Here is a 144,179-nt window from a genome sequence, read left to right on the forward strand (position 1 = left end):
AGTGGGATGCTGGGAGCCAACAGAGCCCAGGCGATGCTCTCTGTGGAGGTCAGCCCTCTGCACTCAGGGTAGAACAGGGCGAGGGTGGAGCTGGAGGGGCCCAGAACAGCCAGCACTGCAGGAAGATGAACATGAAGATGGAAATGTGTTGTTATTTCTCACCTTGGAAGGTGTAAAGGCTGCCATGGCAGAAGCAGGTGCTGGAGAAACAGGTGCTCTTCTATATCTCTGACCCAAGAATGAATTGGTCCAGGTTTACTGGGAGGTGATTTGGCAAAATGCGGGAGATATCTTACACTTTTGAATTCCCTTAGGCCTAAATTTATTTGAAAGAAATTTATTCTAAAGAAATTATTAGAATACAGCCTAAGGAAATAATTGGACAAGTTCACAAAAATGACTGCAGGGAAAGTCATCACATCAACTTTAAAATAGCAAAATTTGGAAGATATTTCAATATATAGTAATGGAGATTGATTGCTAAATTACTATACATATGTTATAATTATGAGGATTGACTACTAAATTACTAAACATATGTATGTATGTGTGCATATATATATGTGGATATATATATGTATAGATAAAGCATTAAGAAAGATATCATAAATCAACATTTATTGTCATAGAAAAAGATCCAAACAAACTTCCTAGCAGGAGATTTAAGCCTAAACCTTTTGCCTTTAAATCTAGTGCTCTAATATATCATTCAGTATCAGAAAAAGCAGATTGACACAGTATTCTAGTTTATAGACAAGAAAAGTTGGAGTTGGAGGTAAAGGGATTTTCTCAAGGTTAGGCAGTCAAGAAAGAGAAAAAAAAACCAAGATTTTAAACCTGAGCACAGCGAGGGGACATGACCTTTCCACTTTCCCCTGTAGATCACTGCCTCTCGGTGAGTTCTTTGTGATCCTTCTTTAGGAATCAGGTTATGCCAAAGACTTCCTGGAAATTAGACCAGGGTCTCTTGTGTGTCTGTGGGTTCTCCTTGGAGCCTGAGTCCACCTTTTGGTCTCCGTTGTATCTTTACCTGTCTCAGACTATAACCAGTCCCTGGAAACTTACACATCCTTTCTTCCAGAAAGCATTTCAAAAGCAAAAGGCAGGGGAGAGAGAGTGAGGGGAGAGGAGGCAGAGGGGAAAGAAGGGAGGAGAGGGGCAGGGAGAGAAGAGAGGAGAAACAGTCAACAGCAAGAGCTCCCTGAGTAATACCATGTACCAAAACAGGCATGTCCCAGCCCCATGGAGCTGGTGGTCTAGAGGGTTAAGTAGACCCATAAATAAAGTTGTAATCACAACTCGAGATAATTGGAGGGAACTACTGAAAGGGTGATTCAGAAAATCCCTGAGGAGATGACATTTGAAGCAAGCCCTGAAGGAGGAAATAAAGTTTTAGAAATAAACAGAAGAGCATTTTAGGCAGAAGGAAGAGAATATTGGAAGGAGACATGAGTCAGGAAAGACCTTGGCTTGTTCAGGCAAGTAGACTGGACCACAGAGAGGTCCAGGACAATGTGGCAAAGATGGGTTTCCAGCGGTAGACGGGCCAGACCATGTGAGCTTTGGAGGTGATGGTAAGCAGTTTACTTTTATCCAAAATACAGTGTGACTTTTGAGTGTCAAGGCTTGAGAACTCTCACCTGGCTCAAGTTTGATCATCTCTTGGATCTCACCGTGGTGCCCCGATGCTGCCTTAGTTCCTTGTGATCCGGCAGGGCAGCCTCCACCAAACTTCATTACTATCACCTGCTCATGCCCCTTTATGTCCTGAGTTGATTTACATCTCTCCTAGGACAAGGCTGGGACTTTATCTGTCTTGTTCTCAACTGTATCTTTAGTACCTTGCCCATTTGCTGGCCTGTAGTAAACATTTAGTGGGTTTGTGCTGATTGAACTAAAAGACACTGCCCAGCCCTGGCTCTGGCACTGTCAATCATTTTCCTTTCTAGGCCCTCATTTTCTAAGCTATGAAATAAAAGTATATCATAGTGGCAGTTCTAGCTTGCTAATGCTGCTGGAATGCAAAACACCAGAGATGGATTGGCTTTTCTAAAAAGGGGTTTATTTGGTTACAAAGTTATAGTCTTAAGGCCATAGAGTGTCCATCAACAAAGGGTACCTTCACTGGAAGATGGCCAATGGTGTCCGGACAATCTCTGTTAGCTGGAAAGGCACGTGGCTGGCATCTGCTCCAAAGTTCTGGTTTCAAAATGGCTTTCTCCCAGGACATTCCTCTCTAGGCTGCAATTCCTCAAAAATGTCACTCTTAGTTTCTGTGGCCCCAATTAGGTTTGTATTTGCATTGTATTAAACATGATCTCAAGGGTCCACAATGGAAGAAAAAAGCCAGGGACCACCCATTTGTGAATCTAGGGAGAGGCTGACAAAGAAAGACCAAGATGGCATGTGTCAAAGTGTTCTCTGAAGCTTGCTCCATCAGGATGAGTCCAGCGCTTTAAAAGAGGCACAGATGCTGTGTTAACTCGGCCACCCTTGCTCTTTATCATATTCCTAAGGCAATTCACCCATTTCTTAGTGGTAATGACTCATTTTGATTCCAGTTCCTTCAATTTATTTTTACTTCAGATAATTCGGCAATAAATTTTTTGTATAGATATTCTTAAGGATTGATATTTTTTTTCTTTATTTCCATGGGACTTAAACCAAAGAGTGTTGAAGAGTTAGATATATTTTTAATTTCCAATAATATTGATATAAAAAGATTCAGAGCATATTTTTATCACTGATTTCCTCAAGAGGAGGGGTAAAGGGTAGGGCAAAAATGTGGCTAAATGAATAAAAGAAAACACATTTAACAGATTTCTCGTCTACAGGAGACTTGTTTTCCAAACAGCCTGTGACGATTCACATTTCCACCAGGAATGATGGAAGGTGTCCTTTCCCCTCATTCTCCTAGCAGAGGAGGACCCCATATTTAATGTTTGCCAATCTAATGAGCAGGGCGGGTACTCTTTGGAATGACCCTATACATCATAGGTGTGCTGGGAGTTCCCAAGGCCACGCTCAAGTTGGATGACTTGCTGGAAGCATTCACAGGACTCAGAAAAGCTTTTTTTCCTCACAGTGGTGGTTTGTTACACTAATGGATACAGTTTAAAATCAGCAAAGGGAAAAGGCACATGGGGCAAAGTCCGGGAGAACCCAGGGTCAAGTTTCCACATGTCCTTTCCCAGAGGAGTCACAGAGATGCACTTAGCTCTCTCTGACAGCCCTTGTGAAGTATCGACAATCAGGGAAGCTCACCCAAGACTTGGGGGGGCGGGGCGGGGTTCCAGGGTTTTTAAGGAGATTTGTCATGTAGCCATGCCGAGCCTGTGTGACTGACCCCAGCTACTCAGACTCCAGTCCCCACCCCTCAAAATGCAAACACAGACATTTACCGTAAACCACACGGTTGGTATAAACTCTCTGATCAAACAGGTGCAGCATTGACTCAGGGCCTCAGGCACACCAAAACACCTGCATCGGGCAATGTACTCCAAGTTCTTAGAGCTCATCACCAAGGAGCCAGCCAAGAGTCACTCCAGAAGACTGGCTTTTCTTGGGAATGTGCAGAGTTTGAGCGACCAAGACCTGCTGGATTAACACTTTCCTACACGTAGGGGTTCCTGAAAAACTGAAATACATTTGTGCTGTTGGTAAATAGCCACCATCCCAAGCTCTCTAAATACTTACTCCTCACTTAAGTCACCCTAAGGCCCACCCCAAGTCCCCCTGGCACAACAAGAGTGCCCAGAAACTTTTTCTGTTCCATGCCAATCAGATAATGTTTTCACTATCACTTTTGCTGATAGATAGGGAATGATTATCTCACTTTAATTTAATTTACTTTTATCAGACTTATAGTTAGTAACGGCGTTTTTTCATTTAATTATTGCCCATTTTGATAAGCTTATTTGTAAATTGCCTGTTTCTATAATTTCTCATATTTTAATTGGGTTCTTTATTTTCATTATTTTAAATTTGCAGTAAACCCTTTTCTTTTCTTAGAAATATGGTTCATTAGGGTGCTTTACACATTGCAGACATGTTTTTCCAGATCTAGCATTTAATTATTGTTTTTATGATATATTTGATCATATTGAAATTATTTAAATTTGGTACCATTTAATTTAATGAAATTAAATTATGTCCATCTTATACTTTATAGTTTCTTGTTTTAGTGGGTAATTATAAAGGTTTCCCTATACCTTAAATAAAAGAAAAATTTCTTCTAATCTTTTTTGTAATTGCATTTTAATCAATCTAAAATTATTTTTTGTGCAAAAGGAGTGGCCGGGGTTCAAGTTAATTTTCTGCCTATATGCCAGCTTCATTCACATAATTATTAAACAAATTTTATTAAATACCCACTATGCCCTGGGCACTGTTCTAAGTTTTGAGGTTAGAGTAGTGAACAAAATAGAGAGAGCCTACTACCTCATGGAGCTTACATTTCCCCCCGAGTTACAATATCACATTCCTCATGTATCAAAATCCCGTACATAGAATCTCTGAGCTCTCCAGTGTGTCCCCTGATCTATTTAAATTTCCTATGTGAGAACAATATTGCTTTAATTGCAGTGAGTTTATAGTTTGTTTCAATATATAGTAAGACAAATTTTCTCTTATGTTCTTCTTCCTAATGTTCTTTGTTAGTTTTAATTTTTTCTTCTTCTTAGGAACTTTAATATCATTTTATCCTATTAAAAAGGAGCAAAAAGAACAAAACATGTGTTCCCAATAAAGAAACATATCATGCAGTTCCTTTTATGGAAAATTATATACAAAATATGAAATATGTAAAAAAAAATGCCCAAAGTAATATATGATAGTATCGTTTTCAACATATTAATGATGATTATATCAGCATGGAGACACTTCAGGTCATTTGTATTTTATTCTTTAATAAGAATAATAAGACACGATTGAATCATGTCTCCCATAAAGACAGTTTCAAGCCTTAACCCCAAATGGTGTGAACACATTCCTAAATAGGACATTTGGCAATGAATTTTTTAATTAGCTGAGGCCACCTTGAATCAGCATGGGCTTTATTTTGTAAGGCTGAAGTCCTTATGAGGAGAGAAAATCTAGACAGACATAGAAGCCAGAAGACAGAAGAAACTAGAGAAAGGCAGATTGTCATTTCACAGAGGCAGAGATGCAAGACAAGGGACCCCAGGGATTTTGGCATGCCACTGGGGGGAAGCACGGCCTGTAGAGACCTTGCTTTTTTTAAAATTAATTTCAGTTTTATTGAGATATATTCACATACCATTCAGTCATCCATGGTGCATAATTAACTGTTCACAGTACGATCATATAGTTGCACATTCATCACCCCAATCTATTTTTGAACATTTTCCTTACACCAGAAAGAATCAGAATAAGAATAAAAAATAAAGTAAAAAAGAGCACCCAAATCATCCCCCTCCATCCCACCCTATTTTTCATTCAGTTTTTGTCCCTATTTTTCTACTCATCCATCCATACACTGAATAAGGGGAGTGCGATCCACAGGGTTTTCACAATCACACTGTCACCCCTTGTAAGCTACATTGTTATATGATCGTCTTCAAGAGTCAAGGCTACTGGGTTGGAGTTTGGTAGTTTCAGGTATTTACTTCTAGCTATTCCAGTACATCAAAACCTAAAGAGGGTTATCTATATAGTGTGCAAGAATGTCCACCAGAGAGACCTCGCGACTCCATCTGAAATCTCTCAGCCACCGAAGCTTCTCTTCGTTTCATTTCGCATCCCCCTTTTGGAGACCTTGATTTTATGCTTCCAGCCTCCAGAACTGTGAAACAATAAATTCCTGTTGCTTAAGCCAACCCAGTGTGTGGTATTTTTTAGAGCAACTCTGACAAACTGAGACAGATACATATTTATAAGCATTTAGGAAAAAACATACAAACAAGTAAGATATTTAAATACAGAAAAAATATATGCTAGCATTTTTGAGATTTATGCAAAGAGGTATCCTGTGCTGGAGATCTTCATACCTGTGTCTATTTATATATATATTTTTAATTTCCACATAATTTAGTTTATATCTCTCCCTCCTCTTTGTACCTTTCTATCATATCACATCATATCTATCTATCTATTTATCCATCTATCATCTTTCATTTTTCTATATTTTTGTTGGTCTCTTGTTTCTGTTTTGTTTTCCCCATGGGAATTATGTCCAGACCTGATGTCACATTTGAAAGTAGCTTTATTCTAGGGAAGATTACTTGGATAGAAAATTGCAAAGGGATTCAACAGATTTTTTTTTTTTTCTGGAGAAGCTGCTTTTTCTCACATACATTTGGTTCAAGGAAATTAAACTTTGCAGAGTTGAAGACGGTCAAATTTGTGGCAAAATTAAAGAGGCTTATGGAGAACTAGCACCCCGATTTCCTCCTATTTGAGGTTCACTGTTGCATACCACCTGATGGTTAAGGTGATGTTGACTGAGCTACACAAAAGAGCCACTAAGCACAACCTTAAAAGGGACATGGGAAACATTTAGATTGGGGATCTAGGCTCAACAACACCAGGACCCAAGTTATCAGAGAAGAAATATCATCTGGGATACACTACCTAGCTAAAGTAAAACATTTCTTTTTTCCAATCTAGCCATTCTTCTAGCATCCTGGCATATTGGGAGAAGCAAAGGAAGTACGTGCATGTATTGAAAGAAGTGTGTGATTAAAAATTGTAACACTGGGAGCTCATGCTGATTATGCAAGCTGATCTCTAGGGCCTGCCATACCAGCCTCCCTGATCTCTTGGCATCTGGTGGAAGTTGACCTGTGGGGTCTACCAGCCGGAGAAGTGGTGTGGGGGATAGAGAGGGCAGAGCATTTATTCTCCCACTCCCTCCCTGCTTCCACATGGATCTGACAGTGACTTTGTTCCTGTGCAGTCACCTCCTATTGGGTAAGAGAGGGTCTTCTTGAAAAGTGAACCCTAACTGAACCCTAACGACCAATAATTTACAGAGGAGACCTCACCTTCCTTTCCCCACACTTCCACTGTAAGTTTCTGCAGGACCCAGTAGTGCTGGCATGTTTAGATCACCACAGCAGAAGGAGAGGATGTACTCTCAAGATGAAGAGAGAACACATGTTTTTTTAACAGTGAGACAATGACATCATCAATGCAGCAGAGAATGGATCCAAAGGACTGAGATTTTCTGGTTTCCACTCTTCATGATAATTAGCAACTAGGCTTGGCTTCTGAGACAGAGTAAGCCCCAGGATCTGGGATTTATCATGGGGCAGGAGACCCCAAAGAGGATAAAAGCATTCTCATGATAGAAGAAATGGAATGTCAAATGGTTCAACTGAAATAGTAAAATAGATTTTTCTTGAAAATACCTTAATCTGAACACCCAAATTGAGGTATACGGGCAGATGTTACGTTACGATGGCATCCTTCTGTCAAAAAACATTCATTTATGCGTCTTGAATCTGCACTTCTTGGATGAGTTTTGAGAAAGTCTGGATTTCATATTTTTTCACTTTCTGCTACCATTAAATGACCCACATCTTTTAATAACTTTGAATCTCATCCTTTTCTCCTTTACTTTCATAAGTATTTATTGATCACATACAATTCATCAGAAACTCTGCTAAGGGCTAAGAGGAATAGATAAAACAATATAACAAGTTTCTTGCTCTCTGTAAGAAATGGAGTTTAATATTTTTTTAGGGTTACCTTTACAGTCAATATTTAATATAAAATATCCCAATTGTTCTTCTCAAGTACATAAAGCAAGTAGCATTATTTCTGGCTTTAAAGATGAGGAAACTGAGAAAATAAGTGTTGTCTTCAATTCTCAGAGCTGGCAAAAGTGGGACCAGGGGCGTGCACACGTACCTTTGCGTTGAAAGTCTGTGTCTTTCCAGGGCCAGTGCTGCCTGAGTCTCACACGAGGGATACTATATGGCAGAAACATTTGCAAAGTACTGTGAGCACTGGGGAGGATAACTGGGAGAAGGTTATTTCACCTGGAGGGTCAAGAAAGACTCACTAGAAAAATATATGAACTGAGTTATATAAGAGTCCCATTGTGGAGGTCTTTTCACCATTTCTGGGAGATTAACCATGCGCACGGTTTTGGATTCTTGGTAGTTACCAGTGTGTTGGATTAATGGATTCACTCAAATAGCAGCATAAAACAGTGTGGGATTAATATGCTGGGTGCTCTACAAAATGTTTGCTGATGAACCTTCCCCATCTTAAGCATGTCATGATTGATATTTGCTAGTAAGATCAGCCACCACATGCTCAAGGACCTAATGATCCTCTGAAGAAAGCCAGAATATGAAATGAAGGTGTGATTATGGCCAATCACTGCCTCATCAGGCAAAATAAATCAGAGACTGTTTCTCACACAGAGCTCATGACAGTTCTTATGGTTGGGGACCTACTAACATTTTATTGCCTATAAATCTTCAATATAATACCAGATGGCAGCATCAAACCACCATACAGAAACTCCAATAAGTCAAAAAACCAATAGTACACAGACCCTGCCAATTCTAATTCCCTTATTGTTTAGGGTCATTAAGTGGCATGAAGATATCATGATGAAGTCATTGCACTTTAAACATTTGAACCAAGATGGCAGATGTTCTTGGTCGTTAGGGATCAACTCTTCAAAAAGACTGAGAGTCAGTTCCATACTTAAACTTAATGCCTGGACATGGTAATAGGGTCCAGAAAGGGCCCTTGGGCACACCACCTCATTATATCTTCCTTCCTCGTCAATTCAGGAATGTTCATTTCTTTAATGAATATTGTTGAGTACCTACATTGGGCCAGACCCTCGTTTAGTCACGGGGTAAGGAAATCAGACATGGAGCTTACTTAACAGTCAGGGAGACAAAGAGTACTTACATAATTTCAGAAATAGATATAGAATTATGAACTGTGCTCAACGTTATAAAAAGAAGTATAAGGTTCTATGAAAATGTATAAGAATGGAACCTAAGTGAGATTTAGAGGCTGTCAATAATTGCCATAGTGTCATGTCTCTCAATTTTCCAAGACAAACCTGAGATACGTATTTTTACATGAAATCACCAAATTAACATTTCAGAAAAGTTTAAGATATTTTGAAGGTCACAAAAACTAGTTATGGTCCAGTTGCACCCTACATTCTGCTGTTTTATTATGTCCTTTGCCTAAAAATCTAGAATAAGTTCTTCTTGGAAAGGTGAAAGTCAGACTCAGAGAAGATATCAAGCATGTGGGTCAAATGATGTGCCAGGAGGAGAATTCAGCAACCCTGGAGAAACCAGATAGAACACAGGAGTTGAGCATCATTTTAGGCTCACAACTTCCTGAGTTATTTTTATGCTGTTGCTTATCTTAAGGAGTGCAACTGTTCTGTTTGGACTTTTGGGTCAGACAGACCTGAGCCTTAGAGAAGTTTCTAAATCTCTCTGCTCTTAAATTCTTTAGTCTTTAAAATGATAATAAATCTATCTCTTTTGATTACTGGGAGGATTAAATGAGATTGTTCATGCCAAACATTTATCACAATGTTTGGCACAGAGTAAGGACTCAACAAGTGGTGATCAATATCACTACTATAGTTGCATCTTATTAATTACCACTGATGCAGAAGAGTTAGGTAACTTACCAGTATCACAATTAATAAGTATTTGAGCTCAGTATTTGAGCTCAGGTCTGTCTGCTTAAGTAAGTTTGTTTCTAGCTGGCTCAGTGTCTGGGATGCCTGAACCTGCCACATCATCTAGGTGGGCATCAGGGAGTGTCAGAGTGGTTGGGTGAGGGGACTCTCCAGGGTATCTGGATCCCTGGTTTCCTAAAAGCCTTACCCTTGCCAATCCAAATCTCTTATGGGTTGAGACAAGTCTTTCATTCTGCGTGAGCTACTCCTGAGGCAGTAGCTATGTTTCCTCATATTCTGTTTCCTGGTGAGATCGTAGAAGCTTTGTAAGAAAGGGTTGGTATTTTACATACCCTCTCCCCTCACAGTACCCAGTAAAGGGAAGATGACTTGTTTTAAGATCCCATATCCACAGTTCTAAAACCCAAAAAGTTCTAATGTGTGTTTTTAAAACCCATTTGACAGCAAAACCAAACCTAACAAATAATTTAGTGGAAAAACTCAACCTGAATGACTGAAAGGTTTTAAAGCCCTTTCTGATTCCAGATTGCGTGAATATTTACATGTTTTGGTGCAGAAATATTAATGTGTTTGATTACAGGGCTCAGCCCAAGTTTGCCAGTAGTATTAGAAAATAAATGATGTGTGCACCATAAGTGGTGGATTTACTGTTAAGGTAATGAAGCTTAAGCTTCATGGTCCCTTACTTTTGTATCTGATTTTGTATTCAAAATTTTGTAAATCTTTTGCTCAAATTGGCTCCCCAAATTGCATAAGCTTCAGGCCATGAAATTTGGATCAGCCCTTATAAGGTAAAAAAAAATTTCTAAAATCTGAAAATTTATGAATCTCACTCCAAGGCTTATTGATTTATGCAATTTAGGAAAGAAGAAGGTAGATGGTAGTAAAAGGAGGAAGACAGGAAGGCAGAAAGAAAGGCAGACAAGAAGGGAGGAAGGAAATAAGATGGATCTATCGATGTCATTTTTAGTAGGAAAATTCTGTAACAAGGCTTTTAAATTCAATGTCTGAAACAAACCTCCCCCACAAAAAAAAAAAAAGGAGTTCATATATGCCCAATTAACTGTCCAGAGTGGAGGTTCCAAGCCAGGAGCAGTGCTGCTCCATTAGGTGGTTAAGGGACCCAGGCTGCAGCCATCCCTAAGTGGCTTCTGGGGTCACTCTTGTCAACACCCTCTCAACCCATGGGAAAGTGGAAAGCTGGGAGAAGTGTGCCTGCACAGGTTTTTCTTTCCTTTGCTTGTTTGTTTTTCCCAAAGGCTGGGCCTAGAAGTGGTATACTATATTCTACTTCTGTTTACACCTCATTCTAACAAAGTCTCAGAGGGGAGATGGGACTCAGGAAGGAGAGAACGGATTTTGATGAAACAGCAAAGAGTCTTTGCAACACCAGCTATTCTCCATCCATAGCCAACGCATGATTTGCTACTCTCCACAATCTAAGAATCTAGGCAAGCACTTAGATATTGCTTGTCCAGAGCCCTGTCCAATAGTCAAAGCACCAGCATGTATAAGAATAGAAATAGACAATCAAAATATCAATTAGAACATTGCTTGGACTGTTCTTTGAATCTGTATTAGTGCAATATATTCCTTACTTTATAGCTTTCTGAATGTTAATTATTAATTAAATAAATACGCTTTGTTTCAGACATTGAATTTAAAAGCCTTGTTACAGAATTTTCCTACTAAAAATGACATCGATAGATCCATCTTATTTCCTTCCTCCCTTCTTGTCTGCCTTTCTTTCTGCCTTCCTGTCTTCCTCCTTTTACTACCATCTACCTTCTTCTTAATTAAATACACGCCTGTCCTACTGGCCCAGGGGCAGAGCATGGGAGAAGGTTAGAGTCCGAGACTAATAACAAAATATTAATAATATATTGCTTGCATCATACATTTGGCAGCCTGTCAGCTTGCAAAGCAATATCATGTGTGACATCATTTTGATCTTCTCTGTGGGCACGTGACCCATTTTGTAGATGAAGAAACTGAGGACCAAAAAGGAGAGATGAGCAGCCTAAGTGCCCAAAGCACAAACTCAGGCCAGGCCTCCTGATTCCACAAACAACACCTTTTCCACACCATCACATGTCCTGGTTTTGGGGTGCAAGCTAGAAAATACATCTGGCCTCTGGAGAAAAAATCCCATGCAATGGGTCTCTCTGCATTCCAGTTTTCTTCCTGGCATGTGTAGGAACAGAACACTGGGTAGAGAGGAGTTTTCAGGGCTAGGCTTGGGGCACAATTTGGGACAAATATATTTCCCAATGTTTATAATTCCAAGTTTTATGCTACATGGGTAGGATAGAGCAGAGATCAGAAACTATGTACGACACATGGGCCAAACCTAGTCTACTGCCATGTTTGGTAAATAAAGTTTTCTTTTTGAATGGTCACACTCATTCATTTACATGTCTATGGCTATTTTCATGCTATAGTAGCACAGTTGTGCAATGGTAACATAGAACTCTGGCCTACGAAACTCATATTATATACTATCAGGCCTTGTACAAGAAAAGTTTACCAGCCCCTGGGATAGAGCTTTGAGTAGGACAGAAGACAGAGAGACAGCAGACAACAATTCAATATAGAGCACCTGACAATAGAAATATGAACAGGATCAGAAATGGAGCAGAGGAGGGAGAACAATTTAGCACCATTTGTGTCCATAGGAGAAAGGGGAGAGCACCTTTCCTAAGGGGAAAAAAAGAAAATTCTGGGTTGCCAATGAAAGATTAATAGTAGCTTATAAAGCAGTGGGAGACCATTCCAGGCACAGGGGCAGCTCGTACGAAAGCACCAAGGAAAGAATCAGATCCCTGAACGTGGAACACCATATTAAATAAGAGTGATGGGAGTCAGAGAAGAACACTGAGCACCTACCAGGGGCCAGACAAGTCATGGAAATCAACGCATTCCAACCTCCAGACAACCTCGGCAGGCAAGTCTTATCTCCATTTTGCGAAAGAGAAGATTAAAACTAAAGGGATTGAGTAACGTACCTCAGTTCTCAGAATCAGTGGTGGGGCAAGGCTTTCATCCCCGCTCTCCGAGTCTGTACCTGGTCCTCCACCTCTCTGCAGGGGCCATACTTAGTCCCGGACCCCGTGACCTTGGCTCGGTCCCAGCCCACCAGCCCGTGGGACCTTGTCACCTGCTTGGCCGGAGGCTCCATGGTGAGTGTAGCAGCGGGCCACGGGGGCTCCCCAGGCCAGGCCAGCCTCTGCACAGCTGTCATGACCAGATTTAAATCCCTAAAGTTGGGCTGGCTCTCTTTGGCGTGGGCGAGCTAGCCTAGACTGACGAGAGCAGGAGCTGGTGACCACTCACCACTGTGAAAAGCAGCCATATTTGCAAATTCAAGGTGAGCTCATTTTCCCAGCAGATAAGTGAGTTCCCTCATCTTATTTCATGAGCATTTAATGTCCCCAATCAGCCCAAGCCTCAAGCAGCTGCAGGAATCAGAGCGGGTTTGATAATATCCACTTCACCATCGCACTTGGGGTCGAGAAAGGAAAATGTATGAAGGAGCAATGCCTCATTTTCATAAAAATGCATATTTAAAGAGCCATAAAGGGAGATGTCATCTAAAGCAATGGACAAAGGTGATAAAACTGTTTGTGAGAATCTTAATTAACTCCTCAAACTATGAAAGGACAACAATTGATTGAAAAACTGCATCACCATATTAAGATAGGATAAAATGTTTTCTTTTTCTGTAAAAGCAAAAAGGGGGTTGTTGTAGCAGTTGTTGTAGCAACTTTATACTTCATGTTTTGCTTTTTCTTCTTTCAACCAAAGCAAATTTACTTAGGTAAACCCCCAAGCCACTTCCACAATTGTCTTTTAATGATATTAAATACAGTTCTTGGCAACCCAAAATGGCCTTTAAAATATCAAATGTGTCTAATTACTCAACTGATTAGGCAAGGTGCCTGTACTATGGTGCCTTATTCAAATCAAAATCAATACAAATACAATTCTTGTACTACCCAGAATATGGTAAAATGGAGTCAATTCATGATATTCTTTATATATTACATCTATTAAAAAAATACAACCCTGACAGTTATAATACTATAAAGGTTCAATTTGAGTAAATGTACAATCTCTTAAACATCAGTAGTTTATCCAAAAGAAAGGTAATTCAAAATGACCTTGGGGGGAATGGGGAGCTATTACCAAATAAGTTTGAGTTTTGGTTTGGGATGATGAAAATAGCCTAGAAATAGTGGTGCAAGTTCCACAGTATCGTCAATGTACTTAATGTCGAAGAATTGTTCATTTTAAATGGTTAAAATGATTTTTATGCTATGTTTATTTTACCATAACTAAAATGAATAAATTATTTTTTAAAGCCGACTTTAATTTTGCTCTCATTAAGACCTTCAGAAGAGGCACCCCTGAGACTTAGGCTGCTGGAGGTCACTTGGCTTGGGTTTGGTGAGGAGTAGGGTGAGTTCTAGGATAAGGATGACAAGGAAACTTGCTTCTGGTCAGAGGTTCCTCAGAGCTTCTGGAAGACAGGGTAGTCCAGGAAAATACCCTGGTGGAAAGTAACCTTGGGAGGTTTCATATGAGCTTCCAGGGGAGAAGAAACGAGAGGACCTTCTCCCACAAACTGTCCCCAGGGATCCATTCCCAATGTGGGACCTTGGACTGGAGCAAGAGTTGGGAGAACCAAGCCTGGGCCAGCTGCATCATTTTCAAGTGGGACAGACAGATATGAAGATTTTAAATGCCAAGGGAACTTTTCATATCCTTCCCATTGGCCTCTTTTGGGGGACTCTTGGACCATCTGCTCCATTGAAAGAAAGTACATTAAAACCCAAGAGTCCTGCTGGTCTGGAGAGATAATCAGAGTCAGGAACAGAAGGCTGAATTCTGCCTTGCCCATGAGGTAGAAGAGCTGAACCAAGAGCTGGTTGGCTTGATGGAGGGGTCATCATTCTGGCATTCGAATACCATGAAAGTTACATCTGGTCCACGTAAACACCTTTGCTCCTGAGATCCCTGAGCCAGATCAGTTGAATGCATCTCTAGCTTCAGTGATCTGATAACACAGATGATTTCCTTATCCTCTTAGGCTTCAACAACATGCTGCCCGTGAATTACCAAGACCTTGAAGATCTTTTTATAAAGGTGAAAATTTAATATCCACTTCAGGTCATTTTGGTCTGCTGTATGCATTTTCTTCCCTAAATTCATTGGGGTTCCTTCTACCAGCCTGACCATCCTGGGCTGTCAACCACTTCCCATGAACTTTGCTATCTGGGATCATCAGCTGGCATTGCAAAGAATCAGTGAGTCTTTGCATTTCTTCTCTTAGAGCTGTAGCTTGTTTTCTATAGTCATTTAGCACCTCAGGGGCAAGCATGGGAATTTTCTCTGCTAGTTCCAAACTGTATCTTCTTCTAGAGTTACTTTCCTGCCAGGTTCCTCTTCATATTCTAGTGAGAGTTATCATTTATTTAAATTTCTGCTGAAACATTTTCACCTTGCTTTTAATCTGTGCATTTTCTGATTCCAAAGATATATTCTTCTTTTAGAAAAATTTGATGTATTCCTTTTTGATAAAATCTTTAAGCATGTCTCTTTTATTTTTCTTCTCTAACTAAAAAAATTTATTTGGTTACTTTCTTCTTCAAGTAAGGAAACATTTATAATAACTTTTATTATAATAACTTCAATTAAATATCAAATTTTAACAAGAAGAAAGCCAACTATATGCCCAGGCTGTCAGATCCCAGTAAAACTGCAGGGACCTGTGCTTGGACTTTGGGCAATGAGGAGCCATATCCCTGCTGGGCATTTCCAAGATGAGCCTGGCAACTAAATTTTTGTGTTCAAGAAAGAAAAACAGGCAGAAGTAACTCTGTGCCTGCCCCTGAATGTTCCTAAACCACCCCCCACCGAAGACTTGTGGGATTCCTCTTTATTTACTCCCCAGATAGTTTGAGCCTCCATTATATATCTTCTGTAAAAGATATGTACCTGAGCTCTTCCTCTCTCCCTACCCCACCTCCTTGCATTGGCCATCTTCATCTGGCACGTGTGTGCCTGCGTGTGCCTGTGTGTGTGCATGTGTGTTTGAGTCTCACCACTGCCAGAGTCAGTCTGTGCTTCAGCCCGAGCTTCTCTGCTCTCATTTGGGCTTCCATCTATTTTGCTCCTGGTTATTGTCTGAAATTCTGGAACTATTTCTCTTCTTTTTTTCTTTCATTTCCTTCAGGGCACCCCACTAGGAGTCATGGAGAATATATTACTTCGGATGGGATTGCATTCAGCTGCAAGTAAAAGAAAACCTATTTTATAGTACCGTAAGAAGACATTTTTGGGGTGTTAGGGCTCCCCGACATTACATCCATGAAGGAAGAAGGAGGAAGAGAGGAAGGAGAGAAAGAAGGAGTAGCTCCCGTAATGGGGAAGCAATGACTGTCTGTCCCCCAGATCCTCAGCGGGCATCCCTTAGGTCTCACCTCCCAGAACTGTGTGACATGCCACCTCTAGTTGCAAGGGGGACTTGTTATGCATGTGAGTTTTTAGCTTTCCAGACTCTTTGATACAGGAAGAGAAAAAAAGGGAATACAAAGTTGGAATGAATGTCAGGTGACACTCCCTACAGTATCTGCCCTAGAGAGAATTCAGCTTGAAGCTCTGACATCCCTTTTCCTAGGAATTTCCAGACACTTGTCCCTATAGGAAAGTCTCAATGGCTATTACCTCCATAGATTCCTACTGCCCACCTTGTTTTGGAGGGCCCTCTTTGTCTCCAGAGATCCCTTCTCTCACTGTCCTTATGTCTCATTCTTCTCTCTATTGGTGCCCAGTGAATTGAAAATTCCTGTTACACATGAGTTGTTTTAAACCTTCCTCTGTCTAGCTCACTTTGATTGGCTAAATAAGTTCAACAGGGCATTTACCTAAACAAAGGAGTAGTTTTCCACCTATCACAAATAACGTTTTACGTATGCATGAGCCAGTTCAAACTATAGTCAACTTATATCTTCCCATTACCCATATTTGCCAGAAAGAGAAGGGGAGGGGTGGAGAGGGAGAGGAGGGGTGGAAGAGGAGAAAGAATTAACCATTAAGGCTGTAGGCCTCTATGTACAGAGTCATCATATCAAAAGAGTAATATGTTACTGTTGTATTTACCCTGGTTTTCAAAGCTAAACAGTTAATGAATTTTATAAATTCAATGCCTTAATACAGTGTGTGTATGTGTGTGCGCCTCTGGGTAGCAGTTTACAGCTTGCATAAAATTGTTCTATCCCTTCTCAAGTTCAGCCAAGGACAAAAACAAATGCCTTTGCAAGTGACTGGAAAAGAAGGGTGGATTTAATGAAAACCAAAAAGTAACTTTCACTAAGTTCAAAAGCAATGGGGTTAATCAAAGTCTCACCGGTTATTCTTTTGATCCCAGGGAGACACGTTTCACCTCCCCTGAACTGGCCAACTTGGCAGGTGCTTCTACTCAAGCTCTTTTCTGTATGTTTTTAACTTACTCTGCTAAGCAAGATAAGATTTGTTCATTACATTTTTCCATATATATATATATATATATATATATATATATATATTTGATGTAATAAGCCTGGGTTTTTGCTAATGACACTACTTTTAAGTAAATGGATCAAACTTCTTTCTGAATTTGGGTAGAGAAAATGGAGAAGTTCACTTACAAATGAGCTGCCTTCGCATACTTTGAGTCAAGCAGGCCACTTGGCAAATGGAGACAGCAGGAAGGGAACTTGGAGTTGAGCTGGACCAGGTTCAAACCCCAGCTCCACACCTCCCTTGAGCTACCCAGATTCCTCTGAGCCTCCCCTTTCTCATTTGAAAAATGGAGAAAATTGGGATTATGGTATGAAGAACTGACAATTAACCATGCCCTTCCTCCACTGTGGCTTTTTAACCAATAGGGAAAAAACATGAGTCTTACGATGATAAAATATGATAGTTATGCTATGACTCGCTGAGCAATATTGTTGACACAGGATTCCCATAGACTGTGTAGAAAATGTGTCTTAGCATTTGGGGGTGGGCCGAGGAAACAGAATTATTTATAAATCAGTAAATAATCATTGACTCTAATTCCAGGTTTAGCCTGATGACTGTGCAATTCTCACCCCAGATGACTTCTGGACTTTTCTTGAAAATGCATATTCACATCAGGAAAAACAAAAAAAATCTGATGAAATGCTTTAGAAAAACTTGATGACAGTTGGAGGATAGACTCTGTGCAACCTGAGTTTGGATCTCTGCCTCCCCTCCAGCTCCCTTTAGGACTGTGAGTAAATTGTAGTATTTTTGACATAAAATCAGTATCTGTCTTGCACTTTTAGGCAAATGATAATTTTCTACTCAAAACTATTTTCTTAGTTGTGGTAAATCTTCAACTGCTGTTGACAGATTCAATTTTTGCAGAGTGCCAAAAAGTCTAGAACATGCAGGGAAGGATAATTATATTTAGCAGACGTTGCTGGGCATTTACCACCTGACATTTGCTTGTTTTCTTGTTTGCTCTCGGATTTCATCCTCCACCTTTTCCTTGCAAACAACATTTAGCAGGCTCCTTTGCCCTCCAGGTTCTAGTCAGGTGCAGCCAACGTGAGGCAGGGGCATGTTAGAAGGCAGGAGGGAAGGACGTTTATGGTAGATGTTGTTGGTGCCCCACTCAGATCCCTGGGATCCCTTTTAAGGCTTGGGGTGCCCAATCTCCAGCTCTCCAGAGTATTGCTGCTGGAAGACTCACACCTTATACCGCTGCGAGATTGCTCTTAGTGCTGGAGTCAGCTTGCCTAGAGGTGCCTGGGAGTTACACCCCCACCCCTGTCCTTATCCATTAATTGACTTGGGGGACCTGTGCAAAAGCCCAGCCTTCTTGCCTCAATACCATGATGCAATTTGTAGCCCAAAGCTCCCTGTAGGATCTGGTGAAGGCTAGCCTTGACCTGGAGCCACCTCCTTGCTTAAATTCCCCCCCCTTTCCCTATCCTGCTTCCCTTGCCATGCAGATTTCTCCCAGGAACCTGTCTCAATGAATGACTGGCACACAGTCCCCAGTTGCCCAGCTTGGCTTCTAGAGAACCCAGGCCAGGTCAAGGGGAGAAGCTGGGGCATTTCTTCCCTTCTGCCTTGTTTCAGGTGGAGTCTGGTGTGGTGGCTCTGGCTCCTTCTTTATTCCAACTCTACCCCAGTAGCTCTCGCTTGTCACAGCTCCCTCCTGGTTACTCCAGATCCTGCTAGGTGACTCTGTTCTCCATGATTCTACTTCCCTCCTGGCAGCTCATCTCCTGCTGGGTGGCTCTGTCTGCTCAGCTCTTTGGCTGGATCTTTGCGAGTCCCCTCCTCCAAAGGCCCAGCTCCCTTGGGCAGTGCTGGCTCCTGGGCTTTGACAACATCATCATTCATTTTGGCCCCTGTTGTAGTCTTCTAGGGTTGCCATACAATCTCTTAGTCTCCTAGGGCTTAGTCTCCTGGGGTTGCCATAACAACGTGCCACAAATTGAGGGGCTTAAAACAACAGAAATTTATCACCTCAGTTCTGGAGGCCAGAAGTCCAAAATCAATGGTCTACAGGGCCATGATCCCTCTAAAGTGCACAGGGTCCTGGCGGTGGTTTCCCAGCATCCCATGGCTTGTGGCACAACTCAGTCTCTACCTCCACCACATGGCCATCCCCTCTGTCTGTCTGCATCCAAATTTCCTCTCCTTATAAGGACCCCAGTCACATTGGATCAAGACCCACCCTAACCTAGTTTGCTCTCATTTTACTTCATCACATCTGTGAAGATCCTATTTACAAATAAGTTAAAAATAAGTCACAGACTGGGGTTTAGGACTTGAACGTGACTTTCTGGGGGACACGATTCAACCTATCGTAGTCCTCCAGTCCTGGGGTAGTAGCAGCTTTCTGTGGTTGTTAGTCTCTGGGCTGCCTTACCCTCTGGTTTCAGCTTGTCCCACACCTCTGTAATGCGTTCCCTGTGTGAAATCCCTCTGTGGAACCACCTGACTTGGATTCTATGTTCCAGTCTGCACACTGATTGAGACTAGAATTCATACACTGTGTTGGATGTGGAAGATAGAACAAAAATAAAACTTTGTATTGACCTCAGATTGTTCACAGGCATTCACCTGGCCCTGACAACACAAGGTGACCTCTGCTCTGGCAGACAGTCACCCATAAGAAGATGGGGGAGCAGCACACAAGCTGCTCCAGGTGGGGCCAGCAGGAAGGTGGAGTTTCATAGGGGAAGATTGCCCTGGGAGATGGCTCTGCAGCTGAGGAAGGGACAGAGATTATGCAGGATTGCCACTGCGGATTTTTTTCCTGCTGCAAGGCAATTTTCCTCTTGAATGATAACAGAACGGTGTGCTGATCCCACTTAAGCCCTTCTCTTTACTCCCTCATCTTGGGTAGTGTGTAGTCAATTAAGCTCTGAGCCACCCGGCACCAGGAGATGAGGGGAACTGAGTCTGTTATACTAAACAGTTGCTGTGGGAGCTGCAGAGTGAGGATTTGGGAGAACGTGAGCAGACCTTGATGCATGCCAGGGGGTGATGGTGAGGTTCACGGTTTGAGGAAACGGTTCTGGACTGGGTGTGAAAGCTTTGGTTCAGCTCTTGTTAGGAAATCTCTGGCCCATCTTTTTCCCTCTCCATGTCTTAGCTTTTGAATCTATTAAAGGAGTGGCTTCATGTAGTCTAGAGTTCCCAAAGTGTTGTCTGTGGCTTGGAAGCATTAGGATCACAAATAGAACTGTGACTACTCAAGCCTGACCCCATAAGTCAGAAATCAGAAAGCCTTGGTTTGGGCTCCGCACCTGTGCCTTAACAGGCCTTCCAGGTGATTCTGAAGCAGGCTGAAGTTTGAGAAGAACTGGTCTAGATAATCTCAGGGTTCTTCCTTGTTTTAAGCTTGGATTGCAGAGTCATTCTTGGGGTTTGGGATGGGAGAGGAAGAGAACCACGTCCACAGCAAGGGAGAAGGGGCCTAGCAGCTGGTAATTACTTGTCGGTGGCCGGCACCATGGATTTCTCTACTTGATTTGGGCACAATGCTTCCTCTCGTTTTAAACTCCTATTTATGACCCTGAACTCTCTTGGTTTTTCCTCCTCATTTGCTGATACTTCCTCCTTGGATCCCATCCAAAGACCACTGGTTTCCGCCACTGCTCATATTGTGGATTTCACGAGTTTTCTGGCCTTTAGACTTCTCCCTAGCTCAACTCCCAGCATTCCAGGTAAGCCCCTCAGCTTCTCCATAACACTGGAGCAGCCACCTTGGACCTCTGCCATGAGGCCCAGCCCCTCCAATCCAGCCTGCCTACTGCCCCCGTTGGGAGCTTTCCAAACTGCAGCCCTGTCCTGCTAAGACACACATGGCTCTCTGGAACGATGGAAGAATGCAATCTGCCAGTCCTTTCTGGAATTACAATGTCCTCCATGGTCTGGCCTTGTTTTAGCTCTGGCTTCATCTTCTGATGTTTCCTGCTCTACACATTGTGTCCACCTCAGATGATCTTTAAGCCCCTCTCACATTTTCTGCCTGTTTGCAACACTGTCACTTTTCTCAAGCTGCACGGGGAATACACCTGTTTCTTAGAATGAGAGAGCGACTGGCTGATTGTTCATCAAACAATTTTTCTTTTCCTTCTGGGAACAGAGCCAGTCCATATTTTCCAGTCTCCCTTGCAATTTGGTCAAAAGACTGGGTTTTGGCCAATGGAACGTGTGTAGAACTCATAAAACCTCCTAGCCACCCTCCATACCCTCCATCTTCACTCATCTTCTGGCAGGTGCATAGAGTCTTGGGGAGGGTCCTGGGGCCCTGGGGTATGGCAGAGCCAAGAGGTGGAGGGAACCCCCTTTCAGACTGCAGAATTCCTACTCACCCTTCCAAACTTGTATCTAGGAAAATTCCATGGTGGAATTATTCTTTGCCATTTGGGTTTCTACAGGACTTTTTAACACAGAACTTTATTATGGAATTTGCCATGTTTGACCACTCTGTCAGAATGCAAGTTTGTCAAGGGAAGGGCCTCTACCTCCATTTGACATTCAGCAAATATTGATTGAGCTTTTTGCGTATGCTGGGCCCTGAGCTAAACCCTGGTGATCAAGCCAAACAGGCACAATTCCTGTTCTCATGGGGCTTACGGTATAGTGGATGAGATGATTAAATTAGCACACTCAATGTAGACTTATAATAGTGACCGGTGATGGGAGTAAGAAGCCCTTGTTTTACGAGAGCTTGTGACGGGATTGAATTTAGTCTGAGATAAAGCACAGGGAAGTTTCCCTTTGAACAGGATGCTTGAGCTGAATCTGAAGGCTCTAATTCATCTCTGGGTCATGCCACGTACCTAGAAAAATGCCTGGCATGTAGTAAGTGCTGAATAAATATTGGCTGAAGGAAACAATAGGTTATTAACTAATGATTTAGATTTTGATTACATTTTTATGGCATTGCATAGTTTAATCTCTGTTATAGTTTAAGCACACACAGTTTATCTCATTTAATCTCACAATAATAAAATATGTTCTATGACTATATCCTTATTTTCTAGATAAAGAAACTGAAACATAGGTTAAGTGATTTTTCTAAGGTTATACATTTGGGAAGAAATGGAGCTGAGATCTGAACCCAAGCCTTCTGGCTCCAGTCTGATCTCTTAGGTACCCCAATATTAGATAAGAACCTCTCTTTACTGAAAACACCAGCTTTGCCCTAGATATTTCACTTGCATCATTTCATGACATACCTAGGAGAGGTAGGTTCTATTTTTTTTCTCTTCTTATAGATGTTGGAATTGAAACTGAGGGATAGAAGTACCCTCCACCCCAAATCATGAAGGTTGTAAATAACAGAGTTGAGGATAGAGCCAAGTTTGGTCTCACAGACCTGTACCTGTGTTTTTTCCAGTGTCAAACTGCCAACTGTTGATTGAGATGGTGCCAATGATGGCCAAGAAATTATGGCGGGTTGGGGGGAAAGAGAAGGAATGCAGGTCTCCCTCCCTGTTCTTGGTCCTGGGGCTGTTGGAGCAATTTCATAGAAATTAAAGGCAATAAGCTCTTCATAACCCCCTGGGGCAATTCTCATTTCTTTATGACTCCCTACCTTCCCCCATGTTGCTTTGCATTTGTAAAAAGCATTGCAATCACTTTGTAATACTCTCTGATTAGAAGCTGGGTCTATTTTCCTATGCAAACATGAAGCTGCCCACAGTATGAAAATGTTACAGAAAATTACTTACACTGAATTGATTTTTTTAAAGAAAAATTGGAAGTTGCATTTGCAGGTTTTAAATCCAGCTCTGTTTTTTTTTTTCAAATGGATGGAAATAATATGGAGCTATTGTTAAATGCTCCAAAAGGTGTGTGAGTAGGGAAATAATCAAAGAGTGGGAGGGGGTCACTGAAATCTCTGCTGACTCAGCTCCCAAGGTGCAAGATGAAAGTAAGGAGACCTGAGCTCTGTCTGTAGATTCCACACCACTCATGTTAATTGGAAACTGGGAAGAAGAAATGGTCACAATCAACAGATTTATCACCCAAAGGGCTGGGCAGCTCATAAACTTAATCCAGCAAAGGAATTGGAAAATAGAATTGATGCTTATAAGAATCGGGGTGGGGGTGGGGGCCTCACCAAACAACCTTTTGCAGCCAGAAGGCTGGGAGTGCTTGAACATATTTTATTTGAAGCTATTAGAAATATGAAAAGGCAGCTTTCTCCCGGCCCTTGGCTGAAGTATTGTAGCTTCTTTTTTATGGTCTTTATAAAAGAAGAGCAATAAAGACACACAAACAGGGTAGTTAAATTTAATAGTGGTAAAAACCAGACACCTGAATGTAGGTAATTTATTTTCCTACGAAACTCACCCAATTGAGGCTGCTATTAATTGGCATGGAAATGTATTTCATAGCCCAGATTGCATGAGGTTTGTTAATGGGGCTACTTTATAAAAAGGAAAAACAAAACAGAACAGCCAGAAAAAAATCTTTGTCACTTCATTATAAAAGAAGGTGGGGGAAGTCATCATAAAAGGAGGTGGGAGTTTGGTCTGGATAAAGAATTGTGTGTCACCCCAGGGCTCCAGGGTTCAAGAGGGAGCAGCATCCTCCACCATCCACCAGAGGGTAGGGTGGTGGGGAACTCACACTAACTGATGACCTACAAGGCCGTGTGCTTTAGTCAAGCCAGGCCCTTGTGGTTATGTTCATTTTACAGACTTACAGGTGAGGAAACCAAGGCTCAGGTCAGTTAAGAGCTTGTCCAGGTGATGGAGCTCATTAACAGAACAGCCAAGCTCCAAAAGCAAGTGAACGAATTCCAAAGCCCGTATTTGATAGCAATTGGTGGTTTCCCAAAGCACAGTCCAGATTCCTCATTCTTTGTGTTTTGTTTACCTCCAAAGCTGCCAAATAGACCATTTACCCAGTTACTGGAACATCAAGAAGGCAGAACCTGGCAATGAGCAAATTACCGGAACATCTTTAAAGCCTTCATTTACCTGTCTGTGGATTGCGCAGAGCTGTACATTTACCGCTTGTTTTATTTGCACTATTCATCACCGCAGAACTGGGTGGAGATAAGTAAGTCAATAAAACTCAATTGAACAGCTACACTTTCTAAGGGCAAGCTGGTGCTCAGTAAATATTTAACAAAGAACACGGGCAGAGCTAAAATGACTCTTAAAGGTGATCCGATCAAAGCCCATTATATTTGTATCTCTTGATAAAGATATCCCTTAATGAGTTGCTTGCTCTGTTTTCTATTTCCCATTTTTTCAGAGGGGGTTTTGGGAGTGTGGCATAATGAAAGAACCAGATTCTGCTGTTGGAAACAGAGGTTCAGCCCATATGCCTGATGCTCATTTGCTGGGTACCATTACGGGTTACTTTCCTCTACATCCTCAGGTTCCTCATACGTAAAATAAGAGTAATAACTAAATTTGACTTTTTATGGAGTCCAAATAACAGAACACATGGGAAAGTGTTTGGAATCCTACCAAGCCATAGCAAATGCTCGATAAACATCAGTTCTTTGCCTTTACGTGCCATCTTGATTCTTAGGATACAATACTAACTACTAAAGTTGTGCATTGTTTTATACATGCAATAAATTGGTTCTACATGTTTTTATTTCCCTTGCTCTTCACCCCACACCTATGAGGTGGGCAACACAGGGACAAATATCCCCACTTATCACATATTGATGGATACGTTGAGATGCAAGGAGATGAAATGCTGTGTCCAAAGCCACATATATAAGAGTTGCCCTGGGCTAGCCTTCAACCCACGTCCTGATGTGCTGAGTCTACTTACTTCCACCCTACCCCCCAATTTCTGTGACAACAATGCCCACCCATCTTCCTCCATGAGCCTCCCCTGTTCACGGTGACAGCTGACTTACCCTTCGTTGTACTGGTTTCCGCGTGTGCAAATGGGGAGCAGCAAGATTGGCCTTGCAGAGTTACAGTTGTTGTTACAGAGTTGATTAGATTGTGTGTGTAATGACCCTGTGTTAGACACAGTGCTTAATAAAAGGCAGCCTTGAATTTATTATAACTTGGCATATTAGTAATTGTCCTGCGGCCAACAAGAATCGATGCTTGCAGTTAGACGCTGGAATGAATATAGAGTTGACAAGTATTTCTGTTGCATACATGAATACATACATGCAGAATTGGAAGCAGAAAGAAAGCAGGCTATTTTCGCATGTAAATAGAAAAGTCATTCTGAAAAACTTCTCTATTTCCTCCAGTTGAGGCAGTGTTAACAAAGAGCTGCGCCATCTTGGAGCTGTTGCAGCAAATAGAGGGACTGATGGAATGCCTGCTGAGGAAGGGGGGCATTAGGTGGGTGACAGGTATTAAACTCTGATTTGAGCAGGGGGTATCTCTTTAGAAAGCAGAATCTCTTGGCAAAACAGGCAATGGAAATGCTCCCATGATTAACAAGGTGCCAACACATTGAACAATAATTCAGAGAGTCAGCAGACACAGCTAACAGCTGGCCCCAGAGCATTGGGAAGACAATTTATGAGCCTCTGCTCGATTCAGAAGGGGAGGGGATGCAAGTCCTAGCATAATAACCGTATTTCTTACTTGCTTTGTCCAGAGAAAATCTTACCCTAGATTAAGAGGCTGTTTCCCTGATGCTCCTACATCCTGATCTGGGAAACATAAACCCCTTTGATTATCTCTGCAATCCACTAGCTGCTGGAGAGGAAACAAGGCAATATTGTCCTGATGCCATAAATATCAGTAATAACATTATGAGCCAACTATTTGTTGACACTCACTAGTTTGAAGGGTCCTGGAGCATCAGTGAACATTTCAGATGAATGGCAATGCAACGTCTGATCAGGGTGATCATTAGATAATCAATAGGGCTGAATTGCAAAGGAAAGACAGAAAAAGGAAGAAAACAGGGAATGATTTATGGACTAGAAAAAAGAAAGGGTATATAAAGAACAGAAAAGGAGAAAGGGAGGGATGGAGAGAGGGTGAAAAGGAAAGAATAGCTTGCAATTATTGAGCAGGCAATTTTTATGTAGCAGGCATGTTATTAAGGGCTTCACAAGTACTTTCTCATTCAGTATTAAAAATAGAATTATAAGTTAGCTAGTGTTATTTTACAGCAGAGGAAATGGATGCAGACTGGTTAAATAACTCAACCAAGACCACCCAACACGTAATTGGAGGAATAATGATTAAAACCCAAGAAGGAAGAAAAAATGAAGAAACAGGAGAGGAAAGCAGGAAAAGCAGTTTTAAAGAGTGATTGGTAGAGATCACCAGCTTCATTGTTGGAAAATTAGTGGCTTTTCCAACATAGGTAAATGAGCATCAACAAAGAGGCATTTTAATTCTGCCAACCTTAACTTTCCGCCCCAGAAAGTAAAAACTCCAATTAGAAGCAAGGCTGGACCAGAGCTGCATGGATGCTAACAGGGATGGACAGCATCAGCCTCATGGGCCAATTTCTTAGTAGGGGCCACTGCCTGCAAATTCAAAAACTGGGTAAGGATTCTACAAGCTGCCACAGCCCTAGGCTTTTATTGTCATGCTGGAAAGGAAAACCCCAGGGAGTGGGGAGCACACCAGCTAGAAATAACATTACTACATACATCTGGTGGAAAAAGCTAGGGATATATGTAAGTTTACGTTATCACTTAAACACTAAATAACACAATCATACTGAGATCATTGTAGATGCATTTTTTCCCAAAAAATAAATAGAAATGCAATAAACAAAGGCAATGGGATTACATAAAAGTGACTCAGACTTACTGTGGCCAAGCAAGAAAACTTCTAGAAGAAGTAAAAAGGGGGCCCGGCACAAACACACTCCCATTATGCATTCTTCAAACATCAAGTGGCTGTCCCTGTGGCAAGCACTGGGGACATGGTCTATGACTGACTTAGTTTACCAGGGCTGCTGCAGCAAAGCACCCTTGACTAGTTGACTTAAACAACAAACATGTATTGACCAGACATTTGCAGAGATAATCAAAGGGGTTCATGTTTCCCAGATCAGGATGTAGAAGCATCAGGGAAACAGTCCAAAATCAGGAGACCGTGAGTTCTGGTTTGCTAAGCACCAGAAATGGATTGGCTTTTATAAAGGGGGTTTATTTGGTTACAAAGTTACAGTCTTAAGGCCATAAAGTCTCCAAGGTAAGGCATCAACAATCGGGTACCTTCACTGGAGGATGGCCAATGGCATCCAGAAAACCTCTGTTAGCTGGGAAGGCACGTGGCTGGTGTCTGCTTGCTCCCAGGTTGCATTTCACAACGGCATTCTCCAAAATGTCAGTGTCAGCTTTCAATGGCCATCTTCAAAATGTCTCTCTAAGTTGCAGCACCTCCTTCTGTCTGTGAACACTTTTATAGAACTCCAGTGATTCAATTAAGACCCACCCTGAATGGGTAGGGTAACACCTCCATGGAAATTATCCAATCAAAGGTCTCACCCACAGTTGATTGAGTCACATCTCCATGGAAACAATCAATAGGTTCCAACCTAATCAACACTAATACATCATCCCCCACAAGACTGCATCAAAGAACATGGAGTTTTGGGGGACACAATACATCCAAACCAGCACACCATGCTTCCTGTTAAAGGGGAGAGTCCATGCCATGGCTGTCCCCTGGCTGCTGGTAGGTGACTGGCCATCCATGGTGCGACTTGGTTTGTGGTGGCAGAACTCAACCTCTGCCGCCATCATCTGGCTGTCTCTCTCTCTTTCTCTGTGTGTCCCCAAATGTCCTCTCCTTATAAGGACACCAATCATACTAGATTAGGACACACCCTCATCCAGTTTGGCCTCATTCTTAACTAACAACATCTTCAAAGATCCTTTACAAATGAGTTTACATTCACAGGACTGGCAGTCAGGACTTGAACATGTCTTTCTCGGGGGACACAACTCTATCCACCACAGTCTCTGTCTCCAAGGGGCTTATATTCCTGGTGTGTGTGGAGCCAAAATTCCAACCTGGGTCCTCTGACCCGGAATCTGGAGCTACTGCTTCCTCACATCCATCCCACTGACCTCAACTCTCAGCTTTGTTTCAACCAAATATGTGATTTATGCCGTTTTGGTAGCACGGACAAAAGTATCTTGTAAAACAGAAGAAACAAATTTAAAAAGGCATCGGGCTGGAATGTGTTCATCTACTCATCAGCATGAGTTTACCGAGCTCTGGACACTGGAGCCCAAGCAACGGATGGACCAGAAAAGGCTCTTTCCTTCACAGAGAAGAACATGCAAAAGCCCATGGGGACAGAGGGAAGGAGCTGCCATCCTGAGAAGTGCTGTGGAGGGCACAAGCTGGGCTCTGAGCTGGAGGCTAAGGTCGGGGGGGGGGGGTCTACATTAAACATGATGGCTCAAAAGGTCTCTCTGAAGAGGTGACATTTAAAGTGCTCCTCTCAGATGAGATGAGAACAAACCAGCTGTGTGCAGGAAAACATCATGTAGCTGCAATACCAGGCCAAGGTCCCAGGATGGAAAGATGAGTGGGTTTGGCCAGAGGTAGGGACCGTGACCTGCCTTTTGGCATGTTTCATCACCCTCACATCAATAAGAAGAGGGGCCTACTCTAGAGAAGACCCAAATCAAGGGGCTGATTAGAGCCCACGAGCTTTCCACGAACCCCTGCAGATCAGAACCAGGAAATACTGACAATAAGGGAGAAATCTGAAATGCTGCTGCTCTATCTGGGCTCCTCTATTGTCTCCAAACACTAGTGTTGGGCTATTTCCCACCAACCTGTTCTGCCTCAAAGTGTCATTGTCACATTAGTGTTCCAGTTCAGAATGCTCCTTAGCCCTGTGCCAGCCTGCCTGCTCCAGACCCCCATCGCAGTTCCGTCCCTTCAAGCTCCACCTTCTTTTGTATTTACTTTCTCCGCTGCTGACCTGAGTGCCTCCTCTGTGTGTTTCTGAGTTCTAAGTCCAGTTCTTGACATGTGGCCACTTTCCAACACGGCTTTGTGCAATGAAGAAATGAAGGCATATGTTATACATACACAACTCAACTCTCCCAGAATCTGCCCCCCTACCTCCCTCCACATTGCACAGCAATCGTTCTTAGGAAGAAGCTGTCTGCACCAAGCAGAGAATGAGAGCTGGGAAGAAATAAACTTGGCAAGACTTGTGGGCCACCTGAGCTTTTCTTGGAGCATGCCTTCCACAAACACACATGCTGTCTTCATCTGCCTTGGAAACACGTGACTGCCACACTTACGAATGCATTCTCTTTGTCAGGTTCATCTTCCAAGTCAAGTCTTGCTCTCAGCATTTCACTTTCCTGCAAGCTATTCTGAGCTGGCAACTCATTTACTGGTATACTTGGTGGGCAGGTTAATGGAGTCCCCGGGGACTCATCCAGTTGTGCGGGCAGAGGAAGCTGGGATGGAGCTTACTTGTAAATTGCATCAGCACAGTCGCAGGAACAGAGGGTTATACTCTGAGGTGGCCATCTGTGAGTCATGGGCTGGAGGTGTCTGAGGAGGGGTCTTTGGGCTATGGGAGTAGCGGTCTGCAGAATTATACCCCCCAGCAGCTGTCCATGTCCCAATCCCCAGAATCTGTGACTATGTCACCTTACATGGGGACCTTGCAGAGATGAGATGACTGAGGTGGAGAGATTACTCTGGACCATCCAGGTGAGTGCAATGTAATTGCAGGTATCCTCATAAAGCAAGGAGGAGGTGGCAGAGTCAGAGAGGGATTGGAAGACACTGAGCCGTTGGCTTCTCAATGTAGAAAGGGACTCCAAGTTAAAGAATGCAGGCAGTCTCTGGAAGTGGAAAAGACAAGGAAACTGATTCTGCCCTAGAGCCTCCAGAAGGAAGGCAGTCCTGCCAGCAACTTGGTTTTAGCTCAGTGAGGTCTATTTTGGACTTCTGACCTCCAGAACTGTACCAGAATAAATTTGCATTGTCTTAAGCCACTAAGCTTTTGGCAATTTGTTATAGCAGCAGAAGGAAACTGATACAGGAGTCTTAGTGGAAATGGCCAAGTATTCAAGCCAGGAGTCTTCATTCATTCATTAACTCATTCAGGTAGTTTTTCACTTGGTAGATAAACAAACATCAAGAGCAGACCCGCAAACCACACTTTGACTAAAGAGTCCTTAGATCATTTCAAGTAGACTTGACTTGATTTCTTAATGGGTCAGATGAGTGGCCCTATTTCATAAGTTGGTCACTAATACAGACTGAGCTACTTGTAAAAATTGGAGTGATTTTCAATGTGCAGGTATGATCAGACTTGGGGAAAGCAAAACATATTAAAATGAGTAAAGTGTAGGAACTCCTACCTTATCAGTCATTTAGATGTTATCAGTTACTCTTGTCCCCATTCTCACCTGCTGACACTGCCCTAGCCTGTCCTGAGCCAATCCTGAACAGGGAGTGCTGGTGGTGGTAGCGATCCCCACCCACCAACAGTAGGATCCAGAAGGAGAGAACTGCCCTCAGACCAGCTTTGCTGGCTTTTTTTAGACCCATAGCCTCTGGTGGCATGTTCCTGAACCTGAACATTTGCCTCAGCCCCGTGACTCAGTTTCCACCTTGACCCTCTGTTTTCCTCGCATCGTGTCTCCCTAGTCTCTCAACAAAGGCCTAGTTCTCCATCAACAGTCATAATGCTACCACCTGCCTTGCTTGGGGCTCCCAGCTGCCCGGGGTCCTTTATAACCAACTTCCTACATGCACAGTCCTCCCTCCCCAAGACCACCCATTCCCTGAAAAGCCCCCTAACAAGTTGAGTGCCCTAAATGCCATGTCTACCAATCTTGGCTTATCCCTTCACCCCAGCAGCCTGCTGTTAAAGTTCCAGCAGTTCTTGTACTGACCCCACATCCCAAGGTATAATAAAAGTAGTTTCTTTGTCCCACTGTGGTAGAGCAAGTGAAAAAATGCTAGGAAAAAAAAAATCCAGGTAATCATCCCTATAATAGCCAGAAATAGCTGTAAAATCACTCTTAAGCATAAAAGTGGTGATGCACGGGAAAATCCCAAGGAAGTTAAATTTTATTTCAATAGAGTTGCCCTAAGTTTGTGTGCAAACAGTGTTTAAATTTGTGGTTTATGATAAGATAAGGATATCTAGAGTCAACATCTCTGGACAAGATTGACTACATTCCTTTAGACAAAACATGAATGTTGTTGGAGCAAAAAAGAAGGAGGAAAGGAAAGTCAGTTTCCATCAGTGTAGAAACCATATCTCATATTTGATTAATTTATGACTACAGCAGCAAATACAATAATAAGATGAACAAATATTGAATGGCAAACTACAAATTAGAGAATTCTAGTTTCAGACGGTTCTTACTACACTCACTTGAGTCACGTTCAATACCATCCAGTCCAAGCCTTGTGCTGGCATAGTTCTGGCTCGCTGCTCTGGCCTTGTGGGGAGGGAGCATAATCAGAGGATTAAGGGTTTGGGGCTGAGTATCACAAGGACTTGGATTCAAGTCTTACCCTGCTATGAGTAAGCTGCACAATCATATCCAAATTGTGTAATTTCCCTTAGCTTCAGATTTCTAATTCTAAAAAACCACAATAATGATGTCACTAATCTCAGTGGCTATGATGATGAGATGAGACTTTCCAGCAGGACTCTATACCCACCCCTGAGACTTTGCTGAGCTTTGTGTGGCTAAGCAAACTCTTCTCCAACCACTCAGGACTGTCATAAACTCAGGGACCGGGACATGCAGGTGGGTGGCAGTGTGGGAAAGGCCTGAGCAGGGTGTGACAGTGTCCTGGGAAAGACCTAAAACAGCCACCATGCCATCCATGAGAATCACTATTTTCAACACGGGGAAGTTAAGGGGGCTAAATGTCAGAAACCTTTTACAGCACCCTTAAAAGTAGACCTGTGAGCATGCAGGGAGAATAAAGCCAGTGAGGCTGATGAGGTGGCAGCTCCTTGCCCAGCGGGATTTTGCGTGTACTTCTATAAGTGTGGTTGTGCACGCTCATCTTTTTCCTGCTTACTTTTTGGCTCTCTCTTTCTTTTTTAACTTAGTTCTGGCTCATATCTGCCTGTTCATTCATATATCCATTCAGTGAATAAATGATTATGAAGTGTCCACTACCATGAAAAGCACAGTGTTTAAGAACATGTTCTCTGGCCCCAGACTCCCTGGGTTCAAATCCTGGCTCTACCACCTATAGTTGCCTAAACTTGTGCAAATTACTTAAGTACTTTAACCTCAGTGTCCTTATTTGTAACATGGTCAAAAACCTGCCTCACAAGGTGTCGAGAGGATTAATGATTGAACAATGCAAAGTGTGAGCTGGCATTTATTATCCTGTTCTAGGCAGTGAGACAAGTGGGGGCAGCCATGATGGGGCCTGCTCGGGGTAGCAAAGATAAAGGAGACAATCCAAACTCAAGGGCAAGTGGCAGGAAACAAACAAGTCTTGACCCTTATCATTGGCTTCCAGGTCTGTGTCACTTTGCATACCTCATTTATTTACTCACTTACAAAATTGGGAAAAAATAATAATAAAGAGCAAGGATATGGTGGGAGTAAAATGGAAGAAACATTTACAAAAGGCCAAACATACAACCTGGCACATAGAACATGCTTAATTAGACATATCTGCCTTTTTCTCCTGTGATGGCTAATTTCATGTGCCGACTTGGCTAGGTTATGGTCAAACACTGGCTTGCTTGTTACTGTGAGGGTATTTCATAGACAGGATTCTCATCTACCATAAGTTGATTGCATCTACAATCAACAAAGGAGATTGCCCTTTGCAATGTAGGGAATCTCATCATTCAATCAGTTGGAGTTCTTAAAAGCCTAAAGTGAGGGTTTCAGTGGTCAGAAGAATATTTGCCTCAACTTCAGCATTGACTCCTGCCAGAATGTCCAACCAGCCAACTTCTCCTGGGAAATTAGGACTTAGGACTTCAGCATCACTGTTGTTGGAGTTGCCAACTGGCTGCCTACCCCAGGGAGTTTGAACCTGCCAGCCCCCATGGTTCTGTGAACCAATTCCTTAACTCTCTTTATATATAGACAAGAAAGAAATAATGCAATTTGAGAAACTTCAAGAATTCACTGCTAACCCAAAGTCACAGTCCTGCCTTGTCTGCTGGTGACTGGGGCTGGTTTCTTTGTCCCGCATCATCTCCCCGTTAGGTACACCCCAGCTTCATCTCTGCTTAACTGCTTCCATGGACTGTCTTGGATCCAAGCACTTACATTTTTATTTATTAAAGTGAGATCATGTCTCCTCATCTCTAAATTGAGGACAAAGCTCCAAGTGAGTGTCTGCTTCCTCCACTGGCCCTAACAAGCCAATGAGATCAGGGTAATGCCAAGAACTAACAATCACATAACTCTTACCACCTACCTGTCTTGTTCTGAGCACTTGATTTATATGATAACTCCCAAAATCTTTGTATCAAGAGTTTGTAATCCTGTTATCATCACCCTCATTTTACAGATGAGGCAAGGGAGGCACAGAGAAGTTAAGTAACTTGCTGAGGGTCACACAGTCAATAAATGGTGGAGCCAGATATGAACTCAAGGAGTCTGATCATGGGTTTTGTGCTCTGGAGGGGATGAGAGGGCTGTAGAAACTGCAAAGGTGTATGGACATATTGGGGTTGGACCTAATCAGTGAGGAGTTTAAACTGCAGAGTCATTAGCTAACCACTACCAGTGCAGCCTTCCCAGCTTGGGCCTGGAGCTCTTGCTATGATCTGCAATATTACATCATTAATATTCCGATAATGCTCTAATATTTAAAATGGCTCCCATTACTCTGAAAACATAGTATCAGCTGCTTCCCATTGCCTTTGACACTATGAAGTAGCCCTTAACTCCCACCTTCTCTTTGCCGTATCCCCTTCCTGCCCCCAGCTAACTGTGATGCTGAAAACTCTCTATTCCGTTATTTGAACCTGCCCAGCTCCTCCCCTGTGCTGCAGAGTTTGTACTTGCTGTGCCCTCTCCCTGGCTCTCCATAGGGCCGGCTCTTCCGCAACCTCCAGCACTAAATAGGGGCTTCTCCAAAGGGCTGTCCCTATGCAAAGGGCCCTCCTCTCCCCGCCCCTGTCTCAGACCCCTGCTCATTGCTGTAGTGCCAAGCTAAAGTTACCACCCCTACCCACCAGTTACATCCTTAGGGGTCTGTTCTAGTTTGCTAATGCTGCGGAATGCAAAACACCAGAGATGGATTGGCTTTTATAAAAAGGGGGTTATTTGGCTACACAGTTATAGTCTTAAGGCCATAAAGCGTCCAAGGTAACACATCAGTAATCGGGTACCTTCACTGGAGGATGGCCAATGGTGTCCAGAAAATCTCTGTTAGCTGGGAAGGCAGCTGGCATCTGCTCCAAAGTTCTGGTTTCAAAATGGCTTTCTCCCAGGACGTTCCTCTCTAGCAAGCTTGCTCCTCTTCAAAACATCACTCACAGCTGCACTGAGTTCCTTCTGTTTGCCAGATCATTTATATGGCTCCAATGATCAAGGCCCACCCTGAATGGGTGGGGCCATGCCTCCATGGAAATGATCTCATCAGTGTTATCACCTACAGTTGGGTGGGGCACATTTACATGCAAACAACCTAATCCAAACGTTCCAACTTAATCCCCACTATTATGTCTGCCCCACAAGATTTCATCAAAGAATATGGCTTTTTCTGGGGGACATAATACATTCAAACCAGCACAGGGTCATAGAAGCCCATCTAGATAAAACCTGATTTGAGTTCCTTTATCTGCAGCTGTTTGGGCCGTGGATCTCCAGGGTCAGCTCCACCCACTGGACTCATCCCGGTTCCTGATTTTGCCTGGCCCCTCTGCCTCCCTTTCCCACCAAAACCCACAGCGGTGACTGCCCCATGCCTTTTGGGATTTTCATTAGAACAATTTTCTACTCTTAGTTCATTTTGGTTGGGCTGGTGAGATCTAGAAATACAGCAGATGACTGAGTCTGTGGTGTGTTTTCTGGAATCTTGGGATGGGGGGAGCATCACAACCCTTGTATAACCCCCTTTAGAAAAGCCCCCTCCACCTACCAGGTGGTGCTTCGATGCCCCTTGCAGGGAGCCGACTTCCTCCCCACAGTGGGAGCTGACTGGGAATCTGAAACCTGCCAGCAGAGGAAGCACTGAGCCCCCTAATTTTCTTTATGAGGAGTGAGAACCACGGGCAGGCTCTGAAGGACCAGAGGTACAGGGAAGTCCCAGGGCCCCTGACTGCTGCCTGCCCTGCTCAGCTGCTGAATGGAGATGTGAGCATCAGTTATTTCATCTTCCCAAACCTCTGCATCCTCTGTGGAGAGCACACCAACATAATAATACCTATTGTTAGGGATTGAATCATGTCCCCCACAGAGACATCTTCAAATCCTCAGCCCCACTCCTCCAAGCCCCACCCCTGTCCTGTGTGTGTGAACCCGTCTGTAAATAGGATCTCTGAAGATGTTGCTAGTTAAGGGGAGACCAAAGTAAATCAGGGTGGGCCATAATCCAATATGATTTGGGGTCCTGATAAGCAGAGGAAATCTGAACACAGAATAGGAGACAGAAGAAGAAAGAGGCCCTGTGTTGGAGGCAGAGCTGGAGCTATGGATTGCCAGCCAGACACCACCAAAATGCCACAGATTTCAGAGAGAGCATGATCCTGCCAACACCTTGATTTTCCACTTCTAGCCTCCCAATCTGTGAGACAATAAATTCCTTTTAAGCTGTAATAATTTCAATCTGTGCTATTCGTTTCAGCAGCCCTACCTTTATAGTGCTTCCCGGAAAAAAACGTGTGTGCATTGGCTAAGCAGCATGGCTATCCCATTGGAGATGTTCAACAAATATTTTCCATTCTTTTTCGTCCTTCTTTGTATGCCTTTGTTCCCAGAATCGGTCCTCAATAAGTATTTGGAGTGGATGAAAGGAAAGAAAGATGGTATTTTCTCACCAGTCATGATCTGATGGATTTTGGATCTCCAGTGTGAGAGATTCGCAAAACACCTCATCAGAATGGCAGATGCCTGGAACGAACCTGTGCCTCCAGAACGAACGGAAGGAGGTGTTGCTGTGCATGCATGAGGCAATGTCTGTTATTCGAATTAAAGTGGACAAGTAAACACGTAGTTCACACTATAAATAAAACCATAGACATTTCCTCATCAAAAACCTTCATATTGTGAAAGACGGCCTACAAAGCACCCGGAAGACCTTCTTGGAGCAGCTGTCATATGGAAATATCTTTGCAAGAACATTTTTCTTTCCTCCCCATCAAGTTACTAGTATTGAATTCTAATATCACGCCTGAAACTCTGCTAAAAGCCCCTCCACCAGGAGACCCCGTGGTCCTCAAGCAAGACTGTAAACACTGGGGCCCCACTCTGCTGGTTGGGGTTTTCCCGGGCACATTAGTGGGGCTCCCTGTGAAATATTGCATAACCTAGTTGTGTACTCGGAGTTACCAAGAGAGAGGTCTGGAGAATGGGCAGAGTCTGCTTTCCGGAAGGATTGGTGTCCTTGGTCTCCTAGGGAGTCAACTGCTTAAAGGAACTCAAGCATTCTAAAAAAACACAAGGGCAATGTCTAGTCCACCAGACTGGGTCTTCTTCCTTAAAAAAATCACAAGGTTTGGCTTGACAAAGCTGAAGGGAAAAGGTATTTATTTATTTATTTTTTTGGTCTATCCCTTCCCTCTCTTTATATGCCTTAGAAGGCAAAATAAAAGATAATTTGGTTTAGGTAAGTCATCAACTTCATCGTCATTATCATCAGCAGCAGCATCTTCAAGGAATTAAAATATCAGAGAGGAAGAAGTTATATATCTCAGCTGAGACTTAATAGTTGAGCAAGAAACAGAGAAGGCAGGCTGAGGGAGTTAGGGAGCCGGAAATGTCCCAAGCAGAGGGCTCAGATGAGCTACACTCTAATTTCTTTGAGGTTACTTAATTTTTGTTGTCTTTTCATTTATTCCTTTGTTTGCCCATCTCTTTAAAACTTCTCTTCAGCTATGCAGATCATGTAAAACTAATCTCTTTCTGTGTTGATATTTAACTCTCTGGCCTCCACCATATTCTGGTTAGCAGGTGCTGTACTTGCAATTCATCACCTTTCATTCATTCGTTCATTCAACAAGAACTTAGCGAGTGGCTGCTACCAACAACGTACTTCGATAGGTGCTGATGCTACAAAGAATAAGATCTCTGTGTCTTCAAGAAACTCACCATCTTATAGAGGAAGCAGACATGGAATAGACTATTGTGATTTATATAAGCAAGTCAATCATTCATTCACTTATTTATTCATTTATTCAGCAAAATGTATTGCACTTCTACTGTGTGCTAGGAACTGTACTATGCCCCGAGGATCCAATAAATGGACACAGTCCCTGCCCTCGTGGAGTCTAGAGTCTCCATGTGGAGAGGCTCATGGTAGGTTTGCAGTCAGGGAAGACTCCATAGGGAGGAGTCAAGGGAAAACTGGTAGTTGGGAAAGAAGATTTTCTATGTCTATTGCCCACCTTTCAGTAAGCAATATCTAACTGTCAATTTCTGGAACAGATTTTGGTTTCCCATGGCAACATCTGAAGCAAGCAGTAAAGAGCCACAGAAAGCACATGTTCACACCTTAACATTAAATTATCCACATAGCCCTCTGAGCGTGTTGATCAGGAACATAAAATGAACCCCCAGTTAATTAGAAATACTCCAGCACTTCATCGTTAGAATGAGCACATTCCTTATTTTGGAAGGAATCTTCAAAAAATTTTTTGTTTTGCTCTTAAATTTGCAAAATGTGTTATTTGCATAAATTAAGTTATTTATAATTTTGGATGGGGAGAAATATTCAGATTTTTTAAAATTTTAATAAAACAGTTTTCTCTCTCTTAATTCTCTCAGAATGAAGTCCAAACTTCTTAACAAGGCTTACAGGTGTTTACATGATCTGATCCCAATCATCTCTCCAACCTTAATTTTTGCCACTCTGTTTGCCTTCATTTGTTGAAAGGCTTCTGCATTCTTGTTTTCTCTTTCCCCTGGGATATTACTTGTGTTATTCTTTCTTGCTTGCTGTGACATCCTCTCTGCTCCTAAGTTCCCTCCTAACCTAACTTCAAACATCACTTTCTCTTCAGGTGTCAGATGAAATTTTACTTTTGCCAGTTCTCTTCCCTTGACCATAAACCTGCAAGGAGTTGATGTCCTTGCTATGGTTTCCATAACCTCCTATGATCTCCCAAAAGAACACTAAACATATGTTGATGTAATACTTTGTCTAAATACTTCTTTCCCCCACTAGATTGGGAACTCCATGACAACAGGGCTATGCATTTGTACTAACAAGTTTGTTCCAGGGGTGCATAAAGTAACTGCCAAATAAATATTAGTTGAATGAAGGAATAAGCCAAGAACATTGATGGATATAATATATATATATATATATATAGAGAATCAACACATCAATTAGCTAAAGCTGCGTAACAAACTATCCCAGAACTCAGTGGCATGAAATGGGAAAAATGGGAAGTAAGCTTTCATTCCCACACACTCAGTTCTGCAGGTCATCTGCAGTGGTTCTGCTTCAGCCTGCAGGTCACGGGTCAGTTGGAGCAGTTCTGCTCCACAAGTCTCTCATTCATTTGGAAACAGGTTACCTGGGCAGGTTTTTACTCTTGATGATAATAGAAGTGCAAAAGGCAGAGTTTCAACCACACAAGGACATTTCAAGCCTTTTCTTGTTTCATGTCTATAATATCCCATTATCAAAAAGAGTCATATCTCAAGCCTAACAGTAATGGACGAGAAATATGCTCCATCCACAGCGACTGGGAGAGAGGAGTGAATATCTCCTTAACAATAAGCCAAATTATGGGTTACTGATCATGGAAGACCAATGTACGATGTAGCCAAGATTTATTCAACAGAAATTTTGTTCTCCTTATGGGCAACAATTAAGCATGTTTCATTCATAATACATTATGTTAAATGGCTTGGGAAATTCAAAAATTAAAAAATAAGTCATGGAATCTGCCACCAGCAGCATGCTAGTAAGATAAGACATTTATATAAATTACTATTTTATAAGAAACTGTATTATAACCTTAATAAAAACTATATATCATAGTGGAGATAGCAAAGACTTTAGTGTCAGCCAGTCCTGGGCTCTGTCACTTGCTAGCCATGTGATTTTGGGTAGTTGATTAAATTCTCCAAGTTTCCTTTGCCTTCTCTGTAAAATGCTGTGATAACATTACCTAACTCACAGGGCAACCACAAAGATGAAATGGCCATGACAAATTTGATGCCTGGCACATAGTAAGCACTCCATACTCATCCATTCTTTTTACATCCTTCTGCTGTATTACGCCTTTGTTAAAGCCATCACACATAAAAAAAAAAATTTACAAGACATCGTGGGTGTCTTCTCCTGCTTTGTTCTTTGGACCACTTTGATCTATGGTTCATTGGTATGAAATCTTCATGGAACAAGGCATGAGTCATATCTCATTTCTCAAAGCCAATCATCTTCTAAATATAATGTGGATTACTTTTCCCCAAAGCACACCACCTTGCATTTAACAAACTTCTAAAGAGCTTCTAAAACTCCTCTACCTACCTACCGTTTTGTGTGTTCACCCTCCTTTTTACGCAGGTGATCTCACCCACCACAGGCCTTCAACTCTCTCCTCTATATGCACATGTCCTATTCTATGTCTAAATCCAGAGATCCACATCTGTGTGTCAAATTTCTCACTGGATTTCTCCAAATTGGTGTCAGGCAGGCATCTCAAACGCAATGTATTAAATACGTTAAATAGACTTGTCTATTCTCCAAGTCTGAACCTCTCTTCTAGAGTACCTTCTCTCAGTGAATAGCTTCATAATCCAGCCAGCCAGGAAAGTTGACAACTTATGGTTAACTTTGAATTCTCTTCCTCCATCACCAGCCGAGTCCATCCAGTAGCCTGCACATCAGTCCAGATGATTTCAGCAATGTAGTAACATAAAACCCTACCGTAAAACCCCAACAAGCTAACTTAAACAGTAAGAAAATATTATTATTCCACATAACAATTAGTCCAGAGGAGAGTGGGCACCAGGCATTAGGGATCCAAAATTATTTTACTCCAATTTTATGGGTTTCTCAGGCTCCCTCCTCCCCGTGTGCTTTATTACCAGTTTGGCAGCAAGTTGGCTACAGCAACTCCACTCACCATTATCTATAAAATAACACCCAGCACTTTCTTTGGGGGACCTGGCTTTTCTTGTTCTTCTCTATCAGGTGGGAGGTCACCTGCAACACGCTTTGTCTGATCTTTCACTGGCTCACAGATGCATCCCAAACCAATCACCAGCAATGAGGATGGGTTTATCACACTTAGTTTAGGACATCACAACAAGTACTCTTAATCCCATTTCTTTGACAATAAAATCTCCTGAGTCCCCACATTTGACTACATAAATACCTTGAAGTTGTTTCTACCCATGTTACTGCCTCAGTTAAGACATTCTGTACCTTTCACAGGAAATACTAATTTCTTCCCTATGAATTTTCATACTTCTGAACTCTCTCTGCTACTCTACACCCTAATCACTCTTCCCCACAGTCAGCAAAGATAATTTTCTAAGTGAGTTCATATTTTGCCATTAGCCTATTAGAAAACATTAATGTTTTCTCACCTTCTCCAGAGGTTGGAGTCTGCATTCAGAATCCTCCAAAATTTGGCACACATTTCCTTTTCCAACATTATCTTCCAATAATCCAAATAGCTTATTTGTGTCTGTATTAGCTTATAGCAGCAAGGCAGTAAGCTAAATCTCTTCTATGTATTATCTGAATTATTCTGCACAATTCACTGTGAGATACTATTGTCATTGCCACTTAATAGAAGCTAAGATTTAGGCAGGTCAATGTCACCTAGAAAGTTGTATGGCTGAAGTTTGGAATCAGGGATGTATGATGCCTAAGCCCGTTTTCTGCACCCCTCTGTCACCTTACCTTCCTCCTGCCTCCACCAAAAGCCTACAGCCAATAATCCCACAGTCTTTAATATTTCTTGAGCAAGCCCAATCAAGCTGTGTTTTCCTGGGTTTACTAACGCTGCTATTTCTGCCCAGAACGTTCCCCTCTTACCTCTGCTCTCCAAGTCCCACTTTTATAACTTCTCTGACCCTGATCACTCCCATTAGAAGCAATTTCACCTCTGCTGTGACCCCTACTTTATTGTAACACAAATCCATCTCTCCCTCTTAGAGTCTCAACTCCCTCACAGTGGAGACCAGCTCTTTCTTTGATTGCTGTATTCTGCACAGTACAGTAACCCAACAGTTTATATTCATTCAACATTCTTCAGATATTTGGGGGGAAGACACTCTGGGTAAGTCAGTGTTAGTAACTATGTGAAAAAGATATAGAAGGTACAGTTGCTACCCTTGAGGATTTTGCATTCTAGTGTGTGAGAGAGAAACACGACCAATAATTTCAAAGATAGAGTGGTCTACAGGGTCCCAGGGGCTATATAAGTGTATCTTTAGATTGAATCCCTTTCAGTATTGTTTACTGCAGATTTATAAAGCTTACCATTGAGTGAGCCCTGTTTTCTCCCATGTTGAGCGAGACCTACAAGCTCAATACTCCTGGCTTCTCTGTGCCCCCTCACCTAATCCTCCCTAAGGGTCAGAGTGTGATTTGCCATGTTTGGAAGGAGAAGCAGTCATGTTTAACCTGGCCGCATCCTCCTCCCCTGCTTCCTGCAAACAAGCTTGCCTACAGAGAGTATATGTTCTCAGTTGCTCTCAGCATGCAGGGGAGTTTAGCCTCCCCTCAAACTGACAGTATCCTGCATCAACTGGGTATCATACTTCTGTCTACTTTCTCACCAGAGCCTTCAGTGATGCCACAGTAGCCTTCCTGGGCTGTGTGTAGGTGCAGATCAGAAGTGTGGGAGACATATCTTCAGTGGGAAATTCTGACCAATGCAGGCTGCAGCCTCCTTATCCTTTGGTGGACAAGACTGAGCTGCACGATGAGGTCCCAGCGGAATCGAGCCCTGCAGATCATATGCTGAAGTGTGAAAACACACCATGGTATTGGCTTTTCCTTTTTTTCACTTTCTCTCTCTCTACTTCCTCACTCCTTCCAGGAATAACCTCTCAAAGAAACTAACTGAACCCAAGTTCTTATCTCAGCCCATGCTTTCAAGAGAACTCAGGATTAAGAAAGGTAACATTGAACTTGTTTTCTATCCATCTCTCAACTGTGTATTCTCCATATTGGTTCCATTCTAAGGAGCTTCTCCCTGACAGCACCTGGAAAATAGCATGAGTCACTCTGATGGACCATATCCATCTTGAATTGAATATTGTGGCCAAGGTGTCGGTTAGCCAAGGCTGAGTCACCCACTCAATCCGGGGCTGGCAGTTGTGGTCAGCCCCACCAACACAGCATGTGCAGACAGGGGATATGTTTCCAGAGAAAATCAAAGTTAGCTTACAAAAAGGAGGGAGAACGAATGCTAGGTAGACTAAAGAACAGGTGCCCATTAGGAGAGTCACCAGAGTCTCTTCAAGTACAGGTACCACATGCGACTTTGACAGCAGAAATGAGTGGAAGATGCTCATTTCACCACCACACTGGAGTTGAAAGTGACCTGGGAAATTATTTAATTTAAATTTCTCAAGTTATTGGAGAAGAAGTTCAGAGAGAGACAAAGCACATATCCTTTAGATTACCCAGCCAATGCACAGTACTTCTGGACCTGGAACCCAAGACTCCTGCCTTCCAGCACTGGGCTAATGATGCTGTAAAAATCAAGGTAGTTCTGCTTACCCATTCCTTAAAATGGCTGCTGCTTTGCTGAGCCTGACAGCTCTGAATTGTAAGGACTACAGAATTATGCTTTAAAAACATCACATTGTTCTAAAAATGATAGACTTGGCTCTAAGACAGGTCCCTTTCTGGATTTACTAATTCAGCCCATTAAGTCTAATCTGTGTCTACAAAGAAAAATGTTGACTGCTGATTTACTTAGCTTCCTAGGCTATATATTTTATTTCACATACAGAGTGCCTGGGACAGCCCTGACTCAGCTCTCAGCTGCCCTGTTTTCATGATGATATAGTATGAGAAAGGAGGTTTGCAAATATCAGGGTAAAACAGATTTGGCTGGAAGCCCTTGCAGCAGAAGAGGGCTCTTCCTTGGTTTTGAAGGACAGATCAGATATGGCTTGAGGAAGGAGTCAGAGGATAAAGCTAAGAGTGTTTTGTGGTGGGGGTGGGGCAATTTAATCTGGTTTTGCAGTAAGAATAAAGAAATTGAGTTTAAATTAACAAATAAATCACAGAAAATCTTACTAAAGTGAAGAATAAAATATAAACTTGTACATCCTTGACAGTATAAAGTGTTGCTTACAGAATGAGGCTATGGCAGGAGGAGAAGCGGAGGAAAAGAAAGAAGAAAATTGGAGACACTATTGAAAGGAATAGAAAAAAAGAGTTTAAGCCTGTTATTAGAGGTATAATGACAACTGACAGAGCTTACAGCTTAGAATATGGCATCAAACTCTGGGAAGATGATAGGGTGAGAAGGGAGGAAAACAATAAATCAAAAAATTCAGCTTCGAGTGCAGTACCTAGAGTAGTGGAAGCCAAAAATGGAATCAATAAAAGTGGAAATGGTATGAAAAGGACGTTATTTCTGAACAGAGGCACTGAGAGTGAGGAGGAAGATACTGAATTGCTTTTGCGAACTATTTGAAGTCCCTGCTGTGTGCCTGCATTGCTTTGAAATTTGAAAAACTAATCTCATAATTCAGCAGTGACTCCATTAGCATGAACGGCATATGCCTATTCTCTAGCAGGCACTGTGCTAGGGTTTGGGAATTAAGAGGTTGGTGAGAAAGAGCAAAGTGACAAGTACTCGAAGTGGGGTGGCTCTCCAGTAAGAAGTGCAGGGAGAACACGGGAAGAGATTTGCCAAGGAGGTAAACAGGAGGTGGATATTGGAAAATGGAGAAAAGTCAGCCTAATAAACCATGAACAAGGGTATTAAAGGCAAAGAGACCAGAAAACCCTCAAATAACAGAGGCACATGCTGTAGTGAAATCATCATGTCATAGCAGATCATGCTCTATTGCTGGTGTGTTTGGTATGGGATGATGAGTATGCATGGGACAAGCAAGCCAAATCAGGAAGGGCCCATTATGCGTACTAAGCAGACCAGGGATCATGAACTCAAATCACAGAGCAGTGGGCAGGTAATGAAAATGAAAGAAGAAGATGGGGGAAGACAGAGGTGAGCTGGAGGACACAAGTCCCAGTCAGGCACTGGGGGGCAGCAGGCTGTTGCCATTCAAGTGTTCAAACCCAGAATTAGCAGATTTTCTTGTTTCTCAAATAAAGCTGTAAGTCAAGATTTTTTATTTTTATGGGAAACCTCTTAATTTAAAAAAGTTGGTGACTCTATCAGTTAAGCTAAACTATGCTCTGCTGTAATAACAAACAAGCCCCAGTGTTCAGTGGCTTAACAGAATAAGGGTTTATTTCTTACCCACACAAAGCACAAGTGGGTAGAATAGCTCTCTTCCATGTTGCATTTGTGTCAGCCGGAGCCATCGTCTTCAAGGTCATTGGCACAGGCAAGGAGAGGCACATTGCCTCTTGGTAGCCTTGGCCCAGACATCCATCAGCTGGAATGGGTCAGTCGCCCCAACCTAACTTTAAGGGTGACTTGGAAGTATCATGGCACACATGGATATTTGGCTAATCTGCCACAGTGACTAATGCAGATTTACTTTGAAATACCCCATGATCCTGCTGGTTTTGCCAGAGAGACAGCAGATGATGAAAATCTTGCCATAGCCAAGGGAAAAAAAGATCTTTAAAAACGTTTCTTCATTTTGCAAAAATAATTCCCAGAGGACTTATTGGAAGGGTCAATTCTGGAAATAGGTTAGTTACTGAAATTGCTTTGGGGAGCAATATTGAGAACCTGAAACAGGGCAAGTACAGTAGGAAGAGAAGAAGGGCCCATACATGGTATTAAAGCTCTCATTTTACAAATGAGGAGGCCTGTAAAGTGTATGTGACTGGCCCAAGGTCACCAGGTTAATAAGCATCTGTCCGAAACCTCTTTCTTAGTCTAGCACACTTTTTATTACATTAGTAAAAGAGCAGGAAGGAAAAGTAATGGAAATATAAGCTCTCTGACTTAAGAGAATTAGGCTTTGGGGAGCTTAGCTAATGCAAACATTCAATGCCGCTAGATTTTGTTCATAACCAATTTTAAATCTGAACCCCCTCAAAGATATTACTCTCTTCTTAACTTATAAGACCTGCCAATGGGTAAACATCAAACACATAATGTATTCATTTTTAACCTTGCTTTAGACTCTTTTCCTAGTACCTTTTGGGAAATCCCCAGCTTAAGAAAGAAATTTTTTTTTTTTATCTTTCTCACCTCTAAAGGTGTTCTAGCGCTGGAACAGTAAGCCTTCTAATCAGCAGGGCTCCCAACCATCTGTGATGAGATTTCTTCCAGAGGATTCATCTCAGCGCTAATGCTCAGGAGTAGTTAATCCACTTGAGCCTAAAGCAGAAAGAAAATAGAGAAAGGAAAATTATTGGGAGGGAGGGAGTGGTAGTAAGGAGTTTTGTGTTGCGACAGAGGATAGATGAAATGGAGCAGTGCTTTTCTCCCTGAAAGCTTCAGAAAATGAGAACACAATGCACCTGTTGAAGAATACATAAAAATAATGTTAAATAAATTTTTCTAATATTTGTAACAGAGACTTCATAGAAGGCACTGGGCTGGTCTTTTTGCACAATCATTTCAGATAATTTGCCCTATTTCCTCCTCTGGTGGTTGATATTATCCCATCTTACAGAGGAGGAAACTGAGATCCTGAAATGTACTGAGAGCCCAAGCTACCAAGAATCCTTGTCATTTTCTACAGTCTTATATTTAGATTCAACAAATATTTATCAAGTATTTACCATGAATCCAAAATTCTGGTGCAATTTATCTTATTTAATCCTAAAAATAATTCTGTGAGGTCAGTTTTATCATTCTCAATGATCACAACAAAAGAGATTGACAAGTATAAGGAAAGTGAAATCCTAGGATTTCATTCTGGATGCCAGAGGAGATAAAGGACAGGAACTCAAGTACCTGAGAAAGTGAACCTCTTATTTTTGGCATTTTTTTTTCCTTTCTTTGGAAAAATCTTTCTTATAATGAGTCCCTCTAGGCACTGTGGCAGACAGAATTATGTACCCCAGGGAAAAAAAGAATGTTCTTAATATTAGCCCACATTTCCGTGGGTACGAAACCTTTGTAAATAAGATCTTGTGAATATGTTATTGTAGCTAAGGTATGACCAATTGAGTGGGGTCTTAATCTCATCACTGGAGGCTTTATAAAGAGAAAGCCACAGGAGGAGCCAGAAGTAGGAGAAAAGCCAAGGAACCCATGGACTGTCGACCAGCCCACCCCAGGAGGAGGCCAGCCTTCCAGCCTCTGAAACCCTAAGCCAATCACCTCCTGCTCTTAGGACAGCCCACTGTGTGGTATTTGTCACAGCAGCCTGGAAACTAAGCCAAGTACATAGTGGAACAATTATAATTATGTTCCTTGAATGAATAAACAAATATACCAAGAGCAAGATGAATCATGATTTTAACGCTTCAAGCATGTCAAAGAACTTGAAAATTATAAATATTATTTAAATAACAAAATTAATGTAATATAAATTCTCACCCCCAAATAGTCTTTCTACGTACACGTATACTGTTTACAAAAGTTCACCATCTACTAAATCACAAAAGTGATGACAATGGTGCCCATCCCTGGACCATTCTCTGATAGCAATTTAATTTACTTCATGACAGCAATGGAAAGATAGCTGAAAACAAACAAACAAAAACATGTGTCTATAATTCTTAAAATGCTCTCCTTAATTACTTATGGGTTAAGAAAAAAATTATCACAATGGGAATTGCAAAATATTTTGAAAAAAACTGAAGATACTAAATCAAAACATTAAGTTAATGTGCTATTTAGAAGGAAATAATGCATATTTATTTACAAAAGCAAGCAAGATGGAAATGAAATGAGTTATAGGTTAAATTTAAGAAGACAGAAGCAAAAAAAAAAAATAGTTCTACTTCTGCTAAGGAAAATCTAGCTGTTAGCAATCCAGACTCCTGCAGAAAACAAAGAGAATAAAGATGGCTGAAATATGAAAATAAATAAATAATTGAAATGGATCAAAGAGCACCAAGAAAGCCAGAAATTGCACCCCAGAGGGAAGTGAAGCTCTTTGGAGTGAACCTGACATTCTATATCATGTTTTTCTGCAAAGCATTGACAAATTTCTAAGTATTACAGGTAACAATACTGAGAAGATAAACCAAAGGAGAATCCTAAGACCCTTTCTCAGGACTAGCGCGAAAAAGATCATGGAGTTTATGAATAATGAGATATCCAATACTTGAAGAGTGAAGATGCTACTGATAAAAGAAAATGCAGAGTAAAGAGCCTGGAAGCCTCAGCCACTTATAGTTCCACACCTTTAATTGAACATAAGCAAATGATTGCGGCAAAGAGGTGGAGAACCTCAAAAGAGTCTGGTAATGGGGAAATATAACTTAGGTGGCCAAGAAGGAGGAACTCTGATAAATAGGCCAGATATTCTCTAAATAACTCTAAAGAAAAATATTCAAGGGATAAGGGTAAATCAGTTGTTACAAAGAGGAAACTCCAGTTTCAAAACAGCCCAATCCCTGATTTTATTGGCCAATATAGAACACTGCATCAAACAATTACAGAAAGCACCATTGTTTTAGTTTCCTACGTTGCTCAAATAAAATACCATGAAATGGGTTGGGTTAAACAATGGGAATTATTCACTCACAGTTATGAGGCTGGCAAATATCCAGATCAATTCACTGTCAAGGCAATGCTTTCTTCCTGGAGACCCAAGCACTGCTGTCATGACTTCTCTGTCTGGTGGCATCTGCTGGCCTCTCTCTTCTTTTCTGGGTTTTGTTGATTTCAGCTTCTTGCTTCCATGTTTTTCTCTTTCTATGTCTGAATTTCATTCTTTTATAAAGGACTCCAGTATTAGGAGTAAGACCCATCCTGACTGAGGTGGGCCACACGTAACCGAAGTAACTTCATCAGAAGATCCTACTTACAAAGGGTTCACACTCACAAGAATGGACTAGATTTAAGAACATGTTTTTCTGGGCTTCAACAACCTCAACCATTTTTTTAAGTACATATCTAATATTTACCAAAATCAATAAAATGATGAACAATAGACTAGTCTCAACAAATTTCAAATATTAAAAGAGAATTTATTCTCTGATTTTATGGGGAAGCTAGAAAGATTTTAAATTTAAATTGAGACATATCTTTATAAATAATGCATGGACCAGCAAAATAATTCTGGTGGAAATTAGAAAATAGACTCAAGTGAATGATAATTAAAATATGACATGCCAAAGCTTGTGAGATACAGCTAAATTTATACTTACAGCTAAATCTGTAATCCTAAATACATGTATTGGAATAGGAAAGAGGTATAAAATCAAGGATCTAAGTGTTTATCTTAAGAAGTTATAAAAAGAATGCAAATTAAAACTTTCTCAAAGTATGAAAAAATAGAGATAAGAGCAGAAACTAATAAAATAGGAAAAAATATGCAAGGTAGAAAATCAACAAAGACAAAAGCCAATTCTTTGGAAATATGGATAAAATTGATAAAAGCATTTTGAAAAACTAATCAAGTAAAGAATGCCAAATGTATATATTACAATTATCGGGAATGAAAAAAGGGGATATCATAACCATGATAAGAAGAGGAAATTACAAACATTTTGCCAATAAATTTTAAAATTAAAATTAAATGGGCAAATTCCTAGAAACTTTCCAAAACAGATACAAGAAAAACTAGAAAACATATAAATATGGCAATGTTACAGCATTAACAGTCACCTTATAAAATTACAAGCCCAGATGGCTTGAAAAATGAATATTCCAAGTATTTAAGTAAGGAAAAAATACTAACTTTACAAAAATTCTTCTAGATAATAGAAAAAGAAGAAATACATCTCAACTCATTTTATGATACCAGCATGAACTAGATACCAAAACCTGATAAGGCATTGCCTAAATGGAAAATTACAGGCCAATCTGTGTCATTAATCTAGATGCAAACATCCTAAACTAAATATTAGCAAGAAGAATCCATTGTTCCATCAAAGAGACATATTTATCAGACCAAGTTGGATTTATTTCAGGCATGCAAGTTTGGTTTAACATTCAAATGCCAATCACTGTAATTCACCACATTAATAGAATAAAGGGAGAAATCATGATAATCTAAATTTTTGCAGAACCAAAATCATTGGTAAAATTATAACACTGTAACCAAATTAATAATAAAAGGGATCTTCCTTAATAAATGAAATCTACATTGAAACACACTCACACTTCAGTAAACACTATTCTTGATGAAATTCCGAAATTGGATAAAAGACAATAATGCACAAAGTCATACCTCTATTAAATATTCTACAGGAAGTTTTAAAAGTTCAAAAAGTCAAAGAAGATAACATACGGATTGTAAAAGAAGAAACTGACATGTCATTATTTGCAGATGACATGATTCTGTATGTAGAAAATCTAAAAGACTCTACTGACTTGCTATTAGATTTAATAAATAAATATATCAGTGTCACTGGGTATACAAAGTCAACATAAAAATAAATAGCCAAACATATTACTGGAAATCTTAGGTAAAGCATTAAGGCAAGAAAAGGAAATAAAAGGTATACAGATTGGGAAGAAAGAAATAAAACTGTGCTTGTTTGCAGATGGCGTGACTGTGTATGTAGAAAATCCCAAAGAACCGACAAACTGCTGGAACTAAAAAGTGTCTACGAAGGTTGCAGGGTACAAGATTAATATGCAAAAGTCAAAAATTGTGTTCCTATATAATGTACCAGCAATGAATAATTGTAATTTGAAATTAAAAACACAGTACCAAAAATGAAATACTTGGGTATACATATAGCAAAATACATGTAAGATTTATATGAGGCAAAGTTTAAAAACTCTGATGAGAGAAATGAAGGATCTAAATAAGTGGAAGGATATTCCATGTTTATGGATCAGAAGACTCACTATTGTTAAGATGTCAATTCCTCCCAATTTGACCTATAGATTCAATACAATCTCAATCAAATTCCCAGGGAGCTATTTTGTTGATAAAGCTACAGTAATCAAGGCAGCATGGTATTGGCAAATGAATAGACACATAGATAGTTAAGACAGAATAGGGAGCTCAAAAGTAAACCCATGTAAGTGTAATCAACTGATCTTTGATGAAGGGGCAGGGATAATTCAGTGGAAAAAGGAAAGTCTTTTCAACAAAGGGTACTGGAACAATTGGCCATTCATATGCAAAAAGATGAACCTAGACACAATAAATAAACCTTTCACAGTGGGAAATTATAAAAATTCTAAAAGAAAACATAAGAGAAAATCTGGGTGACCTTGGGTTTGGCAATGAGGTTTTAGATACAACACAAAAAGCATGATCTATGAAAGAAAAATGTGATACATTGCACTTCACTAAAATTAAAATTTTCTAGTCTGAAAAACTGTTAAGAGAATGAAAAGACAAGCCCACACACTGGGAAAATAATTTGCAAAACTTATATCTAATAAAGGACTTGTAGCCAATACAAAAAAAAAAAAAAAAAAACCTTGAAATTCAATGATAAAGAAATGACCTAAAAATGGGCAAAAGATCTGGACACCTGACCAGAAAGGATATGCAGATGATAGATTAAGCCTATTAGAAGATGCTCAAAATAATCTTTAAGGGAGTCATTAGTGAATTTCAAATTATATCACTACTACTTATGAGGATGGCTAAATCCCCCAGAACTGACAAAAGCAAATATTGTCAAGAATGCAGAGCAGTAGAAACTATTTCATTGCTGGTGGAAAGGCAAAACAGCACAGCCAATTAAAAGACAGTTTGTTTTGTATGACTGCATGGTATGTGAATATATCTCAACAAAATGATGATTAAAAAAAAAAAAAAAAAAAAAAAGACAGTTTGGCAGTTGCTTACAAAACTAAACAGTCTTACCATACAATCCAGCAATTGACCCCCAACTGATTTGAAAATGTATGCTCACACAAAAATCTGCATGTGAATGTTTACAGCAGCTTTATTCATAATGGCCAAAAGCTGGAAGCCACCAAGAATGGGTAAACAAACTGTCGTGCATCTGTACAATGGAATATTTTTCAGTGATAAAAAGAAATGAGCTGTCAAGCCAGGAAAAGACATGGAGAAAGCTCAAGTGCATATTGCAAAATGAAAGAAGCCGGTTTAAAAATGTTACGTACTGTATGATTCCAATTACATGACACTCTGGAAAAGGAAAAGCAATAGAGACAAGTAAAATGATCAGTGATTGCCAAGGGATTGGTGAGAGAAGAAGGCGTTTGAATAAGGGAAGTACAGGGATTTTTTAGGGCAGTGAAACTATACTGTATGATACTCTACAGTAGATACATGATATTACATGATTGTCAAAACCTAGAGAACTTTATAGAACAAAGTGTAAAATTTAATGTTGCAAATTTTAAAAGAAATCATTAGGAGGTTGGGATATCCTAGGAAGGAATACAGACTGTGACAAAAGAATTTAACTGTACAACATATGAAACATCCTTGGTGGTGGGGGGAGGGAAGTGCTGATGTAAGTAACTTTGGAAGTGAATGGAGTCTGTAAGACTAAAGGCAAAAAGAACTATACATAAGGACTTCACTCTATTTGATAAAGTTATATCCATGGGCGTACAAATTAGTAATTCTGAAACTGCTATACATGTATACCAGAAATGAAAGACGAAGTAAATGGATGGCAGATGGTATGAGCCAAGTTTCTCATTGTTGGAGTTGGAATTTACAGATAAGCAAAGAGCTGAGGCTATCATAACCCATTTGGTAACAGATTATTAGCATGAACTCATGTTTAACTTCATATAGTTATACATACGTGTTATACATGGGTTAGTATACACACATGTTCCCTTGCTCTGTCTCCTGAGATAGCCTAGAAAAGCAACCACTTCCCAGTAGCAATGAGTGCACCTATCATCCAGATTTTAGTTTCTAACACTATTCTCCAATAAAAGGAACCAGGGCTCATTAGAGAAATGGATGGATGATTCTAGATCTAGGGCAGGCTATATAATGGATGAGCTTGGAGAATCTTATAGTAGTAAATGATGCTCCAGATGATTACATACTGATATAAATAATTTAATAAATAATAAATAGGGGAGAGGAGACTAATCTTCCTTGTAGAAGAATTCCAAATAATTTATGTAGGTCGTCTCCCTCAAGGAAGGAGAGTATAAATTCCCACCCTTAAGTGTGGGCCACTAATGGTGACTTCCAGAGAGTGCAGCATGGAAGGAGAGAAAAAGAGTAACTTCACAGTGGAGAAACGTGAAAAGCACTACCTCAGGTAGGTGATTGTTCTGGTTTGCTAATGCTGCCGCTTTGCAGAACAGCAGAAATGGATTGGCTTTTATAAAGGGGGTTTATTTGGTTACAAAGTTACAGTCTTAACACCATAAAGTATCCAAGGTAAGGCATCAACAATAGGGCACCCTCACTGGAGAAAGGCCATTGGCATCTGGAAACCCTGTTGTCTGGGAATGCACGTGGCTGGCGTCTGCTTGCTCTTAGGTTGGGTTTCAATACGGCATTCTCTGAAATGTCACCATCAGCTTCCAACAGCCATCTTCAAAACGTGTCTCTCAGCTGCAGCATGGAGCTCCTTCTGTCTGAGCACTTACAGGGCTCCAGTGATTTAATTAAGACCCAAGGAAACAATCCCAACAGGTCACACCCTAATCAAAGGTGTTACTAGTCACATCTCCATAGAAACAACCCAATCCAAGACTCCAGCCTAATCAACACTGATACTTCTGCCCTCACAAGATTGCATCAAAGAACATGGCATTTGGGGGACATAACACATCCAAACTGGCACTGTGATCAAGGTCAATATCAATGGTGATAAACCATGTTATGATAAGTACTCTTGAAATGTTATGGTGAAAACGACAGTCTATCCTAATGTCTCCTCCCCAAAACTCATAAGTGAGAACCCTCAGGTAAATCCCAACTGTGGGCATCCTACAAAATACCTGACCAGTATTTCTCAAAACCGTCAAGGTCATCAAAAACAAGAAAACTTTGAGAAAATGTCACTGCCAAGAGAAGCTGAAGGATACATGATGACTAAATATATAATGCAATGTCCTGGATGGGATCCTGGAACAGAAAAGACATTAGGTAAAGACTAAGAAAATCTGAATAGAGTATGGACGTTTGTTAATAACATTATATCAATGTTGGTTCATTAATTGTAACAACTATACCATATTAATGTAAGACATTAGTAATAGGGGAAACCGGGTGGGTGAGTAAATAGAAACTTCCTGTATGATCTCATTTTCTTTTGGTAAATTAAAAACTGTTCTAAAAAATATAGTTTATTAAAGTTTATTTTAAAAATCAGTGGAGTCTCTATTGTCCATTCTAAATAATTGGAATTTTAAAAAATTAAACATACTATTTACAACATCAATTTTTTAATTTGCAGGGAAAAAAATGTGTATTAAAACACATTCCAGACTTTTACAATGTTTTTAAAGCAAATTAAATAATATCTAAATAAGTGAAGACAAATAGCATATTTTATTACCAGATTCAATGTTGTAAAGAACACAGTTTTCTCCAAAATAATCTTTATTTCAAATTACAGATCAAGAAGATCTATAATTCATCTACTAAGTGAATGTAATACACTAATATTGCAGCAGATACTAATATTACAGCAGATATTTTTGTAAAGATTAAAAAGGTAATTGTAAAATTTGCATGGAAATGCAGAGTCCAGTTTAGTGCCAAGACAATTCTGGAAAACAAATTTGGGAGACTTACAGATATCGAAATTCATATGAAGCTCAAAAGAGTACACATTGGTGCAAGAATAGGTACTGAAACAAAATAAAATGCAGAATTAGAACCACACACTTGATTTACTACAATGGTGACAATGCAGCACTTTGGGGGTAATGACAGTCTCTTTAATCAAGAATGTCAAGTCAATTTGATATCCATATTAAAAACAAATCCAAAAACATACAAATAAAAACCCTTGACTCGACCTGAAATTATACAAAATTGTAACTTCAAATGGTTGGAGGATCAACATGTGAACTGTGAAAGGTAAACCAATAAAACTAAGATACAGCATAGGAGAATAATTTTGTACCTTGTGATATGTAAAGATTTCTGAAATAGAGCCCCAAATCCATTAATCTTCTAGAAGAAGGCTGAGAAATCAGATTGCATTAAAATTAAGAACATTTTTTTTAATTAATAAACATCCATAAGAGAACAAAAAGGAAAGCTGCTAGGTAGAGAAGATATTTGCATTACATCTATTGGACAGAAGATCTGATTCAGAATATATAAACAGGGCTTAGATATTGATGAGTAAAAGACAAATGAACCAATAAAAAACTAGTAAAAAATTTAAACAGGATGAGGCTATCCAAATGGGAACAAGCAATAAAAAGATATTCAATAAAAGTCTCTTCAGAGATATGCAAATTGAAACCAGAATGTCTATCATAAAAAAGTCTAATGATAACAAGTATTCTTAAAGACGTGAAAAAATTGCAACTATCATTTTACTCTGGAAAATTGTTTTACAGTATCCACTAAAGTTGAAATAGAGCTAAACTATCACCCAACATTCCAACCTCCAAGCATACATCCAACCGAAAAACATAACAGTAAGCAGCAAAAGTCAAATGCATGGATGTTCATAACCATATTTTACATATCATATTGAGAAACAGGAATGAAATTAAATTCCCATCAATAATAGAATCAGTAAATCAATCATGGTATATTTGTTATTCACATAAATGAATATCATACATCAAGGAAAATAATGAATAAACTACATGTATTTATATATTTGCAATAACGTGGGTTAATAGCACAGTATATTAGGAACGAGTCACAAAAGAGTACATAGACTATGATTCCATCGATACACTTTTCAAAAGTGGGCAAAAATCATTTGTGTTTCTAGGAGTCAGGGTAGTGGTTGCTTTCATGGAAGAGGTGAAAGAGTAACTCTGAGGGGACACAAGGGGGAATGTCTGGAGCTGGTGATGGTTTCCTTCTGTTTCTTGATTTGTGTGGTGGTTAAATGTGTGTGTTCATTTTTAAAAATTCATCAAGCATGGTTTATGCCCAATGCACTTTTCTGTATTCTTCAGTAGAAAACATTTTCTACTTCAGTAGAAAAAAAATCTTACAATGCCAGAAAAGAGACAAAAACCTAAATAATATGGAGGCAGAAAATGATAAAAATATGAGCAAAAATGAAAGCAAGAAAACAAAGCAAAAATGATATGATCAATAAACCAAAAGCTGCTTTTGGAAGAAAAATAAAAAGCAAACCTGTAGCAAATAAGCTCAAGAAATAAAAGAATATTTTTTAAAGAATATTTTCCACTCCAAAAATAAAGGGGCATTTTAAAAAATGAATACTTCCCTGGTGTTTCTGTTTGTGCCATAGCTGTGTTTATTTGAAACATCATTTTTCAAGGGTGTTTAAACCTTAGCTAAGGTTTATTTTCATCTTTCTTTTCATTAATCTGAAAGGAAATGGTCTCTTGTTTGTGACTCAACCTTCTGGATTCAGATAACAGAAAACAAGCAATTTTTTTCAGAAGCTTAAGGGAAATATTTCAACACATTCATCTTTTTTCAGGTTCATTACCAGTTATGATACTGACAACAAGAAAAATGCCAACTCTAAAACAGTCACAGATACTTAATCGAACTTGCATACATTTGCTTCTCCTCACCAATAGTTATGTAATGAGTTCCTGGTTTTCATTGTAATTTATTAATTCCTCCAGCATTTACTGAGCTCCCACTAAGACCCTACAGATGCAACAGTATCTAAAACATGACTCCTTCCCTAAAGGGAAGGACAGACACATGCATAAACAATTACATTACAGAGTATTACATGCCACAAGAAAATTATGTCTAAAGGCACAGGGTGGCTCAGAGGAGAAAATAATTGCTTGTTAAGAGGGTAAAAGGAAGATTTCACACAATGTGAGCCTTGAAGCTCTGTGAGCTTTTCTAATGAGAAAAAGGCTCTGAGATGAGAGAACTGCATGAAGAGGAATTGCAGGCAGTCCTGGGCAGGCGTGTGGTGTAGACAAAGACCTGAAATGATGATGGGAAGGTTCAAAGGACCCGGTTTATGAAGGACACGGCATGTCACGCTAAGAAGCTCAGTGGCAGCCTACAGGCAGAGGAAAGCTCTAGGAGCTCCAAGGTGGCTAGATGAGAAGATGCAATGTGGTTTTGGAAGGTAACTTTCCATTCACTCTGCTCCCCAGCCCTGTATCTCTCTCTCTCTTGGTAGACTGCGCCGTGGATGTTCTTTCACAATCACCTGCTGTTGACTGTGCAGTTAAAATTGTTTTCCCATATGGGTTGCATTCATTGGACTTCAGGATCTCTAATACTAGGTCTTGCCTTCTTTTTGAAGACTTCAATTTTCATAATGGATGTTTAGTCAAGGTTTTCTAAATGCATCCCTCAATAACACAGTTATTTGTATTCTAGCAAATGGCCTATCAAATAACTGCAACTAGCCAGAACAAATTTTTTGTATTGTGACGTATCAGACCACAACATTTTTGATTGTTGATTTTGAGGTTTTTTTTGCTTTCTTTCCTTTTTTAAATCAGTATTTGCCCATATTTGAGGAAATTCATGAATGCTTTAAATAGAAGGTCAGAGAAAGATTCTATCAACTCCTTAATACTTGTTAAAAGCTGTCACTGTGCTAGAAATATTGCATAGATAGTGTCATTTAGCCATCATAACCAGATTACAAGATCAGTTTTGTTCCCATTTTTCATACAAAGTTACTGAGGTTCAGAAAGTTTCCGCATTCTATATGGTGGATGCAGCAGACATTACTACCATTTACCAACAACCATTCCCCTTGGGTGACTGACCATCTCAGTTTGTCTGAGACTGTCCTGGTTTTAGGATGTGGGAAACCTTCAGTCCCAGGCAAACCAGGATGGCTGGTCACTCTAATCCCCCCTCATCTGGTGATCCAATGGGAATTGTGCTTCCGGCCCCTTGGCAAGACCAAGTGACTATGCTTTGGCCAATGACATGTAAGCAGAAGTGGGTTGAGTAATTTCTGTTTGGAAATATTTGATTGCTAGCACCTAACTCTCCAGCACTCCCTTCCACTGCTGTAGAGGTAGCTGATGAATGTGCCAACATGGAGGTGAAATGCCCAGCTGTCCCACAGAGGGCACTTGTCCTGAAATATTTCTCAGACCACTAGCACACTCTGTGTGAAGCCACTGAGATTTTGGTGGTTGTTACTTCAGACTCTATGACTCCATTTTGAATGCTGTGCAGTGGGAGTCTCTATAATTTTTCCATGGCTGCCCTATAATAAAGAAAGCCAGTTTTTGATTGACAGTGGATGGAGGTGGCCCAAGGGCATGTCGACTGATGAGCAGAAGGGCAACTGTGGTATATACATATGATGGAATATTGAGCAACCACAGAAAGGAGTGGAGTTGTGAGGCATGCAACAAGATGAATGGAACTTGAGGACATTATGTTGAGTGAAATTAGCCAAAGTAAAAGGACATATATTGTATGGTCTCATTGATATAAACTAACAATGATGAGCAAACTCTGAGAATTAAATTCGAAAGCATAGGCTATCAGTAGATAGAAAGTGGGCAGGGATTGGACAATTGACGATTAAGGAGTACAGAATGTTCAATAAGGCTTATTGTAAAGGTTCCTAGATTGTAAGCTCTTAAAGCAGTCACATTTATTCCTGAGTTTTAACTGTTATCTCTAAATTCTGAGATGCTGTACTCTTTGTGTATAACCCCGTAGTTCCCTGGAACTTTGCATATCTGTGTGACACTGAGACTCTGAGTTAGAGTTCTGCAGCTCTGAGTGTCAGCATCACTCCACACAGCAACTGTTAAAGAAGCTGAAAAAGAAATCAAACTTCAATTAGAGATATGAATGAAATGGACCTGGTGAGGACTAAGATAAATCAGAATATAGGGTAAAGGATGATATTGTCTGTATTTTAAAACTTCGAGTTCTGTGTGAGACCAAAGGAAGAGATGTTTATTTTGTCCAAGATTTAAATTTTCTGTGGTACACTATCCAATTTAAGCTGTCTGTTCAGTTTATTTAAACAGCCTAATTACATGAAACCTAGAATAGGGAATGAGATCTTGTTATTCTGTGCAGGTTATAGTAACACCCTGATACATTCCAGAGTATTCTGGGCAGAAAATAAAAAGGTATTTGCAAAGTGTCTTCAGGTACTGGAGATAAAATGTGGAATTATTCAACTTCCCCACCTGGGGAATTCCTGATAGTCTCTCAAGCATGAGAGACTCCCAATTTTGTAAGCCAAGCCCTCAATCTTGAGGCTTGCCCTTACGAAAATTATTCCTGTAATGGCAAAGCTAAGCCCACTTATAATTATGCCTAAGTGACACCCTCAGAGAAACTCTTTTTTTTGCTCAGATGTGGCCTCTCTCTCAGCCAACTCTGCAATAGACTCACCATCCTCCCCACTACATGGGACATGACTCCCAGGGGTGAGTCTGGCCCTAATATTGTGGGATTGAGAGAGCCTTCTTGACCAAAAGGGGAAGAGAAATGAAACAAAATAAAGTTTCAGTGGATAGGAGATTTCAAATGGAGTTGAGAAGCCATTCTAGAGGTTACTCTTATGCAAGCTTTAGCCAGATATTGCAAATTGCCACAGGGTGCCAAGCCCCAAGCAACATTATTCCTGAAAACCCTAAAGAACACCCTGGGCTCTATCTAAGTCTCTATAAAAAGTTTTACCTGTTAAGTTTATTTTTCCAGAAACTTAAAGCCTCCAGTTGGCTCCTATGCCAGAAGAGCCCCAAAACCCAGAGGTACAAGTCTCTCCAAGACTTACATCAACCAATTTCATTCCTGTACCCCATAATGTCAACAACCCTTTTTAGCCTGAAGAAGTTAGCATGTTCATGTCCCAGATATCCCTGAAGATTGAGAAAATGATCAAATGTGAGGGAGGAGTTTTAACTGAGAAGTTAGGATTTAAGAAATGATTATGACTACTCCCTCATAATACAGATACTTCTTTTTAGTTTCTGGCGCATTAGAATAGCCAGAAGGAAATACTTGAAATTGTTGAACTGTAATCCAGTAGCCTTGAACTTTGATTATGATTGTATAAATATATAGCTTTCATCTTGTGACCTTGTGATTGTAAAAACCTTGTGACTGACACCCCTTTATCCAGTGTATGAGTTGATAGACATGTGTTCATAAAGACATGCATGAAAAAAACCATTTTTTGTTTATTTTAAGTGGATTTGTTGAGAAAGAAAATTTGTGTTGTTTATATACAAAGAGAAAGGAGCCTCTGGAGAAACATAGACCAAAAACGCCAGAGACAGCAAATCTTGGAAGGCACATGTGCTTAGAAGATGTGGTCAGGGAAGGGAGCACGCAGGCAGCAGAGACTTCAACGAGGAGCAGAGGCGTGATAACTCTTTCTCAGAAGGAGGGACTGGGGAACAGGTGAGAGACGGGGACCCTCTTAGGATGGGGAGGAGAACTGGCCATAGCCGCACTTGGGCTCAGAACAGCACTGGACGGAGAATCCTTGGTTTAAACCTTTAATAATCCCCTTCTCAAAAGCCCCAGGTAACCCACTTACAAAGTGAAGGTACAGGCAAGATCCTTCCAGCTCTGACAATTTATGATTATGGAACTCCTCCTTGGTAACGTCACAGATGCACCCCCTAGGTTTCCTCTATCACTAGAAAGCAACAGAGAAAACCTAAAATAAACTCAAGGTAAAGGCACAATAAAGAAAATGCTAACAAATCTGCTAGGGTTTTTTAATCAGCAGAATTTGTTTTGTAGATTTCCTAATTTCCCTGCTTATCCCATTAACTATATTCGTATCATAAATGACTTGACTTCTAGTTTGTTGACAAGACTAGACAAGGGTAATTAAATAATTATAGACAGGAAATTACTGCCAGTGGGGCAGACAGGAGGTAAAACAATGTAAAGACAAAACTCAACCCCAGGGAAATCTCTTTCCTTAGGGCTTCCCTAAGCCCTGAGAGTCAGGAGAAAATTCACATCTCTGACAGCTTTCTCCCTTTGGTCACCCCCTTGACCACCTTCCAAATTCAGATGTTCCCTAGTGTCCCCTTGCTGTCAGGCCCCAAGTAGATTTTATTCTGTTACAAAGTTTGTGCATTTTAGTTGAACAATTTTCTAAAAATGCAGTTGAAGTTTTCACATTATAAGCTTTCATGTTTAGACACACATTTATTTATGGTGAATTCTTGGTTTTCAGAGCTGCAAGAACTCTTTATAGGTGGGTTAACAGACTCAGGGAGGTGCAGTAATTTATTTGAAGACAAATAGCTGTTCTTTTGCTAACTCACAATGCAGGCAAGGGTCTGTGCTGAGGGCTGGGAATGCAAGAGGCACGTAGTGTGTTCCCAGCCCACTGTGAGCCTAGTGCTCTATCATAACTAATGAACTAGTTCTTTGGGCCCAGGAAGAGAAACCAACTCATTCTGCCTGAAAAACTTGGTGCAGGTATCAAAAAGGACCTGTGGAGAATGAAAAATAGTTCAAGGAACATGGTAGGGAGAGGGACATTCCAAGCAGAGATAGAGCAGGTGTGAAGGTCTGCAGGTGGAAATAGCATGATATTTTTAGGAGGCAGAGAATAGTGGGGGCTGGTTGAGAACCTTGGCTACACATTATAATAACCTAGGTAGCTTTAAAAACCCGGATGCTGGGCCCTGTGCCTAAATCTGACTTAATTGACAGGTAGGTTCAAAATTCAAATTTCTTCACTTCTTGAGAATTAGGAGTGAGTGTATCAATTCCTTGTAAATGGGGTACAATCGAACCTAAAAATGTCCTAAATATAAAAAGAATCTTGGAGGCCTTCTTATTCATTCCCATGATTTTACAGAAAAAGATGAGAACTAAAGAGAATTTTGTGCTCATGACAATGTAGAAAGTCAAGTCAAAGCTGGTATTCTCCCCAAAACATTTTTGTACTCCCTTCTTACAGGACTGATTACATAAACTTGGATCCTATAAATATTTGCTGACTAACAGTATTATTTTAGATTATGGGAATATGTGATCTCAGAAACACCCAGTTTTGTAGCATCTATGTTATAGTTCTGAGCAAATATCAGTCTTGGCTCAACCAAGCTTTCCTTAGAAACAGCTGTCTCAACTGCATAAAAAATTTGCCATGCTTCAGTTTCTCATTGTCAATAGACACATATCTTGAAGCAAAAGATTGTTTGAAGGAGATGAGGGTTAACTGTCTTGGTTATTAATTATGTGATTTACCATTTATTAATGAATGCTTCTGCTTAGTGGCTTGGGAAACATTTTGCCTGAACAAACCTTGAAGTCTTGCCCATGTCTGATTGGCAGGTAGGAAGATACAAAACAGGCTCTATGCAGAGATCCATTTGGCTTTCTTTTCTGTACAGTGTAGAGCTTTAAAATAAGACTCCATTTTTATAAAATGCACCCAGTATTCAATACCAGACCATTTACAAAGTTAAAGATTCAGAGCAGGCCATGTACAACAGAGAAAGCATTTGGACTTTGGAACAGACAAATCAGACTTCAAGTCCTGCCTTCTTCCCATACTCCGAGAAAACGCGGAAATTGCTTAAGCCCTCTCTAAGCCTCAGTTTCCTTATCTGCAAATTGAAGCTTTAATATTAACGTCATGAGTATTGTGAGGATCAAATGAGCTCATCCAACCTTTCCTGAATACCTAACGAATAGCCAGATTTAAAATGTTTAACAACTAGTGAGCTATGGGCACTTCCCTACCAGAATGGATGCTGCCCATTAAAAAAAAAAAAAAAAAAAAAAAAAAATCCTGTAGGTAAATTCCAGCTGAATATAGCCCTGTCCTGAATGAGCACAGGTGCTGAAAATGCAGAAATTAGCAGGAGACGGTCCATGTCTCGAGGGAACACCAGACACATAAACTAAATGCAGTACAGGGTTATAGATAATATAGACTCTAGATGGTACGTCATGGGACAGAGCCTGTTAGAGTACAGTGTGCTTTCCTGCACTTCAGACCTTGAAAGGGAAACCAGTCTTTTCTATGGTGAGAGCAAGCATCATTTTATTGAATATAAATAGAAGGGAGAGGGAGAAATCCTAAGATGGAAAATACCCACTTAGATTATGAATAAAGGGGAGCCAACTCAAAAATCTGACCCTTTCCAGTCTTTATCTTGCACGGTCAAGCATTTGTTTAGGAGTTATGCATGCTATCCTCCAATACATCTAATTGGTCATTGTTACACAAATTCACAAGTAGTCCCAATGCCCTAAAAATGCTAATTACCTTTTATTTCCAGTGAGCCAGGCACTGAACCAATTATTTTGTACACATCTTCTCATTCAACCCTCTTTGAGGCTGTTAAGGAGGCTCTATTTTATAGAGGGAAAAACTGAAGGTCAGAGAAGAGGAGTAAATGGCCAAGTTCACTTGTCAGTGGCCCATTCATTGCTTGGAGATGGTTCCCAGGTGTCCATCCTGGACAGATCCGATGACCTGCTAGAAGCTGCAGGGCAACATGACTTCTTGTCAACTCCTGCTGTCTCACTGAAACAAAAAACAATGACTCTTTCCTAAAATGGAGCAGCATCACAAGACAAAGGAATCACAATCCTGAAGAGAAACAATGTCGTACTACGAAAAGTTTTAAGGAAAACAATATTTCAGTATCAGAAATATTATTACTTAATAATTTCTCATATTATGTACCTATAGAATATTGTGTACATTCATATACAAAGGTATGTACAATGTACATGTATGTATATGAATATATGTGTATATGATATGTGTGTATGCATATACATATATGCATATGTGTGTGCATATAGTATATCATATATAGTATAATATATAATATGTAATATATAAATTCCTTTTCCAGCTGCTAAAACAAATGTCATACAATGGGTTGGCTTAAAGAATGGGAAATTTTTGGCTCACAGAGGTGTCCTCAAGGACATCTTTCTCCCTGAACACCATGGTGTTCTGGGATTGGCTGCCGGCAATCCTTGGTCCACGGCTTTTCTGTCGCATGGAATGTACATGGCCATGTCTCCTTTTTCTCTTCCAGGTTCTGATGACTTCCAGCTTCTGGCTACTCTCTGTGGCTTCTCTTTCTATGGCCAGTTTCCTCTGCTCATAAGGACTCGCACTATATTGGACTTCCATCCAGTTTGGGCCTCAACTTAACTAACAACATCTTCAAAGGTCCTATTTAGAAATGAATTCATACCCACGGGACCATTGGTTGTGACCTGAACAAGCCTTTTGTGGAGGACATGATACAATCTCCAACTATATATATGTGTGTGTGTGTGTATACGTATGGATATATGTACGCATGCATGTGTATGTGTGTATGTAATTTGAGTGCATGTCTATGTACGTATGCATGTGAATATATACACATGCACCACAGATTTTTTAGGAGAATGAGAATTTTGGCATCATCCTTGTGCTTATAGTGACTTACAGTCTGCACTATTCATAAAAATGATCTATAATGCTACCTAGTTGGATTTCCTGGGTTCAATGTGACACAGATCTATGACTTTTAAACACAAGAGCTACTAAACAGAAAAAAGAATAGAAAAACAGTCTTCATAGTTGCACGCTCAACAACCAAAAGGGGTCTGGAGACTATTTTGTGGTGTGACTCAGAAGTCTGCTTGATGCAGGAATCAAGGATGATAGAACCAGGCAGCAAGGCATGAGTGCTGTCCCTTAAAGACTAGTCAAAAAGGGGTGCTCAGCAGTCAGAGCCCAGCCCGAAGTGGTTATACAGGGACTGTGGGGCTCAGTGTGACCCGTTCTTCTGTACCTGATACAAATTTCTGTATTTCAGCCTGTCCACCTGCCCCATGAACTGAATCCACCTTCCTCTGGCTCAGTCATGGAGAACTTCAAATTTCAGAACACATCTCTCCTTCCAGGGTGCCTCTGGTTTCTGTCACTGGTAGCATCCTGTGATCCACCAGGATCTTGCTGCTATTACTGCTGGCCCTCTGGGACATTTGGGAGTCGTGTCAGAGTCAGCTAGTGGATTTCTTTGCTCCATCTGCATCTGGGCCCCACATGCTGGTAGTTACTGTTTATCACCTTCTGCAATGAGATCATGGGGTGTGGTGCAATAATAATGCATTCAAGGATCCACACTGGAGGCCAACTATTAATTCTAATCCAGAAATAAAAATAAAGTTCAGGGATCAAGCCAAAGTCCATTTCTAAGTGTTATGACAGAAAACACACACAAAAAAGCCAAGCGGAACTAGAGTCCTAGCAGAGAACAGGAACTAAAAGAAATGAGGATTGGAAAAAATGTGGGGAAGATTCATGCTGAAGTCCAACTTGGCTGAAGATGTAGTCTTGCCAGCCAAGGCCACTTGCTGGAAAAGGCGAGTCATGTTTTTCAGCTCATGCTTTGGGGCTTGTCAAAGTACTGCCCATCAACTGATAGAAAGAGAACTGGTACAATCCTGAGCTCCCATTCCCAGCAGACTCCTCCCTTCATTGAAATGATGAGATGATGGTGAGGCTTGGGCTTTGGCCCAGAGTGCATAATATTAAAGTTGCACAACCAGGGATTAACTGATAATGATGAACACTTACATTGACACATATTGTTTTCATGCGGTGCCCACTGTCAGAAGCAACAGAAGCCAATAGAAAGCTGCTTCTAGTAAACATTCAAATACAGCAAGTCTACAAATGCAATGAGTGAAAATGAACACTTGCAAGTAATGGAGCTGTATTAGAAACAAAGGCTGATGGGACATGCTTTTCAGACCTGACCTTTCTGGCAGCACCTGCAGAAAGGATGAAGGGTGTAACTATCAGTTCAAGGGGAACCTATCATTATGCCTGGTGAAAGGAAATAGCTTTGATTGAAAACCACTATGTGCCAGAAACTGATTACTTCATGCAATCATCTCATCAGTCTCATATTTTAAAAAAGAGGAAGATGGACAACTTATCCCAAGTCAGAGGAGATGATATGAAATATTGTAAAATTTGGAGATAATATTTTAAATATTATAAAACTTGGATATATTGTAAATATGGCAAAATTTGGAGATATCACAGACATTGTAAAATTTGGAGATGCTGTAAATAATGGGGATAAAGCCCCCTTCACTGGAAGTATGTGATGGCTGCCAGGTTGCTCTTCAATTTTAAAATTGCTTTGACACAAGAATCAGATTTAAAAAGACAAGCTTAGTATTTGTCAAGCCACAAGTGCACTGTAAGACAATTTCAGGGAGCATTTTATGTATGACATGTCACAGACTGACTGGCAGCTGAAAAGCAGCCACAAGTACACCTGGTATTAAGGGAAATTATTAAAACTCTATGATTGGAAATGGATTATTTGCTCCCTTTTCTTCCTCCCATTGCAGATTCTGCTGACTAATAATTTGAGTTCATTTATTTATCCTCCTGTACCTAGAGTATCCTAAGAAGAATCTAAATAGTCCCCAGAATGGAATTCTGCTTCTTTCCTGCCTGCCTTCTTTCCACATTTATTAATTAAAAAGCTACCATGTGGGTACTCTCTGTGCCAAGTCATATGAACACAAAGGCAAGTGAGGTACAGCCTCTGACCTTGAGCCTCACAGTCTGGTTGGAAAGTGAAAGAGTAAGTTTTCCCCACCCTTTCCTCTATGCCGCTATTGCATCCTTCACATAATTGTTTTGTTGTAAGCATCACAAGGCATCACAATTATTTGCCTAACTTTTCTCTTTTCCCATTTACAGGGATGGGTCTGGGAATAATGCTGGGCCAACCTCAATAAAGCATCTCTTGCGGACACAAAAATTGACTTAGGGATGTTCACACAACTCAACAGTACAAACTGGAAACACTGTATAGAAATTTTCTACTGAAACAAATAAAGAAAACTGTTTCTTTTTACCCTCTTTCTATGTGGTAGAGGTATAAGGATGTGACCCCATCAGGCAGCAAGTTTGCTGCCACCTAGATGAATCTGTCAGTATAAAATGATCTCTAGAGAGAGGAGGTAATATCAGTCAGATACAAAGTCTCCAGCAGCATCAAATCACTTATTCCTGTCCCTGGGGTATACCTGGATTTCTTCATTCAATATTTAATATTTAATATTCTCTTTTTTTGCTTAGGCTAGATGGGGTTGATTTTTTCACATTTCAAACTGAAAGAACAGACTAATATGGGAACTGGTACCAGGAGTGGGGTTTCAAGCTTCGGGATCTGACACCTGGGACTGGCTTTGTTAAGATGGGATAGGCACATCATTCTGCCTGCCAACCTCAGTCCAGATGCCAGAGATACTTTGTTGCAAGATGGTACAGCATCTGCTTACATGTTTCTTGTAGTATCTTGGGAATTCAACCTTGTGCCCAATAAAACTGGAACTTCAGTGACTTGAGAGCACCATATCAGGATATTGGGTTGTAGACTATACCTTCAGTCTTCAGTCAGCTTCACCAACAAGGAGAAAATGTGATCTATCTGAATACAAAAAGGAAACAGTATGCACCCTTGTATAAGAAAACTTTTCTAGGTGGCCCCAGCCAAGCTAAACTAACTTTCCTTCTTCATGATAAAGTTAATATGAGCAAAAGCAGGGCAGTGAGAGGTATGGCAAAAGTTCAGTTTCTCCCTTGCCTGACAAAGGTGTTAATTCCTTACAGAACAAGCAACTTGGAAGCAATGGGGAGGAAGAAGATGATTCTTTCCTTGTAATCCTAGCCTGTCTTTTGCTTTTCTCTGAGGCAGGAGTCAAGGCAGAAGCCATTAATCCGAGGTCATAGAGGATGGCCAGAGTGCCAGGACTATTGACAAGCAATGGAAACTAAAGCATAGGGGTCCTGTTTCAAAGGTAATGACAAGACACACTTTCTGGCATCAATCCTGTGGTGTCTTAAAAATAAAACTGTCAGATAGTTAACTGGGATTTTTGGGATATTTATGGCCAGAGTAATTACCAAACCTCATGAAAAGAGGACTGGATTTCTTATTCCCCAAGACAATCCCTTGGCTCGTTAAAGCAGGTTAAGTAAATTTCAGCCTCAGAGAGGGCATTCTCCTCACTGCACCACACTTCTCAGGAATGCCTAGGAATGATACCAGATAAGGGAATTCACCAAATGGGCAGGTTCTGTGGCAGCCACATTGGTTGAGTAAGGAGCTCAGTTTATGGCTAACAAGCAAGACAACAGATGGATGCACCTTTCTATCTCTAGCTACTGAAGTGTTGTACATCTGGGCAAGAGGCCTCTGCATATCACTTCCTCCTTCTCCCCTTTCTTGATGAGACATTTATTGTGATGGTTCTGTTTTATCTTAGGACTATTTATTGGAGAAAGCAGATAGTTATATTTATTGTTAGCCCCAAAGTCTGCAGAATCTTTCTAAGCCACAACTAGATCTCACAGAGATGAAGGCATGACCACTTTCTTCTGGTAATAGAAATCCCTTACTTTGACTACCACAGATGGGGGCACAGATCCAAATGTAATCCTCTCATATCCTATCCCCTGGGATTGTTTCAAGAAAGCTTCTTGACTTATGCTGGGCCAATTTTTTCTTGGGATTTTTCTGCTACCTTCATTAGAGGCCTTTCTGTTCACAGAATACTATCAGCTTCCAGGAGGAACCCTTTGGAAACCAATTTCCCTTTACAGGGGAAGACAGGGTCTAGGGAGAAGAAAAGCCAAGATGAGGCTACAATGAGTTCCCCATTCTGGTTTTTGATGTTGTTAGAGATTCGTTGGTTTTTCTGTCTCACTACAATTGAACTAAGCTAGTATTTTTCCAGTTGCTCCCTGTATTAGTTAGGGTTCTCTAAGGAAACAGAATCAATGAGAGGTATCTATGAATATAAAATTTATAAAAGTGACTCACCCAACTGTGGGTAGGCCCGAGTCCAGATTCTGTAGGGCAGTCAGCAAACTGTCGACTCCAACGAAGATGTCCAATGAACTCCTCAGGAAATGAACCAGCAACTTCAACAAACTCCTCAGGAAATGAACTGGGATCTTTGATGAATGTGTTTGATGAACTCCTCAGGAAACGAACTGGCAACTTCAACAAACTCCTCAGGAAACGCTTAGCTGGTTAGCTGAAAAAGAAGTGAAGGTCCTCTATCTGTCTCGCTTAAAAGTCTTCAACTGATTAATTGGATTAAATCCAGCCAATTGCATTCTCTCATTGTGGAAGACACACCCTTCGGTGAGTCATCAGTCACAGCTACAGTCAATTGACCGATAATTTAATAAACCAGCCTGTTGGTTTATTAACCAGCCACAAACGTCCTCACAGCAATTGTTAGGCCAGTGCCTGCTTGACCAGACAGATGGGTACCATCACCTGGCCAAGTTGGCACATGAACCTAAACATCACACTCTCCATTTAGATCAAGCCTTTAAAAATGGGTTTCTCTCACTTCTAATGAAAGAGTCCTAAAATGTACCCTCATCTTTTCTATGATGTCATTGACCTTTTGTGTAACATCATCCAACTTTTTTAAATAATAGAAAAATGTAATCCAAATGGGTAATGCATTGAACATCCATTTATTAAGAGGGAATCACTATGAAAGGAAGAAATGATATGTCATTATTAACAGTCTTCAATTTAAACATTTATTATCCTCACAGTGCGACTAATTCAGGTGCTGTGTGTGTCCTTGCAGATAACAAATAGTGGAAGGCTTAAAGGCAGTTGAGCAGAGTGGTTTGGATCCTGGGCTTCAGTAGACCAGCCTCTGCTCCCCCACTCTGTCATCTACTAAGGGTGTGGCTTTCAACAGCTCAATTATCCTCCCTCAACCTGATTTTCCTCACCTTTAAAATTGGCATCGTGCCTTGAAAGTTGTAAGGGATTAACTGAATAATGTTACAATACCCCTAGTTCAACACATAATTCATGATCCAGAAATGGCCTTCTCATGGGTACTCTTTCTAAATTATTCAGATATTCTATGTGCACTTTCAGAGTATATCAGCTCTCACAGAGTTAGAAACATCCATCCCATGATGCCCTCTATTCCACATTTTACAATTATCTTGGTACGAGTCAAAGGCCTGTGCAACCCCTCTGTACAGTGTCCACTGCTGAGTGCTACATTGTATCTCATGATGATGTCAGAAAAGGCCCCAAGCGAAGTACAGAGAAGCAAATAATGTAGACACTCAAGTGCTTGCTTTGCTACATTATTTTCCACCTCTGTTTTCCATTTCATATGTAACCAGTGGAACATAAATTACAAAAAACTCAATTAAGATAAGCTTGTCTTAAAAAATAAACATACATTCAATTCATACCATTTCTTAGAATTAGTTTGGTATGAAAATTCTCATAATACTATTAAAATTCCCATTCAACTCTCAGCCTGAGAAAAGGGCTGCTGGCAATAATTGCTTTTTTAACGACTCCCTGCAACTCAGGGTAAATTTGGCTGTAATTATAATCTTGTGGGGGAAGTACCTTATGATGAGATTTTGGACACAGCCAAAATCCCATTTTGTGCTTTCTGACTTTCCATGAAAGCTTTTCAGTCTTTCATTTCTGACACTGATCTAGTAAGTCCACTTAGCGAAATTATCATTTTCCCTTGAAAAACTAAGCAGACAAGTGTTAAGGTAAGAGATTTACAGAACTGTCCTTAGAGTTGGCTTAGAGAGTTCATTTAAATGTGACTCACCCTGCCTCACTTGGTGTATCTTTTTGCTCACCGTGTTCTGTAACGATGCTTTTTTTTTGTTGCTGACATTTTTCTCTAGGCACATGACAAATAAATGACTTCTTACTCCAGCCCTGGAACAACCTCAACTCTCAACCAGGCACATGCCCAGCTTCATGGCTTTCCAATGCAATGTCCCAATCCCAAATTCCAGGGAAGGAACATCTACCTTGGGTAGGCCAGGGACCACCTCTGTTACACCAAGTTCTGCCCAGGGAGGAGTGATCATGAAACACGAACATGCCCTGCTCTGTGCGGGGATAAGAGGGCTGAGCATTGAACAGAGCCCCAGAAAGGTCTGCATCACAGGAATTATGCCCAATTTACAGAGGAGGAAATTGAAGCCCAAATTTAAGTCAGTGGATCAAATTGCCCATCTGGTGAATGTTTAAATTTGAACAACTTCTGCCTGACTATAAACCTTGTGATTCCTATTAAAGCAGTAGTCTTCAATGTGGGGTGCAAAAGTGAATTCCATTGGATTTAAGAAGAAAATGTTGGAACTTCCCCTTCTCTTTATTTTAGACCTGTAAGCAAGACATAAATCAAATTTTACATGTGTTTACGCAGGTTGACCCTGAGGCCGTGACTTGGCCCCTGTGGTGATGGCTGGGGGTTGGATGTGTCTTCCCAGCCTGTGGATGCGACCTGATTTGGAGATATGGCATCTGAGGATATGATTAGTTAGGATGGGGTGGACAACAGTCCAATATGACTGGCGTCCTTATCAGGAGAGGAAATTTGACCTGGAGACACAAAGACACACACAGGGAGAAGGCCATGTGAAGATGGAGGAGGCAGAAATTGGGGTGCTAAATCTACAAGCCAAGGAATGCCAAGGATGGCCAACAGGCACCAGAAGCTGGAAGAGGTCAGGAAGGTTTCTGAGGGAGCATGGCCTTGCCAACACCTTGGCTGTGGACTTTCAGCTCCCAGAAATGTAAGACAATGAATTTCTGTTGTTTTAAGCTACCCAATGTGTGGCACTTTGTTACGGCAACCCCAGGGAACTAAGTAACATCTACTGTACGGACAGGTGTCAATTCCCCAATGTGAAAGTTGCACCCACTCATTTATTTGCCTACAGGTTATTCCAATGTATTGCAGTTTATGGTGCCTAGCAAAGAAAATTCACAGGTGATGTTACATAGCTTTAACTACCACAATCTGGATAAATGGTCAAAAAAATTTCCTGCAGAGACACCACTGCTTGAGCATAATAATCATAATGCAAAAAAGGGACCAATGAGAAAATTGCATAGCTATTTAAAATATAGATTTAGAGCCACAATTCTTAATGACAAATCTTGCTTCAAGGGTATAGTGAGCCTTGAGATATTAGCTAATGACAGTATAAAGTCATTACGAATAGAAAGACATTTAATATCTAAGTATCCAGAACAGTATTATTAACAATTGCTTCAGTGAAGAAAAAGGTTCTCTGTGCTAAGAAAAATAAAGTGAAATGACCCAATTATAAAAAGTAATTTCTTTTATCTTTATCACATTCTTTTTCAATTTGCATTTTTGGGTGCCATTACAAAAAAAAGGTATAACATTATAAAAAGGTATAACATAGGCAATTTCATATTGTTTGACCTATATGGGATACTAGTTGCGTGTGATTTTAAGCAATAAATAACATCTATGTCCCTAAATATTGTCTATTTATTAATTTATTAATATCTATTGGGGGAACTGCTAGGTGTTTTTTGTTTTTTTTTAAGAGATGAATGTATGATCAATCAAGTTTGTGTACAACTGTCTTCTGCCATGGTAAAACAGAAGAATGCTTTGCGAAGACAGTGCTGCATGAGACCTTGAAGAATAAGTAAGCACTCAATAGACAGAGAACATCTAAGAGAGACAGGCCATGAATCTGGGGGAAAGGGTAGATACTAGACTTAGATATCAGCACGAGTCAAGATAAGCGGTGATGAAAGGACCTGTTGACTTGGGACAAAGGGACTAATCCTCTCTGGGAGAAACGCAGAGGGTTAGGAGACATCTATTATTAAATACAGCTTCTTCCCTTGTAGGGAGGAGAGTTACCCAGTGGTCAGCAGGACCAGGGCCAACACTGAAGGTATAATTTTGCAGCCCCTGCCTGGGGCATAGCACTACTCATTCTCTTTGCCATGAAATACCAAAGACCCTCTAAGACATATGGAAGGATGGCGATGGATTTCAATGATGAGCCCCTGCTTTTTCTATAAACATTTAGAGTTGACTTATTTATCTGGATAAGACAAAAAATATGTTCCTTACTGCTTTTTGAAGATCTCTCTCTTCTGGAGACCAATGACTTTCTGCCATCCACCAATATGACACAGATTTACAAAGCCAGGTGTGAGTGCGTGACTATTCCGGGAAAAATTAGAAAAGGAAAGTAAAAGTTGACTGTTGTTCAATACTGTAAGATGTGAAAAAAAGTGATATAAAAAGTGTATCATTATGGCATAAACCATCACACACAAACACACATGCATATACACAAACACATATATGTGCACACACATGCATGCCACACATGTCCACACACATATGCACAAAGCTCTAAGCTATATTTTTTTGGTCAGTGATACAAAACACAAATTTATAAGGTATTAACCAAACGTGTCCTAAGAATATCATCTTTTTCTTTTGCTCCTTTTGGAATGGAGAGTGAGGGACTCTGGAAGAAAGAAGAAACCTGTTGGATTTTCTAGACATTGATGAGGTTGTCTCTCAACCCCATCCATACACAAAAGTTTGCGGCCATGTGGCAGTCCACATATTTCCTCTAAAAGCTGGTAAAATGCATTGTATCAATGAATTTTGGCCACTTTTATATTACAATCAGATCAAGCAAAAAATGTTTGTTTAGGAACTTGACTGTAAGATAATTTGTATTTGGTGAAAGGCCAACCCTTTGTCCTTAGCTGATTTTTTTTCCTTGAGACTTTTGTGTATCTGGAGTACTTTGTGGTTCATAATCAGAGGGTGTAATTTTCTGTGCTTTTCTAAATTCTTCATGAAAACACTGATGAATTATTGAGTGATCCAGCCTAGCTTCCTCCTGTTAGCCCTACTTGAATTAAGTCCAAATAGTTTGCCCATAAATCAGGAACCACTAATCCCTTTGTGTCAACTATTGGAGGGACTCAGAAGAGCACAGAAGAATGAATGAGCATCTCAAGATTTCCTTCACCCTGATGGAGAACTCATCCTTAATTACAGGTATTGTGATTTCCTTGAGAATTTTCTATGGAAGACATGACTATTAATACAGCATCTACACAGCTTAGCTTAGATGGTGTAACTCAGAACAGAAGCCGCAATAACTGATATATTTACATTACTATTTTCAATTTGCTATTATTGCATAGTCTCTTACCTCCTTTGCAAAAAAGTGTTCTTATTATTTTCATTATCATTCATCATACTTATTTTCATTATTATTATTTTTTATTCATTTTATTGAGATATATTCACATACCACGCAGTCATACAAAACAAATCATACATTTGATTGTTCACAGTACCATTACATAGTTGTACATTGATTACCAAAATTAATCCCTGACACCCTCATTACCACACACACAAAAATAACCAGAATAATAATTAAAGTGAAAAAGAGCAACTAAAGTAAAAAAGAACACTGGGCGCCCTTGTCTGTCTGTTTGTTTGTTTGTTTCCTTCCCCCACCTTTCCACTCATCCATCCACAAACTAGACAAATGGGAGTGTGATCCCTATGGCCCCCTCAATCCCACTGTCCCCCCTCATAAGCCACATTTTTGTACAATTGTCTTCAAGATTCATGGGTTCTGGGTTGTAGTTTGATAGTTTCAGGTATCCACCACCAGCTACCCCAATTCATTAGAACCTAAAAAGGGTTGTCTATATTGTGCATAAGAGTGCCCACCAGAGTGACCTCTCGGCTCCTTTTGGAATCTCTCTGCCACTGAAGCTTATTTCATTCCCTTTCACATCCCCCTTTTGGTCAAGAAGATGTTCTCCATCCCATGATGCCGGGAGATTCCTCTCCGGGAGTCATATTCCACGTTGCAAGGGAGATTCACTCCCCTGGGTGTCTGATCCCACGTAGTGGGGAGGGCAGTGATTTCACCTTTCAAGTTGGCTTAGCTAGAGAGAGAGGGCCACATCTGAGCAACAAAGAGGCATTTGGGAGGAGGCTCTTGGACACAATTATAGGGAGGCCCAGCCTCTCCGTTGCAGCAACCGTCTTCCCAAGGGCAAATTCCGTGGTAGAGGGCTCAACCCATCAAACCACCAGTCCCCTATGTCTGTGGTCATGCTAGCAACCATCGAGGTGGGGCAGGCCAATACCCCTGCATTCTCCACAGGCTCCTCAAGGGGGCTCTACATATTTTTTTTCCTTTTTTCTTGTTTTAACTTTTTTTTTTCTAAATCAACTGTATGAAAAATAAAAAAAAAATTAAAAATAATAATAAAAAAACATACAATAAAAGAACATTTCAAAGAGACCATAACATGGGAGTAAGAAAAAGACAACTAACCTAAGATAACTACTTTACTTCCAACGTGTTCTTACTCTACCCCAAGAAAGTAACCTAATATAGCAACATTTCTGTGAACTTGGTCCTACTATACCCATCAGAAATTAACAGACAATAGTCATTCCTGGGCATTCCCAGAACATTAAATTTACCCATGATAGCTTATCTGTTCTTCTTGGATTATTGTTCTCCCTTCCTTAATTGCTCTCTATCGCTAGTTCCCCTACATTCTACATTATAAACCATTTGTTTCACATTTTTCAAAGTTCACATTAGTGGTAGCATATAATATTTCTCTTTTTGTGCCTGGCTTATTTCACTCAGCATTATGTCTTCAAGGTTCATCCATGTTGTCATATGTTTCACAACATCGTTCCTTCTTACTGCCGTGTAGTATTCCATCGTGTGTATATACCACATTTTATTTATCCACTCATCTGTTGAAGGACATTTGGGTTGTTTCCATCTCTTGGCAATTGTGAATAATGCTGCTATGAACATTGGCATGCAGATATCTGTTTGTGTCACTGCTTTTCAATCTTCCGGGTATATACCGAGAAGTGCAATCGCTGGATCGAAGGGTATCTCTATATCTAGTTTTCTAAGGAACTGCCAGACTGACTTCCAGAGTGGCTGAACCATTATACAGTCCCACCAACAATGAATAAGAGTTCCAATTTCTCCACATCTCTCCAGCATTTGTAGTTTCCTGTTTGTTTAATGGCAGCCATTCTAATTGGTGTGAGATGGTATCTCATTGTGGTCTTAATTTGCATCTCTCAAATAGCTAGTGAAGCTGAACATTTTTTCATGTGTTTCTTGGCCATTTGTATTTCCTCTTCAGAGAACTGTCTTTTCATATCTTTTGCCCATTTTATAATTGGCCTGTCTGTACTATCGTCATTGAGTTGTAGGATTTCTTTATATATGCAAGATATCAGTCTTTTGTCAGATACATGGTTTCCAAAAATTTTTTCCCATTGAGTTGGCTGCCTCTTTGCCTTTTTGACAAATTCCTTTGAGGTACAGAAACTTCTAAGCTTGAGGAGTTCCTAGTTACCTATTTTTTCTTTTGTTGCTTATGCTTTGGGTATAAAGTCTAGGAAGTGGCCACCTAATACAAGGTCTTGAAGATGTTTTCCTACATTATCTTCTAGGAGTTTTATGGTGCTTTCTTTTATATTGAGATCTTTGGTCCATTTTGAGTTAATTTTTGTGTAGGGTGTGAGGTAGGGGTCCTCTTTCATTCTTTTGGATATGGATATCCAACTCTCCCAGCCCCATTTGTTGAAAAGACCATTACGACCCAGTTCAGTGACTTTGGGGGCCTTATCAAAGATCAGTCAGCCATAGATCTGGGGGTCTATCTCCGAATTCTCAATTTGATTCCATTGATCAATATGTCTATCTTTGTGCCAGTACCATGCTGTTTTGGCAACTGTGCTATGTCACAGGTGAGTGACGTCCCCCCAGGGTGGTTCTGGGCTGCTGAGCTGTGTAGGGAGGCTCCCAGTCTGCTGAAATGATGGCTGAATGGGGCTTTGTTAATTCACACTCCTCCACCTTCCCAACTCTGGGACAACCAGCTGAGGGTGCAGGGAAGGCTAATATCCACTCCCAGTTTTGTGGTGTGTGCCTGTTATTTGAAGCACTTCCGTCACACTCGGTTGTCTGGGGCAGCTCTGGGCTATGGGGCTGGCGATGGGCAAGAGTGTTTCCTGTCCACCAGGATGATGGCTGTGAGCGGACACCCCCCTTCTCTTGGGAAGTTTTGGTGTTTAGTGAATTTTCTCAGCCACTGGATTATTGCCTTTTGTCTCAGAGCTCTCAGTTCTGCTCTTGTCTTGACCTGCCCAAATTGCAAGTCTTTGAGGCTTTCTGTATTGGGCTTCTTAGAGTAATTGTTTTAGAACATGAAAAAAAGATAAAAAAAAAACGCCCCCCCACCGGCAGATCTAATGCATTATTGAAATGCTAAGAGCCAAAGCAATTAGGGCTATTAAGGAAAGATCCAGGGGGTAGAGGGATCTGTTTTCCTTTGGGTTTTGCAAATGATCTTGTGGGCCTGAGCTCTGCCCTTCCCCTTTGTATGTTCACCAGAACTCCAAAAAGCATCCGCTTTTATTTTTGAGTTTGTTTTGCTGTTTTTTGCTATGCCTATGTCCTCTCTGCTGGGCTGGCTGCTCTCAGACTCTCTGGTGTCTGGTGTCAGTCTATGGTTGGAGTTTGGATCAGTAGAATGAGTTTCCGATAAGGGCTGCCACTGCAGTTCTCCCTTCTCATTCCCAGCGCTGATGGCCTCTTCTCCCACGGGACTGAGCCTGGCAGGGAGGGGTGCAGTTCCCCTGGCCACAAAAACTTACAGATTTCACTGATCTCAGCAGTTCCACATTTTCATGAGTGTTGTATGAAGTATGCCCAAAGTCAGATTGCTCTGTGGTGTCCAGTCCACACAGTTCCTGGCTTTCTACCTACTTCCCTGGAGGAGTAACTAAAACATACACCTCACCAATCCACCATCTTGCCCTGCCTCCCTATTATTATTTCATTATTATTCTTTTTATTTTTATTTTTATTCTCATTCAAATGGAGAAACTGAGGGACCAGAGAAACCAAGTAACTTTCCTCTTTTTTTGCCAGGTTCTTTGAGTAACATTACAATAACATTACATAGCAAGAAACTGACAGGGTTGGAACTTTCACCTGACCTCAGAGTCCTCCCTTTTACTATGTCTGGGACGACAAGAAGAATCTTCTTAAAATAATCCAAAAAAAGCACCATATACAAAGTTATTCATATAAAAATTAATCACAACTTTTGAAGAGGAGTAAATGGGCATAATCTAAAAGTTCATCATTGCAAAATAGCTGATTACCTTTTGATATATCTTGTATCAGTCAGCTTTCAGTAGGCCATGCTGCAGTAACAAATGATCACAAAAATCCTAGTAGCTTAAAACAACAAAGGTTCATGTTCCGTTCATATTCATGTCCATGTGAGTACGGTGCAACTCTGCCTGACATCCTTTTCATTCCAAGATCCAGGCTGAAGGAGCAGCTCCTAAGATAGGGCAGCTTGTGGTAAAAATACAGCCATAAACATGGGGCCATGAGATAGCTTGTAAAGGGTTAGTTTGATCATGGCATATATCACTTCCACTCATAATCCAACAGCAAAAATGAGTCAAAGGGACAGGTGTGATGCCAATGGAGGTAGAAAACTTCTTTCACGTGGAGGGGCAGCAGGATATAGTCTTTTCAGAAAGTGACAATAAATGCTTTAAACAAATAAAACAATGTTCACATATACATACTAGGGAATATCATGCAGAATTGTGCAAATGAAGTGTTATATCCATAGTTAATGACTTGGAGAAGTGTTCATAATGAGTATTCTACCACGATAATCATCTACCTCTATCCACTAAAAGGTAAACTCCATGAGAACAGAATTTTTATCTGTTTTGTCCACTAATGAATCCTAACTGCTTTGAACAGGCTGGATAAATAAATAAATATTTGTTGAGTGAATGAATGAATTTTCTTCCAAGTACAATTTTGTCTCCATATCATGATTTTTATGTATTTGAATTTATTTCTTCTATTTATTTTTGCTTTCTAATTTTTTGTTTTGTTTTGTTTTGTTTTATGCTTATCCCTCTATGTTCTTGCTTTTTTATTAAAATACTATTTTTATGATTACCTTTTAGGTTTCCTACTGTTCTAAAGTATATGTGCTCTATTTTCTTTCTGTTATAGTTATCATTCTTCAAATTTTTGCCAACATAATGAGTTAAAATATTAAGTTAGTCATATATTTACTCTTATATCATACAATCCAAAAACTCAGCTCATCTCCTTCCATATTTTGTTTTGTTTGATCAAGGATTTTAATTCCACATTGTTTTGTATAAGCCAATATTAATTACTATTATTTTGTACAATTAACATTTGCACACATATTTATAAGTTGTTCTTATCACCACATGCTATTGTTTCTCAGTCCTCTCTGAGTTTAGTTTTCCTTTTGAGTTATAATTTTAAAAGTTTTTTTAGTGGTAGTATTAATTTTTGTTCATCTAAAATATCTTCTTTTCACCTTCATTCTGAAATAATAATCTTGCTGGGTTAGAAATGTTACATTGATAGTTATTTTTTCATCAGCACTTTGAAGAGTTTTTTTTTTTCTTCACTGTCTTCTGGCTTTTATAGAGAAACCTCTGAATCAAAATGCCATTCCTTTTTTAGTAATTTGACATTTCTCTCCGGTTACCTTTAAAATTTTATCTGTATCTTTGATCTACAGCAGTTTGACTGCGGAGTAATTCTCCATTAGGTCCACTGCTTGACTCTGATGATACATGAATTTCATTATCAATTCTCTTTGAAGGATGCTTTCCCCCTATTTCCTCTACTGTATATTTTTTTTCTGAAACAATTAGATTAGGCCAGTCTTTCTCATTCTGTCCTTCTTGAATTCTACCTCTCCTTCCTATTTACATCTCTTCGTCTCTTTGTTCTTTATTCATAGTAATGTCTTCGGCTCTATCTGTTAAAGTCCTGCACTAATCCTCTAAACTATGTCGAATCTACTGTTCTTTGAATAGCCTAAAAATACTTGTTAATTTCAATGATCATGTTTTCTTTTCTAGCGATTCTACTGATTTAGAACATACCTGAAATTTTATTGGAGGTCTATTATTTTCTTTTCATGTTACCTGTATTTTATTGTCTTCAGTATTCTACAGACAATTTATATTATGTGTCTGATAATTCCAAATCTGTGGTTCGAAGGAGACTAATTCTGTTATTGTTTCTGCTTACTCACACCAATGGTGCTGTACTCCCTCATGTTTTGCAGTTTGGAATTGTGAGCTCATCTTTTGAGAGACTTAGTCTCTGAGAATCCTTGGAGAAGGCCTGCATTTCAGATGTGTCCTCCCGCATGGGGTTTGCATTTGCTAACCCAGGTGTACTATCAACTCAAGATGAATTTACCTTAATGTCTTAGTTTGCTCTTCTGGACCACACAAGTAGGGTAAACAAAAGGCATATTTAAGTCAAAAACAGAAGTAAATCAGAATTTTGGGAGAATTTTCCTACAGAGAAGACAATCTCTCTTGTTCTTTCTCTTTGTTGATCAGCAGAAATGTTTTCTAGAAGCCCTTGCAGGCCCTTCTTTAAGAGGTCTGAGCTCCAATCCCCCATCTCTCCCTTGCATGCTCTCTGACCCTACCATCACCAAAGCACTGCAGGCCTGCCTTCCACTGCTGGGCTCATCCCCGTAAGTGAACCCTGCGAGCCTCCCTCTGGTGCTCCTTGGCAAGGCTCTGCCCTCTCTGGCCCTTTTTCTCTGATTGACACCAGGAATAAAGGGCAGATCAACCTTTTTCTGGGAGTCTGTTATCTTCAGTTTGGTGGGATGAGAGTATTAATCTCCATTTTGACCCCAGCCTTAGCTCTATCCTTCATACATCTTAGTGAGGAGTCATGCACTCTCTGTAATGAAATAATATATGTGGTAATACCTATTTGGCTAAAAAAAATCATACTCTACAGGCTAGAAGCCAGGAGATGAGAGGTGATTGACACCTACTGTCTCCATCCATTTCATCCTTTAGAAGCCAAAAGAAAAGATAACAGTCTTAAAATCTCAGCCTTTTCTTCCTCACTTTCTACTATTACCTGAAAGTAAGAGAGAAAGCAATGTAGAAATTCATGCACCAGCAATGTAGAAATTATACCACCTGGAGAAGACAGAAGCAGTCTCTTGCCATTCAAGTTCTTGACCCTGCCACACTGTTTCTCTATTCCTTCTTTCCCAGGTTATGAAGTTTTAGATACACAAGAGACCCTGACAGTTCCAGAGGGAGTAGTGTCTCTAAGGCTGACACTAGTTAGTTTTCTTTTTATTCTACGATTATTTATTGGCCATCTCTTATGGGACAGCCAATGTGCTAAGAGCTACAAAGATAAACGGGGTGCTCCTTCCCCTTGAAGAGGTCTCAATCTAGTGGAGGAGACAGGCACAAAAGCAGATAATCTCATACAGAGTCCAAATTGCTGAAGAGAGAATGAAGGTGTTTCCTGGGATGTGCAGATTTTCTGGAACACATAAAACATGAAATAAATCTTCAAAAACAGATTAGCCATCAGGGTGTCCAAGCAGGGGAGGATTGAGGTCAGTCCAGTCCTTTATTTAACTCATATTTATTGAGTGATTGGCCTTAGATATAGAACTATTAATTCAAAGATGTGACTCCTAGCATTACGGGGTTTGCATTCTGGGCAGAGGAAAGAGCAGAGAAAGGCATTTGAGGACCTGCCACTTCCTGGACCCATCATCAACGGGAATCCTTTCTTGGGCCTCTGTTTCCATGTAAAATGAATATAAAATTAACTCTTAAAACTCAATAGTAAAAAAAAAAATCAAATTAGAAAATGGGCAAAAGACATGAACAGACATTTCACCAAAGAGGATATACAGTTGGCAAATAAGCATATGAAAGATGTTCAACATCATTATTCATTATGGAAATGCAAATTAAACCACAATGAGTTACCACCACAAACTTATCAGATAGCTAAAATTAAAAAGAAAAAATAGTGACAACACTAAATGTTGGAAAGCACACCAAGGAACTGGATCTCTCATACCTTGCTGGTGGGAAAGTAAAATGAAAAACAGGTAGTTTCTTAAAACATTAAACATGAACTTATAATTCATCCAGCCCAGAAACTGCACTCCTGGGCACTAATCCCAGAAAGAAGACCTATATTCACACAAAAACCTGTACACAAATGTTTTTAGCAGCTTTATTTACAATAGCCAAAAACTTAAAACAATCAGATGTCCTTCAAAGGGTGAATGGTTGAAAAACTTTGGTACAACCATACCATGGAATATTACTCAGCGATAAAAAGGAATAAATTTCTGTCACATGCAGCAACCTGGATGAATCTCTAGAGAAATATGCTGGGTAAAAAAAAATTCATTATCAAAAGTTCACATAGTATATGTTTCCATTTATATAAAAATTTTTGAAATGACAAGATTAGAGAACAGATTAGTGGTTACCACGGGTTAAGGACAGGGCAGGTTGTGCGGGGCATGAAATTGGATGTGGTTATAAAAAAGAAACAGGAATTCTTGGGGTGATTTAACTGCTCTGTATCTTCACTGGATACACCTTGTGGATGCACAAACCTATGCAGGTGACAATACTGCCTAGAAATAAATACACACACACAACCACAGATCTGAATATGATCAATGGACTGTATTAATGCCAATATCCTGGTTGTGATATTGTATTGCAGTTATGCGAGATGTTATCATTTAGGGAAACTGGGTAAAGGGTGCATGGGATCTGTCTGTATTATTTCTTACAACTGCATTGGAATCTATAATTATCTCAAACCTTCAAAAAAAAGCTTATGTACCAGCTGTCATCCTTTGCCTGGGAGCGCCTCTGCCTCTCGCTGCCCCTGGAAACGCGGAGCTGAGGGGAACGTCTTGCCGAGGCCGAGATGCTGGGCCTGAAGCCCAGTGGTTCCGACGCGACTGCAGGGCTGTTTCCCCACAGCCAAGGACCTCAGAACCCCGGGATGAGTCCCCAGTCCCTGCATTGCAGGCACACGCCGAAGCAGGCGCTTCCTTGGGACTCGTGGAGAAGCTGAGCGGAAACAGGTCTCCCGGTCAGAAATGGCAGCTCCGCATCCTTTATCCGCGGCGGCCAGGGGCGGGGTCCGGAGTGGACGCCTCCGTTTCTCCGCGGGGCTCCCCTCTCCCGATGGCTGTCCGGCTGGGGTCATTCTTGGTAAACAGCCTGAGTCTGGCTAGCCGTTGGGGGATCCAGTTCCTGAGAGGGGCAGCCCGGGCCTCGGGATCAGTTTTAATCCCTGTTCCCCGGTTCGAATCCTGTGTCTGCTGTATGAGCTTGGACGAGTCAGTTAACCCCTCGGCGCCTCCTGTCTCCCATCTGTGAAGGATTAAATTAGATAATGAATATTCCACTTGGAGTAATTATCTGGCACATAAGAAACATTTAGAAAATGCAAGTGCTTACCGTTTATTTTAACACATCAATCATAAATAAGTCAGGTGGATTGTACTAGCTGAAACAAAAGGAGGGATTTTTAGAAAAAAATACAGGGTTTTCTGTATTTTAAATCAAGATCAGGAACGTAACTGAGCTTATGGAACTTTCTGGAAATCAGAAACTGAAAGCACGTCAAAACCCCAGACAGATGTCTCCACTGCTAGCCTCTCCTTCCAGCTCGTGTGGACTGGTCTCCACTTTTCCGACCACTGCACAGCTCCCATGGAGACCCCACTCTGGACAGGAGACCAGCCCCACTCACTCACTCTCAGAGCTGATTCCAAATTGCAGAGAGAGGAAGTGAGTTCCTCAGCCTGGGTAAGAAGTCTACCTGGTCTTATCACCGAAGGCTGGAGTCACCAGCCTTGAAGTGCCAAGGCTCCGTTCTTATGACAGGCGACAGTTTTCAGAGAAAGGGGAATGTTGTAAACTGGATAATCTCCTCCACAAGTGTGTGCTGTGCTTTCCATGGTTATGTTGACACTGCTTCATAAGCTGCACATTTCCAAGTGTAGATTTATGGTCCCAGTAAAAGTCCCAAAGCAGTGTTGACCTTGACCTGGTTCTGCCCAGTTTGGGGAGGGGTCGCCATCTTCCTTCTGAGTCCCTCACGGGCATGTCACGTACAGGGTGTTCCCTCTCTACCCTGGCAACCCCCTTCCCCTTTTCCTCTTCTTATCATCATTCTCTGGATATGGTTTGCAACCCAACAAGTTACCTTAGAGGATGAGATTGTTCCAGAATGTGCCGGGAAACTCTGACCAGCCTACCCCACACTATTACAGGGTCAGCTCTCAATGGGTCCAAAGTCACCCCATGGGCTGGAGCTCTGGAGGGTCTCCCTGTCACCTCACAGAATTCCCAAGCACCCCGAGTGTGCTGAACGGGGCTGGCTTCTTAGGCAAAAGGGGGACAATCCCTCTCTTCCACAGTAAGGCTGATTTTGTGACAGATGCCTCCGTATCTGGCTGTCCGGCTAACACTGATCCAGCAGCCGGGCTGGCTGTTCTATGGTCCTTTTCTCTCTTCCCTGCCCCCTAAACTCAGTGCCTTGTTGGGCAAAGATAATGACTTCTCCGTCAATAGCTGGCAGATCCTAACAGAGCTTGCTGGGCGTGTTTCTCCTTTCTGCCATCAGTGGAAACTGCTGACTGGGTTATCAAGGTGACTACGGATGAAGCATAGGTCTTTATTAGCATCTGCCTGATGAGATAAAGGAGACCTCCTGAGTGGAGAAGGGCAAGCTGCACTATAAATCTCTAAAATGGACAGTGAAGATGGCAAGAGTCAGAGCAGGGGGAGTCAAAGCCTATCACTTTTTCTCAACCCTCTTTCTCAACAGCATCTTTGAGTTGAGGTGCTCAGTGATTGTTGACTATGTGGAACTGTTTATAACCCCTGCTTCAGTTTAATTGAATCTGAAAAACATTTACAGCCAAAGCTCTCCTAAACATCCTCTAGTGAACTGGTTTGCCTGGTTCTAATCCCCCAGTAAAACATTCTAGACTAGTCAGCCGTGTGAGCTTTCCTACACAGCAGCTTTCATCTAGGATGCTTCCACTGGTCTGCCATGTTTTGAGAGTCCCTAGATTTTTCTGAAAACTGCTTCATAAACCAAAGATACATTAAGGCAGAAAGAGAAAATGTTTCTGTGAAAGCTGTATTGAGCACGTTGTCAAGACTCCCCAAACAAGGCATGCTGCTCTAAGAATTGCTGGAAAATTAGGTGTGATAGTTAGAACTAGAAAAAATAGGAGGGGGGTGGTCATAAAAATCTAAAAGATGTCTACATTGAGATTGTAGCTCAAATGTCTTAAATTCTCTCTCCATTCTAAGGAAAGAAAAATAGGAAATAGTGGAGGATATTTTATGGATGTAGTTTTCTGCAAGAAAGACAAGGCAAAACTCTGGCAGAGAAACCATATGCAAAGAAGCAGTCTTGGTCTGCATCACATTTGATAAATACATTTGCATTTATATTAATATTTATATTTATATATCTATAAATTTTGGAACAAAATACTTAAGCACTGAAGATATGTATGCATTTTTAAAATTTACCACTTTTATTTATCATTTAACCAATGAACCTGGCTCCAGTCCCTTTGTGTCAGAGGATTCTAAGGCGTTTCCTTTATTTATGACATCAATCTGAGCGGCTTCACGAAACAGTGGTTAAGGGGATGGACTTTGGAGCGTGAGGTGAGTGTGTCACGTAAACCCCCTAAACCACAGATCCTTCATCTGTAAAGAGGGCATGATATAGATCATGTCATAAGAGTTGAAATGATTAGATAAAGTAACTTCTGTAAAGTGTTTCGCACATTTCCCAACACTATTAAGCATCTAATACATTCTGGTGACAATGAAAAGGATGTATTGCTGAATTATTAGTTACTGATTGTCAGGCACTATTCTAGACACTGGGCTCACAAGATGAGTGGGACAGTCTCTGCCCACGAAACTCACGGTTCACGAGGAACACAGATGCAGTGGATAATTTCCGTAGCTGTCGAATGTGTTCATTCAACAACTATTGATCAAGCACCTATTACGCATCAATAACTTGCTATAAAATTACCACAGTTGTCAAAACAGACTCTGTCCTTGCCATGATAGAGGCTAAAATCCAGAGAGGCGACTAACATTAAATAAGTAAAATTCTTCAAGTATGTCATAGAGGGACTTGCTTCCTTAAGGAGTAGACCTGGGGCTGAGATTTGGAGTTTCATGGAGCGTCAACCAAAGGAAAGGGGTGGGACGAGGGTGAGCATTTCGGATGGAGGGCTTGGTGACAGGAGAGGCTGCTGGCAGGGGCACACAATGTGAGCCTTTTGATGGGTGGCACAGGGAGAGGATGTGCCAAGTTTACCTGGGTTTGGAGAAGGGGCGTGACCCGGGGAAGGAGTCACAGGGCAGATGGCGTCTGGGCTGAAGAACAAGTAGTTGCTCTCGCAGTAGATGAGCTAGGAAGAACTGTCCAAGAAAGGGAGCGTGTGTACAGCAGCTGGTGATCGGGTTCACGTACAAATGCTGGGAGCGCGGGTTGGTGAGGGCAGTGAGGAAGGGGAGCCTGGAACTGGGCGTGGGCACAGGCTTTGTGAGCTGCTCTGGGGGAGGACAGGAGCCATCAGGAGTCCGAGCAGGGGAGGATTTGGGTTGGTGTCTTAGGAAGGTCACTTGGGAGCGTGTTGGGACACACTGTCATGTGGCAAGAATGGAGAGGAGCAGATTATCTGGGAGGGCAGCACCATAATACAGAGGACAGAGGGACAGAGAATGAGGGCTGGGACAGGGGCTTGTCGAGGGGAGAAGAGGCAGGTCCATAGAGCACCTGTGGTTAAAGGCCTCCAGGTGGGATTGGAACAAAGACTAGTTTCAAGAGAAAAGCAAAGTTACCTGTGTCGGGAGGAATAAATTGCAGGACACTGTTATCGAGTTCCAACTTGGCGGGCCTGGGCCAGGGGAACTGATCAGCCCCTAGGAAAGGTAGTGGGGCACGGGTGGTAGCGCCCTCCACGGCCCCCCGGGCCTGAGAAAGTGGAGCCGAATGCAGGCCCCATTTCCTCACCCCAAAGTACAACCGTTGGGGAGGGCTTGCCGGAGAAAACCCCCCCCCCCGTGCCTTACCCGCACCCTCCACCCTCTTCGTTACCGGAGCAACTCCCGCCCCTTTTCAAACAACCTCCGCGCCCTCTCAGAACCAATCCAAGCCTTTAACCTCTACAGCTACCCCGCCCTCTAAACCGCCCAATATAAGCTTGTACTCTCCCCTAATAAACTCTCTTGGCTTCCTCACCCTCAAAGAAACGTGTCCCGCCTGTTTCTTCTTGCCGCCTTCCACACCTTGCACACCACCACCGGGGACCGGGCCCAGTCCCCCGCCTCGCCTTCGCCTCCGGGAAAGAGCCCCCGCCGCCGGTACCCTCCGAGCAATCCCGAGAGCCTAGGATTTAGCAACTGGCCGCCACCCCCCCCCCAGACGAGTCAACTGCGACCGCAACTGGCGCCCAACGTGGGGCGCAACATGGGGGGCAAAGCGAGCAAGACGCAGCCACTGGAGTCTATCATCACCCCGAAGCTTACTTGGGCACGGGAGCGTTTATAAATGCATCTGCCTATATTAATGCACCTGCCACCTTTTGGCCTATCCTTTGGGGAATCGCCTTATGAGCGTTTGCCAACTGCTCTGCCTGTCGGCCTAATAAATTCACCAAGCTCTTCCAGGAGCCAAGTGAGCCATTCGCCACCTTTGTCTCCAGAGTCGAAGAAACCTGCGCTCAAAAGGTAAGTGATCCCCAGGCCCAATATTACATGCTGACCCTCCGCAGCATCGCCACCCTCGTCCATTCTGCAAGCAGCAAGGCCCCTCTCGAACGCCCGGGCGCCACACCAACGTCGAGCTCCAGCCTCTCTGACTACCATCTACCCCTATCCCTTCCCCCACCTCCCCTTTCCCTCATCCCTTGGCGGATCTCTCCGGTAAGCTTCTTCCTCTAATTAGAAAAGAAGGGGGAAATGTGGGACACTGTTATCGAGTTCCAACTTGGCGGGCCTGGGCCAGGGGAACTGATCAGCCCCTAGGAAAGGTAGTGGGGCAGGGGTGGTAGCGCCCTCCACGGCCCCCCGGGCCTGAGAAAGTGGAGCCGAATGCAGGCCCCATTTCCTCACCCCAAAGTACAACCGTTGGGGAGGGCTTGCCGGAGAAAACCGCCCCCCCCCGCCTTACCCGCACCCTCCACCCTCTTCGTTACCGGAGCAACTCCCGCCCCTTTTCAAACAACCTCCGCGCCCTCTCAGAACCAATCCAAGCCTTCAACCCCTACAGCTACCCCGCCCTCTAAACCGCCCGATATAAGCTTGTACTCTCCCCTAATAAACTCTCTTGGCTTCCTCACCCTCAAAGAAACGTGTCCCGCCTGTTCCTTTCTCGCCGCCCTCCACACCTTGCACGCCACCGCCGGGGACCAGGCCCAGTCCCCCGCCTCGCCCTCGCCTCCGGGAAAGAGCCCCCGCCGCCGGTACCCTCCGAGCAATCCCGAGAGCATAGGATTTAGCAACCGTCCGCCACCCCCCCTCAGACGAGTCAACTGCGACCGCAACTGGCGCCCAACGTGGGGCCGGTCCTCTCCACGCAGCGGTCCAGTAAAACCACCCGCTCGCCCGGACGCCTCTCCAACTCCCCTTCTCCTCGCCTGCAAGGTAAGGGCCGCCTCTCCCTCGCCGCCCCACGGAGCCGCCTCTCCCTCGCCGCTCCATGTCCGGAGCCGCCTCTCCCATGCCGCTCCGCGCCCGGGCCGCTCTTCCTTTCCCGCATTAACCTGGCTTTTGCCCCCCGACTACCTTTCGTCTTCTCTTCCTATGTCCCCCCATTCCTCCTAACACTCTTCCTCCAGTAGCTTTCCCTCTTCCCCTCCATTACTTTGCTGTGGTCCTTTGTGTCTTTGTTTCTTTGTTTGGCGCCGTGTGCCTCTTTGCAACCGCCCCCCCCCAAACTGCTCTCGCTACCAGAGGGTCCTGCTTTCTATTCTCGCCGTCTCCTTCGACCTCGCGGCCACGGTTTACCTCATTTTCTTTACTCAATAATCAACCCCCCCTTTTTTTTCTCCCTCTGCTATGGGTAATCGTCTATCTGCGCGCCAAGCACCTCAAGTTCGCGCTCTAGCGGGTCTCCTAGACACACATCGCTGTAAGGTGTCTGTCCGACAGCTGCAAGTATACTGGGACCTCCTGCTGCCCTTTAACCCATGGCTCACCACTTGCCATCTTTGGGACCCTGTTACTTATAATCGCCTTATTGATCGGGTCACCAACGCCATGGAACATGAGAGCAAGCGCTTCCCTCCCGGCTTGCTCCCTACCTTAATAACCGTCCGCTCCTGCCTTCAAGGCTCCCTCCCCCCTGATCGAGGCCCCATTAAATCCAAGGAGGCCCTATCAACCCAGTCAACAGATTCAGACAGCGATACTAATGTGGACCACGATTCGGACACAGAATCCTTAGTCGAGCAGATTAACAACGCGCTCGAAGTCGCCCCCCAAAAACAAAGCAATACTAAGCCTCTCCAAAATGGCGAACTTCCTCCTTCTTCTTCCACTGAGGGGAGGAAGTGCTCTAGTGATGACGTCAGCCCTAAGCCGGGCCGGAAACCGCGTGCGCTTTACCCCGCCCTTTCACAGGGCGGAGCTAGTCCGCCATCTTACGCCTTAGGCCCCGCCCTTTCACAGGGCGGAGTTAGTCCGCCATCTTATGCCTTAGACCCCGCCCTTTCACAGGGCGGAGCTAGTCCACCATCTTATGCCTTAGCCACTCCCACCGCGCCGCCATCTTGCGACGCTTGGGGCCTCCCACTTCCGCCTCCCCCTTCGGCGAGCTCCCCCTCGGAGCCACTACCGGCAACTGCCGCCGCTCCTCCCACCCTGCCGACTAACAACCCCTGGCTGCCTTCTACACCTCAAGGCAACCCTTGGGACAACGCTCCCCCTACCCCCACTCCTGCGCCAAGCCCTCTGCAAGTGCGTCCTCCTTTCCCTCGTGCTTTTCGCTGCTTTCCTCTTAACCTTACCCCCACACCACAGAAACCGTACGACTGGTATCCCATTGACTCAGATACTATCAAGCAGCTTCGCAGGGCCGTCAAGGAAGACGGGTTAGGTAGCCCATACGCTTCCCAATTATTGCAGGATATCGCCATGGACTTTTGCCTCCCCCAAGACTGGGCCTCGCTTGCCCGTTCCATTCTTAACCCCGGCCAGTTTGTTGATTGGCGTGCCCACTTCCAGGCAGAAGCAGCTAGGCAAAGCGAGCAAGACGCAGCCACTGGAGTCTATCATCACCCCGAAGCTTACTTGGGCACAGGAGCGTTTATAAATGCATCTGCCTATATTAATGCACCTGCCACCTTTTGGCCTATCCTTTGGGGAATCGCCTTACGAGCGTTTGCCAACTGCTCTGCCTGTCAGCCTAATAAATTCACCAAGCTCTTCCAGGAGCCGAGTGAGCCTTTCGCCACCTTTGTCTCCAGAGTCGAAGAAACCTGCGCTCGAAAGGTAAGTGATCCCCAGGCCCAATATTACATGTGCCCATCCTCAAATCCTGGAAAATCGTACTGCAATTCCCCCAACGAGTACTACTGTGCATACTGGGGGTGTAAAACATTAGCCACTAATTGGAAGCCTCCTGTTCGTAATCAATACCTTACCTTAAGGTGGGCCCCTCCAGGGTGCAAACTCCCTACTGTTAACTGGCTCGGCCAAGAAAGTGAGGGATCCTGCACACATCTTAATCTTACAGTGCAGCTCCCCACTGATCCCTCCTGGTTACTCAGTCGAACTTGGGGCTTCAAAATCTATTTGAAAGGAATCGACCCAGGTTCCCTTATTTTGATAAAAAAGGAGGCTGTACTAAAAAACCCCTCTGCCATTGGTCCCAATAAAGTCATTAACCCCCTTTTTCCACAGCCCTCCAGCCGCACCTCAGCTCCAACCAGCCGCACCTCAGCTGCCAACAGCGCATCGCCAACCCCACCACCCCAACCTTTTCTGCCCCCCTCTCGTTACTCCTCTCCCCTCCTCGGCCTTATCCAAGCAGCCTTCACCTCAGTGAATTCCTCCAACCCCAATCTTACCTCCTCCTGCTGGCTTTGCCTCTGCACCTCCTCCTCCCTGTATGAGCCCGTCGCCTCCAACCTTTCCTTTTCAGAAAATACAGAGAATAGCCCCTCGGAATGCAATTGGAATACCTCTGCCGTCCCCCTAACCTTTCATTCAGTCTCCTTTATAGGAAAGTGCATCCGCCCTCGCTCAAGTAACTCTCCCAACCTCACAGCTTGTGCCAACTATTCATCTCCCAGCAGCTCTGCCAAGTTTCTTATTCCCCACAACTCCTCCCAATGGCTCTGCTCCTCTACAGGACTTACCCCTTGCCTTAATGTGCAAACCCTCAATATAACTAATGAAACCTGCCTCCTAATTGTCCTTATCCCTAGGGTCCTATACCACAGCGAGGAAGACTTCTTCCTCCGCCTGGAAAGAACTGCAGCTCCTGCCCCTCTGCAAAAGCGAGAGCCCATCACCGCCCTCACGATTGCCTCCCTCCTAGGTCTTGCAGGCGCTGGCACCGGAATCGCTGCATTAGCCAGTCAAGGCTCCGCCCTAACTCACCTCCGGGCGGCTGTTGACGAGGACATTCGTCACCTACAAGACGCTATTTCCCATCTTAAAAATTCTGTCAATTCCCTCTCTGAAGTCGTGCTCCAAAACCGCCGAGGTCTCGACCTTCTCCTCCTCAAAGAAGGAGGCCTTTGCGCCGCCCTAGGAGAAGAGTGCTGTGTATATGCCAATTCCACAGGTCTCGCCGAAGACAGCCTAAAGAAAGTCCGAGAAGGACTAGAACAACACAAAAGAAACCGTGAAGCCACCAACTATTGGTCCCACATCTTTACCCCCCTCCTCCCATACCTCCTCCCTCTCATCGGCCCCCTACTAATGATTATTCTAGCTCTCACCCTAGGGCCCTGCATTATCCGCAGAATTGTCCAGCTTGCTAAGAACCAAGCCAATGCTGTCTTTTCATCATTTGTGCAAGTCCAGTATCAACAACTTGCCTCCACTGAAAAAGCTGACCCTCCGCAGCGTCGCCACCCTCGTCCATCCCGCAAGCAGCAAGGCCCCTCTCGAACCCCCGGGCGCCACACCAACGTCGAGCTCCAGCCTCTCTGACTACCATCTACCCCTATCCCTTCCCCCACCTCCCCTTTCCCTCATCCCTTGGCGGATCTCTCCGGTAAGCTTCTTCCTCTAATTAGAAAAGAAGGGGGAAATGTGGGACACTGTTATCGAGTTCCAACTTGGCGGGCCTGGGCCAGGGGAACTGATCAGCCCCTAGGAAAGGTAGTGGGGCAGGGGTGGTAGCGCCCTCCACGGCCCCCCGGGCCTGAGAAAGTGGAGCCGAATGCAGGCCCCATTTCCTCACCCCAAAGTACAACCGTTGGGGAGGGCTTGCCGGAGAAAACCGCCCCCCCCGCCTTACCCGCACCCTCCACCCTCTTCGTTACCGGAGCAACTCCTGCCCCTTTTCAAACAACCTCCGCGCCCTCTCAGAACCAATCCAAGCCTTCAACCCCTACAGCTACCCCGCCCTCTAAACCGCCCGATATAAGCTTGTACTCTCCCCTAATAAACTCTCTTGGCTTCCTCACCCTCAAAGAAACGTGTCCCGCCTGTTCCTTTCTCGCCGCCCTCCACACCTTGCACGCCACCGCCGGGGACCGGGCCCAGTCCCCCGCCTCGCCCTCGCCTCCGGGAAAGAGCCCCCGCCGCCGGTACCCTCCGAGCAATCCCGAGAGCATAGGATTTAGCAACCGGCCGCCACCCCCCCTCAGACGAGTCAACTGCGACCGCAATAAATAAAATTATTTCCGCAAATAGGAATCACTGGACACTTCATGGAGGGGGTGGTGTGTAGAATGCGCCTTTGACAGTGCATGATATTTTGGCAGATGGAGTTGGGGACATGACTGTCCGGCAAGCCTGAACAAAGCTTGCCATGGGAAAGTGCTGACTATGCACACACACAGCCCCGAGTAGCCTCCTTTCTGTATTTTGCAATTTCTGAATGTGTGTCTTCTGTGTTCTGCCCCTTTACCTTAATCTCTGACAAGATTATTTTGTACCAATTAGCCTGGAATTAATCTAGGATTATCTAAAGTGGGCAATGGCTTAATCTGTTCCTGATCCAAGACAATAAACTTTTGAAACTGCTTCCAGTCCTCCACATAACAATCTGGAAAAATTAGTGAAAGGGAAATTTCGGTATTGTTTTTCTTTTAGCTCATATTTCAAAGTGACAGCATCTCTGGGAATGTGCACAGATTTGAATTCTGCATTTCTTTAGATGAGTGGTTTCTCACTGGTGGTGATTTTGCCCCCTAGGAGACATTTGGCAATGTCTGGAAACATTTTGCTTGTCACCACAGAGAGGGGAAAGAGCTACTGGCATTAAGTTGGCAGAGGCCAGGGTCTCTGCTAAATATCCTGCAATGCACGGGACAGTCCCCCAAGAGACAAGTACCCAGCCAAAGAATTATCAATAATGCCAAGTGTATTCATTTCCTAGGGCTGCTGTAACAGATGGCCACTAACTTGGTGGCTTAAAAGAACAGAAATTCATTCTCACAGTTTTTGAGGCTGGAAGTCTGAAATCAAGGTATCATGTGGGCAGGGTTACGCCCCCTTAGAAGGCTCTAGGGAAGACTCTTTTCTTGCTTCTCCCAGCTTCTGTGGCCCCAGGCATTTCTTAGCTTGTGCTCATCTAACGCCAATCTCTGCTCCATCTTTACATGGCCATCTTTTTCAGTCTCTGTGTCCAAAGTTCCCTCTACTGATGAAGACACAAAGTCATTGGATTTAGGGCACACGCTACTCCAGTATGACCTCATCTTAACGTAACTGTATCTGCAAAGAGTATTCCCAAATAAGATCACATTCTGAGGTTCCAGGTGGGCTGGGTTTGGGGAGATTCTCTTCAACTTGGCACACCAAAGTTAAGAAACTGTGTTCTGACCCATGAGAGAACCTTCAAGATTGCTCATTTCAAATTCCTCATTTTGCATATTTGATGCATAAAGTCAAAGATCTGAAACGATGTGTGCACAGCTAGCTGGTTAATAGCATGTGGGGCTGGAACCCAGAACTCCTTTCCCAATGCACCAAGCCTCCTGTGGGTTTTGTATCAAGTGGCCAGGTGTTTATAAGCTATTGGCCTTGAATTCCAACACCAGGAGGTGAGTTGTTTTGTCAACACCAACTGGCAGTGGGAATGCAACCTGAGCTCAGGCTTCTGATGATTCAGGAAGGGGAGGGGAGGGCATGGGCTGCCTGCTCTCTATCCTTCATCTGAGAAGACATCACTGGAGCCCAGTGCGGGTCTCGGAGGGAAGAAAGGGGCCGACCAGGAGAATCACTGCGTGGTGATGAATCCACGATGCTGACACTTTTCGAGGATGAAGAAAGGATGAGTCATTCAGTTTTGCATTCCTTCAGGAAAGAGGGGTCTTCTCAGAGTGGGAACATTCTGCAGACAATTGAGCAACTGTAAGCAGTGGGAGAAAACACCGTGCCTGAGGAAACGAGGACTCCAAGCCCTGAAGCCCACACAGCCCCAAACTCCTCCCCTGTTCCAGCTTGCTAATGCTGCTGTTTTGCAAAATAACAGAAATGGAGTGGCTTTTTTAAAAATTTTATTGAGATTGTTCACATACCATACAATAATCCAAAGATCCAAAGTGCACAATCAATTGACCATGATTCCATCATACAGCTGTGCATCCATCACCAAAATAAATGTTTTTTTTTCAACTTTTAGAACATTTTCATTACTCCAGAAAAGAAATAAAGACAATAACAGGAAACTCAAATCCTCCCCTACCCCTAACCACCACCCTTCCATTGTTGACTCATAGTATTGGTATAGTACATTTGTTACTGTTGATGAAAGAATACTAAAATACTACTAACTATAATACATAGTTTGCAAAAGGTATATTTCCCCCTATATACCCCTCTATTATTAACTTCTAGTTATAGTGTCATACATTTGTTCTAGTTCATGAAAGAGATTTCTAATATTTCTACAGTTAATCACAGACATTGTCCACCACAAGATTCACTCTTTTATACACTCCCATATTTTAACCTCCAACTTTCCTTCTGGTGACATTCGTGACTCTAAGCTTCTCCTTTCCACCACATTCACAAACCATTCATCACTGTTAGTTATTCTCACAATAATTTGCTGCCATCACCTCTGTCCATTTCCAAACACTTAAGTTCAACCTAATTAAACATTCTGGTCATAATAAGCAACCACTCCCCATTCTTTAGCCTCATTCTATATGCTGGTAACCTATATTTCATGTCTATAAATTTACATACTATAATTCATTCCTATCAGTGAGACCATACAATATTTGTCCTTATGTGTCTGACTTATTTCACTCAATATAGTGCCCTCAAGGTTTCTTCATCAACCCATTTTTTTTTATTTTGTTTTTTTTAAGACGGTTTTGTTCACCTACTATACATTCTGTCCTAAGTAAACAATTGACGGTTCCCTGTGTAATCACGTATTTATGCATCACCACTGTCTATATAAGGACATTTCCATTTCTTCCACAAAGAAGGAGGAAGAGTCAAAGAAGGTAGAGAGACAAAAGAAAAAGAAAAAGAAAGAAAAAAATGACAGCTAGAAAGCAACAAAAGGAAAGATAGAATTAAACTAAAGTACAATAAAAGAGTCAGACAACATCATCAATGCCAAGAGTCCCATACCCCTCTCTTATGTCCCCCTCTTATAGGCATTTAGCTTCAGTATATTGCCTTTGTTACATTAAAGGAAGCATAATACAATGCTTCTGTTAACTATAGTTTCTAGTTTGCTTTGATTGTATTTTTTCCCCAACACCTCCCCATTTTTAACACCTTGCAAGGTTGACATTCATTTGCTCTCCCTCACATAAAAACATATTTGTACATTTTATCACAATTGTTGAGCACTCTCGGTTTCACTGAGTTGTACAGTCGCAGTCTTTATCTTTCCTCTTTCCTTCTGGTGTCCCACATGCTCCTAACCTTCCTCTTTCAACCATACTCACAGTCATCTTTGTTCAGTGGACTTACATTGCTGTGCTACCATCACCCACAATTGTGTTCCAAACCTCTCACTCCTGTCTTTTCCTATCTTCCTGTAGCGCTCCCTTTAGTATTTCCTGTAGAGCAGGTATCTTGTTCACAAACTCTCTCATTGTCTGTTTGTCAGAGAATATTTTAAACTCTCTCTCGTATTTGAAGGACAGTCTTGCTGGATATAGGATTCCTGGTTGGTGGTTTTTCTGTTTTGGTATCTTAAATATATCACACCTCTTACTTCTTGCCTCAATGGTTTCTACTGAGAAATCTGCACATAGTCTTACCAAGCTTCCTTTGTATGTGATGGATCACTTTTCTTTTGCTGTTTTCAGAATTCTCTCCTTGTCTTTGACGTTTGATAATCTGATTATTAACTGTCTTGGCATACGTCTATTCAGATCTGTTCTCTTTGGGGTACACTGAGCTTCTTGGATCTGTAATTTTATGTCTTTCATAAGAGATGGGAAATTTTCAATGATTATTTCCTCTGTTATTGCTTCTGCCCCTTTACCATTCTCCTTTTGGAACCTCCCCCATGACACGTACATTCATGTGCTTCATGTTGTCATTCAATTCCCTGAGACATTGCTCATATTTTTCCATTCTTTTTCCTATCTGTTCTTTTGTGTGTAGGATTTCAGGTGTCTTGTTCTCCTAGTCCCTGAGTGTTTTCTTCCGCCTCTTGAGATCTCCATTTTATGTCTCCATTGTGTCTTTAATCTCTTGTGTTGTGCCTTTCATTTCCATAGATTCTGCCTGTTTTTTTCAAACTTTCAATTTCTACCTTATGTTCACCCAATGTTTTCTTTATATCCTTCATCTCTTTTGCTATATCTTCCCTGAACTCATTGATTTGGTTTTTGAATTGATTCAGCATATTTCTTTGATAATCTTTAATTGATTGTTTCATTAAAGTGAAACAATATCAACTCTGTCTTAACTGAGGTGTAAGTTTGTAGCTTTGACTGGGCCAAATCTTCATTTTTCCTAGTGTAATTTGTAGTTTTCTAGGTGTTTTAGTTTGCTAATGCTACTGGAATGCAAAACACCAGAAATGGATTGGCTTTTATAAAAGGGGGTTTATTTGGTTACACAGTTACAGTCTTAAGGCCATAAAGTGTCCAAGGTAACACATCAGCAATCGGGTACCTTCACTGGAGGATGGCCAATGGTGTCCAGAAAACCTCTGTTAGCTGGGAAGGCACGTGGCTGGCATCTGCTCCAAAGTTCTGTTTTCAAGATGGCTTTCTCCCAGGTTGTTCCTCTCTAGACTGCAGTTTCTCAAAAATGTCACTCTTAGTTGCACTTGGGGTATTTGTCCTCTCTTAGCTTCTCCAGCGCAAGAGTCTGCTTTCAATGGCTGTCTTCAAACTGTCTCTCATCTGCAGCTCCTGTGCTTTCTTCAAAGTGCCCCTCTTGGCTGTAGCAGCTTGCTACTTCTGTCTGATCTTATATAGTGACCCAGTAATTTAATTCAGACCCACCCTGAATAGGCGGACCAACACCTCCATGGAAATTATCCAATTAGAGTCATCACCCACAGTTGGGTGGGGCACATTTCCATGGAAACACTCAAAAAATTACAATCTAATTAACACTGATAGGTCTGCCCACACAAGATTACATTAAAGATAATGGTGTTTGGGGGGACATAATACATTCAAACTGGCACACTAGGTATCTGGTTTCCTTGGTTACCTCAATCAGATTTTCCCAGACCAGAATGGGTTCGGGTCTCAGAATGGGGTTATATTTAGTTTCAAGTTTCCCTGAGGTTGTATCTTAGAATAATGACAGGCTTTCCTGTGAGGTGTCTAGCTGCTGTGCTTTACCTAACATGCCTAGCAGATGGCGCCTGTGAGCCTGCCACTCCTGACTGGTGTAAGGAGGTGTGGCTCTTCAGTTTCTGTTTTGGCTGTTTTCCCCCAGGGTCTGGGGTCTGAGTTCTGAAGGGAAGGCCAGCACTAGAGCTGGGCCCACCTCCTTCCTCTTAGGGAAGATACTCCCTTTAGGAAGTTATCTTCTGCATTTGAATTACTCCTTTGTATCTCTGACTCTGTTATCTCTACCTCTGTCTGGGTCAGAGCGCTGTGAACTGAAAATGGCTGAGGCTCTCTCCACTGAGCCACTGAGGTTAAGAGAGAGAAAAAGGGACAGAAAACCCCCTTTCAGAGTCAGTTCATGGCCCCCCAGTTTTGCCTGTCAGTCAGAGAGAACACCTGGTCTTCTCGGCTCCCTCTTCCAGGACACAGGAGTTATCTGTCTCTTTAAGGTCAGTCATTTTTAAAAGCCTCTGTCTGCTTGTTAGGGGTTTGTCTATGTTTGCAGCTTGTATTCAGCAGTCCACGTTTGTTAATTAAAACCCCAGTTGGAGCTGGGCTGAGCTATATTCGCTTGCTTCAGGAATGCTGCTTTCTCGTACAACAAGGTTTTGCAGCTCAGCCTGCTATGGGGGGGGGGGGGCTCCTGGCACACTTCCGCAGTTTTTACTTACAGATTTTATGCTGCAGTCTCAGCCATTCCACCCAATCCAGATTGGTGTACGATGTGTGGACTGTCATGGTTGTCCCCTAGCAGTTGTTCCAGATTATTTACTAGTTGTTCCTGGTTGTTTATTAGATGCTCCAGGGGACTAACTAAATTCTACTTCTCTCTATGCCACCATCTTCAGGCTGGCTTTTATAAAGGGGATTTATTTGGTTACAAAGTTATAGTCTTAAAGCCATAAAGTGACCAAGGTAAGGCATCAACCACAGGGTACCTTCACTGAAGGATGGCTGATGGCATTCAAAAACATCTGTTAGTTGGAAAGGCACGTGGCTGGTGTCTGCTTGCTCCCAGGTTGCATTTCAAAATGGTTTTTTCCAAACTGTCAGCTTTCAATGGTTGTCTTCCAAATGAGTCTCTCAGCTGCAGCTTACATCAGGGGTCTGCAACTCTAAGTATGCCTAAGCATCAGTGTCAGTAAGTGTCTGGGCCTGTGTGACTCTTTTTAAAGTACTCCAGTAACCAATCAAGATCCATGCTTAATGGGTGGGACCACATCTCCATGGAAACAACCTAATCTCAATATCTCATGAGATTGGATTAAAAGATCATGGCTTTTTCTTAGGGGACACAATATATCCAAACTGGCACATCCCCTTATTGCAGAATAAGACAAAAATCCTCCTCGAGATGGCTGGGGGAGCTGAGAAGCAGCAGGAAGAGCCTGGTTCTGGGGGTCTGGGGGAATGTAATGCTCTTAGTTCTGCCACCAACTTACCAGTTCACCTTGGGCAACACATTTTATTCTCAGGGTCAGAGTCTTCCCAAATATCAAATAAGTCAAAGTCACAGAACTTCAATGTTTGAGTGTATCTTCGATATCATTAGGTTTAAGTGGCCTCAATTTCCAGGTTAGGAAATTGAAGTTCAGAAAAGTCAGGTTATCTCTTCAAGGTCACAAAACCAGCAAGAGACCTAGGGGCAAGATCCCAGATCCCTGAAGACCCAAGTTCAGTTTTTCTTCCATTTTAATTCCTGAGATCAAATTTCAAAAGGTTTGAGGCTTTGGGAGCATTTTCAGGATGGATAATAGATTGGCAAAACCAGAAGTCGCTTGAGCACTGGAATTGGATTTTGTGCCCCAGAATGAGACAAGACTACTAAAAACGATCCGTATCTCTGGTTCTGTAAATATTAAGAAGAACAAATAAAATTTCCAGGATTATTGACAAGCCTGACTTCGTGGTGAATTGGAGCCGAACCCGTTGAAATCCTTAAGCCTGAGGCTATTGGGCTGTTCCAACTATACCTACTTAGTGACGTCCTTGGGGAGAAAATACAACAAAATGTGTTGTCAGTACTGTTTTAATCAGTAATCTTGGATACAAGTGTCACTAGGTGTGGGTGAATTTGAGCTTTAAGCTTGCCTCCTGTTTGCATTTTCCTGTTTTCAATGTGATGTATAAAATCAACAATTCAAATCCTTTCTGGGAACAACTGATCAACACCTGGGCTTAACATAACAGTGTGACCCCAACTCTCAGTTCCTTACTTGCGCAGACTGAAGGGTGGCCTGTATTTAGTGCCAATATTCTATGTTTAATCAAGGTTTTATAAGGGTTTAATCAAGGATATATACAAATTTTGATTTATTCAACAATTATTTAGGAATTATAAAACTGTGGCATTTCCTCATGTCTTCCAGAAGCACAAGGATTATATTTAGTTTTTTCTTAATTACTGTTGTTTTGTGTGCTTAATACTGGAAATATTTTCTCAAAGAAAGCATGAAAATAATGCATTTGCCTCATTCATTTTTTTCCTCACGCCTTCTTACATTCAGAAAATACCCGAGCATCTGCTGTGTAGCAGCTCAGATCTGCCACAGTGGAGTTCAAGTTTTCAATTGGCAACATAGCATAGGATTCCCAAAGGTTGAACATGAACCCAGAAAACAGTCCCAGACTTATAATGCCCCAGAGGTATGTGACAAACATGACCTCAAATCTTCCCTGGAAGGGGACACTCTCATACCAGTTCTTCCACGATTCACAGAGATAGCATCAGAGTGGACAAGCTCAACAGTTAAAAAAAATTATGAAAAAAAAAAATGATCAAACATGAAGATATAAACCATTGAGAGTAAGCATAGCCAAAATACAAGGTTAAAAAAAAAAAAAAAACACAAGATAGTTAGATTCCCCAGCACATAAAATAATAATGTTAATTAGATATAGGATAGAAAATATATTTAAAAAATTTTTAATTATGGGTGACAATAAAAAGTGAGACAAAATAAAAGTCTTGCCAAGTATATCAGGTGTTTTTGTAAAGAAATGAAACAGAATTTGCAGAAATAAAACCATTCTTAGTAATATATGTCTACATAGGCTTTTTTTTCTAAGCATTGCTTTTACATATATATATTTATATATAATGTGATCATACTGTATACAGAAATGTAGAGCATGCTTGTTTTTCTTTTAATGCTGTAAATCATGACCTACTTTTGTTTTTAAAAATGCCCCACGAGCCCTCCTTTAAATTCTGCCCTCTGATTTTCAGCTCATCCTTTGTGCTTCTCCTCTTGGCCACCTGGCCTTTTGGCTTTAATAACACACTGTTTCCTCAGAGGGAAATGAGTCGCATATCTGCCATAATACACTGTTTGTTTTCAGAAGTGGAAAAGGTGATTACACAGCCAGGCTTCCAAGGGTTCTGTCTTGAAGGCCCTTCTGCATTTTCATCAAAGATTTATTTCATTTATTTCCTATTTAGCCCCTGCATTTCTCCCTGCTGCTGGCATGTCCCTTCCTTTGAGCAGAGAGCTCAGACATAAATTACCCATAATTGGCTGGTGTCATTCATGCTACAATGAAAGAGAATAATGATAGTAGCATATAACAAACAATTCAGAGTACACTCATGCAAAGAGTCACATGTTTATTATCACATTGAATTTCCACAAAGCTCTTGAAGAGAGACAGAGAAAACAGTATTATCCTCCTTTTAAAAATAATGTATATATAAAGCACAAAGCCTGATCCGAAACTCAGACAGGGAACACAGCTTGCCTGGTGCCCCACGGTTTGTGTCTGCTGGTTGCCACCTGAGCTCAGGAGTGCTGACCCGACTCTAACTCTCATCTTACCAGAATCAGAGGAGCTGCCAAGCTAAGAGGCTGAAAAATCATATGGCCACAGGTTTCAATTTCAATATGAGGATGTTAGGCTTAAAGAATCTCCTAAAAATTACCATTAACATTTATACAGAACTTTGCATTTTACATTATCAATTTAAAACTCATTTCACCCCTCTAAAAATTAAGTATTAATGTTATCCCAAGTTGAAGATGGAAAGAGTAATGTTTTCCAATGATGATGTCAGTGCAAATCCAGTCCCTATCCTGGAGTCCAAAAACCTGCTCTGGAATACCAGGTCTGCTACGTGTGAACCGTGTGACCCCGGGAAAATCAGGGTATTTTCCTCATTCTCAGTTTTCCTCATCTGCAAAATGAGACTTGGAAAGACAACTAAGTCACAGAACTATTGTGAAGACTAAAGAAGAAATATGTCATAACCTTAAAGAAATCCGTTTTTTAAAAATATATTCTCCACAATAGGTTTTACAGAAAGATTTATTTAATATATTTTGAAAATTCTTACATACAGCCCTGTATAAATAACCTCAAATAATCCTGGTTCAGCTGTGTTTTATCCAGCTTTCTCTACCCTTATTTCACCATAGAACACATTTCCCAAAGGACACTGTTAATAACATCCACAAAGCAATGATTTGGTGGAAACACGCTTTGTGGAACATCCCTGCAAAGCCTTAAACCAAAGCTATTTTCTTTTTCTCTCTCTCAGCTGGTGGCCTCTGACTCCCCACTCTAACGCTCCCTGCCTTTATTCTGCAGGCCTCTTCCACTGAGGAGGCAGACACCCCTGCTGCCCCGCCTTGGGGAATTGCAGTACCCTCTCAGGCTTCTGACATATGCGACTTGTCAATCATAAGTCAGTGTTATGCAAAAAGGGTGGCGGGTTGATGATTGGCTGGGAGTTTGAGATGGTAGGGAGTGCGCTGTGGCTTTTTAGCTTTATGGGGGTGTTGGTCAGTTGGTCATGCATTTTGAGCAGCTCTTATCACCTCTGCTGACAGAGAATGGAGGCAGCAACACTGAAAGCAGAGAGGATGGCCCTGGAGAATTCTCCCGACACTTTCGTCACTTATGGACAGTGTCACCTAGATGTCCATCTGCTGTGGGTCACGGGCTTCCAAGCCCGAGGAACCTGGATCACTGGGGCCGCGTTAATGCATCGCAGCCGGTGTGTTCCAAGATCGGGAACGCGGAGTCTCTGACTCTAGCCACCCGATTTACTTAGGAGGAAGACGTTACACAGGAAGAGAGGCAGCGAGGTGTCATCAGAGTCACAGGGAGAATCCACCGTGGATTACCTTGTGTGGCTTTAGGCGAGGCATCAGTTTCTTCCTTGACAGGACGTGAAGGGACTGATTCCAGCAAGCACCACAGAGACACCACAAGTCTGGGTGGCTTCACCCCGTGGCTCTCAGTGATCACGTTTCAGAGCTGAGACCACAAAGCAACAGTAAAATAAGAGCAGCATCTTCTAGAGACCCAACATGGCACTGGACACTTTCCTAGGATGGAAGGTAAAATACAACACTTGTGGGCCCTTGTGGAGAGTACCCTGGTACACTGCCCCTACCTCTCGGGGGCTTGGGTCATCACTCCCTCAGCTGCCCCTGGTAAGCGAGACCTTCGTCTGGCACTGCCCTCTGCCAAGGCTATCCCCTCGGCAGCAGAACCCAGTGACTGGTTGCTGAGGGGCTACAAAGCTCCAGCCTCCTACCTCGGCTTCTGAGGGTCTTCCAGATTGAGACTGGCCCAGCCTTATTCCCAGACCCATCATTGTACACAGGAAAAGAGAAGTTAGGCAAGTGATTGTGATGCCTTGTGATGATTGCAACAAAACAACTAAGTGAAGGGTGCAACAGTGGCATGGACCGCGGGGTCAGTGAGGCCTCTGTTGAGGCCGTGCCGTGGATCAGCCTCTCCCTCTCCCAGGCCTGCTTCCCTCACTTCCTCACGGGTGTTGTTCTGAGGGAACACCCCATTCACCTCCTGCTTCCGTCTCTCCATCTCAGAGTCTCTTTCTCAGGGAAACCAACCCACACGTGCTTGATCCGATCAGTACCAAACACCTCACCTGCATCACTTCATTTACGCCTCGTAGAAACCCTCCTGTGAATCCCATTCCTCGAATGCAGCTGAGAGTGGTTGTGTGCTGCACCCTCGTTTACAGGATGGATGTAATGGGGCACCTCCTCAGGGCCAGACCCCAGTTTAGGTCATGTGATGGGCTGTGAAGGAGCGGGTAAGAGGAAGAGGCACTGCCTGCTCCCTGGGGAGGCTCCTCCTCTCTGCTCTCCCCCTATGTAAGCCCCCAGCTTACATCCATTACTCTCTATTCCAACCCCGGTTTGTCTCTTCACAACCCTAACTATGAGCTCCTTTTGATTGTTTAGCTCCTTTTGATTGTTTAGCTTTGAATGTAAGCTCCACGAGAGAATGGACTGCATCTGCCTTGCTCACAATTATATCCCCATCAAAATTAGGCATTTCGTATGCATATCAGTCATTTGACAGTCTACCACCCCATCCCAAATGTAAGCTCCAAGAGAGCAAAACTTTTCTCTGGACGCTTGGTTTACCATTGTGTTCCCAAGACCTAGAACAGACACTGTCGCAAAATAGGACTTGATAACAATTTTTTAAAAGAATAGATAAATCTTGAATGAATGAATAAATCACTAAGCAAAATGTCAATAAATGAATTCATAATTGCATGAATAGATGAATAAAACTATCAAGAACTGACACGGATTGGGCATTCTATTTCTAGAACTGCATGAGAATCTGGGTTTGGCTGACTCTTCCCACAGACAGACACATGCATGCACACACACATGCACACACGTGCACACCTGCACACACACACAATACATGATCTCTCCATTTTTTCTCTTGTACCATGCTGCATAGCAATCACTCATTGGAGAAAGAAAAAATAAGAACTAGGGAGGATGTCTTCCAGGCAAGTGTCCAGTCCAAGTGGAAACCATGCATACATTCATTTATTCATTCAACAAATATTTACCTAATGACATTATGGGCACAGTGGAAGACAAGCTATATGGGGCTTTTGGTCCAGCAAAGGGTACAAACATTTCTCCATTAATTACAAGGGTCAAGAAAGAAACCGTTTGGGTTGTTGCAATAGAGCAGGGGTTGAGGATCATGTGCTACAATTCAGTGAACCTCTCAGGATGCTAATTAGCCTCCTGGGTAGGACCTGGGCACAGGCTATACTTTCAGGAAGGAGTTCTAAGTGACTCCAAATGGTAGAGTCTGGGGGAGAAGAGAAGTGTCAGAGAGATATGAAAGGAGAATATTTGGAGACCAGAAACATCCAACCAAGGAAGAAAAAAGTAATCCAAGCCCATAAAGGGGAAGAGGAAGAGAAGGTTGCTCAGGGAGCCAGTTGCCAAAGCTGATTCAGCAGCCAAGGCGTAAGCTGATAAATGACTTGAGATCCAAGTTTTCCAGTAAGAAAGAGACAAGATGTGATGTTCACAATAGCTGTGTGAGCTTTTTGTTTTTGAGTAAAAAAAAGATAGTATGAAGGAGTTTGTAAATTTAAAATATGAAAAGTAATTTACTAGAGATCAAACTCCACTTTGAAAGAGTCTGGATAAGCCTCTAGTTTTGACCATGACCGTGAAACAGGTTATTTTTGTGCCTTCTGCTCATTAGAGCTGAAGGCTTTGGGTTTTATCACTTTAATCCTGTGGGTGAATCTAGAGATTTGGACCATCGCATCGCAGAGTGATCTAAGACAAGCATGTCAGGCCCTTGCTTTCCATCATGTAAAGGATAAGCAACATTATATATGTATGACAGGGCCTTTTTCTCTCTCTTTCAGCATAGACCACCCCTTGAGAGCATCCCAAGCCCGTCCTTCAGCCTCTGCTGGAGCTGACAGCCTTTGATAAGACTTGGCTGGAAGCCGGGTCCACTTGGAACTGGAGAAGCAGAAAGTGACGTGCATCTTCTTATGCCACAATGGCAGTAACTGGTAAAGGTTCTACACCTGCCTTAAGGAGCACCAGCCTTAAAGTGAGAGAGGGAGGTAGTTACCAAAACCGAGGCCTAAGGGGGAGTCAGTCATTAGGTGTGTGGAATCCACCCAGCTGGTCAGTGGTGGAGCAGATGCTGCAACAATACTGCCCTCACATCTAGGATGACATGAGATGGGATCTGCAGTTGACTTCTAGGAGGGAGGACCCTCAAGTCAACCATCCTTTCATTCCCTTCTTCTCCTAAATGATGGGGTTCTTGAAAGATGTCAGTAGACCGTGCAATACCAAAGAGCATTCAGTCATCTGGGAGCAGCCAGATCAAATCGATCTGGGAGGGTGGGGTCTCTGCAGACCACCCTAGAGAGGGTGATCACTGCCCAGGGTAGCACAGGGGAGGGGAGGAGACTCACAGGGTTGACTGGTGATCAAGCAGCAGGGACTCGGTAGGAAGCTGGCTCTGGACAGATGGCAGCAACAGATGAAAAGTTGTGTTTATTTCATGGTATCTCAAATCTTCTCCAGAACCAAGCAGGGGAACAATGAATTAAAGAATGAGTAAAGAAACAGCAGAAGTATAAAGAGAGTAGCAGGTTATTGTATATTCCAGTTGGTGTGAAGGTGATAGAAAAATGATTGTAGAAAGAACTAAAGCAAAAAGGAAAATTAGTCCTGAAAAGAAAGATGAAGGAGAAATGGAGGTGATCATAAAGGATGTGCAATTACGTGAGTTGAGTCCCAACTAAAGAATAATTAGATTTTAGAAAGAAGGTTTCTCCCTCTCTCTTTTTGTGTTTGGGATGATTAAACAGGAATATAGTTTTTGTCCTTTTCTTTTTCCTCTCATTCACGACACCCTCGCTGAGCACTCACAACAAAGTTACTGTGAGCCCACCGGTATTTCTAGACCTAAGCCCCATTCTCTGATACAGATGGAACAGGAAGTCAGAAATACTCAGGAGGGAGGTTTGGATTGGGGAGTGACCAGGCCAATGGAGGTGATGATCACATTAAAATAATATTGAGAGGGGTTTATAGATCTGTTGGGATTTGGAGCAAGAATTAGTGGTATGTGCATAGAAAACTATTCAGTCACATAAAAAATGAGAAAATCACTAACTTTTTGTAAAGCAAAAACTTGTACAAAAAGTAGAAACATATTTGTAGTATACCACTTAACTCAGTGAAGAATACTATTTATATGGCCATATATATCTGATTTATCTTAAGAGTTTAAGATAATGAGAAGGATCTGTCTTTTTGGACTAAACTAAGTCCTCCAGCACTTAGGTTTTAAGTTCCACCAGCACTTAAAACTAAGATGCTCCAAACCATCATATATATTTGTATTCATAATTGTATCCATATGCATACATGTTTTCATTACACATTCTGCTTTCTGTATTCTCAGTTATGTTCCTGACCACCCGCCACTCCAGCCACCAGGGGTTCACCCTTCCTCTCCTTCATCTGTCCTCTGTCCACCGCATCCATGGCAACAGGTCTACTCTTCCCTCACCTTACCTCGTCTTCTAACCTCACAACCCCTACTTTAGCTGAGACCTGTGTTACCATACTCCTCTATCACTGCAGGAGCTGCCTGGGAAGTTTGGCTCTGCACAGACCAGTTCTCATCCATCCTTCTCACTGAAACCAGAGCAATGTTTCTACAGCTCACATCTGTCAATAGCCTTTAGCAAAAGTACAATTACTTAGCTCTGCGTACAGGGATCTCTAAATCCCTGGCAATTCTTTATTTCCTTTGTCACATCCTTTAGTCACATCAATAGCTGCCAGCTGATCTGCAGCCAGCCCAGGATAAAATCCTGCCTGGTTTGTAGAGCCATTTCTATGGTTTAAACTGCTAATTATACATGAAATATTACTGCTGTACTATCACCTAACCAAATAATTTGGCATTATAGACCAGCTTTCACTATAAAGATCTAAAGAAAAAGATTGAACTAAACAGCAAGAAGTCCAAACAAGGACAAAATAAATATACAAATGCAAATGAATGAAATAAAACATTAACAGAAAATCTATGAAAGCAAAAGCTATTTCTTTGACAAGGTCCATAAACTTGATAAGCCTCTAGCCAGCCTGATCAACAAAAAATAGAGCAGCCACAAATTATCAATATCAGGAATAAAAGAGGGGATATTACCTTAGATATTAAGCCATTAAAATTGTAGAAAGGAAATATTATGAACAACATGGAAACAGATATCACAGCTCAGGCAAAATGTATAAATTCCTTGAAAGATGAAATTACCAAAAATGATGCAAAAAATAAATAGAAAGTCTGAAAATAAAACTTCTGACCATGACCCCTTGTGAACAGAGATGCAAAGTCCTCAAATGAATACTAGCAAATCAAATCCAACAGTATGAAAAAATGATAATGCATCAGGAACAAGTGTGGTTTACCCTGGGAATGCAAGGCTAGCTCAACAATTGAAAATAAATCAATAAAATTTAACATACCCATAGATTAAAGAAGAAAAACACATGATTATTTGCATAGATGAAGCAAAAACCTTTGAAAAGATTTAACATTATTCCTGATTAAAAAGCAAACACAAAAGCAAACAAACAAAAACAAACCTCTCAGCAAAGTAGGAATACAAGAGGACTTCCACAACTTGATAAAGGATACCACAAAAAATAATAATACTGAGTAAACAATATATTTAATGGTGAAGGACTTAATGCCTTCTCCTTAAGAACAAGGCAACTAATGATTCATTCAAAATCAAACTAGAGGGCGGGGCAAGATGGCAGACTGGTGAGCTGTATGTTTTAGTTACTCCTCCAGGAAAGTAGGTAGAAAGCCAGGAACTGCGTGGACTGGACACCACAGAGCAATCTGACTTTGGGCATACTTCATACAACACTCATGAAAACGTGGAACTGCTGAGATCAGCGAAATCTGTAAGTTTCTGTGGCCAGGGGACCCGCACCCCACCCTGCCAGGCTCAGTCCCATGGGAGGAGGGGCTGTCAGCTCCAGGAAGGAGAAGGGAGAACTGCAGTGGCAGCCCTTATCAGAAACTCATTCTACTGATCCAAACTCCAACCATAGATAGACTGAGACCAGACACCAGAGAATCTGAGAGCAGCCAGCCCAGCAGAGAGGAGACAGGCATAGAAAAAAACAACACAAAAAACTCCAAAACAAAAGCGGAGGATTTTTGGAGTTCTGGTGAACATAGAAAGGGGAAGGGCAGAGCTCAGGCCCTGAGGCTCATATGCAAATCCTGAAGAAAAGCTGATCTCTCTGCCCTATGGACCTTTCCTTAATGGCCCTAATTGCTTTGTCTCTTAGCATTTCAATAGCCCATTAGATCTCTGAGGAGGGCCCTTTTTTTTAATCCTTTTTTCTTTTTCTAAAACAATTACTCTAAGAAGCCCAATACAGAAAGCTTCAAAGACTTGCAATTTGGGCAGGTCAAGACAAGAGCAGAACTAAGAGAGCTCTGAGACAAAAGGCAATAATCCAGGGGCTGAGAAAATTCACTAAACACCACAACTTCCCAAGAAAAGGGGGGTGTCTGCTCACAGCCATCATCCTGGTGGACAGGAAACACTCCTGCCCATCACAAGCCCCATAGCCCAGAGCTGCCCCAGACAACCCAGTGTGACGGAAGCGCTTCAAATAACAGGCACACACCACAAAACTGGGCGTGGACATTAGCCTTCCCTGCAACCTCAGCTGATTGTCCAAGAGTTGGGAAGGTGGAGCAGTGTGAATTAACAAAGCCCCATTCAGCCATCATTTCAGCAGACTGGGAGCCTCCCTACACAGCCCAGCAGCCCAGAACTGCCCTGGGGGGACGGCACTCACCTGTGACATAGCAAACTCATCCCTCAACAGAGGACCCAGGGTGCACAGCCTGGAAGAGAGGCCCACTTGCAAGTCTCAGGAGCCATACACCAATACCAAGGACTTGTGGGTCAGTGGCAGAGACAAACTGTGGCAGGACTGAACTGAAGGATTAGACTATTGCAGCAGCTTTAAAACTCTAGGATCACCAGGGAGATTTGATTGTTAGAGCCACCCCCCCTCCCTGACTTCCCAGAAACATGCCCCATATACAGGGCAGGCAACACCAACTACACACGCAAGCTTGGTACACCAATTGGACCCCACAAGACTCACTCCCCCACTCACCAAAAAGGCTAAGCAGGGGAGAACTGACTTGTGGAGAACAGGTGGCTCGTGGACGCCACCTGCTGGTTAGTTAGAGAAAGTGTACTCCACCAAGCTGTAGATCTGATAAATTAGAGATAAGGACTTCAATTGGTCTACAAATCCTAAAAGTACCCTATCAAGTTCAGCAAATGCCAAGAGGCCAAAAACAACAGAAAATTCTAAAGCATATGAAAAAACCAGACGATATGGATAACCCAAGCCCAAGCACCCAAATCAAAAGATCAGAAGAGACACAGCACTTAGAGCAGCTACTCAAAGAACTAAAGATGAACAATGAGACCATAGTACGGGAGACAAAGGAAATCAAGAAGACCCTAGAAGAGCATAAAGAAGACATTGCAAGACTAAATAAAAAAATGGATGATCTTATGGAAATTAAGGAAACTGTTGACCAAATTAAAAAGATTCTGGACACTCATAGTACAAGACTAGAGGAAGTTGAACAACGAATCAGTGACCTGGAAGATGACAGAATGGAAAATGAAAGCATAAAAGAAAGAATGGGGAAAAAAATTGAAAAAATCGAAATGGACCTCAGGGATATGATAGATAATATGAAATGTCCGAATATAAGACTCATTGGTGTTCCAGAAGGGGAAGAAAAGGGTAAAGGTCTAGGAAGAGTATTCAAAGAAATTGTTGGGGAAAACTTCCCAAATCTTCTAAACAACATAAATACACAAATCATAAATGCCCAGCGAACTCCAAATAGAATAAATCCAAATAAACCCACTCCGAGATATATTCTGATCACACTGTCAAATATGGAAGAGAAAGAGCAAGTTCTGAAAGCAGCAAGAGAAAAGCAATTCACCACATACAAAGGAAACAGCATAAGACTAAGTAGTGACTACTCAGCAGCCACCATGGAGGCGAGAAGGCAGTGGCACGATATATTTAAAATTCTCAGTGAGAAAAATTTCCAGCCAAGAATACTTTATCCAGCAAAGCTCTCCTTCAAATTTGAGGGAGAGCTTAAATTTCTCACAGACAAACAAATGCTGAGAGAATTTGCTAACAAGAGACCTGCCCTACTGGAGATACTAAAGGGAGCCCTACAGACAGAGAAACAAAGGACAGAGAGACTTGGAGAAAGGTTCAGTACTAAAGAGATTCGGCATGGGTACAATAAAGGATATTAATAGACAGAGGGGGAAAATATGACAAACATAAACCAAAGGATAAGATGGCTGATTGAAGAAATGCCTTCACGGTTATAACGTTGAATGTAAATGGATTAAACTCCCCAATTAAAAGATATAGATTCACAGAATGGATCAAAAAAAATGAACCATCAATATGTTGCATACAAGAGACTCATCTTAGACACAGGGACACAAAGAAACTGAAAGTGAAAGGATGGAAAAAAATATTTCATGCAAGCTACAGCCAAAAGAAAGCAGGTGCAGCAGTATTAATCTCAGATAAAATAGACTTTAAATGCAGGGATGTTTCGAGAGACAAAGAAGGCCACTACATACTAATAAAAGGGGCAATTCAACAAGAAGAAATAACAATCGTAAATGTCTATGCACCCAATCAAGGTGCCACAAAATACATGAGAGAAACACTGGCAAAACTAAAGGAAGCAATTGATGTTTCCACAATAATTGTGGGAGACTTCAACACATCACTCTCTCCTACAGACAGATCAACCAGACAGAAGACCAATACGGAAATTGAAAACCTAAACAATCTGATAAATGAATTAGATTTAACAGAGATATACAGGACATTACATCCCAAATCACCAGGATACACATACTTTTCTAGTGCTCATGGAACTTTCTCCAGAATAGATCACATGCTGGGACATAAAACAAGCCTCAATAAATTTAAAAAGATTGAAATTATTCAAAGCACATTCTCTGACCACAATGGAATATAATTAGGAGTCAATAACCATCAGAGACTTAGAAAATTCACAAATACCTGGAGGTTAAACAACACACTCCTAAACAATCAGTGGGTTAACGAAGAAATAGCAAGAGAAATTGCTAAATATATAGAGACGAATGAAAATGAGAACACAACATACCAAAACCTATGGGATGCAGCAAAAGCAGCGCTAAGGGGGAAATTTATAGCACTAAACACATATATTAAAAAGGAAGAAAGAGCCAAAATCAAAGAACTAATGGATCAACTGAAGAAGCTAGAAAATGAACAGCAAACCAATCCTAAACCAAGTACAAGAAAAGAAATAACAAGGATTACAGCAGAAATAAATGACATAGAGAACAAAAAAACAATAGAGAGGATAAATATCACCAAAAGTTGTTTCTTTGAGAAGATCAACAAGATTGACAAGCCCCTAGCTAGAATGACAAAATCAAAAAGAGAGAAGACCCATATAAACAAAATAATGAATGAAAAAGGTGACATAACTGCAGATCCTGAAGAAATTAAAAAAATTATAAGAGGATACTATGAACAACTGTATGGCAACAAACTGGATAATGTAGAGGAAATGGACAATTTCCTGGAAACATATGAACAACCTAGACTGACCAGAGAAGAAATAGAAGACCTCAACCAACCCATCACAAGCAAAGAGATCCAATCAGTCATCAAAAATCTTCCCACAAATAAATGCCCAGGGCCAGATGGCTTCACAGGGGAATTCTACCAAACTTTCCAGAAAGAACTGACACCAATCTTACTCAAACGCTTTCAAAACATTGAAGAAAATGGAACACTACCTAACTCATTTTATGAAGCTAACATCAATCTAATACCAAAACCAGGCAAAGATGCTACAAAAAAGGAAAACTACCGGCCAATCTCCCTAATGAATATAGATGCAAAAATCCTCAACAAAATACTTGCAAATCGAATCCAAAGACACATTAAAAAAATCATACACCATGACCAAGTGGGGTTCATTCCAGGCATGCAAGGATGGTCCAACATAAGAAAATCAATCAATGTATTACAACACATTAACAAGTCAAAAGGGAAAAATCAATTGATCATCTCAATAGATGCTGAAAAAGTATTTGACAAAATCCAACATCCGTTTTTGATAAAAACACTTCAAAAGGTAGGAATTGAAGGAAACTTCCTCAACATGATAAAGAGCATATATGAAAAACCCACAGCCAGCATAGTACTCAATGGTGAGAGACTGAAAGCCTTCCCTCTAAGATCAGGAACAAGACAAGGATGCCCGCTGTCACCACTGTTATTCAACATTGTGCTGGAAGTGCTAGCCAGGGCAATCTGGCAAGACAAAGAAATAAAAGGCATCCAAATTGGAAAAGAAGAAGTAAAACTGTCATTGTTTGCAGATGATATGATCTTATATCTAGAAAACCCTGAGAAATCGATGATACAGCTACTAGAGCTAATAAACAAATTTAGCAAAGTAGCGGGGTACAAGATTAATGCACATAAGTCAGTAATGTTTCTATATGCTAGAAATGAACAAACTGAAGAGACACTCAAGAAAAAGATACCATTTTCAATAGCAACTAAAAAAATCAAGTACCTAGGAATAAACTTAACCAAAGATGTAAAAGACCTATACAAAGAAAACTACATAACTCTACTAAAAGAAATAGAAGGGGACCTTAAAAGATGGAAAAATATTCCATGTTCATGGATAGGAAGACTAAATGTCATTAAGATGTCAATTCTACCCAAACTCATCTACAGATTCAATGCAATCCCAATCAAAATTCCAACAACCTACTTTGCAGACTTGGAAAAGCTAGTTATCAAATTTATTTGGAAAGGGAAGATGCCTCGAATTGCTAAAGACACTCTAAAAAAGAAAAACAAAGTGGGAGGACTTACACTCCCTGACTTTGAAGCTTAGTATAAAGCCACAGTTGTCAAAACAGCATGGTACTGGCACAAAGATAGACATATAGATCAATGGAATCGAATTGAGAATTCAGAGATAGACCCTCAGATCTATGGCCGACTGATCTTTGATAAGGCCCCCAAAGTCACTGAACTGAGTCATAATGGTCTTTTCAACAAATGGGGCTGGGAGAGTTGGATAACCATATCCAAAAGAATGAAAGAGGACCCCTACCTCATCCCCTACACAAAAATTAACTCAAAATGGACCAAAGATCTCAATAGAAAAGAAAGTACCATAAAACTCCTAGAAGATAATGTAGGAAAACATCTTCAAGACCTTGTATTAGGTGGCCACTTCCTAGACTTTACACCCAAAGCACAAGCAACAAAAGAAAAAATAGATAACTGGGAACTCCTCAAGCTTAGAAGTTTCTGCACCTCAAAGGAATTTCTCAAAAAGGTAAAGAGGCAGCCAACTCAATGGGAAAAAATTTTTGGAAACCATGTATCTGACAAAAGACTGATATCTTGCATATATAAAAAATCCTACAATTCAATGACAATAGTACAGACAGCCCAATTATAAAATGGGCAAAAGATATGAAAAGACAGTTCTCTGAAGAGGAAATACAAATGGCCAAGAAACACATGAAAAAATGTTCAGCTTCACTAGCTATTAGAGAGATGCAAATTAAGACCACAATGAGATACCATCTAACACCGATTAGAATGGCTGCCATTAAACAAACAGGAAACTACAAATGCTGGAGGGGATGTGGAGAAATTGGAACTCTTGTTCATTGTTGGTGGGACTGTATAATGGTTCAGCCACTCTGGATGTCAGTCTGGCAGTTCTTTAGAAAACTAGATATAGAATTACCATTCGATCCAGCAATTGCACTTCTTGGTATATACCCAGAAGATCGGAAAGCAGTGACATGAACAGATATCTGCACGCCAATGTTCATAGCAGCATTATTCACAATTGCCAAGAGATGGAAACAACCCAAATGTCCTTCAACAGATGAGTGGATAAATAAAATGTGGTATATACACACGATGGAATACTACGCGGCAGTAAGAAGGAACGATGTTGTGAAACATATGATAACATGGATGAACCTTGAAGACATAATGCTGAGCGAAATAAGCCAGGCACAAAAAGAGAAATATTATATGCTACCACTAATGTGAACTTTGAAAAATGTAAAACAAATGGTTTATAATGTGGAATGTAGGGGAACTAGCAATGAGAGCAATTAAGGAAGGGGGAACAATAATCCAAGAAGAACAGATAAGCTATTTAATGTTCTGGGGATGCCCAGGAATGACTATGGTCTGTTTATTTCTGATGGATATAGTAGGAACAAGTTCACAGAAATGTTGCTATATTAGGTAACTTTCTTGGGGTAAAGTAGGAACATGTTGGAAGTTAAGCAGTTATCTCAGGTTAGTTGTCTTTTTCTTACTCCCTTGTTATGGTCTCTTTGAAATGTTCTTTTATTGTATGTTTGTTTTCTTTTTAACTTTTTTTTCATACAGTTGATTTAAAAAAGAAGGGAAAGTTAAAAAAAAAAAAGAAAAACAAGGAAAAAAAGATGTAGTGCCCCCTTGAGGAGCCTGTGGAGAATGCAGGGGTATTCACCTACCCCACCTCAATGGTTGCTAACATGACCACAGATATAGGGGACTGGTGGTTTGATGGGTTGAGCCCTCTACCATAGGTTTTACCCTTGGGAAGACTGTTGCTGCAAAGGAGAGGGTAGGCCTCCCTATGGTTGTGCCTAAGAGCCTCCTCCCGAATGCCTCTTTGTTGCTCAGATGTGGCCCTCTCTCTCTAGCTAAGCCAACTTGAAAGGTGAAATCACTGCCCTCCCCGCTATGTGGGATCAGACACCCAGGGGAGTGAATCTCCCTGGCAACGTGGAATATGACTCCCGGGGAGGAATGTAGACCTGGCATCGTGGGACGGAGAACATCTTCTTGACCAAAAGGGGGATGTGAAAGGAAATGAAATAAGCTTCAGTGGCAGAGAGATTCCAAAAGGAGCTGAGAGGTCACTCTGGTGGGCACTCTTACGCACACTTTAGACAACCCTTTTTAGGTTCTAAAGAATTGGGGTAGCTGGTGGTGGATACCTGAAACTATCAAACCCAACCCAGAACCCATGAATCTCGAAGACAGTTGTATAAAAATGTAATTTATGAGGGGTGACAATGGGATTGGGAAAGCCATAAGGACCACACTCCTCTTTGTCTAGTTTATGGATGGATGAGTAGAAAAATAGGGGAAGGAAACAAACAGACAAAGGTACTCAGTGTTCTTTTTTACTTCAATTGCTCTTTTTCACTCTAATTATTATTCTTGTTATTTGTGTGTGTGTGCTAATGAAGGTGTCAGGGATTGATTTAGGTGATGAATGTACAAGTATGTAATGGTACTGTGAACAATCGAAAGTGCGATTTGTTTTGTATGACTGCATGGTATGTGAATATATCTCAATAAAATGAAGATTAAAAAAAAAAATCAAACTAGAGCTCTTACCCAATGCAATGAGACAATAAAAAGGGAGAAAATAAAAGAAATAAAAGATACAGATATTGGAAAGGAAATAATAAAACTGCTATATACAATATATGCTTATATCCCAGCAACAATCAATTAGAAATTGAAATATATTACTAATTACAATCAAATCAAAGAGCATGAAATACTTAAGTATAACTGTAACAACACACATGCAAGGTCTGTGTACTGAAAACTGTAAAACTTTTATTAAAAAAGAACTTAAGAACTGAATAAAATGGAGAAATACATTGTGCTCATAAATTGGAAGACTCAGTTTTGTTAAGATAAGTCAATTCTCCTCAAAAGACCTATAAATTCAATGCAATTCCAAACAAAATCACAGCAGGAATTTTGGTAGAAATCAATGAACTCATTCTAAAGTTTATATGGAAAAGAAAAGAAAATCGAATAGCTAAAGCTATCTTGAAAAGATGAACAAAGTTAGAATACTCACAGTAAATACTTTTCGTACTTATTATAAAATTGTAATAGTCAAGACAGTGTGAATTAGAGAAAGAATACACATGTAGATTAAAGAAACAGAATAAAAAGTACAGGAACTGTTTAACATCTTGATTATTGTATGGTTATATGACTATGTCAAAATCTGCAAAACTATATACTAAGAAGGATGAATTTTGCTCTACATAAATTATTCATTAATAAAATTAATGAAAAAAACACTATTTTTAATCTAAAGAAAATAAAAGAAATATAAAATTTGGGTAGCTCTCTATCTGGTAAAGAAAATTAATTTGAAATTAAATACTTTTTCCCACAAAGAAAGTTGCAAGTCCAGACAGCTTTACTGGTAAATTCTAACAATTTAATAAGAAATTGTACCTATATTACAAAACTCTTTCAGAAAACAAATAAGGATTTTTTATGAGACCAGCATTAACCTGATACCAAAACCAGACAAAGATATTACAAGCAAAGAATATTATAGATCACTATCCCTCACAAACATAAATGCAAAAAAAAATCCTTTACAAATATTAGTGAATCAAATCCAGCAATATATAAAAAAGGATATCACTCCATCAAGTGGAGTGCACCCCAAGATTATGAGGTTGATTTAATATCCAAAAATCAATCATATAATTCAGGGTGCTGATGGGAAGCAGAGATGGTAACATGAAGATGGAGGACGGAGCTACAAGCCAATGAATACAGGTGGCCATGAGCTGCTGAAAAGGGCAAACAGGTTCTCCCCTCGGGCCTCCAGAAGTAATCAACCCTGCTGACATCCTGACTTTAGTCCAGTGAAACCGATTATAGTTTCCTGACTTCCAGATAATAAATTAGTGCTGGTGTTGTTTAAGCCATTAAGTTTGTGATAATTTGTTACAGCAGCCACAGGGAACTAATACACAACGTTTTGGGGTTTGGTGATCTAAACTGACGGAGAAAGGTGGTTCCAAAGGAATGTAATATCCATATATTCCCATGAATGACCATCTCACGGGGTAGAATTGTCTTTAAAATTTCTTTAAATTGTTCTTCCATTACCTGAGGCCATCTGACAGCACCTTTGTTTAAATCATTTATATAGGTATTTGCTATTATATTTATATATTTTATTTGCATGTTTAGATGCTTTTTTCATATTTTTATTTATTTACCCCCATCCATGACCTCTGCAATCAAAAGGAGCCCACAAGCAAAGCTTATGAAAGCGTTCCTCTAATTTTATCCTAATTTTATCCTGCCAATCAATCCACACAGTGATCCTTCAGCCTCCCATTCCCACTCAGCTGGGAAACTATTGTCACTAGCCCATTATCGTTTTTCTAGTGATTCTCCAAATGGCCACTGCTACCAATATCCACTGGTTGTCCATTTCCTATCCATATTCTTGGGATCACTTTCTTTTTTGTCCTGGTTTGCTTTCCCAAGAGTCATTATTTCAACAAAATCCCACTCCTGACATCTATTGTCATGGGAACGACACCCTCTTCTGCCTTAGTTTGGGTTCCTCCAAAAGACACCACTGAGATAAGGATTTGGGGACAAGGAGCTTGTTTTAGAGATGATCTCGGGAACCACTCGTAGAGAAGTGACGAGCAAGACAGCAAAGAAGCCGATCAAGGGTTCATTGTAGGGCAGGTTATCACTCGGGGAAAGTCCCATAGGGAGCATTAGAACAGGACCAACCAGCTGGATTGGTGACAGCACCCGTGCTACTTTCACACTGCTTCAATTCTATTACTCAAACTGGTAATTTTTGAATTGTAAAATAGCAGTCCTTATGAAGTTTCTCTCTGACTTAAAGTTTTTCCTTTTGCTTTTTTTTTCCTTCTGCCCTGTAACTGCAGATAAGAAAAGTGTTTCACTTAACCAGAGATAGGGTTAAGTTTGGGGCTTCTGTGTTCAGAACATTTGAGCTCTTCTTGTAAAGGTTCAAGCGAATCTCTCCCCCTCTGGAACTGGTTTTCATATGTTTCTCAGCTTTCACTGAAATCAAGCAAAGCAGGGTCAAGGGCCAAACATCTCTGATGTTATTCACTGCTCTGCAAGAGAATGAACTCCAGACCTTCCCCCACGGGTGGAGACGTTGCACAGCCGGATGCCAAAGGCCGCACAGGGTCTCAAGTAATTTGGCAGCATCGATAAGGGGAGATTGGCTGGGTCCTCAGATTAAAACTATTTCACAAGGGGTCATCTCTGTAGCTGTGAGATAATTAGACTGAGATGAGAAAAACTTTAGCAGAGAAACTGAGGATGCATCTGACAGATGACCCTACCCACCTCTGAAGGGACACCCAGTGCCACCCTCTGGGGAGATTGGTGGAGGTGATTCTGCCCAGAGGACTTGACTGCCCCGAGGCTGCCTTTTGTGTGGCCTGCCTTGCTCCCAGCTGCTGCCTTCTCCAGGCTGGCTGCAATCCCCCATCCTGGGTGCAGCGCTCCTCTCACAAGCTGACTGCTCAGGCTTACCCCACTTTCTGAACGAAGGTTCCCCTCATTACTGGATTCTTTGAGGTAGACACTTAAAACAAGTGAGCCTTAAGGGATGGATAAACCTAAGGATGACGATGATCATTTGTTGTGTGCCTCCTGGGTGCCAGATGCTGTCATTGGCACTGCGCAGACCCTATCTTGCTTGCTTAGTGCTCACAACAAACCTCAGAGGGAGGTAGCATAATCCCGTGCTGTAAATCCAGAAACCTAGGTTCAGTGGGGTTAAATAGCTAGCCCCAAGTCATCCCACTTGGAAGTGGCCAGGCTGTACCACCTGAGCACGCGGCCACAGAGAACACAGATCCCACACACCGAGTGCCGAGAAACGCATCATTCAGCCATCTCTACACATTAATTGCATATCCCCTGAGCTCCACTCTGCAAGGATCTGCACTGAAGCCTGCAGATACAAAGATGAAAGGTACAGCTTCCTTTGCTGGGACCACAAGATATGGGGGACTCCAATGTTTAAAGGGTAGAATGTTTAAAGAAGATAAACTTAAGAGGAATGAAACAGAGTGATCAGAGAGGTTGGAAGCTAGCTAGAATCACGGTTACAGCTCATTCTAGAAAGTCACCTTCCTAATGGTAAAACAGAGAAGCAAAAGTGCTTTGGGAAAATACATGTTTAGCTCATGATGCTGAGAGTCCATAATAAAACACTGAGTGTTTACATGATATCGCACAACACCAAGATTGAGAGGTTTCTTTGCTAGCCTCAGCTCTCCGTTAGGAAAACACAACAGATAAACCATTTGGCTCTTATGTCTCTTTCAGGGCCTGGAATCAGAATTTCAGTGTGATATGAAAGCCTGCAGGAATTCGGTTTGACATCATCCCCGTCAATTTGCAGTTTATTTGCCTGCAGATCTGTGACAGATATAGCTGTCTCAACTGGGTTCTGTGATTTTACGACGGAATTTTGGCAAGAAACACTATTTTAAGCACCATTTAGGTTTTGCTCAGACTGTTTTTATGGGGAAAGTTATGATTCTTGGTAATTGCTAGAGTTTACTTTCAAGGCCTCCTCCTTAGCCGTTAACGTGGGCTTCCGGAGCCCTTTCCGAGCAGCCCTTTCACGGTTACTGCCCCATGGCATTGTCTCTTGGTCTCCAGGCTGATGTGATTTATAAGCTAATGACAGAGCAATATGTATCATAGTAAATAGTTGTAGGTGGCATTTGCTGAGCCAAAATTATAGGCAGCTGGAGAGTATTTCTGTGTGAAATTGACTTCACGTTCTTCCCATTACAGTGGCCTATGGCGGTAACGGAAATTCTTCTGTCCCCCCTCCCCAAATCCACTGCCTTTCCTTCTAAGATCGCTAGAGCTTCCAGTGGAAACTGCTGCATGGACCCTCTGTCCTGTGGGAATCCCTTGGCAAGCTTATGTGTAGGATCCAGGGGGAACCAGTACATATCCTGAATGGCTCCGGTCTTAGTTTCCTGGGCCACGGGAACAAAGTGCTGCAAACAGGATGGCTGAAAACATCAGGGATTTATTGACTCACACTTATGGAGACTAGAGTTGGGAATCAAGACTTCAGCAGAGCCACACTCTGCAGGATGGGGGTTTAGGGCTTGATTATATCTTTCAGGGAGCACAATTCAACCCATAACAGGTACATTTCCTTTTTAAAAAACTTTTTATTGTATTAACATATATACAACTCAGAATTTCCCATTGTAACCATGTTCAAATGTACAATTTATTGGCATTAATTACATTCACGCTATTGTGCTGCCATCACCAACATCCCTTACTCCAATTTTTTGAACACCTCAAACAGAAGCCCTGCACCCATTAAGCAACAACTGCCCCTTCCCCTCCCTCCCACCTCTAGTAACTTCTAATGTACTATCTCTCTATGAAATTTGTTTATTCTAGATATTTCATGTAAGTAAGATAATACAATAGTTTGTGCTTTTGTTTCTGCTTATTCCTTTTTGTGATTCAACATGATGTCTTTAAATTCTGTCCATGTATCAGAATTTCAGTCCTTTCCACGGTTGAGTGGTATCCATTGTGTGTAGGTACCACATTTTGTTTATCCATTCTTCTAGTTTGCTAATGCTGCCGAAATGCAAAACACCAGTGATGGATTGGCTTTTATAAAGGGGGTTTATTTGGTTACAAAGATACAGTCTTAAGGCCATAAAGTGTTCAAGGTAAGTCATCAACAATCAGGTACCATCACTGGAAAATGGCCAATGGTGTCTGGAAAACCTCTGTCAGCTGGCAAGGCACATGGCTGGCATCTGCTCCAAAGTTCTAGTTTCAAAATGGCTTTCTCCCAAGATGTTCCTCTCTAGGCTGCAGTTCCTCCAAAATGTCACTCTTAGTTGCTCTTGGGGTATTTGTCCTCTCTTAGCTTCTCCGGAGCAAGAGTCTGCTTTCAAAGGCCGTCTTCAAACTGTCTCTCATCTGCAGCTCCTCTCTCAGCTTCTGTGCATTCTTCAAGTGTCCCTCTTGGCTGTAGGAAGCTCACTCCTTCTGTCTGAACTTATATAGTGCTCCAGTGAACTAATCAAGGCCCATGCTGAATGGGTGGGGCCACACCTCCATGGAAATTATCCAGTGAAAGATCTTGCCCTCAGTTGAGTGATCACATCTCCACGGAAACATCCAATCAAAAGTGTCCAACTGAATCAACACCAATACATTTCGTGCCACACAAGACTGCATCGAAGATAATGGCATTTTTGGGGGACATAATACATCCAAACCAGCACATCCATTCATCTGTTGAAGGACAGTGGATTGCTTCCACCTTTTGGCTATTGTGAATAATTCTATATGAACACTGGTGTGCAAGTATCTGCTTCAGTCCCTGCTTTCAATTCCTTTGGGTATATACCAAGAAGTGGCAATGCTGAGTTATATGGTCATTCTAAGTTCAACTTTGTGAGGAACCTCTAGATTTCCACAGTGGCTGCACCATTTCATAATAGGCACATTACTAATTTTTGCACAGGTTCAGTGAGCCACATTTACTGATGCCAATGACATATGAGACACTCTACTGGCAGATGTTGGGACAGAGTGATGCAATGCTTTTCTTAAACGACCCCACGCACTGGAAAGAAGAGGGAAAACATGCAAGCAATTCAACACATACAGAAAGTAACTAGGGTCTTTAAAAGGTTGCACTGGAGATTAGAACAATGATTTCCTTAATTCTCTCCATCCAGGAAATATTTCTGGAGGGACCACATTTGCCCTATGCCATGACTGATGTCTAGGATGTAGACACTCCCTCCAATGATACCATTTTTCACTTCTTACTGAGATCCACACTGCCCCTTTTTTTGTGATCCCCATTCCCTTTACTCCTCTGGGATTTAATGTAGGGCAACTACCCCTCCAGGAAGCCTCTCCTGATAGCCCCAGGCTTAGCCAGGTGCCTCCCCTGGGCTTCTGTAACATATGAACATCTGTGTATTTTCACATTGTTTTGCAATAGACTTTCTTGCATGTGTGTCTTATCCAACCAATTGTTCATCTTTCCTAAATAGACAATATCTCATTCACTTTTGTGGCTCTGTGCCAGCACATCTCTTGCCACATGGTGGAACTCAATAAAAATTTAATCAATAAGGTTGGACAACTGGGCGACTGGATGGGAGTGAAGGGCATTCCAGGTGCATGGAGCCATGGAGCCAAGGTCTCCAAGCAGGACGTACAAGGTGTTTAAAGAGGAATAGGAGATAAGGTCATAAAAGAAACTTGATGCTGTATCCTGAGGATGCAGGGCTGAGAATTAGAGAATTTCTTTAGGATGCAACAGGCAACTATTATAGATGGATTGGGATAATTGTGCAGGTAGATAGAATCCTACTTATGGTCCTGCCTGTGCTCACTCCATTCTTTTAGAGAAATTCTATCCCTCTGTTAGCTCCAGTCATAGGATTTAAGAGGGAACTTGCAACCCTTGTGCGTGGTCCTACCTCCTAGCTACGCATTCAGTCAAGGTTTGGACACTGAACCAACCAGAGAAACTCTGCCTGTTGGATATAATGTTCCCAAGGGTGGGCATATGACCCATGTCAGTCCAATAAGAGGGCTCCTCTGGGATTGTTTTCCAATCTGCATCAGGCAGGAAAGTACCTGTCCTTCTTGGTGATGCAGCTCTGAAGGTGTGTGCTACCATTGACAAGGTTCTCCACAGACAAAGAGTAGGTCTCAAGTGGAAGAGGCTCAAAGCCATATGGAAAAAGGAGCAAAGAGAAGAGAGAGAGATCATGGTGCCAGTTCTCTTAGGCTACAGCCCTTCTCTTTCTTGCTCAGCCAGTTGAAGCAAGGCCACTCTAACCTTCAATTAGATGCTCCTGATTACACAGCCTGTCACTCCCATACTACTAACAGCAGGCTTCAAGGAAAGCCCAGAGGCTGTCTTCAGCCTCAACACCACCTGCTTCATCTCTTCATGCTGCCCAGAGACCCATTCCAGAGGGGAGACTGTGGCAAGGAGTGAGCCCGCACCTTCTCCTAAGAGGCCAACGAGACGGAGCCCTCCATGCCTTGCATCCCTCATCCCTCTCACCCGGAGGACCTAGTCCCAGAAAATGTTTATGCAAGACCCTTCTGAAGTCCCAGACTCTCCTGACATTCACCATCCCTCAGACACAGAACACAGAGACAATCAGAAGAGGACGGTCTCACCACCCCTGCACCAAGTCATCCAACCAGACGCCACATTCACCCACAGACTTTGCATTCCTTTTGTACAATTGATGAAGTGACTCTCTATTTAAGGCTAACCTCTTCCCAGGATTCTGGGATTCCATCTCCTCTCACCTACGAGGGCTTTGCTCTCATTCTCTAGCTCCCTCTTTCCTGTCCATCACATTTTCCTCTCTTCCTTCTGGACCAATCCTATGTATCTATAACCTACCAGAATATTTCCCAACTTTAAAAATGTCCCCCTCCAGAAACTACCCATCTATTTTCCTTGTTAAAAGCTCAACTTCTTTAAGTAGTTAGAAATAGAAGATTTCACACAAGAGAGATGGCACATAGATAAACTAAACAAGACTTACATGTTTAAAATATATAACAAAATAACATCATCCCTTTTTCAGATTCTTGGTTATTAGAGACGATGTGCTATATCATGTCAGGAACTATGTATTAGAAGTACAAATAGTATGGAAATGCCTACATATCTATTTCAGACTTCATGCTATGGAATGCAATAATAAGAATAAGAGAAAGAAAAGCTAGCTGAGGGACTTAATTTAAAAAAATAGACATTTGAGACTCTAGTCTTGGCATGAATTTGCATCTCATTAACATTGAGCTGATAAGAGGTCTTATTTCCACATTTATTAAAGGAAAAATTCTCTCTGTCCAGTGGTACTTGATTACGATATTATATGCCTAGCACTTGAAATGCTGACGCAGTTTCAAGCCCATCATATCCCAGATTCAGAGAGAAGAAGTGAGCTGATAAAAATTACATATATTTTCTCAAACCACGGACTAGATGTCATTTAATTCATGTGTAGTTTCTCAAGACTAGATATCATTTAATCTATGTATCCTTCCTAAATATCTCTGGTAAAATTAATCTCTTCCTCTTTCTAAGCCTATGAAATTTTTGAACATACTTCTGTACTGTAGTGTGGGTTGTCTTGGAAAAAGCATTCAGTCACGAGTTGAAGTACCTTTGGAGTTTCCTCACCTACAAAATGAATATATTATAGAACCCACCGCACCCAATTTGGAAGGGGATAAAACAGAAAAACAAAAGCAATGTAAGGCAATTATCATAATTCCTGGCATTAAGTAAAGGCCCCATAATTATTCAGTTAAGGCATCTCTCCTTTTGTTTCAGGTATAAGAGTTGGCCAGCTCTCCCCTGCCCACTGACATCTCACTCCAAAATAATCACAATTCGAGCAGCCAGAAATCTGGGGTTTTTTTTTGTTTTTCAAAGAATATAGGTGATGAGATGAGAAATAAATCCTATTTTGTTTTGAGAGGTCTCTCCTCAATAGGTCACCAGAAATTCAGAAATGTTTTAACCTAATTCCAAGACAACCTAAGTACAGAGAGAACATAAATAAATAATAAGAAACAAACCTCCCAGCAACCACTGCTCTGTTTTGTTTCCTTTCACTGTATGGATATGAAACACAGGTCAGCCTCTACATTATGGTTTAATGCATTTATTTTTGTATGTCATTTACAGTGCAAAATACCAGAGTGTGTTCAGAATATAATGCAGATGAAAGGGGAAAAAAAATGGCTTATGTTGATGAATAGGGCCATTTGACCTTACACTAAATGGCCCCCAGCTTGTTGTGAGTTTTTGTGTCTGTGTTTTTTAATCTATCTTCATAAATACCATATCAACTATCAGTTGTTACTACTCACAACCTATCTGCCTTAATCAATGCTGAATATGTTATTACTGTGTTAAGGCAAGAGTAAATGGGATCTAAACGAGACCTCGAAGAATTCTTTTATCAATAAAAAAATAGAATAGGGGGGTTTACTGCAAGCATTTTATGATTTCTATTTTGGCTTCTGTTTACTGCATCTGCTATGAATAATTGAGATTGGCTTAAAGGTGTCCTGCCTGTTTATAATCCGTCATGTATGCTTTTTAGGATGCTATAAAGCAGCTAGCCCGGGAAGAAATGTAACCCAGGTATCCAATTTTATGGTACACTTTTGACTCTGCTTTGCCCTCTTTCATCCTACCCTCTTCAATTTGCATTTTCCCATCTGGGATTTCATAGAGCAGCAGTAAACAAACTCCATGTTTCATTTACATAAAATGAAGGAAGATGGGTCTCCAGAGTGAAGACCACTTCCCCCTTCATCGTGGAAATTTAAACCAGCAGATTTGATAACAATGTTAAGGGTGTGCAATTAACATACAAAGTAGCAGCTGGAAAGGGCACTGCAGACAGGCGTCTGGCTTGTGTCACTGCGGTACCCTGGAGACACAAAACAGCCCACAAATGCTGCTCTCACTGTGTTACCTTCTGAGAAACTCTGCTTTGAGTGGGCTTTTGTTTTTGTTTTTATAACAGAGTTCATTTGGTCTCAAGTACTTGCCCCACCCCACCCCTGCCCCCAAGGAGGGAGAGACTTGTCTTTGCTCTGGATTGGCAGGTAGAGAAAGGAAAGAACCAAGAAATTTTGTGAACTCCCCAAAAGGGAGGGAAGGAGCTAGGCTGATTACTTTGATTTCAGGCAAAGATGAGAGTGTACTCATTCTTTCAGCTGGCATCATCTATTAATGTATGTGAAATGTTGAGAAAGAATACCTGAAGCATAATAAGTGCCGAATAAACTGAGCCATTGCCACCATCATCATCATATACCATGTGCCAGGCATTGAACCAGCTTCCTGGAATTTACATATTAAATGAGAAAACAGGTATACAAATAAAACAACTCCAAGACCTCAAAATGTATGTGCTTGACATTAGTAAGTCCAATAAACTTCTATGATAAGTGAATGTATAGAGAATTATAGAGTCATAGTTATGCCTATGGGGGTAGTAGATTAAATGAAAGAGGTCTTCAAAGAAAAGATAACACAATCTGAGGAACTGTTTCCCAGGCAGACAAGAGAAAAAAAGATTGTTCCAGGTGAAGTTAAATGCCAAGATGTGCAAAAGATCCTAGTCGACGTGGGGAGCTGTATGAAGCCCCGTTTGGCTCTTGAATTGATGAGAAGAGATAAGGGAGGGAGATGAAGCTAGGGAGAGGTAAATCAGGACCAAATCATGGAAGTCGTGAATGTTGCAGTGCTCAGGTAATTGTGCTATATGTCAGGGGATCCATCTGACAATTCCAACAGGATCCTATCACAGGTCCCTGAAAATAATAGTTTCTTCAAGTTGCAAAACACTCCCTGAATTGACTTTCTCTCCCATGAAGTGAAAATGATCATGGATGGAAGATGTGAAAAACTTAAACACAAAAGCAGTGCTAAAATCTAACTAATCTTGGGTGAAATATAAAACTTGTGTGTGCATCAAAATCTTGAAAGAAGTGGGAAGTGGTAATTCCAATCTCGTCCCCATTTAACTTGCCTGTCTGATTCTTATAGCTGTGGGATGGGATTTCAGAAAATGTCAGTGGGTTATTGCAAACATAATCTAGAGTGGACTCCAATTGCAATTGCAGTCCCAGATGCCATCACTTTACTAGACAAAATAAATGGATATGCAGTTATTATTTAAGAAAAAACAATTTTTTTTTCTCTGTCTGATGGATCCAAAAGCCATGGCCCATGGGCAAAATCTGGTCCTCTATGTGTTTTCATAAACTTCTATTGAGACATAAACATGTCCATTCATTTACGTATTGTCTGTGACTGCTTTTTACTGTTTAAGTAGTTGCAACAGAGAACGGATTACAAAGCCTAAAATATGTACTATCTTTAATATAACCATCTCAAATATGAGACCAGCAAAACCCTGATGCTAAAACCAGAAAAAATATTTAAAGAAAACTACAGACAAACATTAACTCCAAGACATACAGATACAGTTTCGTAACACAATTTAGCTAATCAAATTCAGCAGTATATAAAAATAATTATAAATCCTGACCAAGTAGGATTTATTACAGGTATGCAAGGCTGGTTTACCTTTGAAAATAAATCAATATAAACCACCAAATTCATACATTAAAGGAGAAAATCATACGATCATTTGAATAATATACATAAATGCATGAAAAAATCCAATAATTCCTGCTCACTCATGATATAAACTATCAGCATACTAGTAATAAATGTAAATTTCCTTAATCTAATGAGAGTGCTTGTGAATGCCCTTTGACTTGCTTCATAATTAACCATGAAATACCAAACACTTCTTCTCTAAGATCAGCAACAAAGCAAGGGTGTTTGCTCTTATCCCCTCCTAGTTAGCATTTTATTTTAGGTCCTGGCCATTACAACAAGAAAATAATTAACTTAGTCTGAGGCTACAATAGTCAAGACAGTATGGTATTGTTGAAAGGATATATAAATTCATCAATGGCACAGAAAGAGAATCCAGAAATAGAGCCCCATCTATACAATTGAATAATTTTCAACAAGAGCTCCAAAACAATTCAATGAGAGAAAGAAAAGTCTTTTCTATAAATGCAAAAAAATTAATATCAATTCCTACTTTACATCATATAAGAATAAAATTAAATTGGATCATAAACATAAACTTAAAAGATAAAACTATAACTTCTCTAGAAGAAATCAAAAGACAAAAGTTTCATAACTTTGGGGCAGGCAAATATTTTGAGAGGTCTTTATAAGCACTAAACATAAAAGAATCAATAAATTGGACTTTATCAAAATTAAAACCTTTTTCTCATCAAAGAGTTTGTTAGGAAAATGAGCAGATGAGCCACAGATGTATAAATTGCAACACATATATCTGACAAATTATTTACAGACATATATCTGAAAAAACATTTGCAACATGTATCTGACAAAAAGAAACTTTTATCCAGAATATAGAAAGAAATCTTACAACTCAGTAATAAAATGACAAACAGCCCAATTAAATGGGCAAAAGACTTAAGAGACAGTTTACAAAGATAATATACAAATTGCCCATAAGCACATGAAAAAGTGCTCATCATCATTCTTCATCATGGAAATAAAAATTGAAACCACAATGAGTTTCCACTGCACAACACTGGAATGGCAAAAATAAAGTATCTTAGCATGGATGTTGTTGCGGTTTGCTAAAGCTGCCGAATACAATATACCAGCAATGGGTTGGATTTTTCACAGGAGGTTTTATTAGGTTACAAATTTATGGTTGTAAGGCCATGAAAATGTCCAAATTAAGGCATCAAGAGGAAGATACCTTCTCTGAGGAAAGGCTCCTGTATCTGGGGTTCCTCTGTCCTATGGGCAGGCACATGGCGACATCTGCTGGTCCTTCTCTCCTGGTTCTGGATTCAATGGCTGCCTCCAAAATGTCTCCTGGCATTTCTCTCAATGCTCTCCTGCTTTACTTGCCTTTTATCCTCTCACAGAGGACTTCAGTGAGGTATTAAGACCTACCTTGAATGGGCTGGGTCACATCTTTCTTGAAATAGCCTAACCAAAAGTTCCCATCCACAATAGGTCTGCAACCACAGGGATGAATTAAAAGAACATGGCATTTTCTGGGGTGCATAAGAGCTCCAAACCAGCACAGATGTGGTACAACTGGAACTCTCATACAATATTAATGGGAGTGTAAAACCTAGGAATACAGTTTAGCAAATCATTCACTTAACCATCCAGACCCAAGAGCAACACCCAGTCCTGCAGAACTAGCCACAAAGCCAACTTAAGAGTAGAGCAAGCAGGCTGTTGTAGAGAAGTATGTGAATGCGGGAGAACAGTAACCATCTCTGCCACATGCGGCTTCTGCAGCAACAAAGATGAGAGATGAAGATGGCTTGAATTAGTATGGTGGTGGTGGGACAGAGAAAAAGGCATGAATGGAAGAGATGTTTATAGGTATAATGGAAAGCACTCCAATGGCTGTCTGTTGGTGTAGGAGAGGGCCTGGGATTCTGGAGAAGAGAGTGAAACAAAAAATAAAATATGCAACAGTTAAACAAACAGGATTCCTTAATGCTAGTGGCAAACTCCTCATAATATGCCATCCTTGGGGAACAGTGAAAGAAATCAGTTAATAATTGGGTTATTAGTATTCAGTTATTATTGACCATACTGATTTTACCTAATAGGAAGCAAAGAAGATTTATGACATCTTTGCTAATGACCTGTCACACATGGAAAATACCCAGACTCATTACTCTCTTCAGACTCCCACCTGCTCTCCATCAACCCTTTTCCAAATTGGATTTGGTTCACCGGTGCTCTCAGCTATGCTTTGGTCTCCCAAGCATTACCTTAGGCACAGGTGTGCATAGCCTGAGACCTCAGTCTGACCCAGGTCAAGAGTTGGCTCAGCTCACCAGAGGATGGGGTCTGAAGACAGAAATTAGAACTGCCTCAAGTGAACTGGAAAACCATTAGCACACCGAGCTGATGTTCTCACTCCAAACCACCTCTCTGGCTCAGGTTGCCTCACTTTCCCCTTTCAACCTCACATTTCCTCTGCTTGCCCTAGAGCCTTTTGCACTTAGCATTCTCCCCAGGGATGACTCATGTCCCTCAAATCCTGGGTTTTTAATAGGGTTCTACTGCAACCAGTTATCCCAGCTGGAAGCAGGATGCCTGCATCTACAGGGTGCTGGGAGTTGAGTCTGTCCATCCTCTATCCACAAGGATCAGGACTCTTAGGCTAGCATCTTGCTACACTGGACAGAGCCAACCCCAGGTAGGTCTACAAGGAGCATACACTTAATGAAAGTAGCATATGATATTTCGCATAGTGATATAGTGATTTAGCTTCCTCCCTTTCTCTACCAGCCTGTTGATAAAGCCCTAGCTTTCTCAAAAGTGACTAACTAGATTTACGCATGATGGGGGCTGACCCCTTTTTTATTTTTAAAAAGAAAGACTTTACCATGTGTTTTTATATAAAAAAATGACACATGCTTATTATTTAAAAAAATCAAGCAGTATGCCAATAGGACAAAAATCCTTAGACATATGCTTTCTTCTACTGCTTCTCTCTCCAATCTCTAATTCTTGTTTTTGCCAATCCTTAGTGTTATGGTTTAGAATGAGACCCTGGTCAACTGGATTTTGTTGTACACTTGAGGATGCTCATTTGTTGCCTTTATACTTGAAGGACAACTTAACAAGGTGTAAAAATGCTTGGGTAAAATTTTCTCTCAAAATTTCCTAGACATTGCTCTATTGGTTTGTGGTGCTTCATGTTACTGAGATACCTGAAGCCATCCTGAAACACTTTCCTAATTTCAGGACAATTTCCTTCTATTGGATCTTTGATCATTGTGCCAGTTTGAATATATTATGTACCCCAGAAAAAGCCCTGTTCTCTAATGCATTCTTGTGGGGGCAGACTTACAAACGTCGATTAGGTTGCAATCTTTTGATTGAGTGTTTCTGTGGAAATGACTCAATCAACTGTGGGCAAAACAGTTGACTGAATTATTTCTGTGGAGATATAGACCTCACCCATTCAGGGTGGGTCTTGATTTAATCACGGGAGTCCTAGAAAAGAGCTCACAAACAGAAGGAACTCAGCAGCTGAGAGCGACATTTTGGAAAGAAGCTAAGAGCTGGCACTGACACTGACACTTGGACATGCTTGGAGACATTTGGAGGTAATAGCCCAGACTTTGTTCTGGAGAAGCTAAGAGAGAGAGGATTCAGATGCTTAGATGCACAGGAGCTGAAAAAGCTAAGAGAGACCCAGAGACATTTTGGAGAAAGCCATTTTGAAACCAGAATCCGGGAGCAAAGGACCAGCAGACACCAGCCATGTGCCTTCCCAGCTAACACAGGTGTTCTGGATGCCATCCATCATTCTTTAATGAAGGTATCGTCTTGTTGATGCCTTAGTTTGGGCACTTAGAACTGTAAACTTGTAACTTAATAAGCCCCCTTTATAAAAGCCAATCCGTTTCTGGTATTTTGCATAATCATTCCTGGTTGTTAGTCTTACTGACTTGTTATATGATATTATCTCGTATTATCTGCTTTATTACCTTGAACCTTTTACTTGACCATGTGTGTGTATGTGTGTGAAAATCTTTTATCTACAATTACTTTGAAACTATGGTGAAGAAGTTTTGCAAGTAAGTTTCAGGATTTCTTTGGATAATTGATTCTTAGGATCTAAGTTTTTCATCTCACTTTCACTTAACATATTTTATTTTATCAATTTTTGTGTCTAGGTCCAGGTCATCATTTTACAGTCATCACTTACCTTCGAAAGGGGCTCCATTCCAGGGAGGCAGAGGCAAGAAGAAAGGAGTCAGGCAAATCCTCAGTTTCTACTCAGCTTTGCTATCTTGAGGACACTTTTACCAAATCTCGTATTTCTACTGATTGGGTAACGCATCTCTCAGGTTTTATGCACTCACTCATTCATTCATTTACTCACTCATTATTTAATCATGCACTAGTGTAATCTGTGTGTATCAAGCCCCCCTCTATCCACCACATCCTATTCCAGGATTTGGGGAAACAGCAGTGAACAAAATGAGCCAAGTCTTGCCCTCTTGACCCTCATATTGTAAAAGGGGGTGATAGACATTAAGTAAGTAATCAGATAAACTGAAAAAGATAATTACAATTTCTTATAGTTGCTACTAAAGTTGTTTTAAAAACTTGATATTCATGAATTAGAGTTCTATGATATGACTACACTCATTGGAGCTCTTGGTTTTCTCATTTAAGACTAGAGAGATAAAAATAAAACTGCCCCTTCAAGGGTTTTGAAGAGTCTTCAATGAGACAATATCCATATAAGGGCTTGGAAATAGATTTTATAAATCTTGATCATTGCTAAAATAAAAACTTAAAGAAATTTTTTTCTTACTCTGCTCACAAGTCTCTCTGTATTAGCCAATGACAGAGGAATGTGCCTGTAGGAAAATCTATCAGGGTCCTCACGGGAACTTGTTCAATTACCCACCTCCCTACTCCAGCTCCTTCCCCTTCACTGGGAGGGGGACTGGAGCTCCTGGGTCAAGAGCCACTTAACATGAGTCCCTGTTGATGCAGACCGTGCACTGTCTTCCACGGGGACCCCGGAACCAAGGCACACTGACTCTGGGAAATTCCTAGTGTGAAAGAGTACCAGGGTATTGGACGCTATCAGTCAGCTAGACTGGAGGGTATATAAAGAAAAGCAATTCTCTAGGGCCTAATTATTCATGGGAGGGTAACACTTGCTGATTCTGAACCTGTAATCCAGGAACCACTAGTGTTCTATGATTAGGAGACTCCCCAGTTTCCTCAACCCCTGACTTCTCATAGCATCTCTGTCAGAGTTAAAGTAACAGGTAAAACCTTCAGAAAATCCTTTTGAAGGGTGAGTGTAGAAGCCAGGCCAATTCCTCAGAATGGCCCTGTGAATGTAATGATTACAAAAGGTAAAGGGGGATCACGAGTACATTGCCCACATTCTGCAGAAAAATCATTAAATGCAAATAGCAACAGTTGGATTATTGTAGCGGGAAGACTGTGAGATTTGAAGCAGTAGAAGTTACTCACATTTGAGCAACTACCATGTTCCCACGTGTGCACAAGGCTGCATTCCTCCCCTGAATTCCAGTGAGGAGCAGAAAAATTCAATATAAGGCAAGCTCTGTGCTGGGGGAAGGCACAAAATGCTGTGGGGTTCCTAATAGGGATGTGGAGACGTTTCCCCAGGCCGACTTTTGACCTGGCCTTATAGAAGGCATGGTGAGTCGGGAAAGGGAGAATCGACTTTTAAGGCAGCAGATATGAGACCCCAAAGTTCTCGGGTGTCCAGGACCCAGAGGGTGCTGGTCTGAGGAAGAGCCGGAGGCGGGAACCAGGCCTGGGGGGACCTTGGATTCCGGGCTGAGTTCAGATTTTACAGTGGAGCCAATTAAAAGCAGTTAGCCAAGGAAGCAATGGGATTCAACAGAGTGTTTGAAAGGCGACAGTCACAGCTGTGTGGAGGACAGATTGGAGGGAGCAAGATGAGAACCGAGAGGCCAGCCACAGGCTGATAAAACAGTCTGGGTAAAAGGTAACTGCTGGCAAATATTGAGCAGCGGCCAGTCGTAAAGCAGCACACCAGGCACTCCACACAAGCCACTTCTTACAATCTTGACAGCCTTATGGGGTATAGAATGTCTCCACTTTTCAGGTGAAAAACTGAGACCCAAAACGGTGAAATGTCCAAAGTTAACATGAACTAAAGGATGGAACTGGGGCTTGAACACGGCTTGTCTGGCTCCAAGTTGTATGTCCTTGACAGTTCCGGGGAAAGTTTTCAGTGCAAGATAAACAAGAGTGCTCCAGCAGACCTGAGCCACTAGGTTATGATGAAGAACAAATGAGAGAACATATGACAGGCTCTATGTGGTGGTGAGCTGTGGGTCCAAGGAAGTGAACAAGCAGAAACGGCCACTGAGGCTTAAGGAGTTTAATATCCTGCTGAAGGTCATATGGCTAATAGCAAACTGTTCCAGAGAGCAAATTAAGGCATTTTTGACTCCCAGGCTTGTCCCATTGCTCCCAATTTCATATTGGCATTTGATGTCCCTTTCAGCCTGGATGCTTCATTTCCATGGTTTGCCTGTTAATTCCCTTTAAGTGGATCACCTAGAGCAGGCTGAACTTCAAAATGTACCCTCTCATCTCCCTAACCGGGGATTTTCTGTCTTGAGGTCAGGAGCTGTGCCTGAAAGCACCACAGGGCCACAGATGAAGTGCCAGCATCCTCTGCTGCCTCCTGTTCCTCCTTATATCTGATTTCAAAGAGAAAACATGACAGAAACGTGCCAGATTTATCTCAGGTTATCCTTGCTAGTTCTGAGTACTGTCTCCACTGTAAACATGCAATATTAGGGCAAAAAATTTAAAGACCAAGGAAACAGAAACTCTCTGTAGTGGTGAGTGACTGTGTTAGCTGAGCAGATGTGACTTTGCGGATCTGTGGATATGCATGTGAGTGTGTGCGTATGTGTGTGTGTGAATGTGTGTGCACATAAGTGTGCATGTTTGAGAGAATGTGTGTGCATGAGTGTGTGTGTGCATGAGTGTGTGTGAGTGTGGGTGTTGCTATCCTCTAAAAACACGCCAAAGAGAGTAAGAATAATAACTCAAAGAAGTAAAAACATTTAGGAATTTAGAGACATGGTGTAGCATAGAAGAAAGAGCAAGAGTCTGGAGTCCAAATGGCCTGGATACAATCCCTCCCATCTTGGCCATTTACATGCTGTGTGACTTTGGACAAGTTAATGACCTCTTTGTTTCTCACTTTCCTAACCTGCGGTATGGGAGAAATTATATGGACCAAAGAGCTTGGGGGCAACTTCAATGTGCTAACACAGGCCAAGTATCTATTAGGAGGCCTGCCCTATAAAGGGGCCTGGTAGGGCCAATGCTCTGTCTTGGTTTCCTGGGGCTGCCGTAATAAATGACCACAAACTTGGTGACCTGAAACAACAGAAATTTACTTTGACACTGTTCTGGAAGCCAGAAGTCCAAATTCAGGTGTTGTCAAAGCTATGCTCCCTCTGAGGGCTCCAGGAACGAATGTCTGCTTGCTTCTTACCAGTTTGGGGTGTCGGCAGGGAATCCTTGGCCTTCCTTGGCTTGTAGCTGCCTCGCTCCTCCTCTGCCTCCATCTTCACATGGCTTACTTCCCTTGTGTCTGTCTCCAAATCTTTCTCTCCTTAAAAGGACACTGTGCGCAGGATTTGAAGCCCATCCTAATCCAATATGACCCCGTTTTAACTTGCTCACATCTGCAAAGACCCTATTTTCAGGTGAGTTCACATCCATAGCCATCAGGTACTAGGACTTGAACATATCTTTTTGGGGAGCACAGTTCATCCTACAACATGCCTTTGCTGCTGACCTCCCTGGACCTTGTGTCGAGTCTGGACTCCCTTCCTCAGACACGAACAGGAGGCCTCACAGATTCCTACCCTCTCCTGTGACCGCCAAGAGCTCCCCACCACAGGTTCCCTCACTGGGACCTTCAAGTGCAATGGCGAGGGAAAAAGACACCACTGTCCTTTCCGGGGTACCCTTTAATCCCCCAATTGGACCCTGTTCTAGTTTGCTAATGCTGCTGGAATGCAAAACACCAGAGATGGATTGGCTTTTATAAAAAGGGGTTTATTTGGTTACACAGTTACAGTCTTAAGGCCATAAAGTGTCCAAGGTAACACACCAGCAATCGGGTACCTTCACTGGAGGATGGCCAATGGTGTCCGGAAAACCCCTGTTAGCTGGGAAGGCACATGGCTGGCGTCTGCTCCAGAGTTCTGGTTTCAAAATGGCTTTCCCCCAGGATGTTCCTCTCTAGGCTTCAGCTTCTCTCCAAAATGTCACTCTCAGTTGCTCTTGGGGCGTTTGTCCTCTTTTAGCTTCTCCAGAGCAAAAGTTGGCTTTCAAAGGCCGTCTCCAAAATGTCTCTGTAAGCTGAAGCTCCTCTCTCAGTTCCAGGGCATTCTTCAAAGTGTCCCTGTTCACTGTAGCTCCTGTTCAGACATCACTCACAGCTGCACTGACTTTCTTCTGCTTGTCAGCTCATTTATATGGCTCCACTGATCAACTTAGACCCACCCCGAATGGGCAGAGAAACACCTCCATGGAAATTATCCAGTCAGAGTCATCACCCACAGTTGGGTGGGGTGCATCTCCATGGAAACACTCAAAGAATCACAATCTAATCAAAACTGATACATCTGCCCACACAAGATTACATCAAAGATAATGGCATTTGGGGGGAAATAATACATTCAAATCGGCACAGACCCACTGGTTTGGGGAGCATGTGTGTCCTTGCCAGTGCTCTCCTCAATGGGCACTACCCTATTACTAAGGCATGAGAGGAGGAGTCACAGTTAGCAAATCCAGAGGCTCAGGGGGCTCCTCCCACATGTGGGTTTCCTATGTTGGTCCCCCTGTTGACAGGCATTGGCAGGTCCCATCTAACCACGCCCCAGGTGGGGCAGCTACCCAGCAGAAACATCCAAAGGCATCTTCCTGCTTTGGACATCATCAACCGGTCCATATTTCACTCTAAGTGTTCTTAGAATCATAATGGACTCTGTCATTGTTTAATATCCTTCAATAGAGCTTTGCAACATCCACCTTAGAGATCTCTCTATGCCTGGATGCTTGGCTGGGTGTGGGGAAGATGGGGGTGTGGCTGTGTTTCCAATCATTTCTTTCCAGCCTTTCTTCACTAAGAAGGGCTCTGGTCCCTATAATCTATAAACATTTTAACTGTATTCTTTTCATGTATGTAAATTTTTTAACAAATTCTAAATGTAACCACTGTCTCCATCCTCCTCCTCTTGAGCAATACAAGGATCTAGAACTCTTTAACTCTGATTACCCCTCTGCTGCCTTACATATCATGCCATCTAACATTTTAATTCCACCTTGTATTTAAATGCTAAAATTAGTCACTATCATTATCATAGGAGTTGTTTTATTGGGCCAGTTTTGTTTAGGTTTTCTCACATGTTTATTGATTTCTTTGCTTTTACTCACTTCTTTCAGCTCATACCTCCTCAAAGTTCCATTTCTGACCTCCTATAGTCCAAGTTTTTGTCATTGTTTCAGTTAAGATATGTGAGTGGTAAGTTCTCTCCAGGTTTTCTATTTTGGGTGAGATTGTAAAAAAAGTCTATTTCACCTTTGTTCTTTGCTTCTGTTTTGTTTTTGTTTTTGTTTTACTCCTATATATATTTTTTCCTACAATTTTATAGAGTTATGTTCACATACCATACATTTATCTACCGTGTGCAGTCAGTTGTTCATGGTATCATCATAAACTTGTACATTTATCACCACAGTCAGCACTTGAACATATTGATTACTACAAAAAAGAATTGTTTTTTTTTAGCAATAATAAAAAAGAAGATAAAAAGAAAAATAACACATCATACAATACAATATAATAGTAAGGACAGAAAATAATACCACTACCAAGAATCCCATATCCCTCCCCTATATCCCCCTCTCATACACACTTAGCATTGATATATTGCCTTTGTTACATTTAATGGAAGCATATTACAATGTTACTGTTGACCATAGACTCCAGTTTGCTTTCATTATGTTTTTTCCCAAATACCATCCCTTTTTCAACACTCTACATGGTTGACATTCATTTGCTCTCCCACATGCAAAAACATTTTTATATTTGTTTATTTAGTAACAGTCATGGGCCACTCCAGTTTTTGCCAAGTTATGCAGTCCCAGTCTTTATCATCTATCTTTACTTCTAGTGTCATACATTCTCCTATACTATCTTTTCAGCTTTAGTCACAGACATCTTTGTTTGGTGTATTTACAATACTGTGCTACCATCATACAGTATTATGCTATCTATTTCTGGATCTATGCAATCAATCCTGCTAAACATTCTGTAGTCCTTCAGCATTAAATGCCTGATCTCTACCCTCCTTCTATCTCCTGGTAGCTTGTGTTGTCAGCTTTTAACTCCCAAAGTTTGTTCATTAATGTTTATTCATACTAGTGAGACTATACAGAATCTGTCCTTTTATTTCTGCCTAACTTCACTCAATATAATGTCCTCAAGGTTCATCCATGTTATTATATGATCCATGTGTTTTTTCTGTCTTACAGCTGCATAATATTCCATTGTGTATATACCACAGTTTGTTTATCCACTCATCCATTGATGGACATTTGGGCTGTTGCCATCTCTTGCCAATCATGAATAATGCTGCAATAAACATTGGTTTACAAATGTCCATTTGTGTCTTAAGTTTCAGTTCCTCTGAGTATATACCTAGCAATGGAATAGCTGGGTCATATGGCAAATCTGTACTTAGCTTTCTGAGGAACCTCCACACTGTCTTCCAGAGTGGTCGCACCATTCTACATTCCCACCAGCAATGAATAAGTGTGCCTCTTTCTCCACATCCTCTCCAGCACTTGTCATTTTCTGTTTTTTGGATAATGGCCATTCTGGTAGGTGTGAAATGATATCTCTTTGTGGTTTTGATTTGCATTTCCCTAATAGCCAGTGAAGTTGAGCATTTTTTCATATATTTTTGAGCCATTTGTATTTCTTCTTCAGGAAAAAGATCTGTCCATGTCTTTTGCCCATTTTTTAACTGGATTGTTTGATTTTCTGTTACTGAGTTGCAGGATTCCTTTATATATTCAGGATATTAAACCCTTATCTGATATGTGGTTTCCAAATATCATCTCCCATTGTGTAGGTTGCCTTTTTACTTTTCTGACAAAGTCCTTTGATGTACAAAAGTGTTTAACTTTGAGGAGATACCATTTGTCTATTTATTCTTTGGTTGCTCGCGCCTTGGGTGTGAGGTCTAGGAAAACACCTCCTATCTAAGATCTTTGAGATACTGTCCTACATTTTCTTCTAAGAGTCTTATGGTCTTGGTGCTGGTATTTAGGTCTTTGATCCATTTCGAGTTAATTTTTGTATAAGGTGTGAGATAGGCGTCCTCTTTCATTCTTTCGGAAATCGATATCCAGTTCTCCAAACACCATTTATTGAAGAGGCTGCTCTGTCCCAGTTGCTTTGGCTTGACTGTCTTATCAAAGATCAATGGTCCATAGATGCGAGGGTCTACTTCTGAACACTCAATTCGATTCCATTGGTTGGTATCTCTGTCTTTATGCCAGTACCATGCTGTTTTGAGCACTGTAGCTGTGTAATATGCTTCAAAGTCAGGTAGTATGAAACCTCCCACTTTGTTCCTCTTTCTCAAGATATTTTTGGCTATTCGGGGCACCTTGCCTCTCCAAATAAATTTGGTTATTGATTTTTCTATTTCTGTAAAGTAAGTTCTTGGGATTTTAATTGGTATTGCAGTGAATCTATAAATCAGCTTAGGTAAAACTGCCATCTTAACTATATTTAGACTTCCAATCTATGAACATGGTATGTTCTTCCAATTTTTTAGGTTCTGTTCAATTTCTTTTAGCAGTTTCTTATAGTTTTCTGTGTAAAGGCCTTTTATGTCGTTGGTTAAGTTTATTCCTAAATACTTGATTCTTTTGGTTGCTATTGTAAATGGGATTTTTTTCTTGATTTCCTCCTCTTGTTGCACATTACTTGTATATAGGAACACTACAGATTTTTGCATGTTGATCTTGTAGCCTGCCATTTGCTGTATTCATTGACTAGTTCTAATAGTTTTGCTGTAGATTTTTCTGGATTTTCTACATATAGAATCATGTCATCTGCAAATAGTGAAAGTTTTACTCCTTCCTGTCCAATTTGGATGCCTTTTCTTTCTTTTTCTTGCCTAATTGCTCTAGCTAGAACTTCTAGCACAATGCTGAATAACAATGGTGACAGTGGGCATACCTGTCTTGTTCCTGATCTTAGAGGAAAAGCTTTCAGTCTCTCCCCATTGAGTATGATGTTAGCTGTGGGTTTTTCATATATCATCTTTATCACATTGAAAAAGTTCCCTTCTATTCCTATACTTTGAAGTTTTCATCAGGAAAGGATGTTGAATTTTGTCAAATGCCTTTTCTGCATCGATCGAGATGATCATGTGTTCTTCTGGTTTGATTTATTGATGTAGTGTATTACATTAATTGATTTTCTTGTGTTGAACCAGCCTTGCATACCTGGAATAAATCCCACCTGGTAGTAGTGTATAATTCTTTTAAAGTGTTGCTGGATTCAATTTGCAAGTATGTTGTTGAGGATTTTTGTGTCTATATTCATTAAAGAGATTGGTCTATAATTTTCTTTTTTTTTTTAGTATCTTTGCTTTTGGTATTAGGGTGATGGTGGCTTCATAGAATGAATTAAGTAGCTTTCCCTCTTCTTCAATTTTTTTGAAGAGTTTGAGCAGGATTGGTAGTAATTCTTTCTTGAATGCTTGGTAGAACTCACATGTGAAGCCATCTGGTCCTGGGGTTTTCCTTTTTGGGAGCTCTTTGATGACTGACTCAATCTCTTTACTTGTGATTGGTTTGTTGAGGTCATCTATTTCTTCTAGAGTCAATGTTGGTTGTTTATGCTTTTCTAGGAATTTGTCCATTTTGTCTAAGTTGTCTAGATTATTAGCATATAGTTGCTCATACTATCTTCTCATTATCTCCTTAATTTCTGCAGGGTCAGTAGTTATGTTTCCTTTTCCATTTCTGATTGCATTTATTTGCATCTGCTCTTTCTTTCTTTCTTTTTTTTTGTTAGCTTAGCCAGCGGTCCATCAATTTTATTGATTTTCTCAAAGAACCAATGTCTGGTTTGTTGATTCTCTCTATTGTTTTCCTGCTCTCAATTGCATTTATTTCTGCTCTAATCTTTGTTATTTATTCTCTTCTGTTTGCTAGGGTTAGCTTACTGCTCTTTCTCTAATTCCTCCAGGTGAACAGTTAACTATCCTATTTTTGCTCTCTCTTCTCTTTTAATATAGGCATTTAGGGCAATAAATTTCCCTCTCAGCACCACCTTTGCTGCATCCCATAAGTTTTGATATGTTGTGTTTTCATTGTCATTTGCCTCAAGGTATTTACTAATTTCTCTTGTAATTTCTTCCTTTACCCACTGGTTTTCTAAGAGGGTGTTGTTTAGCCTCCATATGTTTGTGAATTTTATGACCTTCTACCTTTTATTTATTTCCAACTTCATTCCATTATGGTCTGAGAAAGTGTTTTGTATAATATCAATATTTTTAAATTTGTTGGGACTTGCTTTGTGACCCAACACATGGTCTATCCTAGAGAATGTTCCATGAGCACTTGAGAAAAAAGTGTATCCTGCTGTTGTTGGATGTAGTGTTCTATAAATGTCTGTCAAGTCTAGTTCATATATTGTACAATTCAACATCTCCATTTCTTTAGTGATCCTCTGTCTAGATGTTCTATCCATTGATGAGAGCAGTGTATTGAAGTCTCCAACTATTATTGTAGAAGTGTCTACTTCTCCTTTCAGTGATCTCAGTGTTTGCCTCATGAATTTCATGGCATTCTGACTTGGTGCATAAATATTTATGATTGTTATATTTTCTTGATGAATTGATCCTTTTATTAATATACAGTGTCCTTTTTTGACTCTTTTAATTGTTTTACTTTTGAAGCTTAATTTGTCTGATATTAATATAGCTACTCCTGCTTTTTTTCTGGTTGTTGTTTGCATGAAATATCTTTTTTCAACCTTTCACTTTTAGTCTATTTTTGTCCTTGTGTCTAAAGTGAGTTTCTTGTAGACAGCATATAGATGGGTCCTGTTTTTTAATCCATTTGGCCAGTCTGTGTCTTTTTATTGGGGAGTTTAATCCATTTACATTTAGCATTACTACTGTAAGAGCAGTACTTTCTACTACCATTTTGTCTTTTGGAATTTATATGTCATATCTTATTTTTTCCTCTCTCTCCTTTTACCTTTCCTGATAATCTTCATTTCTGCAATCTTCCCCAACTCTCTTTCTCCTGTCTTTTCCTATCAGCCTGTAGCACTCCCTTTAGTATTTCTTGTAATGCTGGTCTCTTATTCACAAACTCTCTCAGTGTCTGTTTGTCTGAAAATATTTTAATCTCTCTCTCATTTTTGAAGGACAGTTTTGCCAGATATAGAATTCTTGGTTGGCAGTTTTTCTCTTTCAGTATCTTATATATATCATGCCACTGTCTTCTTGCCTCCATGGTTTCTGCAGAGAAATCTGTACATAGTCTTATCAACCTTCCCTTGTATGTGATGGATTGCTTTTCTCTTGCTGCTTTCAGAATTCTCTCTTTGTCTTTGACATTGGACAATCTGATCAGTAAATGTCTTGGAGTAGGTCTATTGGGATCTATTCTGTTTGGGGTACACTGTACTTCTTGAATCTCTAATTTTCTGTCTTTTATAAGAGATGGGAAATTTTCAGTGAATCTTTCTTCTATTATTCCTTCTGCCCCTTTCCCCCTCTCTTCTCCTTATGGGATACCCATAACATGTATATTGGTGTGTTTCATGTTGTCACTCAGCTCCCTAAGACCCTGCTCATATTTTTCCATTTTTTTTAACCGTCTGTTCTTTTGTGTGTATGAATTCAAATGTCTTGTCTTCCAGTTCACTGATCCTTTCTTCTGCCTGTTCCAATCTACTGCTGTGTCCTTCCATTGTGTTTTTCATCTCCTCCATTGTGGTCTTCATTCCCATGAGTTCTGCTGTCTGTTTTTTCAAGTTTACAAATTCTTCTTTATGGTCATCCAGTGTCTTCTTTATATCCTTCATCTCTTGTCCTATATCTTCCTTCAGTTCATTGAATTGATTTAGCATTAGTTGCCTCAACTCCTGTATCTCAGTTGAACTATTAGTTTGTTCCTTTGGCTGGTCCATATTTTCATGTTTCCTGGTATGGCTTGTTATCTTAAGTTGTCTAGACATCTGATTTTCTTGATTAGTTTATTCTGGAGCTCATTTTCTATCTTTTACCTAGGGGTTTCTTGTTGCTTGGCTTTGTTCTCTGACCTGTTATTCAGTTCAACTTATTCTAGACCTCTAACTTAGGTTCTATTTAGTTGATCAGAATTTTTCACCTCTTGTTTTTTCTGTTTCTTGCCCTTCCTCTATGTAGTCTTTTTGTGAGAGGGTCTCCTCAGATATAGTCAACCCAGTCAGATTTTCTCAGTCTAGAGAGGCCCAGGTCTCATGGGGAGTGTATGGAGTTTTCCTGAGAATGAGACCCTCCTATGAGGCCTCTAGAATCAACGCTTTTCCTCTCCTGGCCAGCAGGTGGCACTTGCCAGCCCGCAGCTCCCCCACCAGTGTAAGGAGGTGTGGAGGCTTTAGTTCTCCTGGTGACTCTGATCCTGTCAGGGGCATGGCTGACTGAAGCCAGAACCTGAATTACAGCCCCTGCGGTCTGAGTCCCCAGAAGGAAGGCTGCCAGTTGAGCTGGGCCTCCCTCCATGCTCCCAATCCTAGGAACTCCAGTTGTCTCCTAGGGGCACTATTCTCTTCTCCCCTCTCTTCTTTGGGGCATCTCCAGCTCACCTTTGTTCTTGAATGATCACTTAGCTAAGCTTGAAAGTCCAGGTTGACATATTCCCTTGGCATTTCAAAGATAGAATTACACAATCTGGATCAGTTATTGCTGTTTAGAAATCACTGAAATCACTTTTCAGTGGAGTTGTTGTTTCTTTAGTGAATCTGTATTTTCTCTTTGTTTTTTTTTAAAGAAATCTTCCCCTCCCCTATGGTCTTCTGTGGTTTCAATGTAATATGTTAAGGTGTGGATTTATTGCTATTTATTGCTTCTGTATTTATTATTGTGCTTCTTGAATCTGAGGATTCATATTTTTCATAAGTAATTAGAAAATGCTCAGAAGTTTTTCCTTTGACTGTGCCCTTCCTTCATTCTCTCTATTGTCTCCCTCTAGAACCCCTTAAGGTAAGTAGGTCCTTTTAATCTACCTTCCATAACTCCAAATCTCTTTATCAAATTTTCAACCTCCTCATCACTGCATGCTAAGTTCTGGGTAATCACCCTCAAGTCTACCTTCCAGGTCATTAATTCTTTCTTCACCTGTGACTAATTTGATGTTTGACCTATCCATTCCTTGAGGGTTCCCCATCCAATGGGAATATTTTTATTGAAGAATATTGAACAGTTTTTTTTCACAAATTTGGCTATTTTTATTCACAGTGTCTTTCTAGCTGGGTTTTTCTTTTATTTTTAATTTTATGTCTTTAATCATTTTAAATATATGTATTTTTTATGATGGATAGAAAGTCAAATTTTCAGAGAAGCCTGAGCTTCAATGAGTACCTGTAGTTGGGGCCAACTCTCATGTTAAATTCTTAGCTTGGGATTTCCTGACTGAT

Source organism: Choloepus didactylus, chromosome 14 (genome assembly GCF_015220235.1).
Source record: "Choloepus didactylus isolate mChoDid1 chromosome 14, mChoDid1.pri, whole genome shotgun sequence".
NCBI classification, from domain to species: domain Eukaryota; kingdom Metazoa; phylum Chordata; class Mammalia; order Pilosa; family Megalonychidae; genus Choloepus; species Choloepus didactylus.